Raw genomic sequence first — 144,179 nt, 5'->3', positions numbered from 1 at the left:
TTAAATGTCACTTTAAGCTGTATAGAAGTGTCTTGAAAAATATCTAGTCAAATACTATTTACTGTCATCATGGCAAAGATAAAATAATTCAGTTTTTAGAAATGAGTTGTTAAAACTATTGTGTTAACAAATGTGTAATTTGCTCAAAACAGAAATTAAGGAAAAAATAAAAGGGGTGATAATAATTCTAACTTTAACTGTATATATATATATATATATATATATATATATATATATATATATATATATATATATATATATATATATATATATATATATATATATATATATATATATATATATGAAGAGTAACAGTAATATTTAAAAATATATATAGTACATTTTTAGCTGAATTTCCCCATGGCATATTTTGTTTCCCACAGCATATGGAGCAAATTTACACCTGAGTATATATATTTGCTGCTGACAGTTTTCTCAGCCTTTTTGATGTTCAGTGTTTATGGCTTCAATAAGCCTCAGTATCCTTAGGGACTCTACCATTTTATGACAGACTCAGGTCACAATGACCTCTATGATTCCCATCATCAGAGATGCTTACAGCTTGACACAAAATGCACTGTATATATTTAGCTCAATAAAAGAAACAGCTCAGCTCAATTCGGGTAAAAAAGGAGTTTATTTTTTGTCTATTTATGACATTTAGAATGAAAACAGCATAAGTGAGAATCTGCACATGGTTAAGCAGTGTAAAAAAGCACCCCAAAAGTCTTTTGTGTTCAGAATGAGAAGTAATCCTGGGATGCAGTGATAAAAATTTTGGATAATGGACAGTGTGGTTTGTAGCTGACTCTCGAAACTCAGCTGAATCGCATATGAAAATGTCAGAGAGACACCTCCACTTTTGGATGTGTCTAATGAGAGGAAGCATTAAAGGTCAAGTCACTGTGTGAACAGCCATTTAAATATAACACACTGTGACAGGGGCATTTACTCACTAAAGCTCTCCGTTATTGAGCGGAAAAGCAGATTTTGTTAAATGGCTCATTATATTTCGGCCTCTATTATTATAGCTTTTAATCTGAATCTTATTCCAGGGTGTCTTTCAAGGGTGAGAGCAGCTTTCAGTAGTCATAGCACCTCTATAGTGCCACAGAGATTTGTAATTTGGTTTTCTGAAGCGGTGGTATTGAATATATAAAGGGTCGCAGCTGCGGTGAGGTAAATTGCTGGATATATCCTCATTAAGCTTCTCATTAGAACAGGAACCAACACATACTCATTACTTCTTCCTCACAGCGAAGGAGAACAATCTGAGATGCACATGTAAAACTTTTTCAAGGTTATTTTTGTTCTTTATTGTGTATGTATTGGTATTACAGTTGTCTTTGATTGTAATTTAAATTCATTGTAAGTACACATGAGAACTAATTTATACCATGTACCTAATTTGATTTGAGGGTTGTTGTATGTAATTATGCATTGTTTACTAGTATATGTATGCAAAGGTCAGTTTACATCAAGGTCAATGACTATGACAATAACAATATATACAAAGGTGGCCAGAGTTGGGTATAACATGTTACGCAGTTACTAAATACAGGTGTATAATTTGATTACATTTAACAAAGTCAATATAAGTATGTTGTTAATGTTAAAAATTAAGTGTTAAGGAAAAATAAATAATCATATGCCTTGTAAAATCACGTTTTGTGTGGCAGCTTAAGCTAATGAGCATGCACTTTTACTTGTTATGTCATTATATATATATATATATATATATATATATATATATATATATATATATATATATATATATATATATATATATATATATATATATATATATATATGTTTTATTATTATTATTATTTATGTTTTTAACGCTTTCACAGCAAACACAGTTAACTGTGCCAACAAATGAAGAATTCTGATGCAAAACCTTCTAAATTCATAAGGCCTCTTTTCTTAAAATGAACATTTTCAGGCTCCAATAATTAAAATACTTTTTTTATCAAAAATTAAACTTTAAACAATTCTTGCTTTTTAACAAGGTTAATTAATTATCTTTTGCATCAAAACCAGCTAAATCCACATCTTTTTTTTTTTTTTTTTTTTTTTTTTTGCAAAAACCTCTTAATCCACCTACTGGTACAAGACAGTGTAATTAGTTGAAAATAAAGATGCCATTAGAAATTATTGTACTAAACATATAACACATTACACAAACCACCTGAAATTTAAAATACATAAATCTGTCAAGTAAGTGGCGGTTCATTTGAGATTGGCGGTTCATTTGAGATTGGAAACCAGGGAAAAAGCAGAAGGAAAATGAATGAATGATTGAAATCTGTAAAGTAAGTGCATTAATCAATAACATTAAAACTGACATTTATTAAATCTTAACAATCTGTTGTCAGTTCTGATATTTGGGATTTAGATTTAATGACAGTTGAACAATGTAAACATTGCAAACATTGTAACCTAAGCTTGGTAAATTCAAATAATGTAGTGTAAAACATTGTGAAGCATCAATATGTGTGCATTGTCCATTCATATAAAAAGCTTATAAGATCTTTACGCAATATGAACAATAATGATACAAATAATGTATAGTTATCTTTTTAAAAATAGCTTAAATTGGCAAATGAAACACAATGTAGGATTATAGAGCAAAAAAAGGGTACCTCTCAGACAATTTTAGAAGCTGTCATTCATTCATTCTTATAGCATACTTAAGGTCTTCGTCTCTTGTTTATCCTCATAGCATCCTCTTTGGATAAAAGAACAGCATCTTAACTCTATTTTTTTATGAAATGGAAATACCGTTTAATGTATAATAAATCGGACTCATTCAAAGTAGCGTCGATGTGCAAAAAACATTAATGCAAGTTACACCTCCGACTGTACATTGTGTTTTTCGACTGTTTCATTGAGGTTTGAGGTAAGGGACGTTTTCATTTGCCATTCACTGACAGTCGGACAGGCTCATCCAGTTCACCAAACTCCGTCTTTTAAAACCGAAATCTCCCCAAAAAGGTGGCATATCATTGCTACATTAAAAAACATATGACTCAATCCTCATATATACATATACCAACCCAAGCTCATTGCAAATATGTGTACAGAGATACTTTTTTGAGAACTGAGAAATATGTACCCTGAACTATGGCTGTTTCTCAATATGTGTGCTTCAGTTATCTTGCATCCTCGTGTTCTCATGTAATGTCATCATCAACTGCCAAAGTTCTCAAAGTACTCAAAACCGCAAGAACGGAGGACAGGTGAAAGTTCCCGAATGTGTTCTTGATATCGAGGATGCATCGATGCAAACTTGAGCATTGAACTTGCTCGAGAAGTCCCACAAGTCATTGCGACTGGGAATTAAGCGCAGCATTTTATATAGGTTTATTATTAAAGTTCAGAGATATCACTTATTATTTAAGTGAAACTGTGAATATAAACATGACTATAAAAATCTTTAAAAAAGAACAAACACATTAAAAGTGTTTATTTGCTGAAATTTGTATTAAAATCTGTTTTATTTATACTGTGCAGTGTATATGCATAGTATATATTTTGAAAAAGGGGAAAAACAATAAATCATTGAATGCTGTAATGTTTACATAATTTTCCATTAAAAACGCATGAAGGTCAAGTGGCCAGTAGGAAGAACACAGCATTCCATTTCTCACAGAAAACATTCTCTGTTTTCGAGATCTTCCATGTCTTCTTGCAGTTTTTGTTTTCACAACTCCACTAGTGTGCGCTGTGTTCAATTTTGACAATCTCAAATAAGATAGTGGGGGACGTTTTGTCAAAAGTGCCAATCTAAAAGTCCTTCTCACTCACCCTCTTCTCTAAACCCAACCAATAATGTTTTCAAAGCAAAGTAAAAGAGAAAAGCCATCACTCGTGTCTGGAACAAACAAAAACAAGTCTTCTATTTATTTGTCCATCACTGTACACTGTAAAAGAATTTGTAATTTTCCTTTTTTTTTTTTTTTCTGGCAACCGAAAAAAAAAAAAAAAAACATAAAGTAACAGCCATTAAATTACATGCATTTACTGTAAAATAACAATTAAGAAGTTACAGAAATTTAAAAAAATCTAAATTAAGTCTTTTATTTTATTGTAAATTTCTGTAATTTAACAGCCATTATTATTATTATTATTATTATTATCATTTGTTGTTGTTTTTTTGCTGAAAAAAAAATACAATAAAATAAATAAAATAACAGAATTCTTTTTCTAAAAATCTTCCATAATATAAAACAGCAGTTCAGACCACAGCCATAAGAATAATAGGAGAGAAAGTGGACAATGTAATTGGGGTCACTTTCTGGGGTCACTATATCATACAAATATAATATATGTGTCCAGTTGCTAATAACTATATGTAAATGATAAAACATTGACAGCCAGTCAGAATCCATTTGAATATATAGATGGGTTGTGCATGTAGACAACGCTCGGTGACACTCCGCTTGATAAGTTAAACCTTCTTTTCATAAATGCTTTAAAGATAATTGATTTCTGGAAGACATTTGGTTATGCCCTTAGAATGAATAGTGTGAAATGATACTACAAATAACAACATCAAAACAAAACAAGTTGTCATGAATAAACTGAAAAAGCTCCCCGAGATGAAGAAGGCATGGAGGTGGTGTTTTTTTTTTTATGTCGAAAATATATTTTTTGTAATATTTAATTTTTTAATAATTGTTCATTTGTAAAGATATTTGCGTATTGCAAATATAGTTTAGACTGCATGATTTTCAAAGTAGTCGTGTCACAGATGTTTTCACACTGCATGACTATCTGGGCTTGCGTTTCGTCGCTGCTTTGTTTACACTGCAAGATGGATCGGGGACAGGGGCTTTCAGATTGCATGACTTTACTATAGGAACAATCGCCGACAACTTCGTCCAAACTACGTTCTCATAACTACATAATGAGAAAGAAGCCTTTAATGGGGTAGAACATGTACATGTTTGCTCACCTGGGTTTAAAGGGAATTAGCCATTTCTCCTCAACGTTGATAATAAACTAATTTTTTTCTGTATGAACCGTCAAACAGACACGGTTGCTCCTGAGTCCTGTCAAACCTCCACTAGTTTTTCCTCCATTTCGTGAGTCCAAATAAACCGAAAAAGAGCGCTTTTAACTTCTCCCCCAGCCTCCCGCTGGCCTGCAGCAGGTATACACACACACACACACACAAGTGAAAGCTGCTCTCTCATTGGCTGTAGGCGATCGCTGATGTTATTTTCAGTCAAAACTCAATTCACACGGCATGATTTGAATCGCCGACAGCTCCAGATATTTAGCACGCCAAATACCTCGCAGGCATCGGCGACTCATCGGCGATTCTCTCAGATTGCATCTTTGATCGTTCATACTGTGTGATTGTCACTCACGTGCACGAGCAGCGATTTGCCTGTGATTTCAGGCATTTTTCGGCGATTTCTCAAAACCTGTCGGCGAGCCAAAATCGGGGCTAAAATCACGCAGTCTGAACTAGGCATAACGCGCTCTGTGTTGGACTTTTGACCTCCTCTCAGTTGGTCAATTGAGCAGTCTGTTTTAGATCCTCAAAATAGCAACGTTTAAACAATGTGCCTTAACACACCTCTATTTTAGACCAGGACCCCCATGAGTCCACAAAAAAGGCGCATGGATTTGCTATTTAAACAACGTGGGGCAAAACATGAAAATTACAGTTGCGCTTATCTGAAAATAGCAACAAATAGTGCCAAACACGTCTTGTGCCTTATTGTGCCGGGTATATGTTAGGGCCTCTGTGTACATGGTCCTGCTTCTATACCTCACATTATTACCTTAACGATATTTCACTCTCCTGAATTCCTCTTACAGATCAAGGTTCATATGGGTATTTAACATGTATAATCAGTGCTTTACATATTCAGTTATTTTAAATACTCAGTTATTCTCCAGCAAAGCTTCTCATTGTTTTGCTCATGTGCTGCCATTCTCATCTTCACAGTTTTATCCTGGCTCATGTTTATTGCAAACTTTTACAAAATCATCTTTAAGCCCAGCATTTTTTACAGAGCATTTCAATTTATTTATTATTGTTATTATTATTTATTTTGATTAATTTAAATTTAATTATGTTATATAATAGTATGAACAATATCATTTTTTTATTTTATTTTACAGTCTTTTAGAAAAGTTTTTGCCAATGTCTTTCTGTAACTATGGGATCCAGAGAGCCCACAAATATAATGAGAAATACAAGATGAACTCTGAAGAAAACTGGACAAAAGAAGCACAAATCCTAATCTGACCCTTAAAAAAATGACTTTCATTAGCATAACCCAATGCACCCAGATCGATTCAGTCATATGTATAATTGACTTAAACTTTGGATGTGACGAATGAAGCAATGTTTTTAGATTTATTCGGGTAATATGCAACCAAATACAAAACAACAGTCGCAGAGAGCCCCTTTGGTGTTTCAGAAACTCGATCATCTGAAATGAAGCAGCTCAGATCACATTGAGTAAATCATTTTGACCTTTAACGCCTCTGAAATGAATTTGGGCTCAGTGTTCAGTCCACCCCTTCACTCAATGGTGTCAGTTTCTCGTTTCCTTTATGAACGGGGAGTGTCTGAATTAAATGAGCTGCTGACCTTCATTGGCCAAAGAAGGAGCAGAGACACTGTTAAACTGACTGAAGCTCAAGATGGATGTGCTCTTCATAGAGTATACAGCTTGAAGATGTACAGCTTGGATTGCTGACAATGTGATTTTTGACCTAAAGGAAATACAGGTTGGGTTTATTTGATATAATGCTTAAATACATGTGAAAAACTGGCCTTTAGTTATCCGTTTGTATAAGTTTGAGGCTGCATTTCTGCTTTTGGTGTTAATGAATTAAAAGATTTAAAACGCTGAAAAGTACAGAATGGTTTTACTCTATTATGCCTTTATTTCTGGAAAGCACCTTGTTGGTAATTGTTTTATTCTTCCGCATGATAAAGATCATAAGCATCTGCCAATGCGGATAAATTGTATTTAAGTAAACTTATTATTTCATATTTATATGTTAAATGTTCAACTTAATATACAATTTAAAGTTAATAAACTAAAAAAACTAGAAAGTCATAAAATGGCCTTCCCAGAGTCCAGACCTTAAATATATTGTTCACCCAAAAATGAAACCTCTGTCATAATTTACTCTTCCTTCACTTGTTAAAAGCATATTTGAGTTTATTTCTTCTGTTGAACATAATATATTGTTATTTGAAGAATGCTGGTTCTGCTAGACTCATTCATTTCCATAGTATTTTTATTTATTTTATTTTTTAATTTTTTACTACTATGGAAGTTGATGGGTGTCAGGAACTATCATTTTGCAGTATAAAAACTGTTATGCATTTAATTTTACATTTGATATTATAGTGCTAGTATGAGATTCACCTGTACAGAAAGAAAAATAATATTAATAATGACAACATCAACAATAAGAATAATATTATTGTTATTAATAATAATAGTAAAAGACATAGCTGCCTAAATCTAAATAAGAACTCTGGCAAGTGCAGAAAGAGGCCTGATGTCAGATTAGCAAATTATTTCAGAAAACCTTGGGATGGTTTCCCCAAAACAGTTCAAATTGTGATACTACTATAGGAGGTTTTATAAAACACAGGCTTTTGGCTTAAATAAGAATTTTTTTTTTTTTTTTTTTTTTTGGTATACATTTCCTGTAAATTCATTCCTAAGCCATTCCAGGTATGGGGCCCTTGCATTTTTGAAAAATAAACTGTATGTTAAAAAGTTTAATGTTCTCAAAATTCTCACTCTTGCACACTCTACCTGCCTCTACTCTGGTCACTGATAGAGTGGTGTTAATAACATCTCTGTGATTGTGAACAACAAGAAAATAATAATTTTAAACAAAGGAGAAGCAAATCAGTTTGACTGTACCAGGGAGATAATTCACACTTGTGATGCTTAAACATTTGCCATCGTTAAGAAGAGGAATGATCTGCTGTCAATGCTCCAGGTGTGAGAGACGGCTGTGTGGCACAGTGCCACCTTTGAGTGCTCTAAAGTGGGGGCGTCACCAAGGGCAACACTCGCAGCTCGTCACAAAGAGTAACGATAAGGCTCGGACACATAAGTGTCTCTAAAAATCTCCAGTAACACCTAAAAACATTTGCTAGATGCTTTTTTGAAAATTTGGAGCTAGGGGGGTCTGAAAAGTCGCTAAGTTGGCAACACTGGCTGGCAGTGTATTGATTGAAGCGATCAAACCGCATGTGCAGTACAAAGGGATTACTTCATTATTCCTGGGGGCCCCCAGTTTTGATTTAAGGTAATAACATACAAAATCCTTACAATTATAGACAGATTTTACAACATATGATAAAAAATGTATTAAATAGCTATAGGATTAATACAGGCTTTTTGGCATTGGTCGGAGGCCCCCTAATTCCCCTGGACCCCAAACGGCTGCTTATCTTGTTTATTGGTTAGGTCTGCCCCTGTAGATAGATACACTCTCAGAAAAAAAGGTACACTGTGGTACAAATAGTGTTCCTTGAGTAACAGTTTTGTACCTTTGTAAAAGTTGTACCTTATATGGTACAGAAAAGACCTCTTATGGGGCTGTTCTGTACCTTTTATGGTAAAACAAAATGAAGACACACAATTGTTCTCATAAAAAGGTACAGAATGATAACTCCTTCTTTATTACAATATTTATAAATATGACTGGAAAGGCAAAGTGATTTTATAAATAATTTCCGTATTAATACAGGAATCATAATTTAAAAGTATGTTTAATGAAACTCTTAAACATTAATTATTAAGTTCTATAATACAATAATACAAAACAACTGGTTGAACTCAAAACTTACAGGTATTATAAACTAAACATTTAAGGCATTTTAAATAAATGTTTGGTAGGTATTTTATGAATCTGTTAAGGTAAAAAGTGTCTTGTCACCTTGTGTACCTTTGATGAAGGCACAATATTGTATCTGCAGGTTTTAAAAATAAAAGGTACATTTAGGTTTACCATGGTACAAATCCAGCCTGATCTCACGAGGAAACATAAGTATTTTACGTTTTGTCTGTTAAACGGGCAATTCGTACGAATTCGTACAATTTCAGTTGTACGAAAATGTACAATTTTAAAAAGGAGGCGTGGCACCCAAACCCACCCCTAACCAGAACCGTCATTTGGTGATGAGCTAATCATACTAAATTGTACGAATTCATAGAAATTAGCAACTAAATCAAAAATTTACGAATTGCTGTGAGATTGCATTGTACAAATCATGTCCTTAAAGGCACAAACTGCCGTGGTAAATTGGTTTCTTTGTATTAAGGTACAATTCTGTTCCAAAAAAAGGTATTGCCCCAGTGACAAGGGTTTGTACCTTCTTTGGTACAACATTTTTTCTGAGAGTGTGGAGCAGGGAAAATAAGTATTAAGTGAAGTTTTTAAACTAATTTCGAGAGGAGCACGTGATATAATTGACAGCAGCTGGCCACCTATCTACACTCATTAGTTAGCCAATCAGATCTATTCTAACCCACTATAAGTAGCCTAGCTAGACATTACTCCCTTATCTTCGTTTTCCGAAGAAACAAACGACAGGTCCGCTCTAGCTCCTCCAAAAGTTACTCACGGACAAAACGGATCCTCCACATCTCCTACTATTCTTCAACTACAATACCACACCACCTTTACTACCATCGTCAGCAACTACAAAAAATGACAAAACAACAACAACAGCGACGGCGGCGGCGATCACAACAGCATCAGCGCAGCTACATACAAGAAAGAAAGCTCCGCGCTCCCTGAAACACCAGCCCCGTCTTAACAACAACCAGCCCAGCATGAAAGTCAGCTCGAGACCGAGGCTCCAACAAGAGGCCGTAGGCCTATCCACTCCAGCCAGATCACAATGCAATCCCCAGCTCCGCTACGTACCTTCTCCAGCATCATGTGTCACTTATATCCAACAACGACTGTCACTGAACTCCTCCAAACTCCTAGACGCCGGGATCATAATTCAAAGCCGCTGCATTAAACCCAAAACACTTGCGAATCCACGTCTTCACCGCCACCCCCAGGACATAACACGCTCCTGCCACACCCCCTATCCTAAACAGACATTAAACCCGCAATCTCTCCGCCTCCCTGGAGAATCAAGGAAAGGATTAAAAAGCAATATTGGATTTGGACATATTGCAGCAATCATAATTCTAAACACGTATAAAACCAATCTCCCGGACAATAAAGCAACTCTTGGGAATCCCACCTCACCTCTTCCAGCCTGCAGCTCCCGTTTCCAGTGCACACTCCAGTCCTCCTCTTTCAGCGATCCTTACCACCTACGGGCTACGCACCCCGCCCCTCTACCTTGCGTATCATTGCTTTTTCCCCCTCTCATTTTTACAAGCTCGCAGCTACTGCTGATTATTTTCTATTATAAAATAGAAATTGCTTGTCGACTTTTGTCAATATGTTTATGCTTTTACTGAATTAAGTTTGTAACTGACCTAATTTTCTGAATTTCTCATTCCAGGTTTCGTCTACTGGAGCACAGCCGATCTCGGCGCTCCCTTCCCACAACCTCACTAGCCGTCCACCAACACTACACCAGAAATCACAGAGTAATTCCCTGTTAAGCACATCCATACCAGCCCTACTGAAATGGACATTAGAACGTTTCTAAAAACGTCTAATAACGGCTCTTTCATCTCCTCATAATTCTGCCCTTTTCAGCTTTAACAGCATGATTCTGCCTGATGAATATGCTTAAATTATCACGTTATAAACCAAGCAATCTCTCTAATCTAGACGGCTGCAGCGCTCGGTTGCAATCAACATTACACCCGCCACCCGATTTCTGGCAATCGGAGGTCACACTTATATTTCGTAGTCCGTTTAACATTCGGATGCAAAAGTAGCCCACACATTTATGCTTAAAAACGATCCGCTGGATTTCGCCAATAACTACGGCGTCTGCACGTAATTCAACTACAAGTTCCCCGTTTCTCTCTCCCTAATATCCCCCAGCTAAACTAGTGACCGGTTTTCTAATATTTGCATTCTCATTGCGGAAGCACCTCCGGCTTAAGCACTTCTATAGAATTCTTAAGCATCAATTTGGAGTGATAGAATTTCAAGCATTAATAAGCTACTTGAATAAATCGACAATTAGTCCCCTTTTATATTCTGGAAGAAATATTACGCTAAGCATAAACTGCTCTCCATCTAGAACATCAAACACACATGCGCATTATCCCGCAGGGATGCCTTTTCGTCACTCACCTAATTCATCTCGCAGCAGCAATCTCCGGAATAGAAGAGAAATGATCTAAATCCGATCTTGGCCGTAACAAACTCTGCCTGAAGGGCGTCGCGCACCAGAGGCGCCGACGGCGCGGTGACGCGGCGAGCTTACGACAGAGAATAGTAGATAAATGCACACCAGACACACGCATTCATACTTTATCAAATAAACTAATGAATTATACAAATAGCGCTCCGCGGCGCGGCAGAATACGAAGTGTCATGAATTGTGGCTGGGCACTACGGACAGCCGCATTGACTTCCTTAGTATTTATTTCCTTCCTGTGAAAGTCAATGGTTACAGGTTTTCAGCTTTCTTCAAAATGTTGTCTTTAGCGTTTAACACGGGAGTCACCAACCTCTGAAACTAAGAGCTACTTTCGGGCACCGATTAACGTGGAGGGCTACCAGTTTGATAAACAAATAACAAATTGCTCAATTTACTTATAATTATAATTTAAGTTTTTGGTAATAATTAATATTCATCCAGGTGAAGTCACTGATCATGTTATGATTCTCTTAAAGTTACCAACTATGATTTAACAGAGTAGGAAATACCCTGTAATTAATATATCAATGTGCAACACTATTTTATTTATCTTTGCAAATATTTACATTTTTAAATGATTACTTCTATATTAGAGAAAGCTTACTTGTAAGCGGCGTTATGGTGAGCTATTTTAGAACAGGCCTGTGAGCAACACACGAGAGCCTCGTGGGCTACCTGGTGCCCACCGGTACCATGTTTGGTGACTCCTGGTTTAACAGAAAAGAATTCATAAAGGTTTGTAACCAGCAGGTGGCGCTTAAAGCATGCGACCTGCTTATGCTTCCTTCCTTAAGCGCTGGAATAGAAGCCATTCATTTATTAACTATTCAATTTCATCCTCAGTATATCCTTTTTACACAGATGCTGCCCCCTTCGTGGGGTATATTATCGGGGCCGCCAATGCGCTTCTAACGGGCAATATAGTCAAAACATTCTTGGGAAAAAAAAAAAAAAAAAATTACTGTTGTACATGTTCCTAGTTGCATAGGAAATCGCTGACTCTCTTTTTGCTTTATTTTCAGAAACTGGTATCAGAAGCAGAGCCGCAGCTGACTCCATCTCTCCTTTTAAGATGATAATCCCATAAACACAGCATACACAATTTGCGTCAGCATTCATTTATACATTTTAAGTTACCCCAGAACACTTCATCAGTTTCTTACTGCTCAACACATCCACACATTCCGTTCAATACCATTTTTGGTTTCAAAACACCTTAAAGTCATAGGACTATTCAGGCTTCCCACCAGATTCATAATCCAGTCACTCATTCAGAATTGGAGCTGCCACCACAGCAGCACACAAGGGCTATCGTAACAACACATACAAACACTAGGAAGGTAGTCTCCCGACGCCTTCAAATCTTATATCTGACTCAGCCACTGCCATCTCAGGGAAGCTCAGAGGACCCTCACCAGCAGACGAAGTAATCCCAGCGGCCAAGGACATGGGCCCAGTCCAGGGAGAGAATACGACCCAACCATACCAGCTTCCCGAGGGCAGAGGAACTACCCAGTCTCCCAAGGGCGCGGGCATGACCCAGCCATCTAACTTCCTTTCTTCCTTCCAGCTGATTTGCACTCAGCCTTCTCCCCCTTTTCACTCACCTAACTCCAGTAGGAGTTCTCTCCCTGCCCAGGACCCCTTGTCACTCCCCGCCCCCCCCCCCCCCCCCCCCCCCCCCCCGGCCGCTGCCACAGAAGTTTTCACTGCCCCCCAACTTTACTATCTTCTGTAGGACCCCGCCCCCCCCATGGCTCTGGCCCCTGCAGGGGCGTTACCCCGAGCTTCGATTCCCGCAGGAATCATCTCACTGCACTGGCCTTAGCTTTTTATATTATATGTCATTCCATAATGACATATAGTATAGCACCATTTATTTTTCTCTCTGTTTGATTTTGTTTATATAAATTTATATCTATATGCACCCACGCATATAAATATGAATTTATATATAGTGCTGTCACCCTCACGCTCTTTACCTCCCCCTCATCTTTCCCGACTCCTACTGGAGCCAGCTAAATAACTCACCCAACCCCGAGCTGTGACACGAGTCATGTCACCGACCCTCCCCGGCCCTAGCTTTTATTTGTTTAGTTTTGTTTATTTCTCACACTTATCTTTTATTTTTTTAATTTATTTATATATATGTATATATATATATATGCACCCACGCATATAAATATATATTTATATATAGTGCTGTCACCCTCAAGCTCTTACTCCCGCGGAGTTAATCCCGAGCACAGGACCCCCGCAGGGGTCATCGCCCAACTGCCATTTCACCCTCCAGCTGGGGCTTCACCGACCATTCCTTTTCCCGACTCCAGCTGGAGATGGCACATACAGCTCTCTCTCCCGCAGGAGAGCCAAGAGCTTCGACTCTCGCAAGAGTCAGTAAAAACGCCCCCCCAAGGCCCTAGATTACCCCATTATATATTTATATATCTATATGTTTCATATAAATATATAATTATATATAGTGCTGCCACCTCCCAGCTCTATCTCCACAAGGAGTGTTCCTCGAGCAAATTACTCCTTCGGAGTCCCCGCCCCCCCTGCCCCCCTTCACCCCCCTCTTCAGCCGGAGTCCTTCCTTCCCCTTCCCTTATATGACTCCAGCAGGATTCCCGCCCACCCCATGGCTCTGACCCCCGCAGGGGTCTCCCCGAGTCTCTACTCAAGCAGGAGTATTCACAGCCCACGCCAACTCTGCTCGGGTTCCCGCAGGAACCTGTTTCACCCTTTGCTCCAAAGGAGCCCTCTTTACCTTTTCTTTTTCAAATAACTATATCCAGCAGCCGGATATAGCATTTCAAGCCTTTTGGGGAGTTTCTTCGAATACACGGCTGCTGTCCCGAGCTTCATGCATTTGGGGAGCTCTCGAGAACCACCTGATCTCGTACTCCCCTCACATGCTTTATGGACCTGGCGGGAGCCCTGGGCTCAACTATCTCCGAGCTCAGGGTTCTCTCCCGGGACAGCATGCCAAACCTGCTTACAGCTGTCAAGCAATATCTAAGTGTGAACTCTTGAAGTGAAGTTTTTAAACTAATTTCGAGAGGAGCACGTGATAAAATTGACAGCAGCTGGCCACCTATCTACACTCATTAGTTAGCCAATCAGATCTATCCTAACCCACTATAAGTAGCCTAGCTAGACATTACTCCCTTATCTTCGTTTTCCGAAGAAACCCCCCATCCACCCCTTTCTCCTCCTTTTCTCCTTTACAAAAAGGGGAGCTCTCGAGAACCACCTGATCTCGTACTCCCCTCACATGCTTTATGGACCTGGCGGGAGCCCTGGGCTCAACTATCTCCGAGCTCAGGGTTCTCTCCCGGGACAGCATGCCAAACCTGCTTACAGCTGTCAAGCAATATCTAAGTGTGAACTCTTGAAACACATCACCATTTTTTTCAGAAAACATATTTCTAAAGGTGCCATTGGCTTAAAATTTTGCCCGGATGTAACAAACAAACAAATCCATATATGTAAAACAAATCTTATTAACTTACAACTAAAGTTATGTGTGATAAAAGGAAACGATGCAGGGAAAAAAAGTATTGAACACATAAAGAAAGGCAGGTGTAGAAAGGCAGCGAAAGCCCAGACAGCAGCTGAAATCTCTCAGGAGTTCTTCAGCAACCCTTTGCATTTTATCAGTGTAAATTAATATCAGCTGCTTCAGTCTAACATCTACATTATGAGGATGATGAAAATGAAACCAGAGTGGACATTTCAGCAATACAATGATCAATGAAATACAATGAAAATAGCCAAGGACACTCTTAAATGCTTTCAGTGAAATAAAATCAAGCTGTTGAATGACCCAGCCAGTCACCTGACTTGAATCCAATAGAAAATACAAAATAAAGATCAGTTTGGATAGAACCATCCAGAACCATCAAAACACTCCGTTGAAGTCTGTAAAATATTTACACCTAAACAATTCATATGACTTCATTTTCCACACGAGAGGCATCTTTCCCATCACCAAAAAAAGGACTTTTCAGTAGTAACCAATTTCTCCTTGTATCATGTTTTATATTTTATTTGTTTATAATATGTTTTTTTTTTTAGATTTTTTTTATGTTTGTATTGTTTGTGTTTTTACCAAAATCTGGTTCAATTCCCTGTCCACAGCTCCTTTAGAAATATTATTCCCAGGAAAAAAAAAGCAAACCCCCCCAAAAAAAAAAAAAAAAACAATACTTATTTTCCCTGCTATATATAGCAACACTAAACAATAACACATTATTTATTTATAATATCGCAACTACTCAATTTTGCTACATAAAATGTTATAATAATACAAAAAGAAGATACAATAATAGAAAAAAAAAAAAAACATTATTTCAGACATATGAATGGTAGTGAAAATTTAATTAAGAACACTGTCTCTCTCACACTCTCTCTTGTTGTTGTCATTGTGTTTTCATCTAGGTTGTAAGTAAATCATTGAAGGAGAGGATAGCGAATCGCTGTCTCTTGACCCCTTTATATAAATTGCTTCGTATAAAATGTTTCCTGTGATAAATTTTGAAACGGCAACAGCCAAGCTTGCCTTGTATAATCACACAGCCTCAATCAGCATTCGCTTTCTTTGCTTCCATTATGACAGGGCTTCTCCCAGCATGCATTAGTGCAGGAACACTCCTGAATTAGGTCGAGCGAGGAATGCATACGTCTTTGTTGATGCACCCGCACAGAGATGGATCACTATATTTTACTGGGAGCAGCTGCTATCAGACTGCAGAGCGAAAAAGATTTCTGTTATTTGACCAAAAGCCAACCGGAGCAGAAAATCAGCTCCGTGGAGAACGAAACAAGACTCGTGACCTTTATTTGCATTTTCTGTGTGTGTTTTGTTGGTGGAAAGGATGAGCTTGTCTCTTTCTTGAAATCCTGTTCATTCTGACATAATAACACAGTGCTTTCGCTTCAGTTTTGGCTCTCTAAGCTGCGATGTAGAGTGCACCACTTTACAACTTTCTTCACATTAGAGTCACTCTGAAAAATTCAACCATATGGAAAGTGGCTTAAAATGCATGAACTGATAGTCTTTTTGAATCACTTTGTGGGATCAATAAACACTAAGCTGATTTAGGAACACGCTTAATTCTAACATTCATACGATTACAAAAAATAATGCATGAAAAAGCATGGAATAACATTACAAGTAGGTTGAACCATCACATCTGATTAGCGTATCTGCCACAGACAATGAGTTCTTGTAGGAAGAGCATTGAAGGATGAAGTTAAATAAAATATTATAGAGAAAGTATAAAAAGACATCTAAGGGCACATCTATTTGTGTCTGAGCTTTTTGTGTTAGATTCTTTCTTAGTTACACAGTTTTATTATCGCTTTTTGAGCAAAAAAAGACTATGACCTTTATTTTTAGTTGTTGTTTTTAATATAGTGGATGCTCTTCCAGTCGCAACTTTGACAGTCTATTTATGATATTTTTAATTTTAAATACAAAAAACAATAATTGTAATATACTTTAAAATTCAGAAGAAAAGTCATATTGTGGGCGAGGCAGTGGCACAGTAGGTAGTGCTGTCGCCTCACAGCAAGAGGGTTGCTGGGTCACTGGTTCAAACCTCGGCTCAGTTGGTGTTTCTGTGTGGAGTTTGCATGTTCTCCCTGCCTTCGCATGGGTTTCCTCCGGGTGCTCCGGTTTCCCCCACAGTCCAAAGACATGCGTTACAGGTGAATTGGGTAAGCTAAATTGTCATTAGTGTATGAGTGTGTGTGTGGATGTTTCCCAGAGATGGGTTGTGGCTGGAAGGGCATCTGCTGTGTAAAAACTTGCTGGATAAGTTGGCGGTTCATTCTGCTGAGGCGACCCAGGATTAATAAAGGGACTAAGCGGACAAGAAAATGAATGAATGAATGAGTCATATTGTGAGAAGTAAAGGCTGGAACCATATTCCATTAATTCTAAACATTAGGAGAGGGTGGAATTTAACAATTGCTTCATATGTGTTTATGTTTTCTGAGAAATAAGGTCAAGTGATTGACTTAAAAATGCATTTGCCCAATTTAAAGTCACATATGAGAATGAAAGTTGACATTACACAATACGCAAAGTCATGTTACACACACTTAAGGCAAGGCAAGTTTATTTATATAGCACATTTCATACACAATTGCAATTCAAATGGATTAACATAAACAGGAATACAAGAGACAAATAATAAAAAAGTATTAAAAAATATAAAGACAGATAAAAATTTGTTTAAACAGTTTATAAAAGAATGAAAAAGAAATAAAAAACATAATACTATGGTCTGTCGGATGTAGCACAGTGCTCATTCAGTAAAGGCACAGCTAAACAGATGTGTTTTCAGTCTTGATGTGAATGTGCCTAATGTTGGAGCACATCTGATCATTTCTGGAAGCTGATTCCAGCAGCGAGGGGCATAGTAGCTGAAAGCCGATTTGCCCTGCTGTGACTTAACTCTTGGAATTTCTAGTTTATATAATCCTAAAGATCGGAGTCATCTGTTTGGTTTGTATTCAGTGAGCATATCTGTTTGTATTGTGGTCCTAGGCTCTTTACTAATTTATAGACAAGTAATAATACTTTAAAAATCTATTCAGAATGGAACTGGGAGCCAGTGTAGAGACTCGAGGACAGGTGTGATGTGCTCTGATTTCTTGGTTCTGGTCAGAATCCTGGCCACAGCGTTCTGGATGAGCTGTAACTGTCTGACTGTCTTTTTTGGGAAGGCCCGTGTGGAGCCATTACAGTAATCCACCCTGCTGCTGATAAAAGCATGAACAAGTTTCTCTAAAGCAGGTCGCACACCAGAAGCGCCGCTCGGCGCCGCGACACGGCGCGTACATGACAGTTTAAGGTATCACACACCAGACGCGCACATTCGAATGATATTTAACATGAAACTAATCAGATGGCGCTCTGTGGCGCGGCTGAAAAATGAACTGCGTCCTGAGCCGTCGCCGGGCGCCGCCGACAGCCGCCGACTTGCGGCGCCGGTGTGTGTATCCTGATAGAAACCTATGTTTAGAATTCTAAAATACATGGCGCTGCGTGGCGCTGCGCGGCGCGCCGCCGAGCGGCGCTTCTGGTGTGCGACCTGCTTAAGTCTTCACTGGAAACAAAGCATCTAATTCTTGCAATGTTTTTGGGATGATAGTATGCTGATTTACTAACTGCTTTGACATGACTATTGAAGCTCAGATCTGACTCCAGAGTCACACCAAGATTATTGACCTTATGATTATTGTTTTTTTTACACAAACTTGCATATGCAAGATTTTAAGTAATACACTTTCTGACAAAAGTCTTGTCACCTATCCAAGTTTTGGGAACAATAAATAATAACTTGACTTCTAGTTGATAATTTGGTATCAGAAGTGGCTATATGAAAGGCAAAGTCATCTACTATTTACCAAAATAAAATATGATCATGACTTGATTTTTAATTATGTAAGTAGGACATTAACGTTTGACTTTGCTTAGATGAAAGTCTTGTCCCTGAACAGAAATAATGTACAGTATAGAATATAAAGTCATGGTGCATTGGAAAAAGAATTAATATTGTGTATGACTCCCATAAGCTTGGAGGACTGCATCCATACACCTCTGCAATGACTCAAATAACTTATAATGCCATCTAGAATGGCAAAGAAAGCATTCTTGCAGGACTCCCAGAGTTCATCAACGACAAGACTTTTGTCAGGCAGTGCAAAAACAATTTTTTGTGTCATAAAAAAAAAAAATTGATTTACAAGTTTAAAAGAAAAAAAAGTCCCGTAAACATAGCTTAAGCTGCCTTTGTCAGATTTGCCTGGTTTCATAGACAATGTTTTGACTAAGCCAAGATTAGGCAAAAGTTAATTTAAGACATTTGAGTACGTTTGAACACAGTTGTTTTTTTTTTCCCATATGTTTTTTTTTTTTTTTTTTTTTGTGTGAGTTTTTTTAAATTTTTTCAAAATGTTCTGTCTTTTGTAACACAGGTCCCTTTTACAAGTGCTAGCAAATGCAGAGTATTTTTTTTTTTTAATAATTCTGGATTCGACTAAGAGAAGATCAAAAACACACAGGATACCTTGAGGGTAAGTAAATCAAGAAGCAATTTTCATTTTTAGGTTTCAACTAAGCCTTTAACTATATTAAACACCATAACTTTTAATCAGCAGGATTGCAGTGTTAGAGTAAAGTAGAGTGCATCTCATTTTACATTTTAAATCTTTTAAATGTGGAATTGCGCTGTTTAAAAAATGCAGCAGATTTTTTTTTAGGTCATATTGCAATCATTGCAGCATCTGAAAAAATGATGATTGCCAAAATCTAGCGTGACCATCATTTTATTAAAACTGTACCAACTGATGCCAACAGACATGTCCATTGGTGTTGTCAGACGGTAAGATATCATCTGTTTTTTGCAAACTGATGCTGAGGCATTGTTCGTCACATAATAATAAGTTATTGACATTTGGCTGATATCCGTAGGTGCAAAGTAAACTCAAAATCTTAAAATCATCTTTTTATTTAATGGATAAATAAATGATAAATAAGGTAAAGACTATATCAAAATGGGTCATGGTAGCACAGCATTTACAAACAGTGAGATGAGAGTTTACGGGTAAGAGCTCATCTCAACCGTCCTAATTATCCATCAACTGCTCTGCATAACAATGACTTTCATTATGGGTTGTGAATAGCTTTTATCAACTGACTGACAAGGGATTACTTTTCACAAAATGGGCCAGCAGGTAATTTAAAAGTTAATCTTGGTTTTATAAAGGAGAAATAAACCAGAAAGTACCTTTCAGCCTGTCCCTGTGTAAAGAATCACAGGTATACAGTTGAAGTCAGAATTATTGGCCCCCCTTAGATTTTTTTTTCCTTTTAAAATATTTCTCAAATGATGTTTAACATAGCAAGGACATTTTCACAGTATGTCTGATAATATTTTTTCTTCTAGAGAAAGTCTTATTTGTTTTATTTCGTATAGAATAAATGCGGTTATTATTTTTTAATCTATTTTAAGAAGATTATTATTAACCCCTTTAAGCTGATTTTTTTTTTCCTGATTGTCAACAATCGTCAACAGAACCATTGTTATGCAGTAACTTGCCTAATTACCCCAATCTGCTAAGCTAGTTAACCTAGTTAAGCCTTTAAATGTCACTTTAAGCTGTAAAGAGGTGCCTTGAAAAATATCTAGTCAAATATTATTTACTGTCATCTTGGCAAAGATAAAATAAATCACTTATTTGAAATGAGTTATTAAAACTATTGTAAAATGTGTTGAAAAAATAAACAGAAATGGGGGAAAACAGAAATAAACAGAAATTGGGGGGGAAATAAACAGAGGGGCTAATAATTCAGGGGGGCTAATAATAATGGCTTCAACTGTATATGCATTTGTCAAAAAAAAAAAAAAATAGCAAGCAATTTTGGGACATGTTTTTGTGTAAATGTCATTTCATCGTCCTTTGGTTCCGCACTTGCATATCAAGAGCTGTGTGACCTACACCCAAATCACACCAACATATGCCTGGAGGATGAATGTTCTAGATATTAAAATCACTAGACAGCATTAGCCAGAATCAAGGATGCAGTCAAAGTCATATTTCTTCCCACTGTTAGTAATTAGCCAGTCTACATGAGCACTACAGTAAATGCTTTTCTTGTCAGCTTAGTCCCTTTATTAATCTAGGGTCGCCACAGCAGAATGAACCACCAACCTATCCAGCAAGCTTTTACACAGCAGATGCCCTTCCAGCTGCAACCCAATTCTGGGAAACATCCACACACACACATTCACACACACTACAGACAATTTAGCCTACCCAATTCACCTGAACCACATGTCTTTGGACTGTGGGGAAAACCAGAGCAAAGGCAGGGAGAACATGCAAACTCCACACAGAAACACCAACTGAGCTGAGGTTCGAACCAGCAACCCAGCGACCTTCTTGCTGTGAGGCGACAGCACTACCTACTGCGCCACTGCCTCACCCTAATGCTTTCTGTTTTAAACAAAATAATATAAAATTTGTAATATGCTACAAGTTAGATTTATTAGTCATTACTTTTAAATTCACTTTAGGAGATACAGCTACATTTACGGGAAAGGATGTCACATTAAGAACACAAAATGGAGTATGCAGGCTATACCTGGGTCTCAAGTTTCTTTCGACTTGCAATTTTTCCACCATCAAAATTAGCAGTAATAAAATTACTAAATAATAAAACCAGGAAGAAAAATACAGTTTTGACTTTTTAAATTTTAATTGTTGTATGAACAGCGTCATCAAATTCAGAGCTCCTACTGGTTCTTGGATTGATGCTCATCTCATATATTGTCACACTAGAGGAAAGTGTCTGAAATCTTCCTCGGAGGAAATACCTGATCGCAACAGGCACTAAGCAGCTATAGTTAAACGTCAAATCAATGGTCAAAAATCAACGATTTAGACTAGGATTTTAGGAATCTTCTAGGATTTCCCAAAATTAGGAGTTTGCATAATCTCTCTGTTTTGGCGTAGGTTTCCTCCGGGTGCTCCGGTTTGCCCCACAGTGCAGACATGGGGTACAGGTGAATTGGGTAGGCTAAAGATGTCCGTAGTGTATGTGTGAATGAGAGTATGTGGGTGTTTCCCAGTGATGGGTTGCAGCTGGAAGGGCATCCGTTGCGAAAAACATGTGCTAGATAAGTTGGCGGTTCATTCGGCTGTGGCGACCCTAGATTTATAAAGGGACGAAACTTAAAAGAAAATGAAAAAAAAATGAATGAAATTTGACTCAGATGACAGAATCGTAGCTAAAATCTAACAGTGTGAGCCGGGCTTTAGAGTCAATCTAATGCCAGAATAACACTGTCATTTATACTATTTCATAGAATAATTTACCTTTTTAGTACTGTAAGAGTTGTTAATAGTTTTTATACTCACAGATTTTCAAAATGTTCAGTGGGTTAGGGTGAATTAACTCTAAAGCATAGTCTCTGTTAGGGCACTACCCCCTTTGTAAAGGTTCTTGCCAACCTATTTTTACATTTATTTTTTCATTCAAAGTCTATCCTAAAGGCCAGGTGCCAAGCTGACGGTCAGCTGTTGGGCAGCTTTGGGCCATCGGTGAGCATTTGACACCCAGCATTTGAGGCTAGTTTGTTTGGTGTGCAGATTTCTGGTTTAGAAACTGGGTGAGGCAACAATCAAGTTGGTTTTTATCTGTGCTACAGTATTTTTTTGTTTTGTTTTGATTTTGCCGGAGGCTTAGTGTGTCCCAGACCTAAAAGACTGTAAACCTCTCTATAACCTCTCTATTTAGGCCCAAGACTAGAGGTCTATGCATATCTCTCACAAGGTTTATACTTATGCCTTTTTTTGAGGGCCATTCCCACCACTCTGGAGGCCAATTTCAAACTTTTTGTTGAGGCTCAAGCTCTTGTGAAGCCCACGTCTGCTTCTTTTTGGAGGCCCATGCCTGCAATTACTTCATGAATCAGGAATTTTGGTGGTCTCTGATGACCAACTGACCTTCAAAGACCACATTGCAAAAGCATTACAATCATGCAGGTTTTTGTTGCACATCAAAGCAAAGATCACCAGGTTCTCTCTTATGGAGCGTTCAACACACTTCATTGTTCAGGCTCTTAATTTATAAGCCTATTTGGATGTTTTTTGCCTGGACTACCATAATTTGCAGTCAAAGCCAGTCAAACAAGTTATTTAAAATACTTCACCAATGCTTGTTTGTTTTCAACAAACTTATAGGAGTCCACATTACAACGCTTTTTATCTTCGTGCACTGACTACTAGTTGCAGCTTACATCAAGTTCATAGCATTGATGCTTGCTTGGAAAACAGCCACCGACTGTTCACCCTCCGACCCCAACTCCACGTTGAAATACTGGCAATTTTTTTTTAAGATTTAATTTTGGCTTTTTGCCTTTATTAGATAGAACAGTATTTAGACAGGAAGCAAAGTTGGAAGGCAGGGGTGGGGTAGAGTAGGGAAATGTCCTCAAGCCAGGATTCAAACATGGGACACCCTGACGTGCTACTGCACCATATGCCGACACGCTAACGATAAGGCTATTGCGCTGACAGAATTACTGGCAATTTTTAATAGACAACTGAAAATCCCTTCTTCCATGATCACTTTACTAATGGAAAAAAAAATCCCTTTCATTGTTTCATTTCTTTTTTTCAGTATATAACCTCTATGTATTCAGTCTGTCTTCGTCAAGTGGTAAAGTTACTTTGTATTGGATTTTGCGGTTCCCATTTTTTTCATTTGCAATACATATTGAAAATAACCCAGATCATCCTAACATTTATACTTGTTCGTTATTAACCCTATGCAGTGTGACACAATGCAAATGCACTACTCTGTTAAGGCCCATGCCCAGCTCTTTATTGTTCTATTTATTCTAATCACAACATAGACTCTTTCTAAAAACCTATCCCTATATACATTTCTTGAGATCTTAAATCATATAGCCAGATCTATTTATAGCTAAATTTCATCTTTAAATGCTACGAAGGGTTAGGGTTTGGTGAAGAAAGCGGGTAATACAAAAATGAAAGCTAAAAAATTCAATAAACAATTAAATAATGGTGAAAAAGTGGTAAAATCTGAAAACATGGAAAAATCAGGGGGATTTTCTTTTTCTGAATTGTTTTCAAAACACTGCGGTTGGGTTTAGGGAAGGGGGTGGGCAGGTTAATCTGTGATTTTTAAAACACTACTGTCACCGACTCGGTCCCAGTCATTCCCCTCGCTGGCCAGCAGAGGCCACCATCTCCGGACTTCTAAGCATTACATCATCCTTTCACGCTGATCATGCACACCTGAACAGAATCCCGTTAATGACCCACGAACCCTTTATAAGCCAGCACCAAACGCTCATTCAGTGCGAAGAGCAATAAATACTGCATAATGGATCCCTCCGTGTCAGTCTCCTCGTTACAACTACTGGTTAGGTTTAAGGAAGGGGGATGGTGGGGGGGGATTGGTCGGTTGGTCAATCAGTCAATCATTCAGTCGACAGTGGCCTCTGGTGAATTTACATGAGAAGAGCAGGCAAAAATAGCACTCACAAGAGAAATTTGAGTTCAGAAAAAAACATACACAGTGGCCTCTGGTGGACTTGTAAAAACCAAAACTGGAAAAAAATCCAGAAATGCATATAGGGATACGTAATCAGAATGAGACTTGGTTGTCTAATTAAGAGCAATTACTTTTTTATTGACCAAATCACAAAAATCTGACCAGTTCAATCTGTATACAGTTGAAGTCAGAATTATTAGCCACCCTTGGAAATTTTTTTTTTCTTTTTTTTTAATATTTCCCAAATTACGCTTAACAGCAAGAAATTTTCACAGGATGTCTGATAATATTTTTTCTTCTGGAGAAATTCTTATTTGTTATATTTCATCTAGAATAAAAACATTTTTTTAATTTAGAAAAAAAAAAAAAAAAAAAAAATATATATATATATATATATATATATATATATATATATATATATATATATATATAGGGACAAAATTATTAGCCCCTTTAAGCTATTTATTTTTTGATAGTCTACAGAACAAACCATCGTTACACAATAACTTGCCTAATTACCCTGACCTAATGAGTTAACCTGGTTAAACCTTTAAATGTCACTTTAAGCTTTATAGAAGTGTCTTGAAAAATATCCCGTTAAATATTATTTATTGCCATCATAGCAAAGATAAAATAAATGTAGTTATTAGAAATGAGTTAAAACTATTATGTTTAGAAATGTTTTGAAAAAAAAAAATCTTTTCTCCGTTAATTCGAAATTGTAAAAAAAAATTAAACAGGGGAGTAAATAATTCAGGGGTACTAATAATTCTGACTTCAACTGTAGGTATACAAAATAGTTCACTGTGTAACCTCAAATGTGCCATAGAATGAAAATCTAGATATATCTAGGTATGGAGAATCTTGTGGAGAATTGTGCACAGACCTCAGCCACATATTTTCATGAAGACATCAGAAAACAATTGACCACATTGTATCAATGCATTCGTGCACCTTTAAAGATCAGAAAATGGTAGAGAAATGTATTAAAGTCCACATTAAATAAATATTTTTCAGTGTTTTTTGCTCTAGTGCACATTATTAGTTTTAAGGTAAAACTAATCTGTACAAGTTAATCAAGAAAAAAAAAATGTTTTGGTAATCTTCAATCAAAATCTGACCAAAATGATGCTCTAAAATGGCAGTCCCTCTCTGATAACTTCAGTTTGGTGGTTTGGGTGAAGAATACTAGACATACAACAGTTTGTTTGCTGTGAGGGAAAGATTAGGGGAGGAAAGGAAAAATAAACCCCCATACCACCTACTCAATATTCAAAATTAGTTGGATATATGTCATACAATTTGCATAAAAGTCATCAACTTCTAGTTTATGCAGACTTTAAACATGGGACATATATGAGTGCAATATTATTTGATCTCCCATCTCAAATAATACCGATGTCCTGCTACGAAACAAACATTTACCCAGAAACTGTGTCCTAACCTTTATCAATGGCTGAAGGGATTTCTGGTTTAAACATTAAGAATTGATGCGCTGTGACCTGATATTGTAAGGACAGTTGCTCTGGGCGTCACACTGCTGCCAACTCTCAGTTCAGTAGTACCAGCTCAAGAATACATTTCCCAGAAAAGATAAGTTTACCTCTTTTTTTTCCACAGTTGCACTTCAGGGTGCATTATGTAACTGCTTTGCAACTGGATACATCATGTCGTTTTTCTGGCATACTGTTCCAACAATTGTCTGCTTTGATACACGCTTTCCAGCTCAGTGTATCAGAGTGGTTTTTCATGTAGTCCTCAACAAGGTGTCCTTTTGGGGGACTGAGCATCAATCAGTATTGTCATTGTATTGTTAGATTACAGAAAATAACCCCTAGAAATGTTTGTGCTAAAAAAAAGACAAAAAATTAAATTAATAAGTTAATATTATCATCTTGACTTTCATACATTTAAGTATACTTTATATTTATAACAGTTATAAAGATTTAAGAATGAAGAATACAATATCTCACACATTCAAGATTTTTAAAGAAAACATGCACATTGAGCATTATATTTTTAGACATATTAAGTCAGATAAAAGTACATAATATTATAATTTACATTTATAGAAAAATTAAATCAGCTTTAACTTTACCTTTAGAGTACCATTGTAGACCCACTTAATAATTTGTACTTTTTTTTTCTCTAAAATATGGTTAAAATACCTAGAAAATAGATATACTGTAGCATAAGTCTTGCTATAATACAATCTTTACTTTAATATATTCAGTTTACACTTGTTATGCCCTTAAATATTTTTGAAATGATCATTCATAATTGTAAAAGTATTATTAGTAGTAGTAGTATTGGTAACACTTTACAAAAAGGTTGTATTAGTTAATGTTAAATAATTCATTTACTAACTTCAACAAACAGTGAAAAATACATTCACTGCAGTATTTGTTCATGTTAGTTAATGAAAATACGGTTGTTCATTGTTAGTTTGTTAACTCACGGTACATTAACTAATGTTAACAAGCATGAACTTGGATGCTAATAATGCATTAGTAAATGTTGAACAATGATTAATAAATGCTGTGCATTTATATTGCTGTGCAATATATTATTATATTTAAGTATCTGAATTAATTTTCATATGGTTGCTAGCATGTTTAAAGTTTGCTAGAATGAATTAGCATGCTGCTTGCATTTTTAACACATGCATGTTTTTAACCTGTTTTAATGTGTTGTGTATTGCACAGTGTATAAACTAGCATGTTTTAATGCATTTAATCTCATTTTTCTTGCCGAATTTGATTGGCTGGTTTCCTCTCTTACATTTACTAAAAATAAGAAAAGCTAAATTTTTTGATACATAATTATGACAATTTAAGGACACATAAACCATTGTTGATTTCATTTATTTTTCTCTATTATGTAATCGCTAAAATCCATGTAAACCCATTCATGCAAACCCACAATTTTTTGTTTATTTTTTCGTTATTGTTATTATTTTTTTCCTCTGGAGGTTATCTTTATACTTAAGATATATAATTGTTATTTTTCCCTGTTATTTAACAATTTTGACAATATTAATAATAAAAAAAAAACATTCCTAATTTGAATTAACATTCTGGTTAAGCATTAAAATGTAATATTAACAAAATGTTTCTATTCATCATGCTGCTAGCATGTTTTCCCAAGTTGCTAACATGATTTAGCATGTTGCTGTTTTTTTTTAAGAGTTCATAACTTAATGTCAAGTATGTATGGGTGTTTCCCAGTGTTGGGTTTTGGCTGGAAGAGCATTTGCTGTGTAAAACATATGCTGGATAAGTTGGCGGTTCATTCCACTGTCGTGACCTCTGATTAATAAAGGGACTTAGCCGAAAAGAAAATTTATTTAAAAATATGAGACCTAAAATAAAAGTCTTAAAATTTTTTATACTTTTTTATCTGCCACATTAAGAATACCACAAGATTTAATTAGAAATGTGTATTGTAGCACACAGTCAGAACATTCTGAGTTTGGTAGACATAGATTGAAAGCTGAAGAGGAGCTTAGAAATATGATCTCATAAAAAAAGATAGGTAATCTTTATTTCTGTAGCCATTATAATTACAATTGATGGCATACATTTAATATATACTTTAATGGAGTAGCATTACCCCATAATTTACTCACCCTCAAGCTATCCTTAATGTGTGACTTTTAATCCTGGCTCTTCCTTGCTGCTGTTGGATGCTGGATTTATTCTGAAGTTTAAAAAGTGAACAAATCCAATGGTCAATGTCTTAAGAAGCACACTGATGTGTTTTTTCTAACAAAAATTTATAAGCTAAATTAATTCACGCCTCCTCCTGAAGTGACTTTGATGTATACAAACTATAAAGTATACTATGTATCACGATCAGTGTGTGGGGAAAAGGAGTGAGGACTCAATGACAGGGAAAATGGGTTTTATTTACAAAATAAAACAAAATGCAAAACAGTAAAATAAACTACCCTGCTGGGGAAAACACTAGCAAAACAAATAAACCAACTTGACTGGGCAGGCTGGTAGGGATCAGGGCTGGAGCCGACACTGGCAGGCGCTCTGGGGCTGGAGCTTACACTGGGGGGCGCTCTGGGGCTGGAGCTGACAGCAACCCTTGCTGAAGAGGCCTTTCTCTTCAGCCTCCGCTTTTGGGTGCGGGTTAACCCTTGGGAGTTGGTCATGGGCTGGGAGATGGTGCTCATGGTGGTGGTAAGAGGGGTCCATTCCCCCTGCAGGATTTCCCTTTCTTTCCTCAGGCAGGAATATTCCACCACCTCCCAATATGTCCATTCTCCAATTTCACCAAGCTTCTCCCAATCTATTGGTTCATCCAATCCAGCTAGAAAGATGTGAATGTGGTTGGTCTCGCTGAACCCAAGCCCCGGACTGCCTTAAGGAGACCCTCAGCGAAGATGCAGAAGGGGCGATGGTTCTGCTGGTGAGGCAGTCCTCTGGATAGTTAGCTGGGTGCAGAAATACACCCATTTGTGCTGAGTCCTCTTGTGGCCAGTTCGTACTGTCACGATCAGTGGGTGGGGAAAAGGAGCGAGGACTCAATTGCAGGGAAAATGCCTTTTACTTTATTTTTTAAATAAACCAATTTTCCCTGCAGTTGAGACCTTGCTCCTTTCCCCCACCCACTGATTGTGACACTATGAGCAGGGATACAATCAGCCAGCACAGTCGTCCCTCCATAGTAAAAACCGACATTTTGTTCCTGCCGGTTTGTTTACTTGGGGGAGTTCCATTGGCAGTTTCCCGCACTTTAACTCTGACCAGTCGAAAAGCAGTTCCGGAATTACAATCTATAACATCTGGCCAATGAGTGATGTGGATGTTGTCAGATGACTGCATTTTGGTTCTTTTCAACTGGTTCGGACCAAAGCAATCAGTGTGGTGTAAAAAGAACCCAATAACGGCAGAAACATGCTACACTGTATCATTTGTTACTCTTGGTCTGGACCAACTGAACCGAACAACAGATGTGAAAGCACCCTAAAACTGTGTTTGTCTCACAGAAATAATACAACGAGGATGGCTTTGTAAATAAGGGGAATTTAAATTTTTGGTTGAACTATTCTTTTAAAGTAAACTTTACTTTTTGCCATTTGATATTTTTATAATATGCTCCTTTTAAAAGTGTTTACATTAAAAGTGTAGCTTATTATAAATGTATTTTAAGGGTTTAAAGTTCACTACCCATTATTAGCATTAGTTATGCACACTTGAATAATTTGTTTGTTCATCACACATCAGCTCATCTTGAATCGCTGTGGTCAAATGGGTGAGAGTTTGTCACGAGTACAGCGGTTGTCCTCTAAACCCCATTAACCTGGCAAGATGGTAGGAAATGTGTGCTCGCAGACCAGAATGATGATTACCCGGAGCATTTGCAATTCAGATTATTGTCATGCACAAAACAGAGAGTGTGGCAGTTCAATAATCTTCCATTAACAGATTGTGGACATGTGTGTCAAGTATTGACTTTGTTTCAACTCAACAACATCAGCTTCTTAAAAGTGTTTGTGACTAATCTTGAACCAGGTAGAAAGCCAATAGACTAAATGACATTTCAACTTTATGATGTGGGCAGCCAAGCAGTTCCCACTGACTTCCTTTGTATGTGTACATTATATGTGTGCATTGTTTGTGTGTATATTTGGTTAAGTATGCCTTTAAGTGTTGAAATGTATGTGTGTGTGCATGTGCGTGAGTGTGTTTTCCACATTTAACTTGAGATGAAGCTCTGAAGGCAGAAGGTGCCAACATTAGTTGTCATTTGCAAGAGTTCATCTCCATAAATTATCACAGCGAACCAAACAGAGTATGACATTGAATTTGATTTTAATGTCAGCTTCCCTGATCCTTAAATCTCAAGAGCTCTGGGCATTTCTCCAAGACACTTTCCTCAAACTTCATACCAGATTAGTAAATTATAACAGGAACAAAAGCTTGCCTCTTGCTGATTATTTGTGACCTCTCTTGCTGGTTTTAACACATTATATTTTTTATGGTAGCCTTAGTTCATTTCATAATGGATTTGGATACATTATATATTTGACACACTCCAACTTTTATTAATTATAAAAGATTGTTCTGCATCTGGCATCTTATTATTCAAGTCTTGTGCCTGCATGAGCACTTTATGTACAGCAAATTGTATATGTTTACCTTTATCTGTAAAATCGTTTAAATATTTGTTTTAAAAAGAAATCAAGACCTAATAATATGGTTTGTGCGGATGAACCAATATTAACTTGCCTGATTACCCTAACCAACCTAGTTAAGCATTTAAATGTCACTGTATAGAAGTGTCAGCTTACTAGGTTAGCTGGTTAGGGTTTCTAGGCAAGTTATTGAATAATGATGGTTTGTTCTGTAGACAGTCGAAAAAATAGCTTAAAGAGGCTAATATATATATACATATTTTTTTACCTTAAAATGGTTAATAAAAATTAAAAACTGCTTTTATTCTGGCCAAAATAAAACAAACAAGAATTTCTCCTGAAGAAAAAAATATTATCAGACATACTGTGAAAATTTCCATGCTCTGTTAAACATAATTTAGGAAGTATTTTTAAAAAAATCAAGGGGGGTGCGGGGCTGATAATTATGACTTCAACTGTATACAGCGATGCTCCGATCAGGATTTTTGCAGCCAATACCGGGTACTGATACGTTTTCATGGTGATTGGCCATTACAGATAACGATTCTGATGCTTCAAGCATTATTATGCATAAAGCACATTTTACTGCTGCATTAAACACATCTCTTTTAACCATTTAGGTGTAAGCATATCATGGGCAGAAGCAGCTGTACAGAACATAACAGATAGCACAGTTTAAAAAAAAGTTGGCATTTCTGTGTGGAGTTTGCATTTTTTCCCTGCATTCCCTTGGGTTTGACTCCAACTCTCTCTCTCTCTCTCTCTCTCTCTCTCTCTATATATATATATATATATATATGTGTGTGTGTGTGTGTGTGTGTGTGTGTGTGTGTGTGTGTGTGTGTGTGTGTTTGTGTGTGTGTGTGTGTGTGTGTGTATTAGAGATGCTCCGATCGGTCGGATGGAAATATTCATATTTACAAGTCTAATGCTGGTATATATCAAGGTGAATTTCATCTTTTGTGCTAAACAAATGAGACACAACAGCACTGAAAAAATACTACAAAATTACTGAATTAAAATTTTTTGGCTCAACTATATTTAAAGTAATTCTTTGCTCTTCAGAAATTTTTGATTAAAAAATCACGTTTGTTCTCTTGAAAATTTTAATTATTTACTTTTTATAAATTAACTTCAATAAAACAGTATGGTATGGCCTAGTTGGTGTAGTGAAACAATGTGTTTTCAAATAAAATACAACACAATTTTAAAGAACAAATGAATGAATGAATGAATGGATGAATGAATGAATGAATGAATGAATAACCCAAAATCAGCTTAAAAAAAGGATAAGAAAAGGATACATTTCTAGAGTTCATTAAAATTCATGGTTGTAGAAAAATAAGCATGATCATTTCAGGACATATAGTACTCATTAAATATTAAGCCGACAAAATTAATATTGTAGCCGACAAAAAGCGTGGTCTAAAAGAGACGGCAGCTCAGTCGACGTCACAAAACAAACGAAAATGATAAGACAGACGCTCTCTCTCTCTCTCTCTCTCTCTCTCTCTCTCTCTCTCTCCCCCTCTTCTTTCCTTTCCTCTTGTGCGTCTCATCTTCGTCTCGCTGTTGATTCTTCTCTAAAATGATCGCAGACGCACATCAGACATTCAGGATCCGGTACCTGGAGGCTGACGCTCTGAAACTCGACGATGTCATTTGGATGTAAATAGGTTACACCCGTGGACAGAGACGACCCAGAAAGATAGCTTTAACTGACCTTCCTGAAGCTTTAGTTATTATTTTGTTAAGCCAATCACCATGGATCTGTCATTTATGGCTGCGCAGGTAAGACAACGTACTTGTCTCTAATGTAAAGTCAACTTGAACTTCGCGTGAAACTAAGTGCTTGTTAAAGTCGGAATGTACAGACTTTAGCTTATCAAATCAGGGGGAAAAAAAAAATATATATATATACAGATGTTTTTATTATACTGTGAAGTAAACTGTAAGACTAGCTTTAAAATATGTTGTTTAAAAATGGCGTTTATAAGCTACGTACACAAAAGGCAAGTTTGTTGATTTTAGATTGTCACATTTAATAAATACACATTATTTAACAGTCTGACCTATTAATAATTAAATGATTGTTTACAGCTTTGTGTGAACTGCTTTGTGCAGAAAGTCATGTTTTTTTTTTTTTTTTTTTTTTTTTTTTTTTTTATTGCTTCAAGCACTGGATGATCTTTATAACATCACCAAATCATCCTGGATAACATGGATCATCAGTTTTTGATTGAGACTTGTTGCGTTCAATAAAAGCCAAATTATTCAGAGATACTGTAGGCTATTAAAGACATACTGACGGACAAACAGATAGATAGGTATATATATATATATATATATATATATATATATATATATATATATATATATATATATATATATATATATATATATATATATATATAGATAGATAGATAGATAGATAGATGGCATTTGTTTGCTTCTTTATCCATTTACTTTATAAGTACTTTAATGCAATTAGATAAGTTCTGAATAGGCTTTGTTGTAATTTACCTAATACAATAAATACAATATGACCCTGAATAACAAAATCAGCCATTATGTGACAGCATTTTTTTTATTATTATTAAGATTTATACATCACCCCAAAAACTAAATATTTAAGTGAGCTTTGTTGCATTTATTAATATTTTGCTATGATAGAAAACATTTGCCTGAGATGCAAGTATTTAGAAATCTGGAATGTGAAATCAAAATAGAACAAAATTAATAATCAAAATAGTGAGAAAATTACCTTTATAGCTGTCTACATGAAGTGCGTAACAATGCACACTACTAATCAAAAATTACATTTTGATATATTTACAGTTGGAAATTTACAAAGCATCATCACAATCAAGTCTAAACATAATGAGCTTAGATTTAAAAGAAAAATCATTAATTTTGACCTGTAGCTACAAAGTTTTTTTTTTTTTTTTTTTTTGTCAAATTATGTTGTCACACATGCAACATAATTCTGCACAATATTTTCATTTCAGAATCAGTATCGCAATGTGGTCATTGACAATAGTCACATGGCAGGTTATGTATCTTTTTTTTTTATTGTATTCATTGATTGTTGTGCATGAAAATACATGCAAATACAGAAATGCACTGCAAATAGCAAAGACCACAATGAAAATGTGTCAGGGGGCCCCAAAAACTTAATAGACTGTTTATTAGATTTTATGGAGATGCACACCCACTGCAGAAGCAGCCCAATCAATATAACATTGTAAATTATCTATATATATATATATATATGTGTATATATATATATATATATATATATATATATATATATATATATATATATATATATATATATATATATATATATATATACAGTTGAAGTCAGAATTATTAGCCCCCCTGAATTATTTGCGCCCCTGTTTATTTTTTTCCCCAATTTCTGTTTAATGGAGGGAAGATTGTTTCAGCACATTTCTGTGCATAATAGTTTTAAAAACTTATTTCTAACAACTGATTTATTTTATCTTTGCCATTATGACAGTAAATAATATTTTACGTGATATTTTTCAAGACACTTCTATACAGCTTAAAGTGACATTTAAAGGCTTAACTGGGCTAGGAATGGGAACTAGGCAGGTTAGGGTAATTAGGCAAGATATTTTATAATGATGGTTTGTTCTGTAGATTGTCAGAAAAAATAGCTTAAAGGGGTTAATAATTTTGTCCCAAAAATGGTTTTAAAAAATTAATAACTGCTTTTTTTCTATCCGAAATAAATCAAATAAGACTTTCTCCAGAAGACAAAATATTATCAGACATACTGTGAAATTTTTTTTTTGCTCCGTTAAACATCATTTGGAAAATATTTAAAAAAAGAAAAAAAAAAAATCTAAAGGTGGGGCTAATAATTCTGACTTTAACTGTATATATATATATATATATATATATATATATATATATATATATATATATATATATATATATAATTTTTTTTTTCTTTTTCAAATAATTCCCTAATGATTGCAGGGGGCGAGGCAGTGGCGCAGAAGGTAGTCAAGAAGGTCGCTGGTTCAAACCTCCACTCAGTTGGCATTTCTGTGTGGAGTTTGCATGTTCTCCCTGCCTTCGCGTGGGTTTCCTCCGGGTGCTCCGGTTTCCCCCACACTCCAAAGACATGCGTGTGTAGTGTAGTGTATGTGTATGTGTATGTGTATGTGTATGTTTGTTTGGATGTTTCCCAGAGATGGGTTGCGGCTGGAAGGGCATCCGCTGCGTAAAAACTTGCTGGGTAAGTTGGCGGTTCATTCCACTGTGGCGGCCCAGGATTATTAAAGGGACTAAGAAAATGAATGAATGAATGAATGAATGAATGTTTACAGGGAAATTTTCAGAGTATGTCTGGTAATATTTTTTGTTGTAGAGAAAGTCTTAATTGTTTTATTTTGTCTAGAATAAAAGCAGTTTTTAATTAAAAAAAAAACATTTTAAGGTAAAAATGTTTAGCCCATTTATGCGCTATATATTTTTTCGATAGTCTACAGAACAAACCATCAATATACAATGCATTGCATAATTACTCTAACCTGCCGAATTTACCTAATCAACTAAAGCAGGTAGCATACCAGAAGCGCCGCTCGGCGACGCACCGCGCAACGCACCGCAGCGCCATGTATTTTAGAATTCTAAATATAGGTTTCTATCAGGGTACACAAGTCGGTGGCTGTCAGCGGCGCCCAGCCATGACTCAGGACACAGTTAATATTTCAGCTGTGCCACAGAGCGCCATCTGATTAGTTTCATGTTAAATATCATGCGAACGTGCGCGTCTGGTGTGTGATACTTTAAACTGTCATGTGCCAGCCATGTCGCGGCGGCGAGCGGTGCTTCTGGTGTGTGCCCTGCTTAAGTTAAGCCTTTAAATGACACTTTAAGCTGTATAGAAGTGTCTTGAAAAATATCTAGTAAACTATTATGTACTGTCATCATGGCAAAGATAAAATGAATCTGTTATTAGAAATTAGTTTTTAAAACTATTATGTTTAGAACTCTCCGCTAATCAGAAATTGGGGGAAAAAATAACAGGGAGATAAAGATTCAGGGGGGCTAATAATTCTGACTTTAACTGTATAATTACTATAACTATAATATACACTTTAAATGCAATGCAAGGCCTCATAATAGTCATAAATATGACCAGTAACTATTGCATTTATTCAACCTTCAGAATGTGCATTTAGCGTGCATGATTCAGTGAGTAATAAAATTAAGAAATGATAGGAACAACTGCAGCTTTTGTAATGAGCTGTAGAGCAATTATTGGTGGAAGGCTAATGGAAGAGAACAGCAGCTCTCAAGCTTTATAGTTAGGTTCATTTCCTCGACTTTCATTTACTTGGCAGGAGAAAAAAAAAATCCAAAGGACAAATTATGAATTGTTTCAACACTGCAGCAGGGAAGGTTATGGAAAAGAAAACTCAAAATGTATTCCTATGGCAACCACTCAGCCAGAGTTTAAATATTGGTCCTTTTTAAGCCAGAACACTGTGATTGCACACATCGCTTGTTTTGGATCCGGTTTTCTTGTAAGCGGATGAGTGAGACAAGATATGCTTGGAGGGACATCAGAAAATTGCACTGACAGAGTCATTTAAAAGGATGTAGAGGCGAACTGAAGAACATTATTGCAACATCAGCCAGAGGTGCAACTAAACAACCCCTTCTATCTTAAAGCCCACTCACACCAAGCACGGTAACTATAAACAAAACAATATATATTTATAGTTCTAAAAAGCTTTCCTAGAGTTGGGTTGTGGCTGGAAGGGCATCCGCTGCGTAAAAACGTGCTGGATAAGCTGGCAGTTCATTCCGCTGTGGCGACCCCGGATTAATAAAGGGACTAAGCCGAAAAAAAATGAATGAATGAATTGAATGAGTTCCATAAAGCATTCTGAATGTAAAACAAAAGCAGATGTCAGATCACAACTATAATGATAAAGATGCACTTAACCACTAGGCTATTGGTGCCAACTTTGGGAACTCTTTTAAGGCTGATTTTCTGTGTGGAGTGATCGGCATGACCCACGGTTCCTGCCTTGCATGCAGTTGTGCATTTATACTTTTGGATTCTGTTTTTGTTGCTCTGCAATAACATTTCCGAAATGCTAGCAGTAGGTTTTTATGTTCCTCTGTGTCAAGTTTCTTTGTGGGTGTTCTGCTTTTTTCTGAGCGCTACTAGTAGCTTAAACTCACCCATTCAGAGACAGGAACTGGCAGATGTGCAACAACTTTAATTATAAGTTAATTACAAAACAAAACATTTCCATCTGGAGCTCTTTCATGCAACTCGACACATATAAACAATTGCTCTATCTGTCTCACGGCTCTCAGCACTGCCCATGCTCGTCACAGCTACCAAGCAGACCAATCACAGAGCTTGCGCTACGAGTCGTTGTGATGTGTAGTTACATTTTTGAAAGGTTCACATCATCTAAAACAGAATCCATTGAATATAAAATTGTTTGCGTAATTTAAAGCCACAGGCGAGATTGCGTCGAAAGTCTGTCTGCTTGATGTTATGCTTTATTTTCAATTATTATTTTAAAATAATGACTATCTAGAAAACAAACAGTTAAACTATGGGAAAGAATGATAAAAATACACAGAAGCCAAGTTGGTCATTTGAAGTATTAAACTAAAAGTACCTAATTTTCCTGAGTTTGCATGTTCTCCCCATGTTCGCGTGGGTTTTCTCTGGGTGCTCTGGTTTCCCCCACAAGTCCAAAGACTTGTATTATAGGTGAATTGGGTAAGTTAAAATTGTCCGTAGTGTGTGTGTGTGAATAAGTGTGTAATGAGTGTGTATGGATGTTTCCCAGAGATGTGTTGCAGCTGGAAGGGCATCCGCTGTGTAAAACACATGCTGGATAAGTTAATGGTTTATTGTTAATGAACGCTTGGTGTGAACAGGTCTTTACAGTAGGGTTGTCAAAAGTATTGAGTTCAGTACAAGTGGAACTGCTAGCTACCGCTCACATTTAAGCGATGCCAAGCACGTTCTTAGAGTGCTTTCACAACTAGACTTTTGTTTAGGACCCTGTCTCGTTTGCCCAGTTAGCGCAGTTCATTTGGCATATGTGAAACCAGCAACCGACTTCGGATCCATGCCAAATCAGTCGGTCCGAGATCGCCTGAATGAGGTGCTCTCGACTTGATTGAAAGGAACTCCGGAGCGGATAGATTGTAGCGAAAAAGCAAAACGATCCGAGCCTAGCTATATCACAATGTATTATGGATATGTAATAGGCATATATGGCTATATGAATAGGGAATTATGAGTAGGGCAGGATGTCATTCCTACCACTACATTGTAACAATTTTAAAACTGCTGTTCCGGAACAAACTAATCAATTCACAGGTGTGAAAGCACCCTTAATCACTGCTAATTCCTTATTGTTTTCACGTGCTCAACAGAAATGACTGTGATTGGCCATGAAGGTCATCAGTTCACCACTCTTCGCCGCTGTTCACCGAACACTGGAGTGTTTCGAAGCTGCCTTCACAGTCAATCAGTCATTTCTGTTGAGCACATGAACACAATGACCAATTTATGGTGTTTAAAGGGCCATGAAACCCCCCGTTTCAGCAGGATGTTTTCACACCTCTAGTTTGGAAAAAGTCTGGAAAGTGGGTGTGTCTAGCTCTGTTTGGGTGGGAGTGTCGGGGAAGGGAAAATGGGCAGGGTTTGAATAAAAATGGAAGTTGCCATTTGTGCACGCGCTGCTGACCGAGGAAAAACAAACACACACGCAGGGGAGAAAGTGTGTTTAATGACGGTGAAATGTTTGATATCGCACGTCATATAAGAGAAAAAAGCCTCTGCATTTCTCTGTAACTCAGATGCACTCAGTAGGTCAGAAAGCCATGTGTGTGTAGACTATCCTATCACAAAATGCGGCGAAAATTCAACACGACGGTCGGCAAAATTTTGCTTACAGTGTTCACGTGTCTACACGCAGAGTGCAGCATTTACAGCAGATCTTTCAATATTGTAGTGATATTAACGTACTGTAAACTAAGTAACTTAGAAATCATTTTGACTAAGGTCTGTCTTTAAACACTGAAAGAGTACTGCCGACCATATTATGAACTATAACTTTGCCATCTGAATAAACAAAGAAAGGGCACTAAGCGCACACACTTACCGAATCTGTAGACAGGACAATCAACACATACTGAAGCTGCATCTTTTTTTAAAGGAGACGAGCAGCAAATCCAGATCTCACCATTGATGAGAAATGCTCTCGAGTAAAAAATGTTCCAAACAAATGCTTTTCAGCCGCGCGTCGCGTATACGGATCCAAACGTGAGTCCAGCAGCGCTCTCATAGAGAGAAAATGAAACAAAACTTCACATTATGAAAGCAACACTGGCGACCCGTATCTTCAAACAATTCCTATTCTTTTCCCACAACTTTTGGCAACACGACGTGTGTTGTCTCTCTGCCGTCTGAACACTGTTTCTGGTACAGTCTAAGAAAGCTGGCATGCATATTAATGAAGTTGCAGCGCATACATAGTGGCGCGTGCTGATTGGTTTGAACCAAGCCTTACTCATGAATGAATGCAACACACTCAGAGACGTAATACGGGACGCTTAGATACAGACGTCCAGTCTACACGCTGGAATACACGCTAAGATATCATGGCCGTGACGCAGCTTCAAAAATTTGTTTCAAACCGGAAGTACGAATTTGCTCAAAACAACGCAAAAAACAATCAATTTTCATTTTTAGTGTAATATATGTGTCCTAATAGTGTTTTTAGCAGTGTGTGACACATATACGACTGTCAACAGCTCATAAAATGTGTTTTGGTGTTTCGTGACCCTTTAAGAACCTGCTCAACAGCGCTAAAATGTTAGCGGGAAATTGACATTTTTTATATTTTAGTACCAATTTCGTACCAACCTTTACAACATGAGCTATTGAAATAACTATCTGTATGCATCATAAACTAGACAGGATTGCATATAGATTTGATCTTAGGCAAGGCAGAGATAAGTTACAGGGCATCCAAGAGTGATCTCTCCATTAGTGTTGTGTCTTCTCTCAGTGTCATTTCTCTTGACAGCCAAGAGGCAGAAGCTTTAATATTAATGGCGGAGACAAACCGAGAGCCATGCTAAGGGTCTAAATTAGCCTGCCAGAACAGTGTCGTTCTCTAAGAATAGACATTACCCTGATAAAGTCATGTCTGATATAGGTAGGATTGGGTTTGACTAATTTCCGATGCCAGGCCAGATTTATTTCAGCACAGGCCCTGTTAGCAACTATAGGAACTAGATTGAGGTCTTGGTTTTTATATCTTATACGACACTGTGGAGAGTTACAGATTTGAGCCAAATCATAATCAGGGACAGTTCAAGGCTTAATGATTTTCCAGTTGAGTTTCATCCCTAATTTGTGCCCTTGATGCAAATGAATCTTCGACTGTATGTGTCTTGACAGGTGATAAAAGATGGCTGTGGTTTCTCACAATGGCCCTGATTGTTGACGAGATCCTGCAACTTGCCTCATTTGTCTCAGATAGTATAGTCTCTCATGCCTTTAATTGAATTGCTACATTTCTGGTCAAATGGTGTGGAACAGTGATCTTACTGTATTTTTTGGGACAAGTTTAATTACATCAGAGATGTTACTGAAAGTTATGCAACTTATAATGTTGTACTAATTTTGCAGCATGGGAAAAGGGTGGGGGGGGGGGGGGGATCCTAGTTAAAATACTGTGATGTGTGCATTCATGAGAAAAAAGTAAGGACTATGAAGTTAAAGAGAATTTAAAAACAGTATTTACTGTTCAAAACCAAGTTACTATTGTAGAGAATAACTCTCTTTGATTTACGTTGTCCATGCGTTAAGTTGTAAATGTAAAAAAAAAGAAAAGTTGATTTTTTCTTTTCCTTTTTACATCAGCTGAATACATATTTTGGGGTATTTAGTTAGTTAGTTAGTTAGTTATTTAGTTAGTTAGTTAGTTAGTTATTCATTTGCGTACATACAAGGCCCAGAATTGCAACAAGCTTAGCAAAAAAAAAAAAAAAAAAAAAAAAAAAAACACCTATATATATATATACATTGGCCGGTATACGATTCTGACGGTATGGTAACCTTGGATAAAAATATCATGGTTTCACAGTATTGTGATTGCTGCTCTAAAATATGTTATTTTTAAATGTCTGGGTAAAAAAGCATAAATAAATAAATAAATAAAAACTTTTTTTTCCCTTTGACACAATATTGTGCCTTAGTTCCCCTTACCAACGCCGATATACTGCCATGTCGCACTGCTACTCGCGTATTGCATTTATACAACAGTTTGATAGCATAATCGTGTGTATAAAAAAGAAACACAAAAATCCTTTTGTATGAGAAACTACTTTAGCAAAAACTGCTGCTACTTCACCAACAACACTTTAGAGCTAGTGTTTGAATGATTCTCTAGCGTAATGTTTTGTGATGATAAAACAAGTAATTTGTGCTCAGATTTTAAGGCTGAACAGCATGAAATGCCATCAATCTAGAGACATTTCCCAGTATTTCTGTTGCAGACGGGATTTCACAATAATTAACTCCAAAAATGCCAGAGTAAAGTAAACACTACCAGTTTCTGTGGTATAAATACAGCATTACAAAATACAAAAGATTGACTCAGAATGTCACTTACCTGATTTATATGATTTATATTCAGCTGTAGTTTGCACTGAAAATGCTGTTTTTCTCCCCTAAAGATGTATTATATGGTCCCTGTCGCCATCTTGTGGTGGATTGTCAACCGTCACCTTCTTTGGTCTGCTCAGAGAAGCTGATGGACTGAATCTGATGCTCCGAAATGATAAAAACAGAAACTATATTTATAAATAAACTGCATAGTTGCAACCTAAATAACTATATCATCGACTAAAATGCCTCAAAAGTACATTATGTTGTTCAACAGATACAATAATTGTCAAACTGTAGTGTCCTCTGCTTGTCAGTGTATGTGGGCACAGTAATACACAAAGTGAAAGGGTGAAGAGGGAGTACAAGTGCTGTTATTTGCAGAATATAGCACGTCTATCAGCCAATAAGATATCTATCTATCTATCTATCTATCTATCTATCTATCTATCTATCTATCTATCTATCTATCTATCTATCTATCTATCTATCTATCTATCTATCTATCTATCTATCTATCTATCTATCTATCTATAGATAGTTAATTTGCCTTTAGCCAGTATTATTATTGTATTATTACAGTATTATTTTGGCTGGCATAAACTAGGTTATGACATGCTTTTTTTAATGTTTAAATAATGGGACACATACTTTCATACAATTTATCACTTCAGTTCCGAGTCTGAAAAATAAACTTTAGTAAATCATCATTAGTGAACCCTGACGGTACTGTTGGAAAAAAAAAAGAGGGTTCGTGCTGGCACAGGCTGTTACTAAATCAGCAGTGTTAAGTTATGCTCTTGCTAGGCATTCACTCATTCAGGCCCTCCAGGATTTTGCGAGTCCAATGGTTGATAAAAAAAAGTTCTTTTTTTGTCTTATTTTCACAGCAAAAAAAAAAAAAAAGAATTAAAGCAAATCATGCCTTAAGTTTTGAGAAAAGCCGACACAGTCATTTTAGGCCACAGATACAAAAAAGAAAAGTCCCTTAAAAAAACCCTGAGGGACTGGTTTTATTTTGAACTAGGACATTGCAGTGTCATGCTTTTAGCATAGTAGCATGCTAATGCCAGATTCACTAAACTCAGCTGTAAGTGCTGATTTATAGTTTATAATAATATTAGTAATAAAAATAATAACATATTATTATTCATTCATTCATTTGCATTCATTTTAGTCCTGGACTTATCAGCGGTTGCCACAGTGGAATGAACCGCCAACTATCCAATATGTTTTACATAGCAGATGCCCTTCCAGCCGTAACCCTGAAGGATACTGGGAAACACCCATACACTTTCACATTTACACACTCATACACTACTGGCAATTTTGTTTATGCAATTCACTTATAGCACATTTCTGTTAGCATTCACTTATAACACCTGTGGGGCAACAGTGTTAACCACTGAGCCACCGTGGCACCCTTAAAATAATAATAATAATAATAATAATAACAACAACAAATGTGATTTATGCGCTTTTCTCAAACTCAAAGTGCTACAAAACAAAAAACAAATCAATTGGATACCAAACTGCAACAAAGTTAAAAATGACAGAAATCCTCATAAACTAAAAGCTATACTTAAAAGGTGATTCTAAGCAGTTTATTAAAACACTCCAGGGAACTGGTGTTCCTGATGGTTAAAGGTAAAGCGTTTTATAAATTAGGCAAAGAAGAAGAGTCACCAAATCACAAATATAACCAAGAGCAAATCCATGAACATCTTTGTATGTTAAAATCAGAGTTTTAAAATGAATATGTGACTAGATGGGTAGCCAGTGTTGCATAAGTACTGGGTAATGTGATAGCCTGGCAATGTGTGTGTCAACACACGTGCAGCTCAGTTTTGACTGTTCTGTAACGACCTGAAAGGACTAGATGGTAGACCTCCAAAAAGTGAATTACTGAAATCTAGGCTAGATGTGATGAAGGCATGAACAAGCCTCCGAGCATTTGACATTGATAGAAAGGGTCTAATGCACACAATGTTGTGTAAATGAAAATCTCTATTTTTGTTAAATGTTAAATGTTTTAAGCTAAGCGATATAATAATAATAATAATAATAATAATAATAATAATAATAATAATAATAATAATAATAATAATAATTATTATTATTATTATTATTATTATTATTATAATTATTATTATTATACACAAAAAAAATAATTTAAAATTTGTAATTTTTGATATTACTATTGCTAAGATTGTCAGGTTATAGCAAAAATGCTAGTTACACCTGTAGTCTACAAATAAGTTGATTTTTATAAAGTTTTTGTGTGTTGATGGATTAAAAAGACTAGACAGTCATATTTTATAACTGTGCACTTAAACTACATTACAACTATATAAAGGCTGAATTTAAACAAACAAATTAAGTTGCACATAACAAACATTTTTTTTGTAACCCCTTACATTAAAAATGAGTAAATCCAGTGTATAATTTTTTTTCAGTGTAATAGACATTCATAAGTATACAAAAGGACAAATAATTCTGGTATAGATTACATATTTACAATTTCGAAATAACAAACCACTATAATACGACATAATTTTTATAATGATAAAAAGTTCTTATCGCACATTAAATGTGTATTCACAATTTTTGTGTCCATGCTCTATTTAATATAACAAATATAGTTTATTTATTTTCTAATGAGCTCTTAACTAAATTGATATAACATTTTAGAGTGTGTCAGGTGTACAAAACAGCATTTGGTCATAAGGGACTAATTCATTTAATTGACAAATGTAATTATTATATCTATTGTGGAACGATTGATTAAACTAGATACAAAAATGATCTTAGACAATGTTTGGCTGCCATAATTTATTTTATTTTGAAATAAAAGCTGTATATTGAGATGTGGTGGAAATGACATTTGTTCAGTTCACGATGGAACATTTTAAATATTAAATATATATTAACAATTTCTCTTCATATCTAAGTTTGATCTCTTACAGATCTTAAAACTAGACAAATTGTTTAAACTTATGAGGCTATGCTATGTTCATTTTGAACAAATTCATTTTACTCAACTTCACATGGCTAAACATGCCCGTAGTATAAGAATTGCCTATCCTTATATATTTATTTATTTATTTATATATATAAACTTATCCATGTGCTAGATAAGTTGGCGGCTCATTCTGCTGTGGTGACCCCGGATTAATAAAGAGACTAGCCGAAAAAAAAAAATGAATATATATATATATATATATACATTCTTTTTTTTTTTTTCGGCTAGTCCCTTTATTAATCCGGGGTCACCACAGCAGAATGAACCACCAACTTATCTAGCACATGCTTAATCCAGTGGATGCCCTTCCAGCTGCAACCCATCTCTGGGAAACATCCATACACACTTATTACACTCATACAGTATGGACAATTTAACTTACCCAATTCACCTGTTACACATGTCTTTGGACTGTGGGGAAAACCAGAGCACCTGGAGGAAACCCACGCAAACGCAGGGAGAACATGCAAACTCCACACAGAATTGCCAACTGATCCAGCCAAGGCTCGAACCAGTGACCTTCTTGCTGTAAGGTGACAGCAATAGCTACTGCGCCACTGTGTCATAATAGTATTCTGAATTGGTAGGATGGCAATTATTTTGATAAGGTACTGTTTATTCCAAAGTGACAAACTTGAAATAATTTCAGAATATCTCCTTTTTTTGGTGTACAATGTTCGAAAGCTTGATTACAATTTTGAAACTTCATTGCTAGCATATCCATCAAGCCTGTCAGGTGGGTTCTTAATTCTGGTATCACTAACAAAAATTACTGTTTCATTCATATGATCTTATGTTGATGAGTTGTTCGGTCCACACTTTATATATTTTGTAGTACTGTTGAAGATGCCACGACCACAGTTCTTAAATCTTTATGATGGTCATTTGGTTTTTACTAGAGTCACAAATGCTACAACTAAGCATTCCTAGACTCAAACTATGGTCTTAACGCATTCCAATTCTCTTTAATCTATTACATAGTTGTGTTTTAGACTGTGGCAGCAGAGTGTGCTCTTTTATGTTATTTTCTGCACTCAGCATCCTTTGTTTCCAGCTAAAGAAAAGAAAGTAATTTTGCCTGTGCACATTTTCATCAGCCTTTGAAACCCTGCTCATGCGTATTGGCTTCTTTTATTTCCCAAATGGTTCATGGCTACTTTGATTCTTTGTGTAATGTCTTTTTTCTGAGGTTTAGCCTTTTGTAGAATAACTGTAGACCCTTTCACAGTCAGTGAAACCTAATGCATTCTGCATGATTGTGGGCAGTTTTCTCCTGGGACAGCTCCGTAGTAGCAACAGAAATAATAGATGTTATGGCTTTTTCACCTGGCTCTTGACACCTTTTGTTACATTTAGTCATGTCGTTAATCATATTGTGTCTGCACAAGAATTTTAAAAGGGTCTTTGGCATTGATGCATATTTTTTTCTGTCTTTGTGTGTTAGTGCTTGTGCTCAATATATCATCAAGCGTATCACCTATTGTTTAAGTGAATTGGTCAACTTATCTTAGTTGTTTCTTTCAGCTTCTGCACTCGAAAATGACATTTGCTGTTTGTTCAAACTACGTATTTAAAAGGAGCTGAAACAACATAACTTCTTGATTTTTTTTTTGTGACAACTTACTTATTTTATGTTAAATCCACCTAAATTTGTAAAAAAAAAAAAAAAAAAAATGAGTTAGCTTATTTCAGGGGTGTCCAAACCTGGTCCTGGAGGTCAGGTGTTCTACATATTTTAGTTCCAATGTTGCAAACTGACACATTCTTATTATTGTATTGCATTGCATTGTACTGTTTTGTCATGAACACACTTATTTATAGAGCAAGTAGTTTTACCGTTTTTACCGTTTTATTATTCCTAGACATTTCTCCCATAAGCAACCGAATTGGTAGTTCTAAAACATTCGCAACAATGAGCGCACTTTTGCATAAAATAATAAGTTTCAAGCTAGAAACTTCCAGTCAGGTGTGTTGAAGCAAGTTGGAGCTAAACTATGCAGGACACCAGCCCTCCAGGACCGAGTCTGGACATCCCTGGCTTAATTCCTTCATGTTGTCCCAACACAAATCAATTTTGTGGATCCCAGCTATTTTTCACAGTGTGTACAGCTGCTGAAATAAAATTAAAAATTCAATTATAATTGAAATTATAAATCCAAATAGGCAAAATACAAAAAAAATAATAATAATAAAATATAAATAAAGCTTTAATAACAAAATGTTCTTGGATGAAGATGATATTTTTACTTGAAAATTTTACTAAATTGTTTTCATTTCATTTTATTACTACAATATCTAAAGTTGAACTGATTTTAGTGAAAGCAATGGCCCTTTTTGTTGGTGCATTTGCTTGGTAGTCAGATTTAACTTGATTGCTGCTGTTTCCCCAGCCTTTATATTCTTGTGATTTTACATTGAAATGGTACAGTAGTTCTAGTTCACCTAATGTGATGGCTTTTGTGAAGTAATCAGTGTTGATAAGATGCCTAAAATGTAGTGTTATCAACTAAGGTCTAAAATAGTTGGCAATAAGATTAGCTAAGCAGAAAAAAAGTAAAACTATGCTTTAGAGTAGGGGTGCCCAGACTTTTTTGTATGAAAAACCAAAAATCGTTGATAATCGTGGGCCGGACATAAATATACCAAACTATTTTACATTAAAGTCAACATGGATAATTTCCTAATTTATTTCTGAATATTTAAAAATAAATAGAAAACATCACTTTGAATGATATTTACTAATACAGTATATATTTTGTGTAATTATAATTGCAATAAAACATAAACAATCACATGTTTATATGTTGGGTGACAGTATGTACATTTTAAACTAAATCTGATTAATTGACACTGTTTATAGTAAAACATTTATTTCAGTTAGCGTTTTTGTAGCTTAACAATAAAAGTAACATATTAAAAGGTCACATTGAATTAGAAATGATCCCCATTATTCTCCCTTGATGGCGGGCTAAATCTAAGGTTACCATGGACCAACTTTGGCCCACAGGCCATAGAACATCTCTGTTTTAGAGAAAATGTTGAATGCATTTTCATGAAAGTTTGCTTGTAATACTAATACATTTCTTTAGTAGCAGTTTTGGAAGTTAATTCAATGATGCTTAATGGTTATTTCAATACAATAGTACTTTACTATTTTTAATAATAAGTTATTATCCTGTTTTTGTACCACATTTTACAATACTAGGTTCACCTATTTGCATGCTGTTTTAATCAGAAAATGTATTTCCCTGCAGTGCAGAGACATTTACAAGCACATGTGGGTGTTGAACCTAATAAAACGGATTTATTGAATGAGAAATTACTCCAGACAATTGAGTCTGTGTGATCGAGCTATCAAAATGATTCAGCCTGATCTTTTAATCCATTTATTACACACAACCAAAGACCATAGAATACACAAGACTTGTCACTCGTTTAGTTTTAAATGGGGAACAGTGTGATGGACAAAATGGAGAATGAAGCCCCGCCTACTGGTACAGGAGCCAACCATCTGTTTAATAACTGATTCGGGGGCTTGTGGTATTTTAGTGCGTTTGGACTTAACTGCAGCTTTTGATACAATTTCTCCTAGCATACATTTGGAAAGACTTCATAACGGGGTTGTTGTAGATGGGATTGTGTAAAATGGTTTAAATCCTATCTTTCTGGACGTTCACAGTTTATCTATGTGGGGGGTCACAGATTGCGTACTGTTCCTTCATGTCATGGTGCCCCTCAAGGGTCTGTACTTGGTCCACTTTTCCCTATTATTTATATGTTGCCTCTTGGTCAAATCTTGCAAAAATTTGGTATTAGATATCATTGCTATGCTGATGACAAGCAGATCTATATTAGCACTTCTCCCAATTCGTCGGCATCAATGCCATCGCTTAATTGAAATTAAAGCTTGGATGCAACATAATTATCTTAAACTGAATCGTTCAAAAACCAATTTTTTATTTATTAGCACTCCTTTTAACAACAAGAGGTGTAGCAAATTTGCATTGACAGTTGATGGATCTGTCTTATCACCATTTTTGCAGGTGTGTAATCTTGTTCTCCTTGACTCTCAGCTTAGTCCGAAGCCTCATTTTAATCATTTAAGTAAAACAGCCTTTTATCATCTTCGAAATTTAGCCTGCATATGTCTTTTTCTTCTCGAGGCCTGACACTGAAAGACTTGTCCATGCTTTTATCACGTCTCGTTTGGATTTTTGCAATTCTCTGTTCGAAGGATTAGCTGCTGCACGTGTGTTGACACATACATCATCTCGGTCTCACATTACTCCAGTGCTCCAACAGCTTCACTGGCTGCCCTTTAAGTCTCGTACTGATTTTAAGGCATTGATTTTAACATATAAAGCGGTTCATGGTTCTGCTTCAGGTTACATTTATGACTTTATATCTATTTCTTCTGTCTTTCGATCTCTACACTCTGGCTAGGGTCTTATGCTGTTTCTGCCTTGTTGAAAACTCAGCAATTTGGGCTGTAGAGCATTCTCTCACCATGGACCCAAACTTTGGGCCCAATCCTAATTCTACTCTTTACCCCTACCCTCATTTTGCACGTGCCCATGAAGGGGTAATGGTGTCCTAATTCTCTTTAGCTTGAAGGCTTTCAATTCAGCTTCAATTGAAGATTTTTCAGGACCACAAACATACCAAGGGGTAAGAAAATTTCCCAGAATACAACAGCCACAGCTGCACCCGGAAGTAAGGAGATCCACAAATTTGTATTTTTTGTCATTACTACGAATTTTAACAACAAACAAGCATGTTTTAATATATTTATAACCATGTTCATGTTTTACCGACATGCTTTAAAAAAACTCCAAAATAAAACATTCTGACACTCGAATACCCTGTCAGTAATGTTTAGTGGCTGAGAATGGGCTTTTTACAGTGTCTGCTATAATGTTAATGTTGTTTTCGTGTATTTACATTGATGAATATGGCCCCTGCGTTAAATGCAAGTATTACGATCTTATTGCCACATTAGATCGTTACGATAACATAATATGCCTTCAGTGATTTCCTGAAGATAAATACCAAAAAATAGCACAACTGGAATAACTCCAGCAGTCGCAATCGTCTGATCTTATATGAAGCAAGAGATTGCGATGACATATGATGAAGTGTGCAGGTTCTGTAGTGCAGTCCAAATTTTTAGAGGCAAATTTTGAAGCCCTTCCCCTTTACCCACAGTTGTAAGAGCTAAGGGGGAATGCTGGTTCCTTAGACTGTTTTAAGAAGCTACTTAAAACTCAACTTTTTAGGACTGTTTTTAAATTTTTTTTATATTTTTTGTTATTTTTATGTTTTTTTTTTACTCTATTTTTTTTGTTTTACTGTACCTTGTCATTTTTACTGTCTTGTAAGCGTTTTAGGACGTTTTTTAATCTGTATGAAATGAACGCAAGGTACAGTTCATCCTGTCAAATGCATATTACTTCACAGCGTCAACTCAAACGCCCACAACCTTCTAAACAAAGAGTCAGTGTCATGAAGGAGATTTGCCATCAAGACTAAGTTGTAAATTACTTCAGAAGACCAGTGCGATTAGACGAGGCATTATTCAGAGGATGACAATGTGTAACACATTATGAGGTCGGTATCATGATCTTGTTCCTTTAGAGTGTGCATGCACATTAACTCGGGCAACCTGAAAATATATGAGACAGTTGTTGTTTAATTCTATTGGTGGTTCCAAATATGTAATGTAATCATAAATGTGGCAAACAGTTTTGGAGAATTTGATGTTTCTTCATACAGACAGAATGCCTGAGCATAGGTTGTTGCTAGATCGGATATGGTTTCAGACGGAAGTTAACGAGAATTATTTATACTGTTTATTAAATTTCCTATTTGTTATATTTTATTAACGTCTACCTCTACCCCTACTCTACACCCAACCATCACAGTAATAAAAAAAAAGTAGTTGTATGAAGTATTACTTATGCTATGTATTAAATTACCCAATAAATTGTATTTTTAATGATTACTCTCACCCCAGCCCTAAACCCAACCATCACAGTCCTGTAAAAATATTAATTATTGTTATATAGTGTCATAAAAATGCTGCTATATTGATGTGCATATCACACTTCCGACTGGCCGCATATCCAATTTAGATTTTACCCCGAGCATACTGCTCGAGTGGCATTTTAAAGATGGCTGCCAAGTGTAATGCCTTGCTTTAGAGGGACTTTAAGTTTTGAATCAAAGTTACTCTGTTTTCTTGTTTACCATTAAACCATTATGAAGCCTGTTTTGTCCGATACGTTTCCTTCAGAGTCTCAAGTCAATCTTAAGCCTTCTCTATATAAACAGAATATGAAGGGCCGTAAGCTGTTTCCAAATGCTTTGTCAGCTGATTTGTAACCTTGTTGCATTATCAGGCAGTGACTTTGCTGGAGCATGTGTGCACAAACATACCTCACAAAATAAAGCATTATAATTTAAGACAGGTGAACTAGATAATGTTGATCATCTTCCAGAAGTACCATATATTAAATTCTAGGTAGATATGATTGTACCCAAACAGTTCCCATCAGGAATGTTTTTGATCCTGGAGAAATATGTCAAGGGTTGAGTTGTTATGCTAAGAAGGTTAGTTTTGATTATTCTGAAACATTAAGTTTTGTGGGTTTCTCCCGATCAGCAGTGGTAAGAATTTTCCAGGAACCGTCAGAAGAAAAACCAACCATAAGGTGTTGGGTGCTCAAGGCTCATTGATGCATGAAGGCAGTAAAGGCTATCCTGTCGGGGTTTTGCTTTTTTATGTAATGCATGGTGTATATGTGATATGGGGATTTTTCCTCTTGCTCATTCTCTCTCTTGGCTCCACATTTCCATGATTGTATCTAATTTGCCAGCATCAGGGAGCTACTATGGGTATTCGGGAGACTCCTGGAGCTTCTGGCAGTCGTGGGATGTCTGCATTTTACTCACATTTTACTTACTTAGCTTTGTTACATGAGCACACAATTTTTTTTGATCCCCACCTAGTCGCCGCAATGCACCAAAACACACCTCGCACATGCAGAAAGATATCACATGTATGTTAAACAAACATCAGCTGCTTGATGAATACCGAAGTATTAGTAAACTAAGCAGGCTGAGGGCGCTTTCACACCGGTAGATTGATTGTTTTGTTTTAAAAAAGGGATTGGAATTGTTACATTGTTTATTTTTGTTATTGGTGCGGTTCGATTTCACAAAGCAAAGTTTCTAAATGGACCTAAATAGTTCAAACGAGTCACGTGCAAGCAGACCCAGATTAAGAATTCAGAGGCCCCTGTGTCACGGTCGGGTCTTGAACCTGGGTCTCTGATGGGGACACCGGTGTGTATACCACTGAGCCACAGGAGCAGTTGTGTTGGACCCAAACGAAAACACTCCAAGAGGGAATCCAGAAAACAAGGATGTATTAAAAAAAGTCAACTTAGATTCTTCTCAAAAATGAGGTAGCAAAACAGACAACTTAGGTTCTTCTTAGAATGAGGTATACAAAATATTCTAACAGTATAATAAACATGTAAAGAAAACTCTACGAGGGGAGAAAACAAATAGCCAATAAGGCAGCCAGCAACAAGGAAAATAAAACAGTCTTACTAGACGTAGCTCAGGAGATCAAGGGAACGCAAGGCAAATTCACCAGAGATGACTCAAAAACCGAGTAAGGAACACAAACAAAGTGACAACTTAAATACCCAGGCTGGAACAAGTCAGGTGATCAAAAGTAAACAAGAACACACGAGGAAGAACAAAGGTAGAGGGGAAACACGGGGACCTTTAGGGGAATGGAGACAAAGTGCAGGATGTTGACACCCTGGGCACAAGATGTTGTAGGCCCTCTACCTGGTCGCACTCTTATTGTTAAATAAAAAATAAGTATAATATAGTTATTTTTAAAATAAAAATTGATCTATAATAAAATATTTGCATGTTTAAATAAATAATATACATTATATATTTCTAATCTAGAGAGATTTAACTTATTTTTAAAGCATTTAAAACATATGTTGAAAAAAGTACTAATTCAACTAGTGAAAATAAATGAATTTTAATGTACTTTTTCGTGTTCACTGAAGCAGTACTAAAATTTTATATTTAAGGCTCTTTTTAATGTATACCTTCTACAAACTTATAATACATATGATTTAGATACAACACCTCTGCAATCCAGTTCAGTTCTATGAATCTGAGTCTTTCATGATACACTCACTTACTTGTCTTCCTCATGTTGAAGAGTAGACAAAATCTGATATGTAGTTGGGGGGAAAAGAAGAACATGTTCATCAGACGCTGGATTCAAACCGGGTTCATGATTGATTATGTCAAAACATGGTGCCATGTGTTTTACGAGCTACACCGCTCATGCTGCTATTGGTCACGCTCTTTAGTTACATTGTCTCTGTCAATCAAACGGTGCTGGGCGGGAATCACTCAACTAGCTTATTCCAATGAGGTGCACTATTTGCATTTAGACAATTCAAAATCTGCATTTTCCCCCCTCGCAGGGGCCTTAAGTGCACACGGGCCCCTGGGCCTGTGCCCATAAAACACATTGGTTCTACCCATGGATTCTGCTCAGCTGTCAGGTTATTATTTTAATTTATAAAGATAAGCAATGAGCGAAAAGTTGCACTTTAATTTTGAAACCAACAGACATCATCACCAAATATAAATCAGAGATCTCATGCTCAGCCTCAGTTCAGTTGTCAAGGGTTGTAAAAAGTTATCTATTGCATTAATCAATCTATTAAAAAATGTTGGCTAGAATTATGCAAAATAGGCTTAAATTATAGAAAGAAATAACAGATGAACTGAGACTGTAGTCAGATCATGAAGCAGATCAATATTGATCTTTCTTTTGAGGTGTCAGAGCAGAAATGAACAAAACAACAGGCTTAATACAAAATAGTATGAGATTGAAATATGGACAAAAAATCTGATGGCATTTTAAGTTAGTTTTTAAACAGCTCTTGACATTGTGAATGTGAACAACATACACATAATTCTCTCTTCTGATATATGCCTATTATATATTAATAATACAATGTGATATTGCCTTGTTTGTTACATCGTTTTTATCGTATTGCTATTTCTATCGTATCTCATTGCAATCAGTCCTCTCAAGAGTTTGTTTTAATCAAGCGTAGACCACCTCATTCGGGCGATCTTGGAATGTTTATTTTGGCGCATATCCGAGCTCAATTGCTGGTTTCACACATGACAAACAAACCACACTAAACGGGACCGGTTACGAAACAAATATGTAAAGGCCCATGCACACGGAACATTTTTTGCTTGCGTTTTCTGTAGACGTTTAATGCCTCGTAAAGGATGCCAATGGAGGCGCTATATCGCAAAACTGTCAATGTGAGCGCACATTGAAGAAGATGCCTAGAGGCGATATGAGCATGGAGCTGTTTATTGCACTGGTGAACAATAATCATTTCTTCATTGCTAGAGCTGTAGCTACTACTTAAACCATACATAACAACAAGGGTCTCAACTTTGTCTTCTTCTTCTGTATTGCAAGCGGGTGTCAGAATCTTAAAGATGTGTAGGGCCATCGTCAAGGAGTGATTTTGCATACTCTTCTGCTCAACGCCAGTGAAAATCGCTTGGGTTTAAATCTGGAAAAGCATCTTGAAAAATGCTTATGATAAACGCAATTGAAAAGCGTCCCGGTGTGTGCGAGCCTTAAGTGTGAAAGTACCTTAAGTATAGTTAAGATCGTGTGTCCAGTAGATAATAGGTAGATCATTACTGACCCAATTTCATATCGGCCCTCATTTTATGTAAAGCATAACCCATTGAAATACAACATTTTGTTTTTAGGGAGTCCAATACAATGCTATGCAATACAAGTACAAAGTTGTCCCTGGCATGGAGGCTGATCATATGGTATCTGCTCCAACTACATCATCAACTACATGGTGCAGGTGATTGGTGTTTTTAGCAGCCAATGAGCCGGCTCCTCAATGTTTAAATTGCTTAGTGTTGTTTTTTTTTTTTTTTCTTCGTATCCCTCCTCCATTCCACCTCCACCTGTTTAAAGATCTGTTACAGGGGTTACATGTACAGTTGAAGTCAGAATTATTAGCCCCCTCTTTACTTTATTTTTTCCCCCTAAACTTCTGTTTAACGGAGAGATTAAAAAAATATATATTTCTTAACCAAATCATAGTTTTACTACCTCAGTTAAGAACTGATTTATTTTATATTTGTCCTAATGACAATAAATAATATATTACTAGACATTTTCAAGACACTTCTATATAGTTTAACTGACATTTTAAGGCTTAACTAGGTTAATTAGGTTAACTAGGCAAGTTATTGTATAATGGTGGCTTGTTCTGTTTGTTCAAAAAATATAGCTTAAAGGGGCTAATAATTTTGACTTAAAAATCTTTTTTTTTTTTATTTAAACTGCTTTTATTTTAGCCAAATAAAACAAATAAGACTTTCTTCAGTAGAAAAAATATATACCAGACATACTGTGAAAATTACTTTGTTAAACATCATTTAGTAAATATTTAAAAACGAAAAAAAAAAAATCAAAGGGGGAAAATAATTCTGACTTCAGCTGTGTGCTATGTTCGCAGTAGTGTGTTATATTCTCAAACTGCATGCCTGCGTAAATACTGCCAGTATCAAGTCTCTGTACTGTCTGCACAAATAATCGAAGCAGCAGCAGCAGCGTAGCAGATCTATTCCACCAAGGCCAAACACAACAACATTGCTATATACATATATATTTCAATACTAAATCTTTCACCACTTCTCCATACCTATCCCTAACTGCGATGCTAATTTACTGTTATAAATGAGATTAAACATCAAATGTGCAGCAAACGAGGCATGTATGCTAGGCTAAAAAACAATCAGATGAATGTAGCTTCTCAGTAAATAGAAAGTGACATGATCATTGGATTCGGATGTACTCTGTTGCCTTGCTACCTCTATTCTATTTCAGTTCTCAAAAGAAAAAAACAAACAATAACCTGTGTCAATGCTGCCCTGCTACTTAATCAATAAAAACAGGCTCACAACTGAAAACCTATAAGGTTTTATAAACAATGTTCCACCTTTTCACTGACAAATGTATATTGGCTGTGTTAAGACAAAGCTACTGTGCCGCACTTAAAGTGCTAATCTTTTAATTCAGGTTAATTGAGGCCATTTAACAAATTCTTTCAGTGACACTAAAATTCCGAGCCAAGATGAGTTCGCAAACTGCTGATGGGGGAGATCTTGCTTTTTTTTTCTTTTTCTTCTTCTGGCAGCTGCACAAATGCCACATCACCAATCTGGAACCTCCTCCTCAGAGACCTGACTGTCATTCCCCACTTCTGCCCGTTGGCTGAGGACAGTGATGCCTCGATGGCTAAATGTGTGCCCATAAGGACGATGGAAGCAGCGGGAGGGGGCCGGAAGCTTGTTCAGCACTGCTGTGAATGAAAATGGCACTTCAGTGTAGATAATGCCATGTAGTTCACTGCACACTGATTCATTTGCTCTAGCCAGAGGATTCCTTCTCTCACAGGCACAAGCTGATGGCTCACATAAGGTAGTTTTCTCCCATCTGCCTCTCTTGTTTTTCTTCTGCAGTCCTCTGACATGTGGTGATACTGTTATGTAAGCTGTCACACTTATGAATGCATCTGATTTAAGCTCAGATGGAGAAATTGGATGTATTTTACTGCATGTGTGCTGTATTCACAGCAGTTAATGTGAGGTCAAAATTCATGCTAGGTATGCAGAAGATTCAACATATTGATTATTATGTTTGTTTGTTTTTTTCTAGGACTATTATACTTTTTAGGACACTAGTTGTGAGGGTCTTGAGATTGCTTAAAGTAGCCTATTTATCGTTCTAGTCCTATTTAAGTTTACAAAACCCTTGCAGAATAGAAATTTTAATGAAATACAAGACACTATGGGCTCTATTTGAACGAGTCAGTTGCAAGCCATATCGCATTTGCTATTTACATGGAGGACTTTGTAAGTGGAAAAACTCTGAATGCTTCACTTGCGAGAAAACAGTTGAACAGAGCATCTGCAGCGATGATAAAGAAGGAGCCTTCTCCAATCTGCCTCTTAACTTTCTCTTTTAAAGTTTACTTTTACTTACTTTTAAAAGTTTACTTTTACTCTTTAATCCTTGGCTTTCTTGAATAGGCAAACAGTGTTGTACGCACTCCAGACATCCCTTAGCCTACATAATTAATTTAGTTTGTTAAGTGCAAAGATTTGTTTGAAAACTATTTCTAAATTCAGTTCTAATTTCCAGCAAACAAATAATTGAACAATAATAACAAATTAAATATAACAAAGTTATATCCATTCTATTTTAATTCCTTAAACTAGCAACGCACCAAGAATGCGCCTTAACACACCTCTTTTCTAGACTGGAACACCAATGAGTCGACAAAGCGGTGCAAATGGATTTGCTATTTAAACAAATTGGTGCAAAACAACAATCGCGCCAAACACATCTTGCGCCTTATTGCACTGGGTGTATGATAGGGCCCCATATATTTTTAAAGTACTTTACTGAAATAGGTATCTCACCTAGCAGATGTTTGTAGTCACCTGGATGATTAACATCATGTTAATATGACTTTTGAAGTTGATAGACATTTGATAGAATCCCTTGTTACCTACTGTTCTTTAAATAAATAAATTCAGTAGAATTCGTTCATTCATTTTCTTTTCAGCTTAGTCCCTTAATTAATTGGGTCGCCACAGTGGAATGAACTGGCAACTTATCCAGCACATGTTTTTACGCAGCAAATGCCCTACCAGCCGCAACCCATCACTGAAAAACACCCACATTCACACACATACATTACGGACAATTTAGCTTACCCAATTCACCTATATCGCATATCTTTGAACTGTGGGGGAAATCAGAGCACTTTAGAGGAAACCCATGAAAACAATCACTCCACACAGAAATGCCAACAGAACCAACTGAGGCTCGAACCAGAAACCTTCTTGCTGTGAGGTGACAGCACTATCTACTGCACCACGGGGTCACCCATTCAGTAGAATAATTATCCTATTTATTTTTGACCTTTTTTTTAGGAATTGGACTGTCACTGTAGAAAGACCTTACACCTTCTTTTGGAAAGCATCTGCTGTGTAAAATTTTAAAAAGTCAGGTTGATATTAGATGCTCTAAATGAAAAAAAAAAATGTCTTATTGAAAACCAGAGTGACTCATTGCAGAGAAAATGTCATGCTGCATAACTAGTCTGTTTAAGTCAATAACGGCTTATCTCACACTGAGAATTATGAATCATTATTTGTGTTCAAACAGATTACTTTTAAGACTTTGCAACATGATATTTTCTTCCTGTTCTTTCTTTCTTTTTTAAAAGTAAAAGTCTTTATTAAGTACTTGCAAAACTTTTTTAGTAGATAACTCTTTTGTAGATGATTCCTTTCTTTTTTGTTGATTTTTTGCTAATATTACTATACTAGTTGTACTTACTTGATTTCGATTTAGACAAATAGTGCCTGCCTTGCCCGTAGTCATGCATTTATAATTCTGCATGGTATTTGTGTTGCTCTGCAATAACACTCCTGAAACACTAGCTGGCAAAAGGTTCCTCTAAGTCTAGTTTCTTGCGAGTGTTTTGTTTGTCTGAATGCTAACTTTATGTTCAAGTAGCTAAAACAACCTCATTTAGAGGTAATAACTGGCGGACATGCAACAACTTCCCAACAATCACAGAGCTTGAGCTACACGGCTCCTCCGCAGACAATAAAAAAAATATATATATTGCTTAATGGGCTAATTATACTGATCTTAAAATAGGTTTCAAAATATTTAGACCTGCTTTATTCTAGCCAAAATAAAACAAATACTTTTTTCTAGAAAAAAAAAAAAATAATTAATTAAATTTTACTTTTTTTTAACAGGAAATACTGTGAAAAATCCCTTGCTCTGTTAAACATAATTTGGGAAATATTTTAAAAAGTGAATAATTTTGACTTTAACTGTATATCGTTTTGAAAAATCAAGATTACAATTATGACCTAAATAATCATGATTTTGATTTTTCCAATAATCAATCAGCCCTAGAGCAGCAGGTGGTCAAAACACAAGGCACGCAGGGCGCAAAACCAGCAAACAAAACGCTTGCGCCCATTAGTAAATCATTTAAAAAAGGTGGATCTCAATGCAAAAAGCACGTTCAATGTGATCAGCCCCTAAATCAGCTCTTCCAGCCACAACCCAGTACTGGGAAACACCTATACCCTCTCACGTCCACACACATACACTAAGGCCAATTTAGCATATTCAATTCACCTATACTGCATGTCTTTGGGGGAAACATGATCACTCAGGGGAAACCCAGGCCAGCACGAGGAGAACAAGCAAACTTCACGAAGAAATGCCAACTGGTCTGGCTGGGACATAAACCAGCGACCTTCTTGCTGTGAGGCAACAGTGCTAACCTCTAAACCACCATGATGCCCTCCAATCAGTACATTTTAAAAAGATTATAAAATCAGCAAAATCAGGTATTGTCATATATGGAAGCTTCTGCTAAATACTATTATGAAGCTCGTTTTGGTGATTTCTTTATCTCTGCTTTTCACATTTACTATCTCTATGCGGTGTGTAACAGACACTCGTGTCAAAGGCCTTTATCTCTTCACAGCATGGGGGCTATCAGACTCTGAAAAGATTCATTTCTAGAATGCTGAAACTCATTAGTCACCATCAATGAGTGTTATCTTGAGAGAGTTGAAGGTCTGAGATTCTTCATTCTGTTTTTGATCTCCTTTAATCTCCCAATTTAACTTTGATGTTGAAATTGTCAAAGTCAAGGGGTCACACTTTATTCCGTCTTCTCCGTCTCTGACTAGATTCTCATTACAATTTTGCAGCCTAATGCTGAGTTCGGTCTGCACTATTTTTAAAGTAGTCACGTCACAGATGTTTTCACACTGCATGACTATCTGGGGTAGCATTCTGTCGGTGATGTGTTTACACTCCAGGATGGATTGGCGACAGGGGGTTTCACACTGTATGACTTTACAGTAGGAGGAATCGCCGACAATGTTGTCTCAGTTCACAAACTTCCTCTCTCAGCCAAACACATACCTGAAGCGAGAAGGAAACAATGCAATACATCTTTTGTCATTAACTATAAAATAAAAAAGAAGCCTTTAGTGGGGTAGAAAAAGTACTTATTTTGCTTACCTGGCTTTTTAAGGGAATTAGCAATTTCTCTCAAACTCTTTTCTCTTTCGACCCAATTGCAGTAACATCCTGCCAAACTTCCACTAGTTTTTCCTTTTTTTCTTGGGTCTAAATTGACCAAAAAGAAGCCATTTTAACTTCTCCCCCAGCCTCTTGCTGGCCTGCTGATACCTATACTAGTGAATGCTGCTATCTCATTGGCTGTATGTTAGGGATGCACCAATCTTGATGCTTGGATCGGATATCGGTTCAATAATGGATATTTTTGCTGGATTGGGTATCAACAAGCTGGTACCGATCCAAATCCAATCTTGTACTATTAATATATACTGTGTTCATAAGCCAACAAAACAGATGAAGGTAGCCTATTATAAGGCACTAGAAAGTTGTCATTTATGCCTATCATATCTCAAATGTTCTGAAGCCATTCTACAATTTAATGTAAAGTACAGATGAATAATCAAGTAGTTAAATTCAAGTTCAGTGTAGCGCTTCCCTGCGCTGCGCCGGTCAGTCATTTTCCATTCATTCACTATTCAATCTGCGTGTTGCGTTCATGACAACAAAAAAACATTCTCCATGACTAGTTGTTCCTATTAGTTTAAATAATTAATGGAGAAATGCAGTTAGTTTTGCATTAAATGGATTCATTTTGACCTGCAGCAAGGGGTTCATTGCTGTTTCTAAATCACATTCTTTTATGTGTCTTTTATATAGATCAGCAGATTGCATATGCAATACTAGAGTAGGTCATTACCTGCTCACACAAAGAACGCCTACCTAAAATGTTAGAAAATAAAATGTTTAGAAATTAGAAAAGGCTCAATAATACATTGGACAGATCCTCAATGCACTGATTTCTTCCCTTTGAGCTGCTGTTTTGGAAGTGTCCGCAGATAAAGGAGGGCTGCGCTCTGTAGCTATGTTTCCATCCACCTATTTTTATGTGCATTTTGCATATGTGCATAAAAAAACAGTTGATGGAAACTCCATGATGTGAATACATTTAGAAAATGCGCATACAAAACTTATGCGCATAACTGGTTAGGATAAACTTTTTATTTGATAAGAAAAGATGCGCATAAACTTCAATGGAAACACTTTTACCGCACAAATTTCAGTATACGCATTAAAAAAGGTCATACGATTTTGTGATAAGAGATCCTGTGATGATAAAAATGTGTGTAAATGGACAAACCAGCAGGCTTAGCATACTGTAAACCATCTGAACTGTTGTTATGGTCGTTCTAAAACACCTGACTGTTTAAGCATTAGTGTTATTATATTATTATTGACAAGAGCGTCTGTGCTTCGTGTCTGACTCCTTCAAAAGCCTCCGCTTGTTTGTTGCGTGTCAGGATTGCAGGACTCTGAAGCGCAAGTCATTTATCAGATAAAGAAAAGATTGACGCCGCTTTTCCCACTGCAGCAAATTCTATTTCTACTGTTGATATTTCTTGCCAGTTAATCAGGAAGTGATTTTGTTCACTTTGACTTGCTGGATGGAAACGCTGCTTTATTCGCACATCTTTTATGCGATAATGCAAATTTGCACAAAGTTTATTCGCAATTTTTGATGGAAACATAGCTTGTGTCTCTAATGCATCAGGCGATTCATTCATGCGCCGGCTGCGCGGACTCGATGTGTGCCGCTTTGTAAGATTATTCTCACAATTAGTTTCTGTTCTCTCATTCTTAAGAGTTTATTCCTCCAAGGGAAATACTTTAAGTGCTGCGAATAGTTTGTAAAGCCTGGCGCATTGTGGTCAGAGTAGTTTATTAAATTAAAAAAAGTGAAACTGACAGGCATAATATGGATTGTCATTAATAGAAAAATTGTTTAACCTAAAATAGGCTACTATGAAATTGTGAATATTTTATTTCAATTTTATTTATATCAACATTTTTTTTAATAGATCAGTTTGTGTTTTTTTCTCACTCACGGCAAGATTTGGCGAGGGATTAATAAGTAAAACTAGGCTCAGACAGTTTGAAGTCTTCATCAAACATGCAGGAAAAAATCAGGCTTTGCTGAAAATCTGTCTATTGCAGATTTCAAAGACAAATCCTAATCTTGAAAAAGGAAACATAAGATGAACCACAGGGTGACGCAGTGGTGCAGTGGGTAGCACGTATGCCTCACAGTAAGAACGTCGCTGGGTCGCTGATTCGAACCTCGGCTCAGTTGGTGTTTCTGTGTGGAGTTTGCATGTTCTCTCTGCGTTTGCATGGGTTTCCTCTGGGTGCTCCGGTTTCCCCCACAGTCCAAAAACATGAGGTACAGGTGAAGTGGGTAGGCTAAATTGTCTGCAGTGTATGAGTGTATGTGAATGTTTCCCAGAGATGGGTTGCTGGAAGGGCATCTGCTGCGTAAAAAATAGATGGATAAGTTGGCGGTTCACTCCGCTGTGGTGACCCCAGATTAATAAAGGGATTAAGCCAACCAGAAAATGAATGAATTAATAAAGATGAACCACAACAGATCATATCAATGTCATAAGTAATGCTCAAATTATGTAGCCTAGTTTACAGCAATCATCAGGTTTTTAGTTAAATTGTGCTGTCTGTCATGCACAGGCCTTTAGGTCAGTTATTTTTATTAAAGCAGATATGTTTTTTTAAGTTTAGCACCAGAGCTATAGAAACTGTATTATGCTTGGAAAAAAAAAAAAAAGTACAGTATCAGAATCGGATCTGCATTGATCGATGCTCAGAATTTTGGTAACGAGATCGGATCAGTTCCAAAAAATGGTATCGGTGCATCCCTACTGTACTGTAGGTATTCTTCAATGTTATTTTCAACACATTTCACATGGCATGATTTTGAATCGCCAACAGCTCCAGATATTTAACATGCCAAATATCTCATGTGTATCGGCGACTCATTGGCTGTGTGATTTTAAGTCAGATGAACAAGCACCGATTTGTCTTTCAGGCATTTGTCGTCAATTTCTCAAAACCTATAACCTTCTATATATTGGAAGGCTATTCTTTTAAAACACAATTTCTATCCAATGTTCCCAATTCAGAGTGTTCATTTACATAATCTGAAAGCATCCTTTTGTTTCAGAACTGGCTGAATTTCAGATCAGTAAACCAACACAACATCTCCCTGTAAATTGGTCCAGCTACTTTCCATTTTTGTGGCACTCTCTCTGGAGGATGTAGAGTAATTGTTATTCGGGGGAAGAGGAGCGGTGGTTTGAGAGCTCGGCCGCTGGCTTGGATAGATGAGAACTGGGTTGTGTCTTACCGCATAATGTAAAACAGCTTTTAGCATATGCCACTACAGTGACATACGGCTGAATTAGACTCTATCCTTCTGTATGATTTATAGGCTGGGACAGTTGAGCAATAGAGTGGGAATGACGGCAAGCTCTGTCTGAGATAGAACTGAAATGTTAAATCAATATACACAACTTCTCTTTTCTGCATGTAATGGGCTGTCAAAAGTATTTCTGTATTCCTTTATTGGTCTGAATTTGGTCACCAGTACTTTTTTATTCTCAAAGGCACATTTCTAAAAAAAAAAAGTTACCTGAATGTCCTAATCATGGCTCTTTCTTCTCTGCCTGTGAATCCAGACCTTGTATTTAAAGCCTATTGCTTTGTTGGCTATTAAAAGTTCATCCAGGATTTTGGGAGTCAATTGGTTTATGAGATGAATGAATGAATGAATGACACAATGTGTGTATTTTCACAGTAAAACTCAAGCATCAAAGCAAACAATGCTATAATAGCAATGTCGGTTTTTAAGCCCTACTCTCACTGTGTGATTTCAGCTACGGTTGTTTGGTTGTCTGAGACAAATTTGGGAATCTGTATGATTTTATTATTGAGGCACTCTGTGAGCAAATTACCACTACAGATTGTTTATGTTTGCTGTGTCATGAACATGACTTACTTAATGTGTCATGGATGGATGATGTCACTTCTCTGTGTTTGTGTTTGGATGGTCCCCGTTGTCATTCACTAGCACATTATAAAACTGAGATATTACAGTGTTATAGTGGGCTAGATGGTATTACCAAAATTATATTTTTACAGTATGAGAAAGTAATATCTATCACGATATAGTATTTTATAAAGGTAGTTATTCCAGAAAATGCACAAAAGGGCATGATTTATTAAATGAGCTTTAATATTTAAGAAAAACAAAATGAGTTTATATTATTTGTTGATTTAGTATTTAATTTTTACCCTTATAAATATTTTACACAAAATATGACTTTAGATGAACAGCAAATTCCACTATATGTCATATTTTGCAGTATTATGTGAACAGAGCTTGTTTTTATTATGCTAATAATTTAATAAACTTTTCTCAAGTATCATCGTCTCACATACAGATAAGTCCACAAATATTTGGACATCGACACAATTCTGACATTTTTGGCATTATTCTCCAGCACAATGGATTTAAACTGAAACGAACAAGATGTGCTTTAACTGCAGACTGTCAGCTTTAATTACATGCAAATCAGGTGAACGCTGTAGAAATTACAACAGTTTGCACATTTGCATCCCACTTGTTAAGGGACTAAAAGTAATTGGACAGAATAATAATCATAAAACAAACTTTCATGTTTTACTACTTGGTTGCAAATCCTTTGCAGTCAATTACAGCCTGAAGTCTGGAACACATCGACACCACCAGACTCTGAGTTTCATTCCTGGTGGTACTCTGCCAGGCCTCTAAAGCAACTGTGTTAAGCTCCTGCTTATTCTTAAGGACATTTTCTCTTCTGAATTTTGTCTTCAGCAAGTTAAAAACATGCTCAATCGTGTTCAGATCAGTTGATTGACTTGGTCACTGCAAACCATTTTACTTATTTTCCTTCAAAAACTCTTTGGTTGCTTTTGCAGTTTGCTTTGGTAATTTTCCATTTGCTCAGTGAAGCACCATCCAATAAGTTCTGAAGTATTTGGTTTATTATGAGCAGAAAATATTACTTGAAACACTTCAGAGTTCATCCTGCTGCTTTTGTCAGCAGTCATATCATCAATAAATACAAGAGAACCATTTCTATTGATAGCCATGCATGTCCACGCCATGACACTACTACCAGCATGCTTCACTGCTTAAGATCATGAGCAGTTTCTTTCTTTGTTCATACTCTTCTGTTCCCATCACTCTGGTACAAGTAGATATTGTTCTCATTTGTCCATAGGGTATTGTTCCAGCACTGTGAAGGCTATTTTAGAACTCTAGTCTGGCCTTCCTGTTTTTGAGGCTTACCAATGGTTTACATTTTGTGGTAAACCCTCTGTATTCACTTTGGTGTTGTCTTCTCTTAATCATTAACTCTGACACGTACACTTACCTCCTGTAGAGTGTTCTTGATCCGGCTAACTGTTGTGAAGGGTGTTTTCTTCTCCAGGGAAAGAATTCTTTGATCCTCCACCAAAGTTGTTCTCCGTGGTCTTCCGGGTCTTTTGGTGTTGCAGAGATCACTGGTGCGTTCTTTCTTTTTAAGAATGTTCCAAACAGTTGTTTGCCTAATGTTTTTGCTTTTTCTCTGATGGGTTTGATCTGTTTTTTTTCAGCCTAATGATTGCCTGCTTGACTGATTCCATTCCAAATGCAAATAGCACACTTGAAATGAACTCAGGACTTTTTATCTGCTCATGGAATAGTGATAATGAGGGAATAACACACACCGGGCCATGGAACAGTGTAGAAGGCAATTGTCCAATTACTTTTGGAACCTTAACAAGTGGGAGGCACATTTGCAAACTGTTGTAATTCCCACACCTTTCACCTGATTTGAGATTTTACCTCTCAACTTAAAGCTGACAGCCTGCAGTTAAAGCATATCTTGTTTGTTTCATTTAAATTGTGTTGGTGTATCGAGCTTAAAAAAATTTCAGGATTGTGTTGATGTCCAATTATTTATGGAACTTACTGTATAAATATATCCTAATTAAGTAACTGCAATCATCTCTCTAGTTTGATCTTCTAGAAAATAGGATGTCTGATAACACTTACAGTAATGTACAGTGACCAGTCTTTGAGGAAGTGGACTGTCTAGCTCATATACGACTTTATGGTGTGGCTCGTCCAAAAATCTGTTGTTGTTGCAAATTATTCTACATTTCTAGGCACCTGTTTAGTTCTCAGTCAGGATTTTCTGTGTGTTGTTGGCGACCGCCTCTTTGCTAAAGTGTTTGCGGCTCTGCATTACATAGTGCAAATCAAGGGTTTCCATTAAGTGTTAAATGGTGCCATTGTGATTGCATAGGTTATTTCTTTCCATCGGTTTGAGCTTTTTCAGTACGGCACGGCTTTAGTAATAGACTCAGTCAAAGTGGTTTAAAGCTCATTTTTACTTATTGCCTGATTGACCGCTTGCTTGAATCTTTTGGTTGTATTATTGTGGGCATGTCATTTTAAAGTGGTGAAACAGATCGCTTGCGCTACTGCTGCTACTGAGAACATTGAGCATGACACAGTTTGCAAATCACGTTTTCCAGCTTGGTGTCAGATTTTTCAAATCCGAACCAAGTCCACTAACAGATTTAACACCTCTTTTAATAATGAGTTTCTCCTCCTGCTCAGGATTTTCTTTTGAGCCATTCTCATCTGTGTTTGTTCTTTTTCATGTTTTTACAGACTCCCAGTGTTTCCTTTAGGTGTTTGTACAGTCTCCCATGGAGTGACTATCTTTGCTTTATGCATGCTGTATGTACATTAGCCACACAAATTATTTACATTTTGCAGTTTACACAAAATAATACAGAAAATGAATGAAATATACCTGCAGCCTACCCAGTTCTAAAATCAAAGCAGTCTGACAAGCTACATTCATTTAGGATTATTAAAAATTACAGTGTGAGCCAGGCTTTATATTTCTAAATATGTTTTCATTTGTTACTATGGTTACTGATTTTGTTGCACACCTGTGCCTGATTTAGTTACTTTCTCTTTACTCAATGTCCTGTGTTTTAGTTCACTTGATGGTGTACTTTATTTTTTACACTTTCAACTTCCCCTAAAGCACAATGCTGCTGTTTGAGAATAAACAATGCTTCAATATTCAGAACTTCAATGTTTAGAAATAAAGTTAGAACAAGGCAATTTAAGTAATTTTTGGTTTATTTGCAGTCAGTGAAACAATCAGTGAAAAAAAAAAAGTTTAACTTCCAATATTTTTAAAAGGTTTACATATATATATATATATATATATATATATATATATATATATATATATATATATATATATATATATATATATATATATATATATATAATTTAAATGAAAATAAAAAATAAAAAAATACGTGATCACGTACTCGAACGTTTGTTAAATATATGTATTTTTTATTTGTATTTTGTTATATACCCTTAATTCTTAGTGGCATGGATTCAACAAGGTACTGGAATTATTCCTCAGAGATTTTGGTCCACATTGACATAATAGCATCACACAGTTGCTGCACATCCAGTTGGCTGCACATCCATGATGCGAATCTTCCGTTCCACCACATCCCAAAGGTGCTCTATTGGATTGAGTTCTGGTGACTGTGGAGGCCATTTGACTCCTTGTCATGTTCAAGAAACCAGTCTGAAACGATTCGCGCTTTATGACATGGTGTGTTATCCTGCTGGAAGTAGCCATCAGAAGATGGGTACACTGTGGTCATAAAGGGATGGACATGGTCAGCAACAATACTGTGTGCTGTGGCGTTGACACAATGCTCAATTGGTACTAATGGGCCCAAAGTGTGCCAAGTAAATCTCCCCCACACCATTGCACCACCACCAGCTGCCTGAATCATTGATACAAGGCAGGATGGATCCATGCTTTCATGTTGTTGACACCAAATTTTGTCCCTACCATTTGAATGTCGCAGCAGAAGACTCGTCAGACCAGGCAACATTTTTCCAATCTTCTGATGTCCACTTTTGGTGAGCCTGTACGAATTGAAGCCTCAGTTTTCGGTTCTTAGCTGACAGGAGTAGCACCCGGTGTGGTCTTCTGCTGCTGTAGCCCATCCGCCTCAAGGCTGGACGTGTTGTGCGTTCAGAGATGCTCTTCTGCATATCTCAGTTGTAACAGGTGGTTATTTGAGTTACTGTTTCCTTTCTATCAACTCAAACCAGTCTGGCCATTCGCCTCTGACATCGACAAGGCATTTGCACCCAAAGAACTGCCACTCACTAGATATTTTCTCCTTTTCTCCGGTTGTGCATGAAAATTCCAGTAGATCAGCAGTTTCTAAAATACTCAGGCTAGCCCATCTGGCACCAACAATCATGCCAAAAAAATCTTAACCATTCTTCCCCATTCTGATGCTCAGTTTAAACTGCAGCAAATCATCTTGACCATGTCTACATTCCTAAATGCCTTGAGCTGCTGCCATGTGATTGGCTGATTAGAAATTTACGTTAACGAGCAGTTGGACAGGTGTACCTAATAAAGTGGCCGGTTAGTGTATATTGTTATATTTGTATAAGATCATCAAAAACAACTTTGCATTTAAAAAGAAACACATTTAAATATTTTTGCTTCCCAAAAAAAAAAAAAAAAAAAAAAAACATTGACAGCAAGATATAATAAATGATATATGAAGTACTTTGAGCTAGAAAGTCGCAAAATATTTTTAGGACACCTGAGACTTGTATTGCGTCTTGTAACATAATGTGATCCTTGATACAGAGGTGCACAAAAATGTAGGCACAGTTAAATATTTTTTAGTAACTGAGAAAGGTCAAGATCTCTGAGGCACAACAGGCCAGAAAATTACCATTTCATGACATTTGTGTCTTTTTTAATTTTAGACATTTGATTTATTTAAAAAAACAAAACAAAACAAAACAAAAAAAGCTACTCATGCCATGTAATTTAAAGGCTAGGTTGCCAGTTTTATCTTGGCAAATTAATAAAATAGATGAATGATGGATAAACTCATTACCAACAATCACTCTAAATCAGCCAAATAAAAAGAAGCTTCACAAACAGTGGCAAAACATTGTGTCTGGGATTCTTTATATTATTTAATAAGGTTTCTTTGCAAATGCTAATGGCATATACTTTATCCACTGCCAAAGATATCTCATGTATCTGATCATAAGCTGAGTGGAAATGTCCTTTCCTGACCCACCCGGTGGTGCTTTATCATTCTGAACTTTCATTCAAAGTTTGAAATCATATTTGCAGGAATAAATCACGTTGGCAATCAGTCAATGGTAGTGATGGATTGCCGCTCTTAATCAAATCTTACACTGGCAGAATTTGAAGAGATGCAGTTTGGAATTGTACTGGATAGTGACTGGCAGGCAAAAGAAGCACGACAGAAGATATTTCACTATACAGTGAGTGAATCCAAAAGTATGACACATAAAGTATCTGCCAGTGTCCTCTGGCTGTGGAGATTTATAAAGTCAAATCTTTTTTTGAACCCTATTGTCTCCTTCAAGGCAAGGATACGCTTTTCTCTCTGCCTTCCTTTAATTTGTGGGTGCCTTAAAGGCCAAAGTGCCTGAAGAGCTCGGACTGAACCTCAACCAATAATAAAGCAGAGGTTCATAAAGAAGTTGCTAAAGGAGATTTTCAGAGACTGGAATCGAGAACAAAGAGATGAGGCTTTGAACAGAAAAGAGATTTTGTCTCAAAATGGAGACATTTGAATTGAGGGAGGGCAGAAAATAGCTGTGAGGTCTGCTGTACAGGCAGTGCTCTGTCTTCAGCACAGCGATAACAGCCGTCTGGAGGATCCAGGCTTCATCATACTGACAACAGTCCATTCTCAGGGTAATCTCAGTATAATAAGTCTCTATCAGAAGTAAGGTGTTCACAGGCAGGTATTTTCATATTTAACATTATTCAAAATTTAGAATAGGTTAGATTATTGAAAACATTTGTGACAGTTCAAAATAAACTGAAATGGTTGCCTCTACTTGTCATAAACTTGTTTGGGATTGTTTCTTCTGTTTAGCACAAAAGAGGATAAAATGAAAGAGGAAAATGTAAACCTGTGACATTTGACTTCTATAGTATTTGTTTTTTCTACTACAAAAGTCAGTGGTTACAGGTTTCTAACATTTTCCAAATACCTTCTTGTTGGTTCAACAGAAAAGGAAACTTCATTAAGGTTTGAAACTAATAAGTGAGTGCGTTCTCATTTTTGGGTGAACTATCCCTTTAAAATATAGTTAAAGGGTATTAGCTGATACATTATGAGTTATTTCTGTTACATTTTGATTTTTTACATTCAGGTGACTGCTGTTTTCAGTTGAGCAATTTATTGATAACAATAGTTATGCATGACTTTGCCATATCTTTAAACCCTTTAACTGCCCCACCTAAAAAAAGGTTTTTGAATTGCATTTCTTAACTCGTAATGTGGCTAGTTAACATACTCAATGGTTTTTTTCAACACATTCTATCATTTCTAAAATATCAACCTCTATCGAATGGTTGAGATGTCGGTATATGGTAAAAGTACCATGATTAATACATATACTATGACAAATCTGAAAATATGAAGTGTAAAACCAATTTATTTAAAAATATAACCAAAATAAAGCATTTTTGAATACTAAATCATCTTTATTTTTTCGAAGTATGCCATGATATATTTTAGATTCTCTTTTAACATGTGTTCTTGTTTATTTTTATTTATTTTTATTTTTTTAACAATAAAACCAAAATCAAGTGTAGTAGTGCAACAGTATTATGTTTGATTTAGTTTTTGTAAACCAACAATTCTGAGTGTGTAAACTGTGAACTAGGGGTGTCAAAATGTATTGTTTTTTCAGTGCACCGCGATGCAGACACGGCCAATTTGGTATGGGTTCAGTAATAATCACAACCGGTTATTATATACTGACGTCATTTATCTTGTGCGCTATGTCGCCGTAGCTTCCTATGGTGAAGGAGGCGAACACAGGTGTTTACAACACTCCAACGACTTATAAACACAAAAAACGTGCACAATTTCACTGTGTGTGTTTTCTGGACAGTCTTTCACTGACATATATAGAAAAAGCCCCTATTTTATATGTTCAAACAAATAAACAAACGGGCAAGGGGGAGCAACAGACATATCAACAATTTTTAATCTAAAAGAACAGAGAAAGGAAAAAAAAATCCTTTACATGGTCATTCCTTTATATAGTCTAAAATGTTGGAAGAAAAACATTGCCATGCATCAATGGTACTAGGTTTAGCCTTATTAATTTGTGCTATTGTGCCTTCACAAGGCACTATTTTAAGGAGACTATGAATCCAAAATGTTTGTAGAGCAGACCAGTTTCGCATGATTGCCTTCTTTGCAGCTGTAAAACCAGCAAACAACATTCTCTTCTTTAGTTTACTCATACAGAAATTAGAACAGTTGACTGTAAATCATTTTTTAAATTCATTCTTTAAACGACTTTAACAGTCATTATTTATTGTTAGAGCAGGCAGTTTAAGGGTTAAAAAAATAAATATGGTAAATTTAAAGGAATAGTTCACCAAAAACTGAAAATGTTGTCATCAATTGCGTTTCACTAGTTCCAAACCTGTTTGTTGAACACAAAATAAGATATAGGTTACCAGTCCAATCCATACTATTTGTTTTCAAATAGTATGAAAGTCTGTTGTTACAGGTTTACAGCTTTCTTTAAAGTTATTATTTGTTGTGTTCAACAGAAGAAAGAAACTCTGGGAAAGAAACTCTGGGAAAAAAAATGTATTACATTTTGGGTAAACTATAATTTTAAGCAATTAATTTTAAGCAAAGTAAAATACCATTACCAAATACCATTATATATATATATATAGGCCAATACGGAAGTAACCGAAACTGCAATTCATTGAAATTCTGCTAGTCCTGGATCCATAACAGAGCAAATTTCAATTGAGCCCACTGTTAGAATGGCCAACTTTACAGCAGAAAAAAGGTGTTTACAGCCTGGTACAAAAAACTATTTTGGTTCATAAAACTAATATTACCCTTCATGATGCCTGTGAGGGGGGTGAATCTTTTTATAACTCATCAGTTTCCTTTATATTAGGTTATATTGAGTTTACATTATTAAGGGCGTGGCCACTTGATTGACAGCTAGGTCTCGCTGTTGCCGTCACGTCACCTCAGCTGACTTCGACAGATTAGCCTCTGATTTCGGCATGTTCATCTTATTTTTGTTTTGTTTTATGTGGCTTTACACATTCATTTGCCTTTTGGGATTATTTCCTACAATTATCAGATATTATGGGATGCTGTGTGCACTTAATTGAGCTCAAAAACCATTCACGTGACCTCCGTTTCCCATGTGAGTAAAGTTATATACTTGTAAACCATCTCTATTAATGCATTTGTTTTATTTAAGATCATTTATCATTTATAATGTTCTTTAGAACTGTAATGTCCTCCAGAATCTGACAAATTGATTACATGTGGATTGTAGAACAGTCGTCTGAATTGTTATCATACAGTGTTATGCTAGATGACATCAATAGTCTTGCATTTTCTAACACAGACTATATCTGAAGTGTTTGGAAGAAATTTGCATTTTCCTCCTGTAGGAAAACATGATAAGAACAATAGTTAGTGGCTCAATGTATTACAGCAGTTTTTTTTAAAAGACTGAACCCTTTATTGATATAGTGTACAGCCAAGCACATGTGGTCAGAACACAAACGATTCGCAGGTGATAAAGTATTAAGTACTTCTCCCAAAGTATAGTGTTTCTGAGCCAGGTCCAAGCAAAATGCCAGCAGGTGTCTGTAGCTCCGCTCACTCTCTGCCTCTTTGCCCTTGTTTGATATCCCGCTATGAGTGCGATGACGTGCAAACAAAATGGCGACGGTTGGCCGTGCCTACTTGTGGCTTCTTTTTTTTTTACTTGTATTTTTTATGTATTTTTTTACTTGTGGCTTCTTTTGCGCTCTTCAGAAACCTATGGATGACTTCACGGATACTACGTCCATATATTTTACAGTCCATGATATATATATATATATATATATATATATATATATATATATATATATATATATATATATATATATATATATATATATATATATATATATCTTATGTAATATGTATATTACATATATATGTTGTTTTATTATAGTCATTCTCATAAAGTTACAATTTTTGATAAATCTTCAGCTAATAATTTTGTACAAGGGTTAATATGTTTACCAGCAGCATGCAAAATTGTGCTTTTGTAAATACAAAATTTATTTTAACATGATTTTTTTTTGTTTGTTTAATTGATTTAAATGTTTATTTTACATGTTGATAATCTGGCGCATAAATGCAAAACATTTTGTATTTTTTCATGCCTTTTTAATTTTAAATTATGATAACATCACAAAACTACATGAAGTAGGAGAAAATAATTTAATATTTTGGTTGGAAGAGAAACTAATGATCTAGTGTATCGGTGTAGGACAAAAGAGCTTTGTTTTAGATGTTTGTTAGTTTGTTTTTGCCATGTGAGTAAGAAGATTGCGTGAGAAATCATGGATATCTATATAAAAATTGAGTTTAAGTATGTGTGTGTTTGTTTGCATTTGTCATCTCATTTATAATAAGCTCTCCAGAGTGCCTATATTCGCTACTGTGAGCCTTTGGGCTGTTAGCAGTTGTCCATTGAATCCTTTATCTTTGAGCTCAGTGCAGAAGCAACAGGAATCATGGAAATCATTAAGACTTAATGCAGCTCTCTGATTGGTTTTAAGCTCCAGGCAACTCAGTTCAACCACTGTCCCTGCCATAAAAAAATACTGAGTTCGTCTGGGACTTCTTGTATGAAAGAATATGTCTTCTTATATATTATTATTCTCTTTATATTTCTTTTATTTATTTATTTTTCTTTTTGAAGATTAATTAGTGACTTTCATTAGAAGGTCAATAACATAAGAGGTGAATGAGGAAATTAAAAACCTTTAAAAGTGATTATTTATTAGAGGAAAGACAAACCAACAGCTGCATTTAACAGTGATCTGTTTAGCTTAAATCTACTGTTAAGTAGTTGGCAGCATAAATCACTTAGACTAATTCTGTATTTCTTTTTTTTTTTTTTGTGAAATGTTGTCTCTGAAGGATAAGTGTTCAGAAAAAATATATATATATTTAAACATTTTAAAGTATTTTATAGCCCTGTGTTAAGCACTATATGACATTTCAGAATTGTGGGTACCTTAAACTGCAATGACATACGGTAAAACAAATGTTTCATTCACAGCAAACTGAATCCATTATTTATATAAAATTATACAAACTGCTCAAATATGCTTTTTTAAACCATAAAAGAGTTGACATTTTCACCATATTGTGCTAAAGCTCAAGATGCTAACCTTAAACCAGACATCGAATGGCAAGTCTGAATTATATTTATAATTTTTTTTGTGGTAACACTTTTTTTTTAGGGATGCACGATATATTGGAGGCCAAGTGGCCGATAAATGCTATTTTTAAGATTATCATTATCGATCTAATGTCTAAATTAGGCCGATATCGTTAAGCCAATAAATGACCTAATTGTACAGAACTGCCTGCCTTGCGCATGCATGGGCGGAACTAGTTCAGACTTGTCCAGTGCAATATAATGGATTTCTCTTCAGATTGTTTTTTCCTTCAAAGTCCGTCCTTTCTTCATGTGGTATTCAGTATAATCTTTTATGAAGTTTGCTGTATAAAGATATAACATTTTGAAATATTTATAATTATCAGCCTTTATATATCCGCTATCGGCTTCCAAGTCTAAAGAGTTATCAGTTATCGATATCAGCCAAAACAAATCCTTATCGGTGCATCTCTATTTATTTTGATGGTCCACTTGAGTATTAGTAGACTGTCTGCTTAATATCTGTTGATACTGCTCCTTCAACAGACTTTTAACTGACTATAAGAAACTTTGCAAATACATGTCAACTTACACAAACCCAAACTAACAGTCTACTTTTAATCTAATGAGAATTAGTTGGCTTGTAGATGCGATGTAACTTCAATTCAACAAACAGACCATCAAAATAAAGTGACCTTTTTTTGTTTTTAAGTGAATGAGAATGAACTATCACAATTACAAAGCTGAGAAACAATGAGTCTACTATTGGTGTGTCCTTAACATTTTGTAACAAAAATAATTAGACAAAAATAATGACATGCTACTGTGGAAATTTATATAATCTAGTTCAAAATTAACAATAATCTGCATATAACTGAAAAGTTATATTCTTAGTTTTTGAATTATATAATTTCATTTGAAACTGTAACAGCCCAGCTATGAGCGACATTAAACCTTTGTCTCCCTGACTACTGGCTGAGCCAAAGTGATGCAAATGCTACAGGCAGGGTTTTAAAGACTCTGCCTTTATCTTCGGGTGATGCTTTCAGGCCAAAGAAACCCCTTTGTTGATAAACTTGTGTGGTCAGCGGCTTGGCAAGTTAATTCACCTACCTACCTTCCTACCCACTTCATTTGCATGCTTTGTTTAGCCATCGCCATCTAGCCACTCCCCTCCTCCTAAGAACACATTTTAGACAGGACTAGGCATAGGCTGATAACCGTTTTCAACCATGGTTTGGAAAAGTCAAGGTTTTACAACTGCCATAAATTTCTGTAATACTGTTCCTAAGGTATGTGTAAGATTTGATTATTTATGTTTTTTTTTTTTTAGTAAACAGTATCGCCAGTAAAAAAAAAAAAAAAAAAAAAAACATATCCAAAGACGTCATTTAAAACTGTAAATAAATCTGTGTTTTTGAAACTAATGAAGACAGCAAAAGTCAAAGATGCATATGAATTATTTAGTCTGACATGTTTACTGTTCCAAAATATTTTAAATGTTTCTCAAAATAAAATATATTGTGCTCAAAGGGGACATTTTATTTTTTATTTTTTACCTAGACATTTAAAAAGAAAATATTTTAGAGCAGTAACCACAATACAGTGAAATCGTAAAACTATTATTGATAGTTTTTAACTAAGGTTACCATCCTGTCAGAATCTTATACCAGCCCATGCCTAGACAGGACATATTTGTTTCAAATCAGACTTGTGAGAAAACTTGCAAACTGCATACCTTGTAAGAGACTCCTATATGATCTTGCCGACTCGTGGACTTCTTGAAGACGCTGTATGACTGCAGATTAACCAACACGTCTCAATAAAGAAGATTTTGCTTGTTTCAAGTCTCCTAGACTGGGTTCTCATCTCAATAATTTATTATTTTTCCAACACTTCCCGCCAGAGGAAGTGAAATTACTTCGAGCAAGTCACATGCTTTTTTTAAAAGCTTCTTTAAAGATTGTTATACCTTTTTACAACTGTTTACAACTAATGTAACAGAGTTTACGAGAATGCAGGGACAGACAATAGTCGGTGGTTCATTCCGCTTTGGCAACCCCTGATAAATAAGGGACTAAGCCGAAAGAAGATGAATGAAAAAAAAGAAAGTTTGTTGTTGTTTTGGATTAATTTTACCAGTGCTTAGAGGGTGAATGGGAAAGGTTCTTTTATAATAACATGCTTGTCACGTTCACTTCTGACTCTGTATGCTACCTAGTGAATGTAGGCTAGAAATAAATTTCAGTTACTAATAATCAACAATAATAATCAAGTAACATACAATTAACATTGAAGTAGTAAGATTAAGGTAGTATTTTAACTTTTTTCTTTATATAGTTGAAGTCAGAATTATTAGTCCCCCTGAATTATTTGACCCCCCCCCCCCCACCCCGTTTATTTTTTCCACCAATTTCTGTTTAATGGAGAGAACATTTTTATTATTTTTTTATTTGACATATTTCTAAACATAATAGTTTTAATAATTTATTTCCAATAACTGATTTATTTTATCTTTGCCATGATGACGGTAAAAAAAAAAAATGTAATTAGGCAAGTTATTTTATAATGATGGTTTGTTTTGTAGACTATCGAAAAAATAGCTTAAAGAGGCTAATAATATTGACCCTAAAATGTTTTTTAATTTTTTTTTATTTTATTAAAAACTGTTATTCTAGCCGAAATAAAACAAATAAGACTTTCTCAAGAAGAAAAAAAAAATTATCAGACATACTGTAAAAATTTCCTTGCTCTGTTAAACACCATTTGAAGACTATTTAAAAAAGAAAAAAAAAAAATTGACTATTATTTTTACAAGGGAAGTAAATAACTAATATTTGGTATAAATACTAGTCTAATCATTAATACAGAAGTAGGAAATGTTGTGCACCCAAATGTATTTGTAGCAGAGAATGATATTTATCTGTATTTCTGCTTGAAATGAACAAGATTTTTTGTCTCTGAAGATTGATGGAGTTGTTGTGTTGGTGAGGAGCAGCAGGTGCGGTGCCCAGTCCATTTCTGCCTGGTTGCTGCTGCTTTACACAGACATCAGCGATAAGCCAATCACTGATCTCGCGTCATACATCAAAATAACATCTCAAAATAGTTCTGAGATGCCTAATTTTAAATTACACAAAAGCCTTTCTTTCTGCTCTGCTTCACTGGTCTTAATGTAAGTCTGCCAGTGGGACCATTATTCAACTGTTTGTGTGCTGTTGCCTTTAGCAAAATGACAAACCATTGCTGTCAAAACTGACAGAATACACAGCAGCATGACATACTGAATTATGCATATATGAATTGAAAATATATTAGTTTTTAAACATTATAGATATACAGTGGAGCATGTTATTATGGCATTGCTATTTTAATATGTTTTAATATACATTATAGTTATTTACTAAAATACTGAATTATTTAGATTTTTTGCTTATTTAGATTGCTTGTTTTTTTTTTAATTAATAAATTTGCCTTTTTGGTGACATTGTCATGGTTTTCTTATTATTATCATTATTATTATTATTATTATTATTATTATTAAGATCATTACTTCATTATTATTATTATTTATATTTTTAATAGGTTTTGAACACTTTAAACTAAATAACAAATATAAATGTTTCCTTGGGAACGATGTATGTGTGCATGCCATTACACCCTTAAAAAAACTATTTAGTAATAAAATGGATCGAATTAAATACATACATACATACGTTAATTGGTAAAAAAAAATATGCACTTAAATAAAACATTATATAAAAATATTACCTGACATTAGCGCAAGCATTTGCACTATAGATCTATAAATATTATTTTTGACATTAAAGGAACAGTTCACGCAAAAGTGAAAAATTAATCACCATTTAATTTACCATTTACAGCTGTTTTCCTTTTTTTTTTTTCTGTGAAACAAAAAAAGTAGATACTTTAAAAATATTGGAAACTGGTAGCCATTGACATCAATAGTAAGAAAAAAAAACAAATACTATTTAAGTCAATGCCTACTGTTATTCAACATTCTTTAATATATTGTCCCTTGTGTTTTACAGTAGAAAGAAACTGGTTTCAGATCAAGTGAATGTTATGTAAAAGATGCCAGAATATGTTTTTTTTTTTTTTTTTTTTGGTGTGATCTATCCTTTAAAATTCAAGTTAAACTATGTTTGAGTGTTTTACTAAATACCATTTCTTTTTATGTAAGGTTAAACACACAGTGCTGTAAATTTAGCACTAGAATGTATACACTGTACAAAAAGTCATTTAACTAGACTGTAGAGAAAAAAAAATAAATAAATACCACTGATACTACATTTAATACGTTCCACACATTAGTTGTCTTTGTGTAGTAACCAGAATTTCTGCAGGTTTCACATAGTCAAGTATAAGACTTTTTAAGACTGTTATAAATGAAATTTTATACTAATGTAGGACTTTTTATATTATAACATAATTAGTTATTTCTTAGCCACATATTTTAAACAACCTCTTGTTGAATACACATTTTTAACAAATCTTACAAAAAAAAATGAATTAATTAAATGCCATATATATATAGTGCCGATATACAGTGCCGATATACAGCCATATCGCACTGCTACTCGTATGATATTGCGTTTATACAACAGCTTGACGGCATAAGTGTGTATATAAAAACAAAATCAAACATTGGAGTCTCAAAAACCCTTTTGAATGAGGAACTACTTTCTTTCGCGTTGGATTCAAATCATAGGCTGACAGTTAAAAAGGCTGAGCAAGCATTTTTTAAACTTTAGATCTGTACTGTCTGCATTTTGCTGGCTGTATGTGGGCGGAGTAATTCACAAAGGTTAAAGAGGCTGTACGGGTGCTGATAGTACTTAAATATATCACCGCTATCAACCAATCAGATACGAGAACCAGAAAGAACTGTTGTATAAAAAAAAATAATAAAAAAATAAAAAAAAAATATATATATATATATATATATATATATATATATATATATATATATATATATATATATATATATATATATATATATATATATATATATATGCACAACAGACTGTCCAGGGGGCTATTCCATAAACCAAGCTTACAGAAAAAGCCCAGCTTATTTTGGTAAGTCAGGTTTATTAATGGCGGATTCAGTTTCATAAATCAAATTTACGATAGTTCAAACTTAGTTACCCTGGCAACTTATGCTGGGAAACTAGCCTGGTCCGGGGCAGGCTAACTGTCAGGCTAAGTTTAAGTTCAAGCTTAATCAAAGTAAACATTCACCTGCCATAATTCGATGTCATTTAAATTCACTTAACCTCTTAATAATGATTAAAACTTTATAGTCACTAAAAAAGAAAAAAAAAATTAGATAGATAGATAGATAGATAGATAGATAGATAGATAGATAGATAGATAGATAGATAGATAGATAGATAGATAGATAGATAGATAGATAGATAGATAGATAGATAGATAGATAGATTCCAAACTTTGCATTGGTACTGAATAATCTAATGTATGCACAAATATATTATATTATTGTAAAGCATCTTGTAGAAAATATTAATTTAAAAGAGAAATCTGTGAGGGGGGTTCTTAGCTCTCTCTCTCTCTCTCTCTCTCTCTCTCTCTCTCTCTCTCTCTCTCTCTATATATATATATATATATATATATATATATATATATATACATTTTTTTTTTTTTTCAGCTTAGTGCCTTTATTAATCTGGGGTTATCACAGCGCAATGAACGGCCAATTTATACAGCATACGATTTATGCAGCAGACGCCTTCACTGGGAAGCATCCATACACACTCATTCACGTTCCTACACTACAGCCAATAGCTTATTCAATTCACTCATAGCACATTGGATTTGGGGGAAACCGAAGCACCTGGAGGAAACTTACATGAGCACGGGGGTAAGAAAGACACTGACTTATATAAAGAAGAAGGCTACATTTATTAAATAATGACTTTAAAGCTATAAACTGAGTTGAATAATCAGGAGATGATCCGTGCTGTGCAGCAGCATCACTTTAATGTAAAGATATTTTCCCATGGGCCGTGGCAAACACATGTGGCAAAGGAAAAGCAACGATTTGCAGCAGATTCGGGAGAAAATAAAAAATCCCACCGCTTGTGCGTGCATGGCTCTTTATTTATTTTAAACCAATGTGCTTACATTTAGAACATTTTGTATGTTACAGTAAGCCTGTAATGCATTCAAACTTTTCCTTGCAAGCAACAATTGGCAGTAAGCGCAAATCATCTCTCTCACATGCGCGCGGTCAAGCACAATTACTATGTTTTATAACAAATATTTAATTTCATGTTAATAGGCCTAAATAATAGCATACATTTAAAAATATATTGCTACAAATGTAGCTTATTGAACAGTTTGCAGTTTCGCGGCTCACTCGCTGTGAACAGCTGTGTCTCATTTCTGAGCTCTTTCAGTTCTCTAAGTTGCCATGGTAGCACACAACATAATCGATGTATCTATGCTCGACTTTTAAGGTTTCACGACCGAAACGTGCACGAGCAGTTATCTTGATTATTTAAACTGAAATCAGACTAGTCAGATCAAATGATCTTCAACTTGCTATTATGGAACCAATTTAATCGTGGACGTTTAGTTCAGCTCATTGAAGTCAGGCTTTTGACTTTAATACCTGCTTTTCTTAACCAGTTTTATGAAATAGCCCCTGGTCAGTGTCCTTACTTATGGGCTATAAATACACAGAAAACTTTTTTTAAACTTTCCAGGCTCTGCAGGTTGCAATGTCCAGAATTTGGATTGCCAATTTCCACAACCAATCACAGAGCCCGAGGGACCAGAGTGAGTGCTCCGACTTGCCAAACACCCCCCTCCACCTCCCCCCCAGTTTACAATTATTTAAGACCTACAAGATAACATTTTAATGAGCATAAGACTTTTTAGGGCCTATAGTTTATTTATTTATTTATTTTTATTTAAAGAGTCCCTGTTATGGGTTTTTAAAAATGACCTTCCATGCAGTGTGTAACACCGCTTTAAGTGAAGTGAAATATCCAGCTAAGGCTTGAATCTGAAAGTGCAGTATGTTTAAAAAGTATTGATTCATCTATAAAAGAGTCGACTCAAAGTGGTTTAAATGAATCATCAGGGTCACAAATCTTTTGTTGTGTCGGTGTGATGTCAATATGCAACTCAAGCCCTGCCTGCCTATTTGTTGTGCGCACAGACCCGGGAAAATTAAAACCCCCGGCCACAAACACTGTAGAAAGAAAAAGAAGACAAACACTGTGGCAGATCCCGTTTGAATCATGTCGTGTAGACATTGTGCTCTGAAGTGTGAGGGAAAGTTAGTGTTATTTTCCCCACCTAAAGATGAGGCTGTATAAAGTTAGTGCTTGACGTTTATATTTAGCCTTGTACTGTGATCCTGTCATTTTTCTGACTTGTGCTTCAGAAATCTACACGCTTACAACAGAGGATTTGTCGGCCACTAGTTAAAGAAAAGGTCAGGAAAGACTATGGATGTATGGGACTTTGACAGAGCTTGACAGGAACTTTGCAGTATACAGTTCATGATCAGTTTCTTCCTTGTTTTCTCTAGCTTGCAAAATGTGTATTTAATTGTGTTTAGTTACTTGTAACTGCTCCACGTGGCTTGTCTGGTTAACTCTTTATATAAATGCTTTTTTGAGCTTGTGATGCTCTGCAGTTTGTCATTGCTATGGCCACCATCAGCTGTTCCTACACACGTGCAGCAGTCAAGTTTCAAAATAGATCAGCTTTTGCCACTGTGCGGATTAATGGTTAATGGTCTCATGGTTAAACTGCATTACTTTAATGCACTCCTACGTTAGCCTCACACATATACTCTGTACTCTGACTACTTTAACAATGTTGATAAGCCGTGGTGGGCGATTCTCGCGTTGAACACAATCGACCCAGCAACAATAGGGTCATTGGACCAATCAGCGCAGATTAGCATTTCGCTAAGGAGGGGTTTGGGAACAAATTAATCAATGAACAAATCATAAGAGAATTGTTGGGATAATTAGGTAAAAATTAATCCATATTATAAGACAATGTTTTTGACCTTGCATGCATATCAGCCTGTTGTTGGAGACCACAATATGACCTTTTTTTAATGCATAAGGACTCTTTAAGACTTTTTAAGACCCCACATGCATCCTGAGTAACAGACATTTGTCATTCCTGTTGGAATTTCTATGCATATTTTAAATGCTTCATGAATATGATTTGAATTAGTAGCAGATACGGTTTAAAAAGTGTCCAGGCATGAGTGGATGACAATTATAAACAATTATATTTGTGGAATGGATGATTCAGAAGGCTGCTTTCTGATTTGCTACCTTTGATTGTGTTTATCAGCTCATGATTGTTCATTGTAGCTGCTCAAACACAGTTAAGTTTGCCATCCTTCTTCATTCGCAGCATCTCTGCTTCCATCAGTCCTTATTCTCATCTGTCAGCAGCTGCCATAGAGTACAAGCTTCTCAGCATGTGTGTGTGTGTGTGTGTGTGTGTGTCTGTGAAGTGTGCAGCTTGTAAGCGTGAACACCCTAAACCGCAGCTCAGACAGGTGTGCATGTCAGGCTGAACAGAAGAGATATTTGGTTCTTTGTGATATTTTTACCCTGGTGGTTGGCTCTTTTCATCTCGGCTCAGCAGAGACTGTCAGACTCTTTTTTACTGCCCCATGCAGGTTTTGATCAGCTCTGAAACAGCTTAGACACATCTCTGAAAATAGCCAGAATTAGTATTCGCTGTTGTTCACTTTCTCCATAAAGTTAACCTCCACTCCACAGCTGCCCTGTCCTGACCTATTCATGCATCTCTAAGGACCGAGCTGTCCCGGGAGAAGCTTGCTAATATACAGAATTGGACTCAAGGCCTTCTGGGCGTTCAAAGCATTTGCAGACCTGGACAGATTTGTCCAGCCCATCACCCCCTTGTGCTGGAAAAGGGATTCATTCTCCCTATGAGCTATCAACCAAGGCTGAACCTGGACGGGGGCGTCCCGCGAGTCACTTTTAACACTCAAGGCAGGGATAGTTTGTCCCAATTGGAACGTAGCCAAGGCAGAACCTGGACGAGGGCATCCCACGTGACACTTTTAACACACAAGTTAGGGCTAATCTGTCCCAATCGGAACGTAGCCAAGGCAGGACCTGGACGCAGCAGGCATACAGCGTTGAACTAAGAAGACAGGGCTCATTTTTGTCCCCACTGAATTTACTTTTACCACACAGATAATAAATAAAAGGAATAATGAAGACACTGAACACCATTTGACCGTTAAGTTGTACAATATTTATTCAGGACGATTCAGAGTCTTCTGTTTGTTCGAGCGGGCGAGCGCCCTGGCTTTTCCCTTTGGCAGGGCGCCATGGCAGCGTCCTCCTGCTGGTTCCCTCCTGGAAAAGAGACACATAAAGGGAAGTTAGCCAATGCCACACGTTCTGCTGTCCACGCCAAAGAGAATGTGATTTTTACCAGGGGAGAGACGGAAGTCTCCGTCCTCTTGCGCCCTTTCCGCGGGGGGCTTTCAGTGCCCGCTGCCTCCCCATCCTCCTCCTCCTCCTCCTCCTCCTCCACCAGGGCCCTTTCAAAGAGTCTGCGGCGCTCGCGTGCTTGGAGAGGTCCGAGGTGAAGTGCGTAGAACTTATCTGAGGTTGAAGTGTCATGGCACATGAATTGCGCCACCTTGCGGCGATCCTCTGAAGAGTGTGCATTCTTTGCCTGCGTCGGAGAGAGACAGAAGCTTGATTAGGATAGAAGCCGCCGCTGGTAGTTACAGGGGCGTCACAATGCCTACTCACATGAGTTGCGATCGCAGTGCGTACGTCAGTAAAGGTGGGTTTGCCTGGAAGGCCCATACTGAGCCAAGCAGACTGAAAGTACTTGTTCAGGGTCCGACAAGGACTGGCTCTGGAAGTGAAAAAGAAATAGGTAGCCTGGCTCCCTCCGGGGAGACCAGCCCGCAGCGCCAAAAACCTGCGGAACCAGCTGTATTCCTCCCTGTTTAGGGACAGCTGAGCCGCCCCAAAGGCTCTGTTTGTTTTGTGAGTGGTAATCTGCCATCAGAGAACAAGCAGTGAGTGAGTGAGTGAGTGAGTGAGTGAGTGAGAGAGCATGCTACTGGTGACCCCCACCTTACTTGCGCCATACTCACGTTAATGACATAAGCAGACTCGTCGGGGCTTCTGGAGGCCTCTTCAACCTCCTGGATTGTGAGATTCTGGAAGACTCCACAGCGGTGCCCAGAGATGGAGGTTAGGTAGCCAGTCAGAAAGCCATAGAAGCGCCACTGTTGCCTAGTGCTTGGGTTGGATTCGAGGCTATCTGGTGAAGGACATTAGACAGATTAGACCACCGACGGTTCTATTTCCTTTCTGGGTCACCAACAGCTCTTGGCTGCTGGTGACTTGTTCTCCGGGGCGCCAGCAGCTCAAACAACAGCTGCTGGTGGCCCGGAGAGGAATTGTGCGTTTCTTCTTCAGGGGCACCAGCAGTTCATGGACTGCTGGTGCCCCTGAAGAAGAAACGCACAATTCCTCTCCGGGCCACCAGCAGCTGTTGGTTCATCCAGCCACGTCGGTCTGCCCCCCTTCCCCCCCGAATGAGTCCCATTCGCGGGGGAGAGGGGCAGACAGACGTGGCTGGATGAACCAAGGGCTGTTGGTGCCCCGGAAGAACGAACAGGGGGAATCGCTGGAACGGCGGAAGGGCTTGCTTACCTAGCAGGGCGGGAATTTTCCTCCCAGCGGTCCGGTGACAGCGCACCAGGCTGGCCTTGGGGATCAGTTGGGTTTCCTTCGCCTGCTTGGTCCTTACCTCGTGCACGACGACACGCCGGCGTATGCCGCGGATGAGGGCTCTGACCTCCCTTCGAATCAGAACCAGAGCCGTGCTGGAGAGCTGACAGGCGGCCGGCGGCGTCTCCGAGAGGTAGTCTAGGAACTGAGCCACGTTCTTCAGGTAGTGCTGCCTGGTGGGCTCGGCCATGCGCGTCTGACCTAGCCGGGCGGCCCACGCTCGGATTCGGGCTGGTTGGTTGAGGAAGAGGAAGTCCCCTGGCTCCGCGGTGCCCCTGGCCATGTAACCAAGGAAGGCTTTGATTCTCCCCAGCTTCGAAGTGACGTTGTTCCGCAGGCGGGGGGTGGGCTCGCTGCCCAGTTGGTACCCTTCGAACTCCCCCAAGAGAAGGTCTGTGGAACGAGCACAACCAAGAGTCAACTTCCCCGAAGGCACACAGCCAGCAGAGCGACAGTGACGTGCCTGAAATATACTCAACTCAGCGCGGGGACGTGGTCCGGGAACGGGTAGGGTTCCAAAGCCTCCGGAGGCTCGGGGGGCGTCGGACCTCCGGCCGCGCCTCGCCCGGGAGCCGGTGGTGCAGGAGGCGACCTGGTTCTCCTCGCCCGCTTCCTCCTCCTTCTCCCCCCTTCTCCCTTCCTCAGCTCCCGGTAGAGGCGTGTGATCTGGAGCAGGGTGGACCGCATCTTGGTAACCTGTTTCCCCAGGTCCGTGAGCTGAGCCTGTATGCGCTCGGTGGCGCGCCTGCAGCCGCGGTCGGCGCACGGGCGGCCGGCCTCTGGGTCCTCCGAGTCCCGCTCCCCCTCGGAGGACGATGCTAGCTGGGACACGACAGGGATTGCAGGCTGGGTGGACCTCAGCCACTGCAACTCCCGAGCTACTTTCCGGCGTTTCGCCCTCCCCATAGCCTCTTTCCTTCCCGAGGTCGAGAGCTCCGCGTGCTGCCTCAAGTGCCTGTCTAGGCGGGCTGGCGTCCGGCGACATCCCGGGACCGGGCACGGTGTCTTCCGCGTGTCCACGCGGCCGGCGGCCAGCGCGAGAAGCAGCCGCTTCTCGTCCGAGTTGGCCACCTTGTGAACGGCCGTCAGGTGAGGCGCAAGCCGGCTGTAGACGTTGAAGCATAGGGCACATTCAGCCATGACCGTGCCAGAGCCAATGCAGAGGGGGAAAGGGGCCCGCACGCCACGTGCGGCGGTTAATAAGCGGCCGGAGGCGGCGTCCACTTCCGCGTCATGACGTTGGTGGACCCGTATTTCTTAAAGGGGAAGGACACCCCCCCGCACCAGGAGGTGTAAGCCGATGCCCTACGGAGATCCATTCGGTTCAAGCCTTCTTTTGTTACGACTTCTCAAGTAGGGGGGAGAGGGGTGTCCACCTCACTCCCTTCCCCCCTTTCCAAAGGAACCAGAGGGGGTGTCCCGTTAAACAATTCACCCCACCGCCCCTTCATCGTTGCCCCGGTCAGCGGTTCGACACCTCTCTCTCTTGTCACGACTCGAGTTGGGGAAGGGGTGTCCCACCTCACTCCCTATCCCCCCCTTCATTTTGCTGTTCTGGCCAGCGGGAGCTTTTCCACAGCCATTCACGTTCACTTTTTCCACCCCAAAAAGGGGATTGATTGTTTGAGCCCCATCGGGGGGGGGGGCAGCTCCACACGCGCCAGCCGCGGGAGCTTTTGTGACCTGCTACAACCAACATGGGATACGCACCAACCATCGAAAGGGGGGTCCAGACAGCCCGTAACCCCGGCACCACTGACCCTGGCACGTTTCACCTCGCCGGAGTCCATTAGCTTCCCCTCCCAACCAACCACCCTCACTCCCCCGGGAGCAGGGTAGGCGGGGTGGGGGTCAGCCGGGAGCCAGCAAGGATAAACCCAGGGGGTGGGCGGCGTTGCGGGCGGACGGACGGGATGCAGACGCACACACTCGGGCCGGGGTAGAATCGAAGCCCACACCAGCTCGTTCCCTACGCTGCCCCTGGGGCCTCGATTCACGGCGCCGGGTGACTCGACCGAACCCACCGAACATCCCCCAGCCCTCGCAGGGCGAGGGGCGTGGGGCGGGGGCACGGGCCGAGTATCGGCGCGGGGGAAACGGAGTCCAGGGGGGCGGGCTGGCGGGCAGGCTGAGCAGCAGACAAGCTCTGGGTCATTTAGCCAGACGGGCCATCTGGGTCCTTTACCCACAGATCGGGGCGGGAAGGGGGGGCGCTGTGTGCGGAGGGACACCCCCACGCCTCCCTGATAGAGCGCCCAGGACGGGGAGGATCTGCCACACCCATAGAGGCCGACCCCATTGGTGCTTTGGGGGGCCTGGGTGGGGGCCTAGCCCCTGGGGCGCCACACTAGCTCCTATCGATCAGTCACCGTGGGGTCTGGCGACTGGACTGCCAGAGACTAAGTCCATATTTTTTCGCCTTTCCCGAAACCCTGATGGCAGGTCAGAGATTGTGGGTGTCGGGCAAAAACCTCCAGGCGCGGGACGTCCCGACAAGCAGGCCGGGAAGGGTGGTCTCCCGTCGGGCATGGTTTGGTGGGCTCGGGCCTGGGTCTAACCAAAGCCCCGGTGAGCGCCAGGCATAACGTATTCCTGTTGGACCTTTGGCGCTAGATGCGTAAGAATGTGCCGCTGGTGAACCATTGATGGAGCCGCTGGTGAACCATTGATGGGGCCTCTGAGATCCAGCGTCGGGGAGGCCTGTGCCCCGCGCGCTCTGCCCGGGGTACACGCACCCTTCTTGGGGAGCGAGCCCGGCCCCTCTCCCTGGCCTGGGGCCTATGAGATCCAGCGTTGGGGAGGCCTGTGCCCCGCGCGCTCTGCCCGGGGTACACGCACCCTTCTTGGGGAGCGAGCCCGGCCCCTCTCCCTGGCCTGGGGCCTATGAGATCCAGCGTTGGGGAGGCCTGTGCCCCGCGCGCTCTGCCCGGGGTACACGCACCCTTCTTGGGGAGCGAGCCCGGCCCCTCTCCCTGGCCTGGGGCCTATGAGATCCAGCGGTGGGGGGGGCCTGTGCCTTGCGCGCTCTGCCCGAGGTACACGCACCCTTCTTGGGGAGCGAGCCCGGCCCCTCTCCCTGGCCTGGGGCCTATGAGATCCAGCGGTGGGGGGGGGGCTGTGCCTTGCGCGCTCTGCCCGAGGCACACGCACCCTTCTTGGGGAGCGAGCCCGGCCCCTCTCCCTGGCCTGGGGCCTCTGAGATCCAGCGGTGGGGGGGGGCCTGTGCCTTGCGCGCTCTGCCCGAGGCACACGCACCCTTCTTGGGGAGCGAGCCCGGCCCCTCTCCCTGGCCTGGGGCCTCTGAGATCCAGCGGTGGGGGGGGGGCTGTGCCTTGCGCGCTCTGCCCGAGGCACACGCACCCTTCTTGGGGAGCGAGCCCGGCCCCTCTCCCTGGCCTGGGGCCTCTGAGATCCAGCGGTGGGGGGGGGGCTGTGCCTTGCGCGCTCTGCCCGAGGCACACGCACCCTTCTTGGGGAGCGAGCCCGGCCCCTCTCCCTGGCCTGGGGCCTCTGAGATCCAGCGGTGGGGGGGGGGGGGGCTGTGCCTTGCGCGCTCTGCCCGAGGCACACGCACCCTTCTTGGGGAGCGAGCCCGGCCCCTCTCCCTGGCCTGGGGCCTCTGAGATCCAGCGGTGGGGGGGGCCTGTGCCTTGCGCGCTCTGCCCGAGGCACACGCACCCTTCTTGGGGAGCGAGCCCGGCCCCTCTCCCTGGCCTGGGGCCTCTGAGATCCAGCGGTGGGGGGGGGCTGTGCCTTGCGCGCTCTGCCCGAGGCACACGCACCCTTCTTGGGGAGCGAGCCCGGCCCCTCTCCCTGGCCTGGGGCCTATGAGATCCAGCGGTGGGGGGGGCCTGTGCCTTGCGCGCTCTGCCCGAGGCACACGCACCCTTCTTATGGAGCGAGCCCGGCCCCTCTCCCTGGCCTGGGGCCTCTGAGATCCAGCGTTGGGGGGGGGGGCCGTGCCCTGCACGCTCTGCCCGAGGTACACGCACTCTCCGGCGGCGAGCGCTGGTTCCAAAGGACCCCCTAGATTTGCACCTAATCACCAGCCGTGCCCGGGCACCCCACTATTAAGCCCGGGGACACTAACTCCTACAAACCGCATGGATCAGACAGACGTGCTGCTGGTGACCCAACTGGCCAAGACGTACCGCTGGTGGCCCAATCGGTCTTTGGGTTTGTGAATGGGTCACCACCGGCCCTGGGCTCGTGTATGGGGCACCAGCCGCACGTCGTTCTAGCCCCCGTCAGCGATGGGGTCTTATGTTTGCTGCGGGGTGACTGACGCTGGGAGACGGGTTAGTAGCTCAGACATGGACCCTTGACTCCCGTGGACCCCCCGACTCCCATGGTGTCCAGCCCACTGGCCTTGCCCGGGTTTGAACGCTTGTTTTCGGGCAGCTTTGCTGGCCATTGAGGCCTGGGTCCTTGGTAGGACCAGGGCAGCAGCGCCCACTTGGTTTGCCCGGGTTTGAACGCTTGTTTTGGGGTAGTTTTGCTGGCCATTGAGGCCTGGGTCCTTGGTAGGACCAGGGCAGCAGCGCCCACTTGGTTTGCCCGGGTTTGAACGCTTGTTTTGGGGTAGTTTTGCTGGCCATTGAGGCCTGGGTCCTTGGTAGGACCAGGGCAGCAGCGCCCACTTGGTTTGCCCGGGTTTGAACGCTTGTTTTAAGGTAGCTTTGCTGGCCATTGAGGCCTGGGTCCTTGGTAGGACCAGGGCAGCAGCGCCCACTTGGTTTGCCCGGGTTTGAACGCTTGTTTTGGGGTAGCTTTGCTGGCCATTGAGGCCTGGGTCCTTGGAAGGACCAGGGCAGCAGCGCGCACTTGGTTTGCCCGGATTTGAACGCTTGTTTTGGGGTAGTTTTGCTGGCCATTGAGGCCTGGGTCCTTGGAAGGACCAGGGCAGCAGTGCGCACTTGGTTTGCCCGGATTTGAACGCTTGTTTTGGGGTAGTTTTGCTGGCCATTGAGGCCTGGGTCCTTGGTAGGACCAGGGCAGCAGCGCCCACTTGGTTTGCCCGGGTTTGAACGCTTGTTTTGGGGTAGCTTTGCTGGCCATTGAGGCCTGGGTCCTTGGTAGGACCAGGGCAGCAGCGCCCACTTGGTTTGCCCGGGTTTGAACGCTTGTTTTGGGGTAGCTTTGCTGGCCATTGAGGCCTGGGTCCTTGGTAGGACCAGGGCAGCAGCGCCCACTTGGTTTGCCCGGGTTTGAACGCTTGTTTTGGGGCAACGGGCCCCTCTTTAGACCCCTGGTTCGTTCAACCGCGAAATCGAAAATTGCACTAAGTCCTTCATTTGTGTCTGTTATCGAAAACTCGACGGCAGGTCAGCGAAACCTAGGGACGCGCTACCCCCCCTCCAGGCGCGGGTCATGCCGGAGAGAGTGGTCTCTTTCCGGGCATTGCTTGGTGGGCTCTTCCCCTGGTCCAACCAACGCCCCCGGTGAGCGCACTTAGGTCTCAGCTGGTGCGTAAATGGTGCCGCTGGTGAACCATTGGCCTCCGAGGCTTCATGTCACGCGCTCTCTGCCCAATACACCCTCACTTATCCCGGGCAAGCACTGATCACCAAAGACACCCCCCCCCCCTGGCTCTTTCTGACCCATCGCTTACCGTTGGTGACCCAAATAGGCCTTTGCGCGCGGTGGACTGCCATGGACCCCTGACTCCCATTTTGTTCAGCCCACTTGGTTTGCCCGGATTTGAACGCTTGTTTTGGGGTAGCTTTGCTGGCCAATGAGGCCTGGGTCCTTGGAAGGACCAGGGCAGCAGTGCGCATTTGGTTTGCCCGGATTTGACCGCTTGTTTTGGGGTAGCTTTGCTGGCCAATGAGGCCTGGGTACTTGGAAGGACCAGGGCAGCAGTGCGCACTTGGTTTGCCCGGATTTGAACGCTTGTTTTGGGGTAGTTTTGCTGGCCATTGAGGCCTGGGTCCTTGGTAGGACCAGGGCAGCAGCGCCCACTTGGTTTGCCCGGGTTTGAACGCTTGTTTTGGGGTAGCTTTGCTGGCCATTGAGGCCTGGGTCCTTGGAAGGACCAGGGCAGCAGTGCGCACTTGGTTTGCCCGGATTTGAACGCTTGTTTTGGGGTAGTTTTGCTGGCCATTGAGGCCTGGGTCCTTGGTAGGACCAGGGCAGCAGCGCCCACTTGGTTTGCCCGGGTTTGAACGCTTGTTTTGGGGTAGCTTTGCTGGCCATTGAGGCCTGGGTCCTTGGAAGGACCAGGGCAGCAGTGCGCACTTGGTTTGCCCGGATTTGAACGCTTGTTTTGGGGTAGTTTTGCTGGCCATTGAGGCCTGGGTCCTTGGTAGGACCAGGGCAGCAGCGCCCACTTGGTTTGCCCGGGTTTGAACGCTTGTTTTGGGGTAGCTTTGCTGGCCAATGAGGCCTGGGTCCTTGGTAGGACCAGGGCAGCAGCGCCCACTTGGTTTGCCCGGGTTTGAACGCTTGTTTTGGGGTAGCTTTGCTGGCCATTGAGGCCTGGGTCCTTGGAAGGACCAGGGCAGCAGCGCCCACTTGGTTTGCCCGGATTTGAACGCTTGTTTTGGGGTAGCTTTGCTGGCCATTGAGGCCTGGGTCCTTGGTAGGACCAGGGCAGCAGCGCCCACTTGGTTTGCCCGGGTTTGAACGCTTGTTTTGGGGTAGCTTTGCTGGCCATTGAGGCCTGGGTCCTTGGTAGGACCAGGGCAGCAGCGCCCACTTGGTTTGCCCGGGTTTGAACGCTTGTTTTGGGGTAGCTTTGCTGGCCATTGAGGCCTGGGTCCTTGGAAGGACCAGGGCAGCAGCGCCCACTTGGTTTGCCCGGGTTTGAACGCTTGTTTTGGGGTAGCTTTGCTGGCCAATGAGGCCTGGGTCCTTGGAAGGACCAGGGCAGCAGTGCGCATTTGGTTTGCCCGGATTTGAACGCTTGTTTTGGGGTAGCTTTGCTGGCCATTGAGGCCTGGGTCCTTGGTAGGACCAGGGCAGCAGCGCCCACTTGGTTTGCCCGGGTTTGAACGCTTGTTTTGGGGTAGCTTTGCTGGCCATTGAGGCCTGGGTCCTTGGTAGGACCAGGGCAGCAGCGCGCACTTGGTTTGCCCGGGTTTGAACGCTTGTTTTGGGGCAACGGGGCCCTCGTTAGACCCCTGGTTCGTTCAACCGCGAAATCGAAAATTGCACTAAGTCCTTCATTTGAGTCTGTTATCGAAATCTCGACGGCAGGTCAGCGAAACCCAGGGACGCGCTACCCCCCCTCCAGGCGCGGGTCATGCCGGAGAGAGTGGTCTCTGTCCGGGCATGGCTTGGTGGGCTCTCCCCCTGGTCCAACCAACGCCCCCGGTGAGCTCATCCATAGCGTTTGCCAGCGGTCGTTCCAAAGACCCCCCCACTAGAGACCCACCATCCCCCAAATGAGTGTTAGTTGTTTCAAACAGCAAAAAAATAAAATCAATGCTTTTCGTTTTCAAAATGATTTTTTTTTACTTTCTCGCTTTAATCGTCAACACGTATAGTGGACGACATTTTGTTGTAAAGGTTGAGCAAATGACAGTTCTGCCTTGTGAATTACTAAACAGGAGCACACTCCATTGGTTACTTTGACAAATTGTTAGTGAAGTTTTAATTTTTTAGACCATTTTTGGTCAAATGTAAAAAAAAATAAAAATAAAAATCATTGAATTAGGGCATTCATTAGTAGTTTTCACCAAATAAAAGATACTTTACTCACTCTATTGTTATTCAAGATTTAGGAACATTTTTTTTTCTCCAGTAGAACTTTAAAGGTATTGTGAAAGACTTTGAAATATCCTTTTTCATATTAGAAATTTGACAAAATTTAATATCAATTGAAACACGAAGAGGGTGTCACAGTGGCTTAGTGGGTTTCACAATCCCCCCACAGCAAGAAGGAGAGGATAGGATAACTATTTGTTCCTGAGAGGAAAATAGTCTTGGTCAAAAATGTGCTACAATGTTGCTCTAGGCAGAAAATAAAACAAACAAGGCAGACAGTAAACAAACTTACGCGTACTGCGCCATTCGCAATTTTAAAGCGCTCATGTCTCGAGGTAGTTCATTATGAGGCGATGTACCTTCTATGTTTGATTTGATTGGACAGAAATTACAGGTTCTGATTTTTCTAATCCCCATAGACAGGAAATAATAAAGTAGTGACTGCAGGTTAAAGTAAAGTTGTGGAGTAAAAGTACAGATACTGCATTAAAAATGTACTCAAGGGAAAGTTAAAGTGCACAATTATAAAACTACTTAGTAAAGTACACTTCCTGAGAAAAACTACTCAATTTCTATAATTTGAGTATTTGTAATTAGTTACTTTACACCACTGAAAGCGACTAAGCCGGAAAGAAAATGAATGAATGAATGAATGAGTGAATGAGTGAATGAATACAGGGTGGGAAATGTAATAGCCCAACCAATACCACAGCTTAGCCAGTGAAAGTGTTTGAGCTCAAGCACATCAATTGAAAAAGCAAGGCTGCATCCGAAATTGCCTACTACTGTAGGTTCTGCATTTTAAATGTACTACACAACTGTTAGAAAAAATACGTTCTATATAGCATGAATGTGAGTTTGAATAAAACTGGAACATACTACATCCGCCTTTTTGTCTTGATCACATGACCTTCCCATGTCAGTTGCGTTGCCAAAGAGCTTAGAATGACCAAGAGGTGACACTCAATATAATGTTCCATTGCAACAGCAGCGCCCAGCAACAGCCTCGGATTCCACCATTTTGGAGTGCAAGCGGTCGGCTGTCCATTGGATCTTATTGTTGTTGCGATAGCAAGCAGCTGCTTTGTTTTTTATTTATTTATTTAAAAAGCGCATTAAAGCTGAGATACAACCTGAAAGACAATACAGCGCATACTATCACAATCATCAGCACTTTTAATAGTTTATTTTACAGATTTAAAATATGCTGTTGAGTAGTGGCTGTTTCCCAAATTGCACTAGAGTGTCGCCTCTTGGTGATTCTATGCTCTTTGGCGTCGCTTCCCTTCCATTCATGAATTTTCTCACGGTGTATTATGGAATGGCTTATTGTCCATCGAATGCACACTTCAGAATCTTAACAGAAGTAATAGGTCATCTATATAGGTCATCGAATACTATCGCTGCGTGCAAAATCACATACTTCCATACTATATAGTATACTAAAATCAGTGTATTATGTGCGAATTCATAGAATTCGAAAATCAGTATGGAAGAAGTACCCGGATGACTTACAACTTCTGGCAAGATAGGTAGTGCGTATCCCATGCACGCTGCACTATACCATGATGCCCCGCAAGAAAATTTATGAATGGAGTGAAGCGAAGAAACTGATGCAGGTAGGTCACTTGACCATAACAAAATGGCAGATGTAGTACATTCGAATTTCATTCATACTTTTTACATTCATACTGTATAGAACCTACTTTTCTAACAGCCAAGTAGTACATTTAAATTTAAATGCAAAACCTACTGAGTAGTAGGCTGTTTTGGACGCAGCCTATAAATTTGGACAAACTTCTCGGCTCGCATACTGTTTTAAATGTACTATATGGTGTGTAGTACTTAGGTGTTGCACAAATGAGAAGCATCTTAAAGGGGGATGGGACATGGCAGATACTATAGAGTAGGGGTGCCCAATCCTGTTCCTGGAGATCTACCTTTGTGCAGAAATTTGCTCCAACTGTGATCAAACACAACTAAACCAACTAAAGCTGCAGTCACAACACTTTCCCCCACCATAAACTTCCATTCATACGCACACGAATGCGTCAGACCAGAAACACAAGGTCGTGTGGCAGGTTTCGCAGTTCCCGGCGTTGGAAAGTTTAGGCTTGGTGAACTCTGATATGCAAAATCGCATCACATGATTTGGTGAGACCAATTGAAGATCAAAACATGACCTAAATGAATCACTTGCTTCTTTTAATGTCTAATCATATTGTTTAATGCACAAACTTGGTAGGATATAAAGGAGCAATTAAAGGTGTGTTTGATTACGGTTGCAGCTGAACTCTGCGGGAAGGTAGAATTCCAGGAACTGGATTGGGCCCCCTTGCTATAGAGCATTTGCTTGTTCAGAAGATTTGATGAGAAAGTATGAGGTGATGTCAAAAAACTTGTTGATCTGTTTAGGCAAAGTGCAAGCTTTAGAAGTTTATATTGGGGTTTTGTAAGTTCTAAATGCAAGTTTTGTCACTGTTTTGTAGCACAGTAGCTTATACATATCCTCGAAACTAACATCTGATAACATCTAAAAATGTAATTTCATGTGACCTATAAAAGACTTTTGGCTGAAATTGTGGTCCTTTTTTTAGTATTTTAACTGAAACTGATTCATACAAATATAAGTCAGTTGTTACCTGCTTCTTCATCTATGCGTCAGGCTTTACAAACTATTTGCAGCACTTTAAAGTATTTCCCTTTGAGCAATAAACTCAGTCGAAGGGATGAGAGAACAAACTTATTGTAAGAATAATCATACGAAGTGGCGCATGCCACGTCTGCACAGCCGGTGTCTGAATGAAGCGATTGCATCACTGACACAGCGCGCAGCCCTCCGTTATACAGACACTTCTAAAACAGCAGCACGATGGGAAGAAATCAGTGCATTGAGAATCTGTCCAATGTATTATTGAGCCCTTTCTCATTTAAAGTTTCAGGTAGGCCTACTTTGTGTGTGAAGAGCAGGTAATAATCCTCTCTACTCAAGTGTTGTGAATGTGATCTGCTGATCTAAGAGACAGCGCGACATGATTTAAAAACAGCAATGATCTCCATGCAAAAATGCAAAACTAAATGCAAATTTTCCACTGATTACTTACATTAACAGGAACAAATAGTCTTGGAGAAAGTTTTCGTGTTGTCATGAACGCGACATGCAGTTTGAATTATAAATGAATGGAATATCAGATTTGCATTATCGGAGCTGGCAAGTATCAGGATCGGCGCATCCCTAATTGTCAGTGTATATGTCAAAGAATAGCCTAAAACTAAACTAGTCATCACATAAACAGAAATTAATAATTATAATAATAATAATAATAATATTAATAATAATAATAATAATAATAATAATAAGCAATAAAACAATTTAGCAGGATATGCAATTTTGAGTTGTCATGTCAGTTGCCTGCGATTGCATAGTGTTTTTTAAAAGCATTCAGGCATAAGAAACTGTACCATTTGTGACTTTAACAAGGATTAACTTCATTAAATTATTTTTATTTTGATCATTCAGTTACTGTGCTTGAATACTATTAGACTCGGGAAACGATAAAACACTTTATTTCAATTGTATCTTTTTTTTGATTGAATTTATAAATTGTTGAGCATGAAAATACTCGCAACACATGCAAATAAAGAAATGCACTGCAAATAGCAAAGAAAATAGCAATGAAAATGTGTCAGGGAACCCCAAAAATTGTATAGATTGTTTATAAGATTTTATGAAGACGTACTCTCAATTCTTTACAATAAGAGATACTAAGACATCTGGTGAAATGTTATTCAAATGGCAATATATATCGCCAAAAAAAAAAAAAAAAAACACATTACGATGTTACATTTTTCCAATATCGTGCAGCCCCAACAGAAATGTATGACTACACATGTGAAGTCACTGTGTATTTGATTACTAGACTAGTTTTGGGCTATTCTTTGACATCCACAGTAGATTCACAGACAATCTAAATTTAGCCTCGTTTCTTGTGTGTGTACACTGTAAAAAAAAAAAATAAAAAAAATAATAATAATAATAAATTACCTTAAATTGACAGTAAATTACTGGCTAATAATTGCATTACTTTCACAGTAAAAATACTATGTGTAAATTCACCTCAAATTACAGTGAGGTAGTTCACAGTAATTTACTGTGACTTTGTTACATTAAACTACTGTGAAATTACAGCCATAAAGTTTAACTTCACAATAGATAGTAAAGTCCATTACTGTGATTTTACAGTGTTATCTTGTAAAATGAAGTATATTTTACTGTGAAGCAGGCTTACCTTCGCTATTCAATCTGACATATGGCAGGGATGTGCTTTTTCCGTATAAATTGGTATTTCTGTTTTTTCTGAGCTCTATAGGGCGACCCTTGCGATTTGCGTAAAGCATTGTGCATATGGATTGTGCAAATCTGATTACCGGCATCCTAAAGTTTGGATGGGGTAGTGGAATTATTCCATTTTTAAAACCAAAAACCCAAGAGGAAAAAAGCCAGCGTGGATCAAGCTCTGTGAGGGGCGCTAAAGGAGTAGAGTTAAGTTGATTTTGTTTCGATATATCTGACAGTCATAGGCAGCAATAACTCACAAACCCTAAACTAAACTAAACTGTGTTTCCTACAAACATACAAAGCAGGTTATGTTTCACAGCTGTCTTTTTCTTTTTCGCTTGATATTATGAGCACTGCTCCGTTTAAGCCCTCACCATCGTAGTCATACTAATAGAAGTTATATTTTCATCTGTTTCTAGCTACAAATATTTGGATTACATATCAACAGAACAAAACCGAGATGTGATCACAATCTGAGAGCTTGTGATCAATACTTTACCCACAGAGTTTTTTCAGTCTCATGTCCATTTTAGAGCTACACTTCACTGATGTTTCCATCGGTCTTTTGGAGATTTAGTCATTGATGATGATGTTATAGCGGGTTAGTGTCTGCTATAGCTGCACGATTCTTGCTAAAATGAGAATCACAATTTTTTTGCCTAAAATAAAGATCACGATTTTCTCATGATTCTGTAGATATAAAATAAAGGGCTTTTATTATTGTTATTCTCAAACATATCGTAAAACAGCAATAGGCTTTGTGTAGGTCTACTGTTGGATAAAATGCAAAATTTTGACTTGGAATGATGGACTTGAACAGACTTTAGATTTGTCCTGGTCATTAAAGCTAATGATAATTCTGATGTTGAAATATTGTGTTTGAGACATATGCTTACAATCTGTCATTTTCTGCTTAAAATCTGTCACTGACGTGATTTTCATGAATACAGAAGACTGGGTGGGTATTTTTGCATTTCGGCGGGTTTTGGATACTGTTTGGGCTGGAATCAGTCAGCTACATCTGGCAACACTGTGCGCTTTTGGTTTCATTTTCACTGCTAAGAGCGGTTCACTTGCCATGCGGCTCCCGAACAATCACTCTGTGCCACAAACTGAATGTTATTTACAACTTTATTATCTGTTATTCATAGTCTATGCAGGTTCTGTTCACTAAAGTAAACTTCATTCAGAGGCTCACGTTCGGCCGCCCTGCCTGTGGTACAGTAACAGATGACGGTCAGCTCAAGTTATGTGTGATTTTGCAGACATGAAGACAGAAAGTAAATTTTTTAGGTCAATTATATCCTAAAAATACAGCATGTGACTCTTTCAACATATATGCTGTCAAAATTTGTGCATTAGCGTATGCGATTAACTTGAAATAATAAATGGGTAAAAAAAAAAATAACGCAATTAACACAGTTGCTTTTTTTTATTTCCTGTTGTGGTCGACGTGTGTTCAACGTGCAAAGAAATATGGATAAAGCCACGGAAGCGCTTTTTGAAGGCAAGTTTGAGTATAAAACAATTAATGTCGCAACACCAGGCTCTCCAGAGTTTTCTCCAGAGTTTTATGCAATTTAGGGTGTTTCATTTTTAACTTCGGACTTCTGTTTTAATGAAATTTGATATGGCATGGTGAACGGAAAAAAAAACATCCGCATTTCGTGACTCTGTGGTCCTTTAAGGTAGACAAAAATCGCTGCTCACATGGTAGACTCTTAATAAGAGTATTATCTAAATCATATTAAAATCAAAGTATTGGTGTCTTTATGTAAATGTACTCAGAAAGTGACATGAGCTGTCGCGAGCTGTCAGACAGCACATTCATCTGCCTTTCAGCATGAGCCCTCAAATGTGTCGTTAAGTTTGACGTGTTTCCCCCTTACACGCAAGTGTCTGCTTCGTGTTGTTGTTGCAGCCATACTTTAGAACGCTTAGTTTAAGCAAATTTGATAAACGCGATCATGCGTGTTGAATCTGAAGGTAGATGCTCCGCCTGCCCTGTCGTGCCACTAAATCAAAAAGTCACGAATTGCTGTGAGATTGCGTTGCACTCTCAGCTTGCATCATTCAAAAGAAAAGTTCCACATTGTCCACCGATAATGTCAACAGACTGCACTGTCTTAGCAACTGACTGAATGTAAAAGAGGACTGAGTAAAACTGTTTCTACTTTAGAATTAAAGTTCTCAACTCACAGCAATACAACTTTACAATTTTTCCATATTCGCAATGCCTGTATTTTGGCTTTTTTTTTTTTTTTTTTTTTTAGAATCCACTTAGAATCCAACTTGTAATTTCGTAACTTGTAACTTCTAACAATTTTTTTTTCTTTATTGGCATTGATTGTTTTAAAATTCAAATGTCACTAACAAGCCTGTGTTTTAATTTCTGCAATTAATGTGGGTGTCAAGCCAGGATCTTGATGGTTTATTGTGGGTATGTTGTTTACATGAATAAATCTGTTACAAGTTAAACATAAAATCTAATAAACTATTATATTTTGAATTTAAATAGTTTTGTCTTGTGTTTACAATAATTTTACATTTAAATAGCCAAAATTACAAATTTCAGTCTTTTAAATGTGATTAATCGCGATTAATTTTCAAAAAAAAGGTGCAATTTATCAGTTAATTTTTTCAATTGATTGACACCACTAATATATATATATATATATATATATATATATATATATATATATATATATATATATATATATATATATATATATATATATATATATATATATTTTTTTTTTTTTTTTTTTTTTTTTTTTTGGGGGGGGGGGTCTTCCTTCTTTTTTGTAATAAGTTGATCACATGCCTGATTTACCCTGATTTTGAAATCATGTTGAGTGTGTTGTGTTTTTTAATCAATTAATTTTGTTCCAGTTTATTATGCTTTTGGCTAAGCACAAAGTTTTGTTTATCAAAAATCATTTCATATTTCCATGTTAACCTTGTAGAAATAAATAGTAAAGGTGTAGTGTACCCAAAAGTAAAAATTTTCTATGACACTCATGTCGTTTCAAAACAGGATGATTTTCCAAAAAATGTAAGTTACTTTTCAAGATGCAACCAAATTGTGCTAAATAGCAAAAAAATAAATAAATAAAAAGTGTCAATACTAGCACAAAAGTTTATTTGTATTAATATCTTTGTTGAATGACATAAAAAAGAGATTGAATATCTCTACTAACATGCAAAAGATTTAACCTTTTTTACAGTAATTTGCTGTAATCATGCTACCTGCCTTAATTTTCACAATAAAATTATAAATACAACACATTACTGTGAATTTGTAAAGTTAAATCCTGTAAAGTGATACTAAAGTTATTTACTGTTAAAAAATACAGTAACATTCTGGAAATTTTTTTCTGTGTATAATTAAATTAAAATATTCCCACAATGAGATTTTAAATGTTGAATACATTTCACAAAATAAAAGACATCAGACAGTAGTATTGCATAAATGATACCAATTAATGTAAAACTTGTTTTTGTCACTTCCTGCATAATAATATTTTACTCAATTGGGTCCTAGATTTAATTTACATTATCTGCTAACATGTCAAAATATTGAAGCAAAAAACATCAGAAGTAAACATTTATCTGAAAACATTACATGGTACAATTATTCCTGCTCTCTCCAGGGCAGAACCAAACCAATCTAAGTGCACTTCCAGATATGATCTTGAGCTGTAATTGTGCCTAGCAGGGATTTCACTTTTGCAGGATGTCGATAAAACCAGACCACAATGCACATCCGAGTGTCACTAATGGAATCATTTGGTCGTGTGCTCCTCTGCCTTTCTCCATCTTAGATCCCGGTGATGACAGGAGCCTTCATGGACTCGTCGCCTCACGATGACTACAGCACGGATCACTCTCTCTTCAACTCCTCCGCAAGTGTCCACGCCGCCGCTCTGGCTGCTCACAGCCAGCAGGAGGAGCAGCAGCCCTTGTCCCGGGACGCCATTTGGCTGTGGATCGCTATTACTGCCACCATCGGCAACATCGTAGTGGTCGGAGTTGTCTACGCCTTTACGTTCTGATCTGTGCAAATGAAATGAACTTTGGAGGCTTCATATTTGAGTCTCCCAAAATAAGGAACTCGAGGGCCTCATTAAACGAACACTGCGCATTTTTTTACGAAAAAAAAAAAAAAAATGTGCGCAGTCTTAGTTGTTAATTTGTTCATTTTATTAACACAGAAGGGTATTTAGAAACTATATTTTGATTAATTGATGTTTTCATGATGGTAACTTTTTAACTAGATTGTTTATTGCTAAACGAAAAAAAAACAACAACACATCTCTTGTTTTCAGACTATAGTGACTTATACTGCCAAACAATTTGTACGTGTTTTGCTTTTAGTATGTGATATCGATGATGTTGTAAAGCTTTAAATCTCTAGAGGGCAAATGCTGGTCTCTGAAAGTCATCCAACTACCTTTATAGAGCGGCGATTAGGAAGTTGAAATGAATCCTGAATCTAATTTGGTTAAGTAACCATAAAATAAAGTTCATCAGTATGTAAGTGCAGAGAACAAGACACTTTATCAGAAACATATAGCTAGCTAAGCACTTATAATTGTATTAAATCATGGGGCATTTCTTTATTAAATCATGGTTGATTTGTTTATTTATTTACATATTGCCCCAATACACATCAATTTGAAGACAATCTCTTATAATTCTCCACAGTGGAGCTTAATAACCCTGGGTCACTCTAACCCCTGTAACCTCTAAACTGAATCTTTAGGTTTTATAATGATTATAGTTTACTTGGGGTCAACAATGAATCCTGGGTATACTTACAATGACGTTTCACATTGTACATACAGCATACAACCCTGGGTTAACATCTTTATTTGCATATTTGCTGTGTCAGTGTCACTCATTGGACAGACACGTCATGCAACCAGAAACATAGTATATTATATATTGCCAACTGCAGTTAGCATTATAATAGACTATAATGGTAAAAATGAGACAGCCTCTTCCTTATTTCATTTAGTGTATGAAAGCCAGTACAAACACTAAATGACTGTGTACTGATCCAGCAGGCACAGGACGTCAACATGACATTGTACCCCAACGCCATGTGACGTTGCATTTTGTTTAGAAAATGAAAATCGTGTTGCATCAGAACCCATCGTCAGGTCAATGTCCAACGTCGGACAGACTTTGCATTTTGCTTACTTTTTAATGCAACCTTAGAACAACAAAATATCGACGTCTATCGATGTTACAGCTGGATGTTGTATGGAAATTACCAGTTTGACATCTATCAGACGTTGAATTTTGGTTGACATACTTGATGAATAAGCATCAGTATTTGACTTCAAAAAGACATTGGTTTAAGATGTTGACTTGACGTTGAATTTTGATCACTTTACAAAACAACTCAAAATCAACAAAATATCGACGTCATTTTACGTCGTTATTGGACATCAAAATAACGTTGTCCTTAGACACTGGCGATCTAAATCTAACTTGATATTAACATCTTATGATGTTGTGTCTGTTGGGATTGGCTGCCAGTAAGCATTTGCTGTAGTATTTGTTCAAGTCATCCTGAGGAGTTTGTATTTACAAGTTGGTAATAGTTGGTAAGTCAAGTCACTTTGGTCAGATTCAGCACTTTTTTTTTTTTTAGATGACCAATAAAATATGTGCAGACTAGCCAAAATGACTGTGATATTTTCTAAATGTTGGTAAAATGAGCTTTCTGTTTACCACATTGTGCAACAAAAGCATAAAAACAATAACGCTAATTCATTCCAGTAGTCAAGATTATGGATTCCAGTAGGCTTCTAAATATTGCTGCAATCAAAGGAGACTTATGCATCTTTTCAAAATATTAATGGCAAGGTAAGCCTCATATGAGCTGTTTCTGGGAGGTTATAGTAGATTAGTAACTGTGGATTCATTATTTGTGGATGAATAGAATTTTTATTTATTTATTTATTCATTTTAAGATGTGAAAGTCAGTAGTGCCTGCTGAATCATGACCAAGAGAGAGAGAAGTTTTCCAGCCATATCTTTAAAGACTGATCATTGATTATATATATATATATGAATGCATTGCATCTATTGTCTTTTTATTATATCTTCACTGTAAAAACAAAGTGATTAGTTGACCATTTAAAAAATACTGAGTAAATCATTGCTCATTTATTAGTTTTCTTTTCGACTTTGTCCCTTTATTAATCTGGGTTCGCGACAGCAGAATGAACAACCAACTTATCCAGCACATGTTTTAAGCAGCGGCATAAGCAACATGCCAGCTCCACACAGAAACGCCAATTGACCCAACCGAGGCTCGAACCAGCAACCTTCTTGCTGTGAGGCGACAGCGCTACTCACTGTGTCGCCTATAAATCATTGCTTTAAAATTATCTAACTATTCACATAAGTCTACAAATTAAGTTGTCGACTCAATAGTTCCAAGTTACAATGGGTTTACTTTTTAAAGTAAAGTCAGCTTACCATTTATAAGGCAACAGGTTTACTCATTCTTTTTGAAAAACTAAAGAAACTAATCGCTTTTTACAGAGTGATTTTCTATGATTTATTTAGTTGCTGTGAAATGATTTATTTAAAACTGCCAAAAATTATCTAATATTTTTAGATGCACCATATATAATATTTGGAAACTTAGCATGTATCGTCACTTTAGGTTTCTAAGGTTCTATCTGAAATTATTTGTCAAAATTGAGTTATTGAAATATTCTTACTAAATGACAACTTATTTACATTATGGGATGTGATATTGTTTAGATATTAAGACTTTATTTAAAAAACAAATGTTACACACATACTGTTTGCTATAGAATGCAAAAACTTCTCAACATCTCAAAATCATTTAGAATGCAGATAGAACCTTATAATTCCAAGGTGACAATATGTAAATAACAAAAATAACAGTAATATAATCATAAATGCTGATGCTTCATCTATTGCATCTGTCATGTTTTCTCACAGTCACATACACCATTCTGAAATTTAGGGGTTGAAGAAAATCCAACGAGTTTGTTTTCCACTGAACTTCATATGTGTTAACTCGTAAATATGACACTTCCAACTTGACTTGAAGGCATACAATCTAATAGTGTCACCTATTGACTGGCAGCACATTTTATAACCCAGGTTAATAAGCAGTGCTAATCCCACATATTCAATACATTCCTTTACCCAGGGTTAAAATTGATGTTTAGGCCAACAGTGACCCAGGGTTAAGTGCAACATGAAAAGCCCTATTGTACAATCACCCATTTTAATTTAAGTTTGAGTTAAAAATTCATCACACGTTTAAAAAAAAAAAAAAAAAGCCATAAGTGATTTCATAAAGATAAATCTTCCCTCTCCCTCGGTCGAGGAAGTGCAGCTTGTTTTTGGTGGAGGTCAAGGCTTTGCTTTTAATGAGCTCAGCATAAAAGGTGGGGGTTGCTATGACGACTGTTTCATGCTGTCTGGGAGGCTGCATTTCTTATTCCACCATCAGACACATCTTTACTGCCTTCCAGCTCAAAGTAACTGTCCAAACAGAGATGAACTTGAGATTAATTTAAGTAGCAATTTCCTAATGATTATTAAGTGTATTTTTTGTTTGTTTTTAGAGTGTTCCAAAGCCTTAATGTACAAATTACTGGACCAATAATATCTACTAAAAAAAGTAAATCTAAAAACAATTCACCCTAATTTACTCACCCTAATGTGTCTCCCCATTTACAAACTGTTCAAAAGTCTATTACTTCAAAACATTCTTAAATGAAAGAAAATAAACTCATGTGAGTCATGTACTTTTAGTTCAAGTCTTCTGAAGAGGCATAACTGCTTTTTATGATGAACAGGTTTAGGGCTTTTTTAACTACAAACATTTGAGTTTACAAAATTCAGGGCGCATCTCAAATCATCCCCCCTTTTCCACCAAGGCTCATTCTGATTATGTACCCCTATATACATTTCTGGAGAGAGCAAAATATGTCCCACAAGCTATGTTTTTTGCAGTTTTATTTTTCGTGAATCCACCTGAGCCCGCTGAGTATGCTTTTTCAGATGTCAAGTTTCTCTTGTGAGTCCCATTTGAGCCTGCTGCTCTCACGTAAATCCACCAGAGGCCGCTGTTGACTGACTGACCAACCAACTGATTCCCTCCACCCGCCCCTTTCCCTAAACCCAACCAATAGGGATTTACAAAGCACAGATTGACCCACCCACCCACTTCCCTAAACTCAACCGCAGTGTTTTAAAAAGCAATTCAGAAAAAGAAAAGCCCTTACGGCAGCCTGATTGTTTAAACACATTTTCAGTTTTGACCAAAGTCTCACCCTGTTATTTACTTGTTTATTTAATTTATTGGCTTCTGAAATTGTTCTTTACTGGACTCTAACACCGTTGTCCTTGTCAACTCTGCTCTGTGTCTCAAGTCCACCAGCGAGCTACTGGACAAACTGGTATCAGTAGAAAAGCGTTCCATATGGAGGTAAGCCGTCAGCTGGCTAGCGAGAAAGGAAACGTTCTCATACCAATACCATCCCATAGCATTCATTTTAAAGATGAAATGCAGTCATTAATAGCTCTGGCTACATAATTTGCGATCTCGAGAAACATATATAGGGATATAATCACCATAAAATTATTCCAACACACTGAAACTAACTCTACCTGAAACTAATCGTACAATACACTGTGAATATCAGGTAGCGTTGATGCTCATTACGTTCATTTAAAGGAATTCTACACAGATAAACATCATATAAACCACCTCACCAAACATAATGACAAAAGAGAGACTTCCATAAACAATATTTATGTTTAATTCATAAACAATTCATTCATGTTGTCCCAACACAAATTGATTAGGTTAACACTTAATATTTTAATAAATTTACGTGGATTATTATTATTATTTTTTTAATTAAGCGAAACAAAATATATGTTTTAGTGTGCTTGGAAGATGAACTAATGTCTAATGGGTTTGAAATGACATGAGGGTGAGTAAATGAAGCAAGCTAATGACATAGTTTTTAACCCTTTAAAGTTTTCTAATTGCTGGACTGACCAATTGACCAACATGATTTTTCATGGGAAGCTAGTTGACTGATTTACCTTAAGCTAGCAGACCAATGGACATCTCAACATCCTACATTGCTATTTTAATACATTTTTGCGTAACTGCAATTGTTTCATGAGGCTAAGGCCTTTTCACATCAAGAACGATAACTGTAACTTTAAACTTCGTAACTGTAAATTCTAAAAGTTGTTATTCTTCAAGTATTTTACTTGTTTTTCTCTTATTTTGCCAACAGGGCTTGCGTAAATTTGTGTACGATACCCAAAATTATAAAATTAGACAATCAGAATCCATCCTGCTTTAGATCTTACGCATTTAAAGAGGCAGACGAAATAATAAGATATGCACTGCGTTATAATTATTGTATCAGGTGTTGGTTTGAACACATATTATCACTGTTACATTTATCATTCATGAAGTGAATAAGCCTAAATTCTTCAGAAGTATCTTTGACCAACAAAACTATGTATTTATTTACATTCTAAACCTGTCAGCGTTTTCACTGTAAACCTTGAAGGACAATTTCTAATTGAGTCATGATCGACCGGACAGTTTTTAGACTGTGACGGTCACTCTATTGATCAGATCAACAGACTTTGAACCTGCTCTATTAAGCTGACCAAAATGAACATGTTATAGCTACGGGCTAATGGGATGAAATGAACTGGGACCAAGCCAAGATGATCGTCTATCATCTTCTCTGCAATGGATTGCACTGAACATAAAAAAGGGCCTTCATTTAATCAATGACTTTGATTTATGGACTGGAAGGTCTCTCATCAGTGTGTGAAAAAATATTCACAGATAAACTGTAACTGCCACAGTGAAGTTTGATTAAAAGTTGATTGTTAATTATGGCATACTATATGGTCTAATTGAAGAGAATATTGAAATGCCCTTCAAAATCTCTTTTCTATTATGAGAATAAACTGCAATTCGCTGCTACTGTTTGTTGTTCCTAATAGAGGAACATGTGTTATTTAAAGCAGCTCGATTTGTAATCCCCCACAGTAACGCTTCATTAGAAATGAGGTGCAAATGAACAAATAATCTTCTCCTCAGCAAACAGATATTGTAGATATTGAGATTCCTAGTAAAAGTCCTGTCTGTTGATGTTGAGAGGTCTTTATATTGAGGCCTGATATCTAGCGTAGCGAATGAACAGCGGCGTGCTCAGCGAGTTCCGCTTCACCTGCACTGCTACATGTTTCTTTTTGTATTGATAAATCACTGTTGAATTAAACAAGTCATTGAACACTAGACGTGAGGCTGTCATGATATACTTGTGATAACATTTCTACTCATCTTTTTTCTGCTGATGAAATAAAGGCTTGTCACTTAACTCAATGTTATAGTATCTTAGTTTGAGTGATCTGAACCATATTTTAACCATACTGCATCACAAATGCACTGAAAAAAAATTATTCAAAGTTGATTCCTTGGATTAACTCTTTTTTTTTTTTTTTTTTTTTTTAAATGTAGTGGTTGTAAACAATTTATGTGTGTTGAATTTAAACAAGCAAATTAAGTTGAACATTATTAAACTTAATTTATTTGTTTAAATTCAACACAAATAAATTGTTTGCAACAGTTCTGCATGCAACACTTTTTTTCAGTGTGGAGACTCTATTGAGATCATGTTCCTTTTAAAACATTGATTTTACATGTGGATTGTTGTAGCAAAGAGGGCTTAAGTATTTTCGTTGTGCCATAAATCCCAAAGTAAAATACCAAATACCAAATATTAAGCTCTCAAATTATATATTATGTCAAAAATGTTTTATGATTAGATTAAGACATTAAGGGGAAACACTTTACTTGAAGGGGTGTTCATAAGACTGTCATGAAACCTTTATAATCATGACACAATATCAAGAATATAAATAAGAATTTATGAATGCTTTTGACAAATTTGCCATTAGACAGTTGCCATAAGCATGTATAGAATTGGATACACTTTTATCAAGGTCAAGGTAAAATGTATTGTCTCCCGTCAAAGAAATTTGTTTTGGAAAAATAAAGGTTCCGCTGTACATAGACACCAACAAGACAACATATAACATACCTACACATTCAAAATCTGATCTTAAAATATCTCCTAATATAAATATGAATCCCTAAAATCAATAATTAAAAAAAATAAAATACAATGTGCCCCCTCTGTTCATAATATGTCATAATTATTAATTATAATCATTAAGGTGATATGTCACCAAAACATCTTCATGTAAAGTGTTACCCATTAGGGTTTAAAATATGTATAATTTCAAAGGACTAAAAATAGAGCTAAGGGCTAAAAGGCTAAGGTCTAAAGTATTCATTGTAACAAGGGTATATTTAGCACTAGTTTGCACTTCCATAAAAAAGATGTCAATTTTGCAACAGACTGTAAAGTTGATATGCATTTAATCCATTCTGCCTATTAATGTGTACTTTGCATCAGAATTGTTAGCAACAAATGCAGCTTAACATATTTTTCAAGTATAAGTATTATTATTGATTGGTTATTTAAGTTAAGTTTTACAAACTAATTTAGAGAGAAGCACTTGATTGATTGCAGCTGGTCTCTCATCCAAAATCAGCAATGATCCAATCAGCTTGATCCAAGATAGGCCCACACGGAATCAGTGCATGCAGATTTCCAAAGATCTTTAGCCCATTGAGTCTTTTTATTTACTTGTGTAAATGTGTGATAATTTACATTTCTTCAGTTTTTAAATAAATTTCACAAATTATGTTGTGATATAATAATAGTAATACTAAAATGTTCATAAGATTTATTTAGAATAATGTTTGCAAAAAAAAAAAAAAAAAAAAAAAAAATATATATATATATATATATATATATATATATATATATATATATATATATATATATATATATATATATATATATATATATATATATATATTTCATATATTAAGTTATTAGTTTTGCATTAATCCACAGATTTTTTACTAAATTATCTGCAGAAATAGAAAGAAATATTTTGCGGATTCTGTGTGGCCCTTATCCAAGCCTATGATAAATAGACCAATTTCACCCTACTACCATATCTTCAATTTAGAAGAATCCCCTTTCACCCCATCTCCTCCTTTTCCTCTTTTTTTTTTTTTTTTACCAGAGGGAGCTCTAAAGACCTACATGAGCTCAGACCCCCTTTCATGCTATTTGACCAGGCGGGAGCCGTGGGCTCAATCATCTGAGAGCTCAGGGTTCTCTCCCAAAACAGCATGCCAAACCTGCTAATAGCGTCAAGCAATATCTAACTATGTGACCTTACACCGCAAAACTACTGATGAGGTCAGATTTTATTATTATTATTATTAATTTATTTATTTAATAAATACTTTTTCAATTGATATATAATATTAATTATTACAGGACAATATTTGGCAGAAGCACAACTATTTAAACATTTGGAATCTTGAGTGCTCAAAAAAGAAAATATTAAGAAAACATTTAATTTGTCAAAATTAAGTTCTTAACATTGTATATTACTAATTAAAATGGTAGTTGTTAAATTTGTAAAAACAAAATACAAAATGTCTTCATGAAACATGATTTTTACTTAATAGTTGTGGAATGAAAGAAAACAAATCTAGAATTTTGACTCATACAGTTGGTCATTGCAATTCCTCTGCAGCATAACCTGTTTTTTTGTCTAGTATTAATATGCAGGTACTGCCTCATTTTTCATAAACCAGATTGTATTTTCAGTGTACAGTCAGCTGTCTATATGTCATCCTATACTCACTGCCTTAAGGATTTGCCTTCGTTTATCCTCAGTCTATCGTCAGTAAAAAAAAAAAAAAAAAAAAAAAAAAAAAAACATACATTTTTGTTAAATAAAAGCACACTGGAAGCAACCCTCACCATCTGTCCACAGCACCAAATTACAGTTCCAGCTGTTTTGAACTAAATGCAACATGGCATGAAGGCAATTGTAGATAATAAAGAACATCTTCTGTTATCAAAGCTACAGATAGATAGTTAATATTGCAGCAGCCTGAACATGGAAGATATTAATGCTGGAAAATAGAATAAAAAGTTTGCAGCAATGAAATATACCTCGTGTTAACCAGCAGTGCTGTCAGTAGCTATAGTTGCAATAGTTGCAGCCTGATCTCACAAAGAAACACAGGTATTTTACCACTTGTCAGTTTAATTTTAGATTTATGAGTTTAGTTGTATGGAATTGTATGATTTTAAAAAGGAGGCATGGCACCCAACCCCACACCTAAACCCAACCGTCATTGGAAGATAAGCAAATTGTACTAAATAGGGTATATGCAAAAGTATGCAGAAAGACTATTCATTTTCAATAACTTAGGTCAAATGCTTCTGGTGAACTGTAGGTTGTTACAAATTCAATGCGTTTAAGGTTTGTTTTCTTTAAAAATTAACAATCTTTACAGACTGATTGATATACAATATAAAGTGGGTCTCAGAATATACAAGAAACACTGCAGTACATTTTATTTTCCCCACCATGTCTTTAAAATATAAAAGTTGGAGTTTCTGCACTAGCCTGCTGATCCTGATGGGCACATGCGTGTCCATTTATCTGACTGTATTTTAATTTCATTACAACATCGATGCTGTTAAAGCAGGGGTGTCAAACTCAATTCCTGGAGGGCCGAACGGTGGACATATGCCTTATTTTCACATCGCAATGTTGACATGTATGATTCAATGGAGTTTTTGCGTTAACTTGCTGATTCTGACAGTGCTTATTTTTAAACAGTTTTTCATCTCATTGAAAGCTTGAACAACTAAATAATAAAGAACCTGTAAATAAAGACCTGTAATGAGGGTGACAAAGGAGACATCCAAAACAGTGTTGGTAGTCCTTTAGGAGCGTGGTTGAGAAACACTGATCTAAACATAGATATCTTGGATAAAACAAGGCTAAACCTGGGCTTTCAATAAACGCCCAAATGATTCAGTCCATTCAATCAGACAGACTTAACAAGCCTGGCCATTCTTTCATGTCAATTTGGTGACATCTGTTTTCGAACTGATCATTCAGCAGACTATATTCTGATAATAAATTAAGTATTTTACTATTGATGCTATTAAATATACTCCAGAAAGTAAAATTAAAGTAAAGCCTCAACAACAAATATAATTACTCTAGAGTTTTTACAGCTGTATAAGGAATGTTGGATGCATATGGTTAATTTAGATGACTTTATGTTACTGATATCTGGCAACGGCACATTGTTTATTCGCTTGAGCAACCGTTTTACATAGAGCTTCTCTAGCTTAAAATTGTCCATATGCCACCAACGAGTGAGAACATGGAACACTGACCATATGCTGTGGTAACAAAGCGTAGGCACCAAATCTGCTGTGAATCTGCCTGAATGAATCCCTCAACCTGGAATAGACTTTTGGCATCGAAATGATTTGAAGCCAGCAACATACAATACACAACATTTTACATAAATTACATAAAATATCAAATGCAAGGAAATGTATGCAAAAATTAATAAGCAAATCTGCATATATGAGCACATTTTGCATGAAGTGTGTAAGTAACATTGTCAGCTTACTGTATTCAGATGACATTTCATTGCTTAACAGTGAAAATGTAATGCAAAAGTCAAGACTCAGCCACTTATCTTCCTCTGTGCCTGGACAAATGCACATCATTAAGGGAATGGTGAATTTCAAGGTACAGTTCTGGAAGACTGGTTAAAACTCCTCAGAACAGATGTCAGAGACTGATTAGAGATGTTTACACCACATTACTGCTGCTAATGGAGGAAATCACACGCTGTTTACCAATATGCATAATTTTGCACACATTAAACGAGTTGAAAATATATTATCGGGTATTGTAGGTTACAAGATGTGAGTGAGTTTGTCAGTCTTTTATTTGGAAGCTGTTGGAATATTAAACACTAAGAGCAGGCTAACCCATGCATGTGCAGACACACATACATGCACATAGACAGCAGTGATCAAAATTACAAAACAACTTTCCTTAATTTAGATGTGACTGTTTAGTGTGATTGTAAGTCATACTTACAGAGATTTTAAGCATGATTTAAAGGGCACCTCTGATAAAAAAATATATATATTTTTGTTTTTGTTTTTTTGCGGGCTGTTTGGACAGAACTTTGTCTAGGTATAGTGTGTCCACAGTCATATTGGGGTGATATAAAGATAAAAAGTCTCTTTTTTTAATTTCCTGATGTTAAAATAGGATTCAAATCCCCCATTTTGAGGCTCACCGCAACGTGATGTAGGAGTGCGGTTTCCTGGCGCACCGAATGGATTGACAGCCGCGCATTACATTCATAGTAACGTGTAAAATCATATCAACAAGACAGGACGTGCACAAAGCAACTGGGAAAAAAAGATCTGTTCAGCTTGCTGTCTCATTTCAGAGGCTGCATCCTCCGAAGGATGTCTACTTACAAAGGTAAGTCGTTCGAAGTCCACACAGGGTGTATCGGATGTTTTGGAAGGCAAGAGGGGAGTTTGAGCTTAGGTAGATCTCGAGAACTCTCCTGATGTAGTAGCTAATGAACAGATAGTGATTGCTCTTAAGATGGGGATTCGGATTAGTCAATTAACTTAGGTTGCATGTTTTTGATGGTGGGTGGAAACCGAAGAATCTGGGGGAAACCAACGTGAGCACGCAGAGAATGTGTAAACTCAGCACAGAAACGTTGCCTGGCTTGGTAAGGACGAGAACCAGTTACGTTCTTGCTGTGAGGCAACAGTACTAACCACTGGGCCACTATGCCACCCATCATGGAAAGGAGGAGAAGTAGGGGTGGAAGGGAGGATTCTTTAAAACGTCTTATTGGTGAATTATAAATTGAATAATGCGGGGCCGGCGGCAAGCAATCGTAATGGTGATCTTTTCGAAATTAGTTTATAAATAAACTTCACTTGTCGTTTCTGTTCGTAGTTTACATGTTCTACTCGTGCTCATGTGGGATACCCCCAGGTTTTTCTGTTTCCTCTCAAAGCCCAAAAAATTGATCAGTCTAAATTAGCCAGGATATATATATATATATATATATATATATATATATATATATATATATATATATATATATATATATATATATATATATATATATAGCAATTTATAATCTGTAATCAGCTCTAAATAAGAGTGGAGTTGTCAAGACCCACCTTAGCTCAAACTCCCCTCATGCCCTGCAAACGAAAGGAAGCATGCCAAACTTGCTTTATAATCTATCATCAGCTAAGTGTGAACTCTTGAAAAACTCAATGATTATATATATATATATATATATATATATATATATATATTTAGCAAAATACAGATCAGATTTCTGATCGTTATGGTTGTTAATCTCGCTCTTGGTGGTAATTTACTTTATTGTCTCAATTTAATTGGCAGCCAAACTTTCCAGTTTTTTACTGACTTCTTTCAAGGGGTTAGGCTAAACTGAGGTTTAGAAAATCCTCCTCATCTATATTTGGTTCTGCACTTGAGAAAATGATCTCAGTCAACACTATACAGTCTAAAACACATGAAAATGGTCATATGAGAGGGGCTTGATGAATCAGTAAATTATTTGCAAAAGTCTATGCTGAAATGAAACAACAGGTTTTTCAAACTTTTTTATAAATTTTTTATAAACAATTTTTTATAATGCTCGGTTTTCACAGGTCGACGTTTCTGAAGTAGTGTGGATGCCTTGTGTAATTGTAACAATGTCTGAAGAGTTCAGATGCAAAACCTCTAATTTTTCCTCTAAAACCTCCAAAAATTACCCTCATTCATTCCTTCCTTCTAGCATCTTTATTTTTAGTTTTTTCATGTTAAAGGCAATGAAAATAACCTATTGTTTGCCATTAAAGTAAAATTACTAAACCTACTGTATACATAGGGCCCTGAGAATACTGCTCATTTTAGAAGAAAATTTGAGTAGGCATTTAGAGGTTTTTGCATCCGAACTCTTTATCTAGACCAAGAGTGCCCAAACTTTTTCAAATGAAGGGCTAAATACCAAACTTGACTGAAAGTGGTTGGCAGAAGGTAAATATGCCAAACTTGATTAAAGTTGGCATTGGTGATTTTCTAATTCATTAAATATTTAAATATAGCTAGAAAACATTGTTTCATGTTGTCTAATGCTGTATATATTTTTAGTAATTGTTTTAATAGTAATTCCTCACATTTATATAGCACTTTTCTGGGCACTCAAAGCGCTTTACACACAAAGGAGGGATTTTCCTCAACCACCACCAGTATGCAGCATCCATTTTGCACCAGACTGCACACCACACACCAGCTGATTGGTGGAGAGGTGACAGAGTAATGGAACCAGTTATGATATGGGGATGGTTAGGAGGCCATGATGGATAGAGGCCAGGGGGCAAATTTGGCCAGGATGCCAGGGTGAAGCACCTACACTTTTTCGAAGGATTTCCAGGGATTTTTAACACCCACAGAGAGTCAGGACCTTAGTTTAACGTCTCATCCAAAAGACGGCGCTCATTGAGCAGTATAGAGTCCCTGTCACTATACTGGGGCATTAGGACCCACACAGACCGCAGGTTGGGCGCCCCCTGCTGGCCTCACTAACACCACTTCTGGTAGCAACCTATAGCTTTCCCATGTGGTCTCCCATCCTGGTACTGACCGGGCGCAGCCCTGCATAGCTTCAGTGGGTGACCATGTGAGAGTTGCAGAGAGCTAGCTTTAAATTGTTTAATGATCGAATTACAGTTAAAAAAAAAAAAAAAAAAAAAAAAAAAAAATATATATATATATATATATATATATATATATATATATATATATATATATATATATATATATATATATATATATATATATATATATATTTACTATTATATATATTTACTATTTGTATTCATTTACAAAATTTAAATGGAACTTACTTTCAGTCTACTTTGTTGTAGCTCAATTAGGTTAATTAAATGGTAAATTAGAAGTTATGATCACTGTTTAAGGCATTTGCACCAACCCTCCCCATCATTCTCACTCTCTTCTTATGTGGGATGGAAGGCCAAATCAAAGGTTACCATGGGCCAACTTTGACCCACGGGCCCTAGTTTGGACTTCTCTGATCTAGACATTAAAAAAAAAAATGCACTAGTGCAAAAAGGTTTAAACCTTTTCTAGGGAGCATGGTGTTGGGCAGGGAATTGATATAAAGTTCACTTTAGTGATTAAAACAAGTTAAATGTGTTTGGGTCTAATGGAAAACAGTTAGCTTATTATCAAAATGGGCACAGACTAAACTCAAAGATAAAGAAGTGTATAAAGAAGTCAGGAATGTGTGGAGGAGAGTGAATCGTTGTTTTTATTGTGGTGTTTTTACTACATCATTAAATCTGCACTCTGTGATGCTGATAGCAATGCTACAATGGCACAGCTCAAATTACCAGGTGTTAACAAATTTTTCACACATTCATTGTTTAACGCCTGCTTCGAAAAAAATTATCCTTGAATAAACACAGCGTTGTGTAAACTGAAAGTGTAAAGGTACTCATAGTAGCCTATTTCAGCACAGTAATCCACTTTAGCAAACACTCAGAAACATACGTTGGCATCTTGCTTAGTCTACTCACAACGATTGGATGCTGTTCAGTGTTTTCCGTTTCACATTTTGCAAGTGGAGAAATTACCAACATTTCAAATGCTCTCTGCTTTCTGATGGACTGTTTGAGCATTTACAAAACTTCCATGTGAATCAATTGAAAACGCTCACTCTGCCACGCTCACAGTGCGCTAGTGGAAACACACCATTAGGGAGGTTTACGGGAGTTGTGTCTCTTTGAAAGCTACATGACAGAGTGAATGCAAATGTTTATCAGAAGCTCCTTTGAAAACATGCAGTTACTTTCTTCTCTTCATCTTTGAAGCTAAGGAAACATTTCCAGCTAACAAATATCTACCAAAACCTGTTTTACACAACAAAAAAGATTCTAAACCCACAGGCTTTTTGATACTTGCAAAGACGTGGCTTGAAAATCAAATGGGAAATCATTATGTAATACCTCGATTCCCTCAGATCAAAATACAGCAAGGCCTATTTCTGTCATTATTGCCAATAAACTCTCGTCTGCAGTCAGAAATTGCAGTTGAGTTGACAGGAATAAGTATTTTGTAATACACAGAATAATTTAACACATGGCTCAGGATATCAAAACTTTTTGTAGCTACAGAAATCTATTTATTCTGGAGACCAGACACATGCTTATTTATTTATTTATAATTTGCTTCCACACAAAATGTAAGCCTGCAAAAAAAAAACAGATTCATTCATTCTCTTGTCAGCTTAGTCGCTTTATTAATTCGGGGTCACCACAGCGGAATAAACTGCCGACCTATCCAGCAAGTTTTTTTACACAGCAGATGCCCTTCCAGCCGCAACCCATCTTTGGGAAACATCCACACACTCATTCACACACACACACACTACGGGCAATTATTCTACCCAATTCACGTGTACCGCATGTCTTTGGACTGTGGGAGAAACCGGAGCACCCGGACGAAACCCACGCGAACGCAGGGAGAACATGCAAACTCCACACAGAAACACCAACTGAGCCGAGGCTCGAACCAGCGACCTTCTTGCTGTGAGGCAAACGTGCTACCCACTGCGCCGCCTAATTCAGAATCCAACCTGTTCCATTTCACTTGATACATATTCTATGAAGCTCTCAGCCTGTTCCCCCAAAGCCTCATCTTTGTTGACTCGGACTGAAGCAGATCCCCGGAGACTCTCGCTGTTTCAGATGCTTCAGTGCTGCTCAGAGCGACACTTAACATAACGCTCACGTCTCGCTCAATGTCTCCCACCAACACTCAGTTGTGATTTCAACTGACCCAAATATGAAAAGCTTTTTACTCATGCTTTTAGTTTTTCTTTTTAATGTTTTCCATATGACAAATCTCAGACTCACTTTGTTTAGCACAACTTATGTGTGAACTTAGATTACAAAAGATACATTTAATGCATCTGTCAGGGAAGTCATAATAGTTCAAGTAATTAAGGTCTTTGGGTTGCTTTAGGTATAAAATATGGTAAATATATGATACATGCAGTAATTATGATTCAAATTGAATCAAAAAAATGCTTTTCAAAATTGTCCAAGGACATGTAAGAGTCCATCTATTAGTCTAATTCTAACATCATGGGTGAAAATCAAAAGCCTTTTTAGCACATGTGAAAAGCAACATTTTTAATTTGTTAATTTATTTTCAACTGTTTCCAACTATGAACTTAATCTCCAATTTCAAGACTCCAATAAAAAATAAATAAATAAAAATAAAAATTTTAGTTTTATCTTATTCAAGCTTATCACCTTATAAGTTGTGATTTGGTCTAATTTAGATCGATTAACCTCATAAATCCTTATTTTCAATGAATGGTTTATTGTTTACTTAAAGTCGCTAAGAGTCAGTATGCTAGCCAGTTCCATCTGCTCACAGACACATCCTCGCCAGTTGTGGTTCTTAGATAGAGGATATAACTGTAAACTAATTTCCTTTAATTAATATTAGGCCGCACCATGCTTGCTCATACATAAAGTTTGATTTAGCCACAAGATTTTATCATACCAGGTCAGTGATTGTCAGAAATCAACAGGTCTTTATTGCTCTGCCTATACTCTGTCCATTGAGCCTGAATGTATGAACAAACCCTGGTCATAAGCTGCGGAAATATCAGCCTAAACAATCTATAGTTACATAGATTTCAAAAGATATCAGAGTTAGACAAGACTTTTACATCTATTTGTCAGACAAAGATTTCCCATTCCAGTACACATAATTAAACAAAATAAGCCAATTCAGAAATGTACAACATCAATTACTCAAGAGTTAGAGATTAACACCTAACCTTGTAGAAGTCCTGATGTAGAGACTCATACACTGCAACGGGGTATCCTGGCTACAGAATCCCACAGACACTTCTGCACTTTCCCCTTAAATACTCAAATCATCATAAACTCAAGACAATAAATCTTCACCAAGACTCTTGCCTGGTCATGAGTTGATGTGAAGACCATTTTACCTGGAGTGGCGCATCTGACAAAAATCTTATCAAAGTAAAAACCCTCACTTCTTTCACCTCTAAAGGTGCTCTAGCAACAGACACTAGAGTCCATGGTCTTTAGTCTCCATTTTAGAGCAGCTGATTCCCATGCTGAAGGACAATGGTTCGATCCCAGCTCAGCGCGGGTTGGGTGATGTGGGACCGATGGAGGTTACACATATTTAATTACAAAAGAATATAGATAACATATAAAATGTTGAAAGTGAAACATTTTTACATTTCAGGACAAATGTTGGCTCATTTTTTATTTCAAGACAGATCACATTTCAAAAAATTTGGGACAGGTAGCAGTCACAAGCTAGAAAAGTCAAATATACATATAGGAACAGCTGGAGAAGCAACTTTCTACCTATTGGTCATTTGGGAACATGATTGGGTATAAAAAAGAGCCTCTCAGAGTGACAGTGTCTCTTAGAGGTAAGATGGGCAGGGGATCACCAATTTCCCCGATGCTGTGCACCAAGAAATAATGGAAATATGTAAGAAAAGAGTTTCTCAGTGAAACATTGCAAAGATTTTGAAGTTATCCGCATATCCAATGCAATATCGTCCAAACATTCAAAGAATCTGTAACAATGTCTGTGTGTAAGGGTCAAAACTGAAAAACAATACTGAATGCCCTTGATCTTCATTCCCTTTGACAGCGCTGCATCCACAAACAAGAATGCTACTATAATGGAAATCACAATACGGGCTCAGTACTCCTTCTAGAAAACATTGTTGGTTAACACAATCCACCGTGCCATTTGCCATTGCCGGCTAAAAGTTTATAGGTCCAAAAAAAAAGCCACATTTAAGCATGATCTAGAAGTTCAAGCTTTTTTTGCTGGATCAATGCCTTATAAAAAGGATTGTGGCAAAGTAAAAACTGTTCTGTGGTCATCACAATTTGAAGTTCTTTTTGGAAAACTGTCATACAGAACATAATAGACAGGAACAAACCAAGTTGTTATCAGGGCTCACTTCAGAAGCCTGCATCTCTCATGGTATGGGGTTGCATGAGTGCATATGGCATAGGCAGCTTACAAATCTGAAAAGGCACCATCAAAGCTGAAAGGTATATCCAAGGTATAGAACCAACATATGATTCCATCCAGATGTCGTCTCTTACAGGTAAGACCTTGCATTTTCCAACAGCCTGTAATAAACAAGAATGGGGAACATTCCTATTCCTAAACCTGAGCAACTTATTTCCTCATTCCCCAGACGTTTGCAGACTGTCTTAAAAAGAAGAGGGGATGCTTCACAGTGATAAACATGGTCTTGTCCCAACTTTTTAAAAATGCGTTGATGCCATGGAATATAAAATAAACTTATTTTTTCTTTAAAATTATATATTTTCACAGTTTAAACATTTGACATGTCATCTATGTACTATACTGAATAAAATATTGAAATTTTTAAACTCTTTTAAGGACAACTTTGATGAAAGGTGATGGTCCACTTGTTTATATTGACCAGTACAACTGTATATGATTTATGTTATTATAACATTAATGACCGATATCGCAATTTTATGTTTAAATCTACATCTTGTCTTTGATATAGCAATATTTGTACAAAAAGAAAAAAAAAAAAAAATAATACTTTGTGCTTAATTTAGGAGAATTTGAAGATAGGAACAAATCATTAGTTTAACAATTTTTTTAAATATTATTAATAGTAATTTATTTAAAATGAAACAAATTTTACTTCACTGTAAATATAATATAATTTAAAAAATACATAATTTTCATACATCACATGTGCTTCTTAGTCCATCTTAATTAACTTTAGTGTTTCAAAAGAATATGAGACTGAAACACTTGGCCTTTTAGACATCTTCCAATGCATAATAAATCTAAAACTTAACAAGAAAAAAGTCATTACCACTTGTACAGTTAATTTTGCATCATGATGCAGGCCAGGAACATTTAAAAAGCATGGAGCACTAGAACAATGCAATGCTTTTAGAGTAGTTTGAACCCAATGGCGATTCATTTTTGCATTGGAAGATGCTGACGATGAAAATAAGAGTGCCAGAAGAGTTGCAGGGGGCAAGCGGGGACAAAACTGCAGGGTTGTCAGAGATTTTGTCAATTTCCATCATATACTTCAGAATATGTGCAATTAAATAACATGCACCTCGTAACAATCATAAATGTATCCCAGAGAGATATATCAGAATGAGTTTTGTGTGATCAAGGAAAAAAAAAGAATTCATGAGACTCGCTGAGACTAAAACTGAACTCTTTGGAGTGAAAGCCAGGCGAGACGTTTGGAGAAAACCAGGCACCGCTCATCACCAGACTATCACCATCCCTACAGTGAAGCATGGTGGTGGCAGCATCATGCTGTGGGGATGTTTTTCAACAGCATGAACTGGAAGACTAGTCAGGATAGAGGGAAAGATGAATGCAGCAATGTACAGAGATGTCCTGAATGAAAACCTGCCTCAGAGTTCTCTTAACCCCAGACTGGGTCGACGGTTCATCTTCCAGCAGGACAATAATATTGATTGAGTGGCTTCACAACAAGCTGTTGACTGTCCTTGAGTGGCCCAGCCAGAGACTAGACCTAAATCCTATTGAATATCGCTGGAGAGATTTGAAAATTGCTGTACACTGTCACTTCCCACACAACCTCATAGAGCTTGAGAGGTACTGCTAATGCTGTGTTCACACCAGATGCGGAATGCGCAGATAAATCGCGCTATTTGCACGTAAATTGCCGAGTGAATATTTGAGTTTACTCGCTTCATTCGCACGTCAAACCCCACTTCATTCACATGTCAAATCCGCTTCATTCGCGCATCAAATTCACTTCTGAACAGACGTGGATTTGCGTGATGGGCATGGCTTCTGTCTGCCCGGTGACTCTAGATTCATTGCTAAATGGCTAACATGGATTTTAGGGCCGTGTCTGAGTCCACTACATCCTTTCAGAGGTGCACCAGCTCTGTGAGCTCATAAACTCCACCAGAAACTGAACTTGGATGACGGAGGCTTTCAGCTGTGCTTCTGTCTGAGCCAAGCCCAGTTTGATGACTTGTTGTCGGTGTCGGCTGGAAGATTTCCCCCGGGACACCATCAACAGGTTCTACATCACAATCACGCAAGCAAGCAAGTTTCTGATTGGTCTGATTGGTTACCGCGGCTATTGGTTAAAGATTTTTGAACTTGAGAGATTCGCACGAAACGCGCATCAAACGCGCATCAAACGCTCAATATGCAACACGCCATTTGCTCTTTTCGCGCCGCAGGATGTCTATTCGCGCGTTTGCATTGACTTAACATGCAAATCACTTGCGCTTGACGCCCGTTCCGCGTCTGGTGTAAACGCAGCATAAGAGGAATGGGCAAAAATGCCCAAAGACAGGTGGCCAAGCTTGTGGCTTCAAAAAGACTTGAGGCTGTAATTGCTGCCAAAGATGTGAGTGTTGAGCAAAGGCTGTGAATACTTATGTACATTTGATTTTTCAGTTTTTTTTTTATTTTTATTAAATTGGCAACAATTTCAAAAAATGTTTTTTTTTTTTCACATTGTCATTATGGGTATTGTGTGTTGAATTTTGATGAAATAAATGAATTTACTCGATTTTGGAATCCAATTTGAAAAAGTAAAGCACTATGAATACTTTACTTTATTAGTCTTTTTGCATAGCTCTATTTTTACATGTTTACATGGGCTTGAGAATATTTGTTTGAGAAACTTGGTAATTTATGCTAACATATGTGAAAGCGACAACCCAAACATGATAAAGGCACTATTTTCATTAAAGGGAACTGGGTTTATTTTGGCCCTGATTTATTTAAATCTGTGAGAAATTTAAATATGCTATGTTTAATTTGCACACATTGTTATTATTTACATATGTGATCAATAAACTTGTGCAACTTAATACACTTCAATTTTGTTCCACATTTAGAGTTCTTCTTCAACCACAATTTTTCTTAATATTTTTAATAATGTGCAAAAATAAAATCCGGGCAGACTGGGCATAGCAAACAAAAAATAAAATAGCAGAAACGCCCGGTAGAGCAGGAAAGCTGGCAATAAATCACACTAAGCATTTGGCGTGGCCCATAGAATGTAAAAGATATGGACAGAGTATCCGTGATGCCACACATAGGTTTCTGAAGGGCACAAATAAAGCTACAAGTGGGCGTGGCCAACCGGCACCATTTTGTTTGCTCATCACTACTGCTAGACATGCTTTTTTGGGAGGAACGCTTAATACTTCACTACCCGCAACTCGTTTGTGTTTTGACCACATGTGTTTGGTTGTATACTATATCAATAAAGTGCTTAGTCTTTTAAAAACACTATTGTAATATATCGAGCCACTAAGCATTGTTCTTATGACGCTTTTCTACAGGAGGAAAATTTGAATTCCTTTTTAATACTTTAAATATAGTCTGTGTTAGTAAAGGTAATGCTATTTATAAAATCCAGCCATAAAACTGTATGACAATGTTTCAGATGACTGTTCTAGAGCCTACAGCTAATCAATCTGTCAGATTCTGGAGTGCAAATGATCTTAAGTATAACAAATACATTTCTAGATATGGTATATAAGTACATAATTTTACTCATCTAGAAAATGGAGGCCACATGAATGGTTTGTGAGCACAATTAAGTGCACACAGCATGCCATATCCTCTGATAATTGTAGGAAATACTTCCAAAAAGCAACTCACTATGTAAAGTGAAAAAAAAAAAAAAAAAAAAAAAAAAATATATATATATATATATATATATATATATATATATATATATATGATTTATATGCTAAGATCAGCAGCTAATCAGCTGGAATCTAAGGTGACATGATGACGACCAGTGAGACCTAGCTCTCACTCAAGTGGCCACGCCCTTAATTATGCAGACTTAATATAACTTAATTTTAAAATGAAATGGATGAGTTATTAAAAAAAATCACTGTGGTCATGAAGGGTTATATTAGCTATATAAAACAAAATCTTTCTTTGTACCAGGCTGTAAACAACTTTTTTTCTACTGTCAAGTTGCATAAATTGAGCCAGGACTGGCAGATGAATTCCAGTTTCACTTAATTCTGTATTTGCTTCACGAGGGAGAGTGGGTGGTTGCCACTAGACATGGCCTGATTACTGTAATATGGCCACCAAACAGAAAGTGTCGTAGAAGCAGCAGACAGTACTGACAGTCAGTACTCAGACAAGAGCTCCCTCTGCCTGAGCAAAAATAGAAAAAAAGTCAGAACTTTCTGTGATCCCCAAGATTAGACATATAATAGCAAGATAATACTATTTGTTATTACGTGTATGCTCTGCAAGCTCCAGTAGTTATTATGTACAGAAAAAAAAAAAAAAAATGTATGAGAAAACTACAGTGGTTTCCCCAGCTCAATCTATTTACATGTTCTCTGTTTATTATAATTTGGGTCAGTCTCCTAGTCTCCTTATCGCTAAAGATTAGTGATGGATTTTTTTTCTTTTTTCATATCCTTCAAGTTTAAATTTACTTGATAGGTTTTCGTGTACTTTTTTATTTGTATAGTACATATAAAAACGAAATAGAAAAAAGAAAATAAAAATAGAAGGAAGACAAGACATAAAAAACAAGCAAAATAAAATTCCTAATACAGTGCACCAGAAAAGTATTCATAGCACTTTATTTTTTCCACATTTTTTAAGGTTACAACTGTATTCCAAAATGGATTAGATTAATTTATTTTCTCAAAATTCTATACACAATACCCCATAGAGACAATGTAAAAAAAAAAGATTTTTTGAAACTGTTGCACATTTATCAAAAATCAAAAACCTGAAAAACCACATGTACAGAAGTATTCACAGCCTTTGCCGTGAAGCTCTAAATTGAGCATTCTGTGTACATTCTGTTTCTCCTGATCATTCTTGAGATATTTCAGCAGCTTAATTGGACCTGTGGTAAATTCAGTTGACTGGATATGATTTGAAAAGGCATACACCAGTCTATATAAGATCCCAGGGTTGATAGAGCATGCCAAAGCACAAACCAAGCATGTAGACCTCTGAGACAGGATTGTCTTGAGGTACAAGGATGGGGAAGGATACAAAAACATTTCTGCTACTCTGAAAGTTCCAGTTAGCACAGTGGCCTCCATCATCCATAAGTGGAAGATGTTTGGAACCACCAGGACTCTTTCTAGAGTTGGCCTAAAATTGAACTCTTTGCAGTGAATGCCTGGCATTACGATTAGAGAAAACAAGGCACCACTCATCACCAGGCTAATACCATCCCTACGGTGAAGCATGGTGGTGGCAGTATTATGCTGAGGGGATGTTTTTCAGCAGCAGAGACTGGAAGACTAGTCAGAATGTCACGGAACAGAATCAATAGAGAGGTGTGTGCAGTTCAAATCAGACTTTAATAGCAAATTCAACAAAGGCAGTCTGTCAGTAATTCAGATGAAATACACACATCTGGTTCTTTAAAGCAAACTCAAAAGGGAACACCCACGGCCGGGGGCGAGAGAGGGAGAGAGCCGATCGGTCCGTGCCCACCACAGCGATGCGGGAACCACTGACCTCCGGGTGCTGACGGTCAGAGCACAGTCAACAGGTGAGCAAACAAGCTGCGGCAATCTCAACATGAAACGATGAACACAGGAGGGATGATCGACAACCAGACAAGACAAGACGAAACAAATGATGATGATGAGATCTGATATTGGTAAAGACTAATACACGGAGAGCAAACGCACAGAGTAACAATAATCTGACAACAGAGGGAGAAAATAGGGAGGTAGATATAGGAGTGTCAATATTGACAAAGCAAGAACAGGTGACTGCTAATCAGTGCTCGTGCTGTTTGCAAGTGCTGACAGCTGGTAGGAGGAACACAGAGGGGAAAAGATTTACAATCAACAAAACAGATTCATGACACAGAATAGAGGGAAAGGTGAACGCAGCAATGTACAGAGACATTCTGAATTAAAACCTGATTCAGAGAGCTCTTGACCTTAGACTGGGGCAACGGTTCATCTTTATAAGTGCAATAACCCAAAGCACACAGCCAAAATATCAGTGGAGTGGCTTCACAACATGTCGGTGAATGTCCTTGAGTGGCCCAGCCAGAGCCCAGACCTAAATCCTTTTAAATATCTCTTGAGAGATCTGAAAATGGCTGTACACTGTCACTTCCCATCCAACCTGATAGAGCTTGAGAGGTACTGCAAAGAGGACTGTGCAACAAGTCCCAAAGACATGTGCGCCAAGCTTGTGGCATCATATTCAAAAAGACTTGAGGCTGTAATTGCTGCCAAAGGTGCATCAACAGTGTTGAGCAAAGGCTGTGAATACTTATTTGCATTTTATATTGCACTTATTTGATTTTTCTTTTTTTTTTTTTTTTGATAAATTTGCAACAATTTAAAAAAATCTTCTTTTTTTCACATTATCAATATGGGGTATTGTGTGTAGAATTTTGAGAAAGTAAACAAACTGAATCCATTTTGGAATAAGGCTGTAACAAAAGAAAAAATAAATGAAAAAGCGAAGCGCTATGAATACATTCTGGATGCCCTGTATGCTAATGAAAACAAATGGGTTTTTAAAAGTGACTTAGTCAGATTAGGGGTCATTTTGATCTCCACTGGCAGGTCAATTCCAAAGGCAAAGCCAATGACAAAATACTATGCTTCATTCCGGAGTGTTGGATTAACATAAGGTTTTCATCAGCTCTGTTCACTTTTAAAAAATAATCACTTTCTCACTAACAAGACCTTGGAGATGGCCATACATGCTTTTGCCACTTGACTACTGAAACACTTTATACTATGGTATTTTAAAAACTCAAATTACTCATCTTCAATTAGTGCAGAATGCTGCATTCACTTTGAAAGGAAAAAAAGGGATTATATCACTCCATACCAAAAGGTAATTCACTATCTATCTAGGAAGCATTTAAAAAATCCTAATATTTGTTTTTAAATCTTTTTACTGTCAAGCAACCACCTATACAGTATATCTGAACTGCTAAGAAGTCTAAGATCTTGCGAGGAAAACTAGAACTAATCACAATAAAGATTCGTTTGTCAAATTTTAGGGGAGTCATCGAAAAAAAAACACGCAGTACCTGTGAGGACTTAAAATAAAAAAAGTACTAGGTCAAAATGACAACTTTTTCCAAGAGGCCTGTGCTGAGATATTTTAGGAAAATTGCTGCTGTGCAATGTGTCAATGTTGCCATCAGCTATGATAAAATACACAGTGATTATACACAAAATTTGAGCATTAAATGTCACAACAGACCAATCAGAAGAGCAATGTTATAATCATATGCTTTGGGATGCAACTGGTCGACGTAGATCTCATTTCATCCTTGTTTACAGATCAGTCCCTCTGACATCACTGATGGATTGCTTAATACTTCACTAATGTGAAAGCGAATGCTTTAGTTGAAGGTGAAAAACGGCTGTTTTCAGGCTCCCCATCAGCGTTTGATTCGTTCACTATTATTGATGGTCTGTTTCAAACAGAGATTTGTTACACATGCCATATTCAGCCAGCAGCAGCCCCTGTTTTTCTCCGCCTCAGGCTCTTGTCACACATATGTAGGACACTTACGTGAAGGCTGAATGCTCAAAATGCTACAACCACTCATTTCATGAAGGTCACTAATGTTTGCCATCAATCTGTCCATGTCTACTTCAGCGATGCGCCACTTTAAATTTGGTGATCTTCCCGTAAAGCTCTTCAGTAACCAGACAGATGATGATTCAGGCAATGTTATGAGATATGAAATTAGATATTCCTTCCACCCCAGGGGTCAGACAAAGGTAACATGCGTTTGCCAGTGCCGAAAAAGGTTTTATTGTTTTCGTTGTAACAATAAAATTTAATTTGTTAGCACTGGTTGACTACATTCGTTAATATCAACTAAAAATGAAAAATGCTTAAGCAAGTATTGGTCACTGATATATTGTGTAGTCTTTAACAAATTACATTCACTTAAACATTAACATGTACACATTATTTCCTCAGTCCAAGGCAGTTGTTCTATGCCTGTATTTTTTTTTTTTTTCAAGTGATCTCAAAATAAGATATTTTAAAAGAATGTTTGTTATTGAATTGTTTGTAAAATGATTTCCATTGTAGAAAAAAAAAGAATCTATGGAAGTCAGGTGTTACCATCAGATCACCAGTATTTATTTTTATCTATTCAATAGCTGGAAGAAACTAATACAGAAATGAATAATAAACACTGGAACATATATTTATAACTTATGCTAGATAATGCATTAATGTATCTGATATTAACTTATTTTGAATTAGATATTATTATGTGTATTAAGTGTTACCTCACTGTGAACTCAACTTTCCATCAACAAAGATTAATACAGCGGCATTCACAACTTAACTTAAATTGGAGTCAGTGACACTTTGCAATATTGGGCACATGCTACTTCAGCATTTACTAATGCACAATTAACAACTAACACTATACTTGTTAATATTAGTTATACATTAATAATGAACTAATGGATTTTCATTTACTAATGCTAAAAAAAATGAATACATTCTTTAATAAATGTTTTGTTGATTGTTTTGGTGTTAATAAAAAGCTTTACCTATCCTTACCTATGCATTCGAGTTGGGAAGGGGTATTTAAAGAAATCAGGGACCTAGCTAAAGAAAAAATGAATGAATGAATGAATGAATGAATGAATGAATGAATGAATGAATGAATGAATGAATGAATGGCGTCATTATGAATAGTTACGTTTGTATTAAATATTTTTAGACAAAATTTGTACATCAATTTATAATCACCCAATCACATGGCAGCAACTCAATGTAATGTAAACATGATCAAGATGATCTGCTGCAGTTCAAACTGAGCATCAGAAAGGGGAAGAAAGGGGATTTAAGTGACTTTGAATGTAGCATGGTTGTTGGTGCCAGTTGGGCTGAGTATTTCAGAAACTGCTGATATATTGGGATTTCCACACACAACCATCTCTAGGGTTTACAGAGAATGGTCCAAAAAAGAAAATATCCAGTGAGCGGCAGAGCGTAAATGCTTTGTTGATACCACATCAAGTACCACTCCTGTCAGCTAAGAACAAGAAACTGAGGCTACATTTCACACAGGATCACTAAAATTGGACAATAGAAGACGAGAAAAACATCGCCTAGTCTAATGAGTCTCCATTTATGCAGCGACATTTGGATAGTAGGCTCAGAATTTGGCGTCAACAGCTTGTATCAATGGTTCAGGCTGGTGGTGTAATGGTGTGGAGGATATATTCTTGGCACACATTGGGCCCATTAGTACCAATTGAGCATTGTGTTAATGCCTACCTGAGTATTGTTGCTGACCATCTCCATCCCTTTAGTACCACAATGTATCTTCTGATGGCTACTTCCAGCAGGACAGCGCACCATGTCATAAAGCGTGGATCATCTTAGACTGGGTTCTTGAACATGACAATGAGTTCACTGTACTCAAATGGCCTCCACAGTCATCAGATCTCAATCCAATAGAGCATCTTTGGGATGTGGTGGAACGGAAGATTTGCATCATGTATGTGCAGCTGACAAATCTGCAGCAACTATAAGATGCTATCATATCAATATGGACCAAATCTCTAAGAAGAATTTCCAGTTCCTTGTTGAATCTAAGTCACGAAGGATTAAGGCAGTTCTGAAGGCAAAATGGCACACGTAAGGTGTACCTAATAAAGTGACCTGTTTATATTGCCAAATTGTTACAGTGGTTAATGTATCAACTAACTTTAACAAGAGTTACGTTATTTCAAATTATCATATGATAATGAAAATGTGTGTTTATAAGTATCGTTAACAAAGATGAATAAATACTGCAATAAATGCATTGGTAATTGTTAGTTAATGTTTTAACTAAGATAAACTAATGTGAGGTTATTATAAAGTTTGCTCACCTAAACTACCATAATCTAACAATGAATAATTGTTAATTTTTAAGCAACACAGTAACTATTAATAAATACTGCAACTAATAAACTGTTCCTTGTTATTTAACCACAATCTCATGCTAACTAAAGGGATGTGTTTGTTGATATTAAGCTACCTAAAGGGCACATGTAAATAACTCTCACATGCCCTCTCTCAAATGTGTGCAGACCATCATTACCGCCGGAAATTCAGTTGCTATGGCAGCATTACCATGGCGACGGTAATTTAACCGTTTTTGAGGATTAGACTGGCAGTGCCCTGATGCTGATGTTCGGCAGTTCTGTGACCGCAAAGCAACAGATCTCAGAGTAAGAAAACTCAGAGTGATGCCGTTCTTCTCCTCAGGATGTGCTGGACAGATTTAGATGCACACTCTCTGATTAATCCTGTGACTGTCGATCCATCAATCTCCCACATGCTGTGTGCGTGGGACCGATGGCTTGTTGGCTGGTTGTAACAGAGAAAACTGGAGGAGTCTGGCTCCAATTATCCCACAAATCTCAAAACAGCAGCATGTTGATGAATGAGTCCCTCCTGTCACCTGTACTGTTTGACATCTCCTGACAGGTAAACTCATTTAGCGAGAGAGCAAACAGTAGATATGATGCGTCGGTGGGTCTCTGTTCGTTTGTCATGTCAAAACTCGGTTGAGTAATCAGTCTCTGTTTTCATTGTATCCGATTATAGGAACCGAGTAACATTTATGGTAAGTACTACTGTAAGCCATTTCCTGGATGAGGGAGAGAAAATTACTGTCAGGGCTGGATTTTGGATCAAAATGGCCTTTAGTTGGGGTTCTGTTCTTGAGAAGTCTGGAAAAAATCTGCATTCTGTGTTTAATTTATCGTTGTGACTTTTAAGAGCAATTATAAACAGTGCTAACCCCACAGATGGACTGTGACACCATTAGGTTGATGGAATGGGGGAAAATTGGGAAGAAATAAAGCTGGACCAAGCATGTGGTGTTTTTCATGAGTTACCAGCATTTTATGTTTATTGGATGGATGTGATATGGAATTTTTCAATGGGACAACACTTTTGAGGAGAAACTATGTTTGAATAATGGCCTTTAGAAATAAAAGATGAACACTTTGGAAGCCACAGCTTACACTTAAAGTAAACCCACTAATAACCTGAAACTAAATTTTTTGTTGGTCCATAGCAACAAAGACTGTGGAATACACACGACATGTCATTTTTATAGTTTTGAATGGGGAAAAGTGTAATGGTCAATTTGGCGAATAAAGCGCTGCCTACTAGAACAGGAGACAATCATCGATCACTGTAGACTGAGGATTCTCCGGGGGTAAAGCTCAGATCAGATGTGTATTTTTATGACAGTTTTTTTGTGGTCAACAAAGACATTGGAAACTCAGCATATACTTACTTAGACATAAGACACATATAAATGTTGGATTATTTTAATTGAACACTTGAAAACAAAAGTGTTATAGTTTTGTAATCTGTATAAAACAAACGGGAGGTACAGTCTTGTACTGTCAAACAAACACCACAGGACAATAATTACTTTAATGCCCACAAACTTATAAACAGTCAGTATCATTTCTGGTGGAGATTCGCCATCAAGACCAATTTGTGAATTACTTCAGAAGAGCAATGCAATCTGACGATCATTATTCAGAGGATAATAATGTGTAGAACAACCATATATGAGGTTGGTGTCGTGATCTTATTCATTTTGAGTGTGGATTAGCTTGGACAACCTGAAAATATGCAGATTTTGTTTGAATCGAACATTTAGAAATGAAACTTATGAGGCAGTTGTCGCTTATTTTTATTGTTGAGTCCAAATGTGTAATGTAATATTAAGCTTGGCAAATCAGTTTTTGAGAATTCGATGTTTGCCCATTCAGAATTCCCAAGCATATTGCCTGAGAGGCATTTTAAAGATGGTCGCTGAGTGAAATGAATTTCCTTAAAGTGATGTTGATAGCAACAATCAATAATTAAAAAAAAAACAAAAAAAAAAAACCAATCAGAGTCTCATCTCTCATTTCCTTTAAGAGTCAGTTGCATTGCGCCATGGTGCATTTGCTATTTAAATGACATAAAGTAAGTGTAAGTGGAAAAACTGAGCATTTCACTACCAAGAAAACAGTTAAACAGAGCATCTACAGCGCGAGAATGAGAGATAAATTATTAACTTTCATTTTTGCTCTCGTGGATAGGGAAACCTTATATGCACAGACATCAATTAGCCTATAAATAATTAAATTAATTTGTTAAGCGCAAATATTTGTTTCAAAACTATTTTTAAATTCAGTTTTAATTTCCAGCAAACGAATAAATGAATAATAATAACGAAGTGTGCTCAAAAACCTGAGTTATATCCAAAAACACATGCTATGCCCCATATGGTCTAAAACCTGACAGGTGGACAAATCTAAGCTTGTTTTTAATAAAACAAATATAAATATGCATATAATAAATAATACTGCTACTAATAATAGCATTGTACAAAAGCAAATTGTTATGAATAAACTGAAAAAGACTTCCGAGATGAAGAAGGCATGAAGGCAGTGTTTTTTTATATTTATGTAGGCTAGAAAATAATATGTTTTGTAATATTTTAATCCTTTATATATATATATATATATATATATATATATATATATATATATATATATATATATATATATATATATATATATATATATATATATATATATATTTGCGTATTGCTCTACATCTTGTGTGTATTAAGCAGTGTGTAAGCGAGGCGCACAATTAACGTGCTCTGTGCTGGACAATTGATCGACTTTGTTCTGGTCTATTGAAAAATCTATTGTGGTTTCTCAAAATAGCAATGCGCCAGCAATACACCTTTAGATGCCTCTCTTTTTAGACCAGAACGCCTATGAGCACACATATGAGAGCAAATGCATTTGCTATTTAAACAGCGTGGCGCAAAACGTCAAAACGACTCTTGCGCCAAGCTAAAACTAGTAAACAACAATTGCGTCGTGCCTTGCGCCACATTGCACAGGGTGTATGATAGGGCTCTTAGTGCTAAGTACTGTTACCTCAAAGCAAGAAGGTCGCTGGTTCCAGTCCCAGTTGGACCAGTTGGCATTTTTTTGTGAAGATTGCATGTTCTCCCTGTGTTCAAGTGAGTTTTATCTGCTCCGATTGGCCCTAGAGTCCAAAGACATGTGCTATAGGTGAATTGGATGAACTATACATTCATAGTGTATGAGTGTACATGTGATAGTGTATAGGTGTTTTTCAGTAATGGGTTGCGGCTGGAAGTGCATCCGCTGCGTAAAACGTGCTGGATAAGTTGCAGGTTTATGCCGCTGTGGTGACCCCAAGGATTATTAAGGGATTAAGCTGAAGAAAAATAAATGAATAAATTAATTGTGTATGAGTTAGAACATCCGTTAATGTGCACACCTCAATTGGTCCAACAAGCAGCAGAGCATAGGGCTAAAATGAATTTCAGTTGGTTTTTTTTTTTTTTTTTTTTTTCCTATCTGAAAGTTATGTTTTTGTTAGCAAACAGTTGCTAGGCAACAGCTGAGTGCATATTTAAGGCACAAAAAAAATGCTGGACAATGAAATGCATGCAGTCAATTTGACCTTAATTGCCTTTACACAGAAAAAATAATGACAAAGTCAAGACAATAATTTTTTGTTGTTGCTTTAACTTAGTTTGGTAAATCAATCAGTTTTAAACAAATATTTTAATTTATGCAAAACCTAATAGTTTTAGTAAATTTAATTGATTTAAGTTCAGATGAAGTTTGAATCAACTAAAAATGTAGGGCAGCAATATTTTTATTTATTTATTTTTTTCAGTGTGGAAATATAAATACTCAGAACTCTTTTGTTTTGTCATACATTCATTCATTTTCTTTTCGGCTTTGTCCCTTTATTAATCCGGGGTTGCCATAGTGGAATGAACTGCCAACTTATGCAGCATATGTTTTAAGCAGCGGATGCCCTTCCAGCTGCAACCCATCTCTGCGAAACATCCATACACACTCATACACTATGAACAAATAAGCCTACTCAGTTCAACAGTACCACATGGTTTTGCCACGTTGGGAAAACCAGAGCACCTGGAGGAAATGCAAACATGTGGAGAACATGCAAACTCCACACAGAAACACCAACTGACCCAGCCGAGGCTCGAACCAGCAACCTTTTTGCTGTAAGGCAACAGCACTACCTACTGCGCCACAGCATTGCCTCTTTTGTTTTGTCACTTTACTAAAAGAATAGCTCTTCTAATCTAACCAAGTTTTATAAATAGACCTACAGAGAGGTGGAGTTGTTGCTCTGAGTAACCCAGGAGTAAGTGAGTAATAAATTGCAAATGCGAGTGAGAATATATACTGGGAGACGAGCCAAAACAACAGCTCTGAGTAAACATTCTGTCTCGAAAAGCAGTCTGGAGCATGTTCAAACTCATGTTCCAAAATAACGGCTGTACAATGTCCTGCAAAATTGTAGCTAAATTGGTCATATGATTAAAAGAGCGTCATTATTTCACAGTCCACACTACTAATCAAATCAAATCTATTCACTTTATCAATTCTAAATTCTAAAAAGAAAAATGCTATTAAATAACTTCCCCCAGGAAATCCAAAATGTTGATGTTTTTATCCACACTTCAGTAGAACAATGAAGAATATTTACATTGGCAGAAATTGTGTGGATTTATAGGATGCTAATCAATGACTACCAGCTTTTTGAGGGTCAAAAAAGCGTAAACAGGCTCCATGAAATTAATACTCTTTTCCCCTGATAATACACAGAGCTGAAACTAATAGTCTGTGCAAGAAACTGAACATTATTTACACCATTATTGCCTGCAATGTGTTCCTGACAAGCTGGAGCGCTGGCATCTAGTAGCATAATGATGCAAACCCTTTGACACTGTTTGCAATAAAGAGTGATGATGCATGGGTTGTGTTGTTTATCTCAATGGTACTTGGGCTGCGTTCTCACCTGGCTCATTCCCGAGCATTTATTTCAGAATCTGACTAATATGAGCAGAATCTTTGAGGATAAACAGATGTGGTCTAATCATTTATTTTAGAGTTTACTTTTATGTGACAAATGTTGTTGTTGTTGTTGTTTTTAATTTTTTTAGAAATATTGCCTTGTGGAAGCAATCTGCACCAGAACGAAATTGCAACATAGTAACAGATTTAATCTGATTCAGCACAAAGCAAATTATAAACAGAATGCAAAACAACTTCTGTGTGTGATTTTATGCATCGTGTCCAAATCCATATTATGTCTACTTTTTTTATTGTTTGCACTTATATGTATTAATTTAGTGGCATTTATTAATTATGGATTCAGTTACACTTTATTTTAAGGTGGCCGTGTTAAGTTCTGAAAAATAGGAATTAATTACATTATTAGGGTCGGAATAAGAGGTTTGGTTTAGATTTAGATGTATGTAATTATGCACAATATTTGTGATTACTATAGTAAATCTAAGTAAATGAAATGTGATTCCAAAACCTTTGACTGCACACACACACACATACGTGCATACACTCACACAAATCAAGGTTTGTGAATATTAAGTGGTTAATTGGAAACTGCTAAAAGTTGCCACAGTTTTAAAATAGCAAATAATAAGCATACCTGAAGATCCAAATAAACTGTCAAATCTGTTAACAGCTCACCAAAGTCTGTGATTCATGGCTGTTTTATGTTTATTAATGTTTTCAAATGAATTATGGGATTTTGCAACTGTTAACTTCTAATGGTTAAAATTTATCTGTACAATTCAAGTTACTCTTATAGATAACAAAGTAAATCTAATAATAATTAGTGTTGTAATCTTAATAATAAAAAAGGATAGAGGATAAAAATTTGACTTATGGCAATAATAACAGGGGTATCATGGTGGTGCAGTGAGTAGCATGATCGCCTCACAGCAAGAAGGTCGCTGGTTCGAGCCTCGGCTGTCATTTCTGTGGAGTGTGCATGTTCTCCTAGTGTTGGCGTAGGCAGGGGTGGACTGAGACTAAAAATCAGCCCTGGCACTGTATTCACACTAGCCCACATTACCACACCGACACAGCCCCATCCACGGACATTCACTACTTATATTGGTGTTCTGATGGTGAAATAATGTAAGCAGTACCACATGTAATAGATATTTAAACATTTATTGTATGTGACTGGAACAAAAACAAATTATATTTTTAACAATTTTATTTATAACAAATTTATACATGCAATCATTTCATTCATTCATTTTCTTTTCTGCTTAGTCCCTTAATTAAACTGAGATCGCCACAGCAGAATGAACTGCCAACTACTCCAGCATATGTTTTAAGCAGCGGATCCCAAGTTCACCTATAACACGTGTTTGGACTTGTGAGGGAAACCGGGAGGAAACCCATGTGAACATGCAAACTTCACACAGAAACACCAACTGACCCAGCTAACGCTCGAACCAGCGACCTTCTTGCTGTGAGGTGACAGTGCTACACACTGTGCTGCCCCCTTTCGAGACTATTTCAGTTAAGTTTATGCATTTGGTAGCATCTGATTTTAGAGTAAATTTCTTTTTAAATTTTTCGCCTTTCCTTTTTACAGTCCATCTCAGACAATTAGCTTGTGTTGCGCTTACTGTTTGTTTAACATTCTTGCCAGATTTTGAATACTTCCGCGTAACCTCTGATTGGGTCGGTCCCTCTTGAAACCACCCGGCCATTGCCAATTGGGCCAATGCTTAACATTTATCATTATTACTATTATCATCGTCATCATCATCATCATAATATTCACATCTTGCAAGAAATAAAAGCAGCCTGCATGTAAAAACAATACATATATATATTTAAAAAATGAAAAATAGCATACCGGCCCACATTTAAAATATGGTCCGGCCCTTCTGGCATTTGCCAGAATTGCCAGATGGCCAGTCCCCCCCTGGACGTAGGTTTCCTCCGATGAATTGTGTAAGGTGAATAAAGTTAAATTGTCGGTCACACTTTACAATAAGGTTCATTAGTTAATGTTAATTAATGCATTTACTAACATGAACAAACAACTACTACTACTGTATTTGTTCATGTTAGTCAATGTTAGTTAATGAAAATACAGTAGTTCATTACTAATGTTAACAAGCATTGACTTGGATGTTAATAATGCATTAGTAAATGTCCAATTATGATTAATAAATGCTGTACATGTGTTGGTCTCGATTAGTTCATGTTAGTGAATGCATTAACTAATGAACCTTATTGTAAAGTGTTACCAAATTGTCTGTAGTGTATCTGTGTGAATGAGTGTATGGATGTTTCCCAGTAATGGGTTGCGGCTGGAAGGGCATCCTCTATGTAAAAACATATGCTGAATAAGTTGGTGGTTCATTTCGCTTTGGCAACCCCAGATTAATAAAGGGACAAAGCTGAAAAGAAAATGAATGGATAATAACAGTAAAGTTTTGCATGTTCAAGCCTGTTAAAAAAATAAAAATAAATTTACTGACATGCTTTCATTTTAAATCATAACATTATTCGAGTGAGCTGGGTTAAACAAATAAATACAATAATAATAATTTATATACAAATATATAAAAATTAAAAAAATAATTTAATGGTTTTCTAAAGATACAGGACTTTTGTCTCTTACTTATGAATTATTGAAAATATTATCGATCTTATTATCTTATTATCGATATAAACACCAGAAATATTTATATTATATAATTTAATACAGGGGTCACCAACCCTGTTCCTGGAGAGCTACCTTCCTGCACATTATAGTTGCAACCCTGACCAAACACACCTGTTTGTAATTATTAAGTGCTGCTTTAGGTACTATTAATTGGTTCAGGTGTGTTTAATCAGGGTTGGGACTGAATTCTGCAGGAAGGTAGCTCTCCAGGAACAGGGTTGGTGACCCCTGATTTAATATCATATAATTTGATATTATATAATATCCATTTCTGATTTACTGTCTGTTGCTGCAGCTTCCAGTAACAAGCAAACAACTTTTGCACTGAACGAAATGACAAATGTGTCTTTACTCAAGGGTCAAAATGAAAAAATGAAGAAAAAAAACTGCAATAATTTCTTGTTTTTTTTTTTGTGCTTAATAAAGAAATGTAATTAATTGAACATTTAACTTTTTTTGTGTCCCATTTTTTTCACTTTAGGTAAATAAATTAGATTATTACATTTCTAAACTTAATATTATTATAAAACAAATAAGTATTGTCAGCCTATATTAATACCTAGAGCATCTGGAATTTTTAAAAACGGAAAATCTGATCATTTTTAGTGTAAAAAGTTAAACATAAGTCGAACAGAAATGAGAAGTAATGTTTTGTTTACCATATATTTACCTTTATTTAAAAGTGGACTTGGTTTTATTTTTCCCGGGCAATTAGAACACTTACAAAATTTTTAAGGAATTAAGAAATTTGTATGCTCAAAAAAAAAGTGAAGTTTCACAAACTAATTTCGAGAGGAGCACGTGATATGATTGTACACTGCTGGCCACTCATCTGTAATCAGTAATAATCCAATCAGAATGATCCTAGCTAAATATAAATGGATCACTTCTCCTTATTGCTCTGTCTTTGTTTTGGAAGAATCCCCCCTTCCACCCCATCTCCTCCTTTTTCTCCCCTTCTAAAGGGGGAGGGATCAAGACCTACCTGATCTCGGATCCCCTAATATGCTTATTGACCAGGCAGGAGCCCTGGGCTCAAATATCTTTGAGCTCAGGGTTCTCTCCCGGGACAGTATGCCAAACCTGCTATAAATGCCAAGCATATCTAAGTGGGAACTCTTGAAATAAGGATTAATTGGATTTACTACTTATTTATATGGGCTGAATTTAAACAAACTATTTAAATGTAGAAATGTTCTACTTAATTTGCTTGTTTAAATTCAGCCCATATAAGTTGTTTGTTGTTGAATGATCTTTATTATTTGTTTTATGTATTAATATATTAAATATATTTGATTAAGAGTATTTTAAGCATTATTATTTTCAGCCTGATGTCATGCTACTGTTCGTAGATGAGAAAAGGCTACCCTACATTACTGGAACTTTTCATTACTACTGGAACAGAGGTTTGTGTTTATGGAAAAATGATGCAGCTGTTCTAATATTAGGCTTAAAAATAGTCTTTATTCATATAACTATTTTTTTATTTTTTTATATTGCACGCTGTTTCCCATCAACACATCTCGAAAAGAAAACTCTGGCAGGCATGTGGATTTACATAAACACCAGTCCATCGGCACCTTCTGTGACAAAGCGCTGCTGCCAGAAACCACATCTGGACCTCCACTACCTTTAGGTGTTGTATACCCTTGGATGTGTCAGCTCAAGCGTCATCACTTTGATGCTGAATGAAAGCAACATTTAAGAGTCCACAGCGGCAGAGAAGCGGGACACGAGAGCAGCCACTAGTGCAATGTGGCTGTTCCCATAGACACACTTAAAAGGCAATTTATCCGCGGCTAATTTCCCTTAGCTTCGAGATGGTTGAGGTGCTCCCCAAAGCAAACTGGTGGGAGAAGAAACTCTGGAATCTCAAGGGTCAAAACAAGCACTTCATGAAGCTCTTATAGACCTTGTTGTCAGGATGAGTCTGATCTTGGCATCAGTTGTGCCTTTATGTGAACAGAGAGCACTTCACACTTGCTGCAGAGAATTAATGTGGTGCACGCACACTGCTGAAAGTAAAAGTAGTGAAAGAAAGCTATGAGAGACTGAGTAATAAGGGGATAGTTCACCAAAAACACACACATATATATATATATATATATATATATATATATATATATATATATACACTGTAAAAAATTGCTGTTAAAAAACGGTCAGATTCTACGGTAAAATAATGTTTTTTCACTAAAACAGTAATATTCTGTTAAAAACAGTGCTTTCTGGGTAACATTTTTGTTTTCGAGAAAGTAACCAACTGCAGAAAACTGTGAGCTAACAGAGTTCAGATTCGATGTTTTGAAGTCTGTGTTTGAAATCACACATTGTGTCCTTGTTCACTATTTCATACACTAGTTAACTAATATAGTTCACCTGACAGTTTTAATGAACACTAATGAGTGAATTCAGACACTGATGAACACCTGCTGTTAATAATTACAATTACTGAAGAAAATAAACAAGAAATACAAACAGTGACTTGAGTTACAACATTAAATAAAATCAAATAAAATAAAACAGCTTCAGTCTCAGCAGAGGATCATTAAACAACTCCACAAACAACAGCAGACACACACTTATTACTGACTGATTTGACTTCCATACTATTCTCATTGAGATCCAACAGAAATTAAGGTGTTTTTTGTGTCACCGTAATGGAGTGAGGGGCTGGTTTAGTTGGGATCTTCACCCTTGAACTCATTTAAGAAAACTTTCCAACTGCTGTAATACAGAGTTTACAAAACGTTTGTACTATAGCAAAAAAGTTGGGAAGTCAATAAATAGAGAAATCTAGTTGTCTGAAATTAGTTCTGATAAATGTTTTGGTATAAATCTGGATGAAGGGCCACATGCAATAGATTTTATGCTTAGATGCAGGTATTAATTTAATTAATGAGAAGTGAAAACAGAAAAGATACCTTCGTAATTACTTAACAGTTAAGAAATAACATACAAAAACAGTTCAGTTATGACAAATACACACTCAGACCTCATGAATCTGACCTTGTATCTCAACAATGGTAACATCTCAAATGTTTCATGCTGCAATGCATGCTGGGAGTGGCACTGTACAAATATCCCAGCATGCATTGCGGTATAAATAAATGTTGTATAATGGTCTAACAGTTTTCTTTATTTGTGTTTGATTCTGCTGTTGTTTATGTTTAGACTTTCAGTTGCCTGTTTGTGAGTTAAACTGTTAATTTTGTTAAATTTGTTGTCACCATTATTGAGGTTCATATGCTGATTATTGATGTCTCTTTGAGTGCGATTTACACCATAGAGCAGTGTTATTGTCCAAGATAATCTTAAAAAACTTCCAGAAATCATTGCCATATATATACATATAATGTAAAACAATAGATTTAACTTTAAATAGGAGCAGTAAATTTTATTATACGAAATGAGAACAGACTCTGCCATTTATTAGCAACAAGAACATCACCAGATCTTATTTAGGTTTTTTGGCTGGCTTGCCACATCAAAGGAGCTTTTCAAACAAAGTTCTTAACAATTGCAGCAGCCACGATATATAAATGTTAAAAATGACAGGGCTAAGAGCCCAACTAAAGCAAACTCTGTTCTCCATGATGGTGACGTAAAACTTTAACTTTTTCTCAAGAAGAACTTTAGTAGATGTTATACAAAAATACATGTATTAAGTAATAAGTGTAGCTGGTGATGATGTTTGTAGAGTTGTTTAATCATCCACTGATCATTTAAATGATTAAATCATTTGTTGTTCTTCAGGTTATTTCATGATAAAGCTGTGACTAAAGTTTTGTATGTTCTGTTCTTGTTTTTTCCCTTCAGTATTTCTTCATTTGTTCATTGTTAATCCTCAATTATCATTTAATTAGTCAGTTAATTAATGAATTTACTTCAGCTTTGCTCCATGTTTCTTGAACACTCAGTAGTGTGGACACTTCAATTAAAACTGAAGTATATGCTCTGGGGTTTAAAGGGTTAAAGGTGTGAGAGGTAAAAACACAGTGTAAAAATGTATTTTAACAGTAATATACTGTCAATTTACACAACAGAAGTAGACTGTAAAAAAACAGTATATTGCTGGCAACCACAGCTGCCAGTAGATTACTGTTAAATCAAGGAAAAAACAGTATTTTACTGTAAAACCTGAAGCCAATTTCTTCTGTCTGTCACCGTTGTGGAGGAGAGTACAGCCAGTGTATGAGTTAAAGATGAACAATGAACTGCTGATGTTATTCTGCATGTTTCTCTATTTAAAGATAGCGGCTGTTTAGTTGCTGATGCAGTCAGAATCTCTCTGGTGATTCCAGATTTACATGTATGTGTGCTGTTGTGAAAAATAAGACATTAGAGTTAAACCGAACTTTTCCAATTAACTAAAATAAGTTATCATTATAAGTATGCTTCTAAGCATATATAGCACATTACTTCATAAACTCATTCAGCAGTTGACCAAGTTGAGGCAGTTGCTTTCAGTGAGCAAAATGAGTTCACTTGAGTATTGTGTAAATCAATGTAGTCCATGTATTTTTACAGCAACATACTGTAAAATAACAGTACATTGCTGGCAACTGCAGCTGCCAGTATTTTACTGTTTTTTAACGGGACAATTTTTAACAGTGTATATATATATATATATATATATATATATATATATATATATATATATATATATATATATATATATATATATATATGCTTAATATTTTCTCACCCTCAAGTGTATCTAAACCTTCACCTCCTAGACCACAAAATCAGTCTTCGGTTAAACAAGCATATTATGGGCAAAATACACTGTATGGGACAAAACTATTATTTTTGGTTTATGTCCTAAAATCATTTGAGTATTAAAGAAAGATCATGTTCCATGAAGATATTTGGTAAATTTCCTGCTGTAAATATATCAAAACTGAATCAAATAAAAAAATTCTGATTAGTAATGGGCATTGCTAACAATTTATTTTGGACCAATCTGCTGGTGATTGTCTAAAGAAGTATTGATGTATTTATTACATTTCTTGAAAGCTCAGATTACACATATGTATGTCTTTGCTAAATGACATCCTATCCTAACTAAGTATACATTAATGGGAAATGTACTTATTCAGTATTCAAAAAATACACAATTATCAATTTACACAAAATTGACACAAAGTTGACACGTGTATCTGGTTTTTGTTATTTTCTTTTAATCTGTTATTGTTATTTTTTCGTTATTTAAATTAATTAATTATTAATTAATCAATTGATTTATTGATTGATTGATTATTTTATTTTATTTATTTTTATTTTTTTTAACATTTATGACCCTGGACTGATAAACTAGCCATTAGATCAATTAAAACCAACTATTATAACTATAAATGGGCAAGGGAGTGGCTTATAGGTATGCCTCTCAAAAATTGTTAAGAGCAATACCAAGTTTTTATTTATTTATTTTATTTTATTTATTTATTTATTTTTACTAATGAAGTCATATGAATTGTTATGAATTAGGCACTTTTCTGACAATACTTGTGGTGCAGAAGGTGATGCTAACTGGTTAGCATATTATCTTTGGACGGCAGGGGAGGGATTGTGTTTCAAAGCCACACCTCCTGAAATCGTGAATGTGCACACCTTGACATGGCAGCAGACAGCCCACTAATTCATGTCATTTGCCAATTAGAAATGTAGTAAATGGCTAGCCGGCGGCGAGCAGGATTTACACTCACTACTTAGCAACACATGCTATTTCAAAGTGAGTATTCAGAGTAGCATGGTAAACAGTACAGGGAGGCTGTCAAAAAATGAACCAATGTGAATATAAAAGCAACTTTAGCTCAGTAAAGCAGGCAGGGTGGAATAGCACTACTTACTGTTGTTTTGTTGTTAAACTAAATACAAAATCTACATTATCGATGCTGTAAAAGGTCCCTTATGTTTTCAGTGGCTGAACAACACTTCAGTGCATAACCCATTCAAAACACAACACAATCTTCATCATCTTTGGAGGACTAATACTTTTAAAATGTAACATGACCTGTCTAATGCTGTGTTCACACCAGACGTGGAACGGGCGAATAAATTGCGATATTCGCGCGTAAATAGCCTTGTGAAAATTTCCCCACAAGAGCAAGCTCCTGATTGGTTAACGCAGCAAGAATGTCCCTTTAATTTTAGATTTTTGAACTCGAGTGATTCTCATCAATCGCGCAATATGTTCAATTCGCACCACACCATTCGCGGATTTCGCACCATTCGCCCCCCATTCGCGCAATTCAAGTCATTTGCACCGCAGGATGTCTATTTGCACATTTGCATTGACTTAACATATAAATCACTCGCGCTTGATGCTTTTTCCGTGTCTGGTGTGAACACAGCATAAAAGAAATTCTTCAGCCATGGTGTCATCCTTTCTCCAGTGTGCAAAAGTAACTCCAATATTCAATTAGGATTTTAAAAAGTTTTAATTCAGCATTTGATTTTCTCGTGAACGCACGGCACGCATGCAAGCCTGCACATGCAAATGGCAGATCTTCATGAACAGAGTGTAACTCTACGTCAGCAGAGGGAGCCCTTGCCCAACTACTGACTCAGGTCCGCTTCCTCTGCGTTCACTTCCTGTTTGTGCTGTATTCTAGTGAGAGCTCAGGCCATGCTTCCTTGCGAAGTATTGCCAGTTTACCTGCCCTACCAAGCGTTGTTCCAAGTTACTTTCATAACTGCTATCCTGTGTATGACCCTGCCTGCCTTGATCACGTACGTTCTCTGTCTTTGTTCTCTTGAGTGGTTTTGGACTGATTGTTTTGATTCTAAACTTCTGCCTGCACTCTGACTACGCCTTCTGGATTTGCCTGTGTTTGTTGACTGGTTTGGACTGCTTACATATTGCAGACTCTTCGTCTGTTTACTCGTTGATGTGTCTGCCTAATCCCTTTAATAAACTTTTGCATATGGATTCTAACAAAGCCTCAGCCTCCTCGTTACACAGAGATGCGCAGAAGCCCAAATCTACATTTGTTGACAGTTTGAGCTACTTATTGGAATTATGGGAGATGTTGTGCTGATAATATTTAATTGGATGAACATTTTTTTAGTTTTATGCCTAACCCAGAATATAAAAATACATATAAACACATTTAGATCATTTACTTAAATCAATACTTTTGGACTGTGAAGAGGCTTTCAACCAGCACAACAAAAATTGTTTCTAAAGACCATCGTCTAATGCGTCTTTAAAATCAGAAAATAAAAATCAAAAATACGTTTTATGAGTTTAAATTGTTGATTTAAATTTTATGTTAACAGAGTAAGGTTATGAAATAAATATCAAGTTCCACAATTATGGAAATATATCAAAAATTATGCATCACTTAGAACATATTTTTTTCATCTTTAAAGACAATCTTTTCATTATTGGGATCATTTTTCAACTAAATATTGTTTAATCTCAGCAAATTGTATGTAAAAAAATAGTAGTTTTTTTTTTTTATCTGGAGGAAAAAAACTGTAAAATTATGGCTGTTAAATTAGAGAAATTTACTGTAAAATAGCAGACGTTATTTTAGAGAAATTTACCAGAAATTTAAGGAAATCTCTGTATTTTAACGTCCGTTATGTTACTGTAAATTTCTGTAATTTAATGGCCTTTATTTACGTATTTAATGACATTTTTATTATATTTATGATTGCTTTTGTGGTCCAGGGCCACATT

The 144,179-nt window shown here is 37.3% G+C and overlaps 3 protein-coding genes across 3 annotated transcripts in view; 2 read left to right on the top strand and 1 right to left on the bottom strand.

The window, feature by feature from the left end:
• Window positions 1-32,171: 32,171 nt before the first annotated feature.
• LOC137488617 (uncharacterized protein C14orf132) lies at window positions 32,172-107,045 on the top strand. The gene is made up of 2 exons (XM_068215619.2): window positions 32,172-32,391; window positions 100,528-107,045. The coding sequence occupies exons 1-2, from the start codon at window positions 32,365-32,367 to the stop codon at window positions 100,756-100,758; spliced, it is 258 nt and encodes an 85-aa protein (XP_068071720.1). The 5' UTR covers window positions 32,172-32,364; the 3' UTR covers window positions 100,759-107,045.
• Window positions 83,130-85,780, bottom strand: LOC137488604 (uncharacterized). The gene is made up of 4 exons (XM_073933889.1): window positions 84,580-85,780; window positions 84,015-84,184; window positions 83,336-83,916; window positions 83,130-83,256 (listed from the first exon to the last, which is right to left on the bottom strand). The coding sequence occupies exons 1-4, from the start codon at window positions 85,778-85,780 to the stop codon at window positions 83,154-83,156; spliced, it is 2,055 nt and encodes a 684-aa protein (XP_073789990.1). The 3' UTR covers window positions 83,130-83,153.
• Window positions 107,046-143,130: 36,085 nt separating the features above from the next.
• The window catches only part of si:dkey-63b1.1, a 24,009-nt gene continuing 22,960 nt past the window's right edge, over window positions 143,131-144,179 (top strand). Inside the window, exon 1 of the mRNA XM_001344080.5 lies at window positions 143,131-143,224. The gene's annotated coding sequence lies outside the window, so the exon portion shown is untranslated. The remainder of the gene's footprint in view (window positions 143,225-144,179) is intronic.

This window comes from Danio rerio, chromosome 20 (assembly GCF_049306965.1).
Source record: "Danio rerio strain Tuebingen ecotype United States chromosome 20, GRCz12tu, whole genome shotgun sequence".
Classification (NCBI taxonomy): Eukaryota; Metazoa; Chordata; class Actinopteri; order Cypriniformes; family Danionidae; genus Danio; species Danio rerio.
Note: the sequence above shows the minus strand (reverse complement) of the source record. Positions and strands in the feature narration are given on the sequence as shown.

Excerpts from the sequence above, each read along its gene's own strand:
- LOC137488617 (XM_068215619.2), top strand. The coding sequence starts at position 32,365 with ATGGATCTGTCATTTATGGCTGCGCAG. Across the intron at positions 32,392-100,527 it reads TGTCATTTATGGCTGCGCAG|ATCCCGGTGATGACAGGAGC; the intron begins GTAAGACAACGT and ends TCTCCATCTTAG.
- LOC137488604 (XM_073933889.1), bottom strand. The coding sequence starts at position 85,780 with ATGCTTCAACGTCTACAGCCGGCTTGCGCCTCACCTGACGGCCGTTCA. Across the intron at positions 83,917-84,014 it reads AGTCTGCTTATGTCATTAAC|ATTACCACTCACAAAACAAA; the intron begins GTGAGTATGGCG and ends CTCTGATGGCAG. Across the intron at positions 83,257-83,335 it reads AGACTTCCGTCTCTCCCCTG|GAGGGAACCAGCAGGAGGAC; the intron begins GTAAAAATCACA and ends TCTCTTTTCCAG.